A 132,514-nucleotide genomic window follows, 5' to 3' on the forward strand; every position below is an offset into this window, starting at 1 on the left:
TCTCCTGGCGCCCAAGTACTCCGTGGCTACCCACACATCTCTCTAGAGGCCTTCCTGCGGCCTTCAGTGCTAGGCCTAGACTTTTTGGAATGCTCTCAGTTCCCAGACTCACCTGGGACCAAGGCCAGGTGCCCTCTGTTCTGGGCCCCTTGAACCTACCTGGGTGCTGGTTCTGCTTGCCCTCTGAATAGTCCCTGGGAGGTGGGGGAATTGAAAGCAGGGTCCTTCTCAGAGGATTATGCCACTTGGTCTCAGCTATACTTGCCTGCAGCCCCAAGTAGGGGAGTTTTACCAAACATTCAAAGAAGAATTAAAACCTATCATCCTCAGACTATTTCAAAAAGTTCAAGAGGAGGGAACACTTTCAAGCCCTTTCTATGAAGCAGCAGCACCTTAATCTCAAAATCAGATAAAGACACTATAAAAAAAAGAGAACTGCAGGCAAATATCCCTGAGGACCATAGATGCTAAAATCCTCACCAAAATCTAGCAAATAGGGTATAGAAGTACATTAGAAAGATCATACACCATGGCAAAGTGGGATTTGTTCCAGGGATGAAAGGATGGTACAATATCCCCAGATCAATAAATATGATATATCACATAAACAAATTAAGAGACAAAAATCTCATAATCATATCAATTGATGCAAAAAAAAAAAAAAAGCATATGACAAAATTCAACGATCCCTCTATTTTTTTTTTTTTTTGCCTTATATCATACATCATTCTCAATGGGCAAAAATTAAAACCATTTCCCCTAGGAACAAGATAAGGATGCCCACTCTCACCACTCCTATTTGACAGAGTACTGGAAGTGTTAGCCATAGCAATTAAACAAGAAGAAATAAAAGATATCAAAATTAGAAAAGGAGAAGTAAAACTGTCATTATTCACAGATGACATAACATTGTACATAGAAAACCCTAAAGATTATATTTAAAAAATTAGACTTAATAAATGAATTTGGTAATATAGCAGGATACAAAATTAACACCCAGAAATCTATGGCTCTTCAATACACCAATAATGAACTCACAGAAAGAGAAATGAAAAAAACAATCCCATTTATCATTGCAACAAAATAATTAAGATACCTAGGAATAAACTTAACTATAGACATAAAAGATCTATACTCAGAAACTACAGGGACATTGAAAAAGAAATAGAGGATGATGACATAAACAAATGGAAGAATATATCATGTTCCTGGACTGATAGGATTAACATCATTAAAATGTTTATACTACTCAAAGCAATCTGTAGATTCAATGCACTCCCCATTAAAATGCCAACAACATATTTCATAGGTCTAGAACAAACTCTCCAAAAATTCCTATGGAATAAAAAAGACTCCCAATAGCCACAACAATCCTGAAAAAGAAAAACAAAGTTGGAGGGATCAAAATAGCAGATATCAAACTATCTTACAAAGCCACTGTTCTCAAAACTGCCTTGTAATGGCACAAGAACAGACATATAGATCAATGGAAGAAAACAGAGGACCCAGAAATCGATTCAAGCCATTAAATATTTGACAAAGGACGCAAGAGCATACAATGGAGACAAGAAATCTATTCAATAAATGGTATTGGGAAAATTAGACAGATACATATAAAAAAAATTAAACTAGACCACCAACTTACACCATTCACAAAAATAAACTCAAAATGGATAAAGGACTTAAATGTAAGATGGGAAACAATAAAAGTCCATAGGCAGCAAAATATCAGACATATATTGTAACATATCTTTACTGTTATAGCTCCTAGGACAATGGAAAATAAATGAATGGGACCACATCAAAATAAAAAGCTTCTGCTCAGCAAAAGAAAGCATCAACAAAACAACAAGAAAGCCCACTGCATGGGAGAACATATTTGCCAATGTTATCTCTGATAAGGGTTTAATCTCCAAAATTTACAGGGAACTCATACAACTTAACAAAAGGAAGATAAACAATCCAATCAAAAATTGGGCAAAAGACCTAAATAGACACTTTTCAAAAGAGGACATACAAAAGACCAAGAGACATATGAAAACATGCTCAAAGTCACCAATCATCCAAGAGATGTAAATCAAAACAACAATGAGATACCATCTCACACCTGTCAGAATGGCCGTCATTAACAAATCAACAAACAACAAGTGCTGGAGAGGATGCAGAGAAAAAGGAACCCCCGTGCACTGCTGGTGGGAATGCAGACTGGTGCAGCCACTGTGGAAGACAGTATGAAGTTTCCTCAAAAAATTAAAAATGGAACTCCCATTTGACCCAGTGATCCTACTTCTAGGAATATATCCCAAGAAACTAGAAACACCAATCAGAAAGGATATATGCACCCCTATGTTCATAGCAGCACAATTTATAATAGCTAAGATCTGGAAACAGCCTGAGTGCCCATCAGCAATGAGCAGATTAAAAAACTGTGGTACACAAATAAGTAACATACCCTGGTATTTCTAGATAATCAATATTTTCATCTTTTTAACAATTCTTATTCTGTCTTTTCATAAGTGTCACCTGAATCCTAGGCTGATACCTAGATGAGGCCTTCTCTGCCCTTACTGGACCCAAAAATACCTTAGAACTCATCCTTGTAGCCCCTCTATAACCCTGGTGTAGTAAACTTCTCAAGCCATTCTGGCTCCCCAAGTCCCTGGCTAGCAGCAGCCCAACTCAGGATACAGTTTAAGCTAAATCAGATCACAATCAGAAACTCTTATAGCCTTCGGAGTAGCAGCCTTAATTATAGCTGTTACAGAATTACTACCACTACCACTACCATCAACCAAACCAGGCCCACTTCTCAAGCCTATGATCCTTATTTTCAAGAAGGCCCTCAACCAAGCAGGGCAAAGTCTGTGCCGTGAATAATAATACTTCTTGCTGCAAGCAGCTTAGCTAGAAGGAAGGACTCATAGATTCTTGCCCCAGAAATCTGGGCAGCAATTGAAGATATGATGCCATCCCTATTAGCTAACTCCCTTTCTCAGACCCTTGGTTTATACTGTTGTTGTTTTTTTTATTACTCATCTTTAACCATTGCCTGTTTAACCTTTAGTATGTTTCATATCCTCCCATTTAGAAGCCCTAACACTACAACTGGTCCTCCATATGGAGCAGCAAATGGAGGCCACTACATCCATCTTCTGTGGGCCTTTAGACCACCTCTTCCGACGGGACCCTGACTGCCGCCCCAAACCACAACCCCTTTACCAGCAGGAAGCAGTCAGAAAGACACAGAGTCCCCAAGGGCAGTTGGGGTTTCCTAATCAGAGGGGGGACTGAAACAGGAATTTTAGGGCAACATAGGCAGATGTAGGGAATTTTTTAAATGGAGTCCATGGAAAAAAACATACGGCTACAGACTGGGAGAAGGTACATTTCCATAACACAGGAAGCCAGGTGCAGTTATATTTCCATAAGACAAGGGAACTGGAAATAGCCAAAAAAAAAAAAAAAAAAAAAAAAGGTCTCTATTTACAAAATAAAGAAGGAAGAAAGCACAAAGGGAATAGGAAGACAATGAGGGAAGAGGGCCTCAGGAGTTACTATAGTAACCAATTTGAGAGGGGATATCAGGACACAGGAGCTGCAGCCTTTATAAATCATGGAAACAGGAAGTGGTGGGACTCTTTCTCCCTCCCCACTTGGGAGTCTGTGCTATGAGAATCTTTCCCATTCCCCATGTGGGAGTCTGTACTTGTTCTTCAATAAATTTCCACCTTTGCTATAAAAAAAAGTAAAAACAAAAAAGAAATAAAAATAAATAAATAAAAAACGGTGGTACATCTACACAATGGAATACTGTGCCGCTGTAAAAGAAAGAAGGAACTCCTATCATCTGCACCAGCATGGATAGACCTGGAGAGCATTATGCTAAGTGAAATAACCCAATTGGAGAAGGATAAATATCACATGATCTCACTCATTTGTGGAATATAATGAACAACATAAACTGATGAACAAAAATAGAGCCAGAGTCATAGAAGCATTGAACAGACCGTCCAACCTAAGAGGGAAGGCAGGGGTGGTAAGTTATCAACCAATGGGGGACTTACATGCATGCATATGAGCATAACCAATGGACACAGATAGTAGGGGAGTGAGGGCATATGCTGGGGAATGGGAGCAGCTGGGGAGGGTCAATGGGGGGGAAAGGAGACTTATTTAAACAATAAATAATTAAATAAAAAAATACTAATGAATTAATTAGTTTTAAGGACCAGCTCTTGGTTTCATTGTTCTTTTGTATTATTTTTAGTTTTTATGTCATTTACTTCCACTCTGATTTTCATTATTTCCTTCCTTCTATTTACTGTGGGCTTTTCTTATTGTTCTCTTTCTAATTCTTTATGTTGTAGGGTTATATAGTTTATTGGAAGTTTTTCTCGTTTTTTGAGGTAGGCCTTAATGCTATGAACTTCCCTCTCAGGACTGCTTTCACTGTGTCCCATGGATTTTGGGTTGTTTTGTGTTCATTTTCACTTATTTCCCAAAAGTTTTTTTTAATATATTTTTATTGATTTTTTACAGAAAGGAAGAGAGATGGATAGAGAGTTAGAAACATCGACGAGAGAGAATCATCGATCAGCTGCCTCTTGCACACCCCCACCGGGGATGTGCCCGCAACCAAGGCACATGCCCTTGACCAGAATCAAACCCGAGACCTTTCAGTCCGCAGACTGATGCTCTATCCACGGAGCCAAACCAGTTTCGACCCAAAAGTTTTTTTTTTCATTACATTCATTGTTTAATAACATGCTATTTAGCCTCTATGTGTTTAAATGTTTTTTATTTATTTATTTTAAATATATTTTATTGATTTTTTTTTTTTTACAGAGAGGAAGGGAGAGGGATAGAGAGCTAGAAACATCATGAGAGAGAAACATGGATAGCTGCCTCCTGCACACCCTCTACTGGGTATGTACCTGCAACCAAGGTACATGCCCTTGATCGGAATCAAACCTGGGACTCTTGAGTCCACAGGCCAACGCTCTATCCACTGAGCCAAACAGGTTAGAGCTGTTTTTTATTATTTTTATTATAGTTGGTTTCTAGTTTCATGACATTGTGATCCAAAAGAATACTTGATATGGATTTCCATCTTCTTAAACTTCTAAAGACTTAGTTTGTGTCCTAACATGTTGTTTACCTTTGTGAATGATCCATGTGCACTTGTAGAGAATGTATATTCTATAGCTTTGTGGTGAAATGTTCTGCAAGAATCAATTAATTCCATCTGATCTAGTGTGTCATTTAGGATTGCTATTTCCTTGTTGATTTTTTGTCTGGAAGATCTATTCAGTGAAGTCAGTCAGGTGTTAATGTCCCCATACTATGATTATATTGCTGCCAATCTCTTCCTTAAAATCCTCCAGAAGTTTTCTTATGTATTTGGATGCTCCTGTATTGGGTGCATATATATTTACCAGAGTTATATCCTCTAGCTCAGTGGTCAGCAAACTCATTATTCAACAGAGCCAAATATCAACAGTACAATGATTGAAATTTCTTTTGAGAGCTGAAAACTGACTTCTGTGCATGGGCCATGAAGATTCTATTGCAATGTACATGCGTGCCCTCATGTGGTATTTTGTGGAAGAGCCACATCCAAAGGGCCAAAGAGCTGCATGTGGCTCGTGAGCCGAGGTTTGCTGACCACTGCTCTAGCTATATCAACTCTTTCATTATTATGAAGTGGCCTTCGTTGTCTCTTGTTTGGCCTTCATTTTGAATTCTATTATGTCAGATATAAGTATTACTCTCCAAGATATTTTTTCATTTCCATTTGTTTAGAAAAAAACTTTTTCATCCCTTTACTTTCATTCTGTGTGAGTTTTAGGTTCTGAGGTCAGTCTGTTGTAGACAGCATATATATGTGTCATGTTTTCTTATCCATTCATCAACACTATGTCTTTTGATTGGAACAACTAAGCCATTTACTTTTAAGGTTATTATTGATAAGTACCTAATTTGTTGCCATTTTATTCTTTGCACCTGTGATTCTCTCTGTGTGTCTCTCTATTTCTTCTAACAACTGTCCCTTTCACATCTATTGCTGTATTGGTTTGGTGGTAATAGACTCTAGTAACCTTTTTCTTTTTTTTTTCTGTGAAGCTCTTTACTTCACCTTCAATTCTGAAGGATAGCCTCCCTGGATAGAGTAGTCTTGGATTTGGTCCCTTGCTTTTCATTTTTTTGTATATTTCATGCCATTTTCTTCTGTCCTGAGTGTTTCTATTGAGAAATCAGCTGGTAGTTTAATGAGAGCTCCCTTGAAGGTAACTTCCTGTTTCTCTCTTGCAGCCTTTAAGAGTCTATCTTTCTCTTTTATTTGCCATTTTAATTACAATGTGCTTAAGTGTGGGTCTTTTGGGATTCATCTTGATTGGGACTCTTTGTATTTCCTAAACTTGAGTAACTTTTTCCTTCACCAGGTTAGGAATTTTCTGCCATTATTTCTTCCAACAAGTTCTCTATTTTTTGCCTGGATTATTCTCCTACTCATACCCCTGTGATGCAAATGTTGTTATGGTTCATGTTGTCCCAAAGTTCCCTTAGCTCTTCTCCTGCTTTTTAATTTTCTTTTTCCAATTGCTGCTCTCAATCAGTGTTTTTTCTACCTGGTCTTCCAATTCACTGATTCCCTTTCTACTGTTGTTTTTTTATTACTCATCTTTAACCATTGCCTGTGTAACCTTTGGTATGTTTCATATCCTCCCATTTAGAAGCTGTAAAGCTACAACTGGTCCTCCACATGGAACAGCAAATGGAGGCCTCAGTTTCCGTTTATTGTCTAAGGATCCACAGAAGATGGATATACAAGGTGACCAGATCATCCCACTTTTGGCGGGACAGCCCCCATTTTCAACAATTTTTCCCGTGCCCCGTGGAGTTTTAAAAAAGTCCCGATTTTTGGAAAGATTAGAAAAAATTTTTCCAAAAATCAGGATTTTTTTTAAAATGCCGTGTGATGTGGGAAAAATTGTTAGGAAGCGGGACTGTCCCGCCAAAAGCGCGACTATCTGTGGCCTCCATTTGCTCCAAGGTTTGAGAAAGGGAGTTAGCTAAGCTGAGACTACCCAGCTTTTTGTGGTCTACTATTAAATCCTTCCAGTGTGTTCTTTATTTCAGCTATGTCATTCTTCATTTTGACTTGATTCTTATTTATTGTTTTAACCTCTTTTTCATGTTGGTATAGTTCTCATTCGGATCCTTATAATCACATTAAGTTGCTTGTAATTCGTACAAAGTTGTTAGAGCACCCTTTAACCATTACTTTGAATTCTGTATCTGACAAATTGCTTCTCTCCATTTCATTTAGTTCCTTTTCTGGCAGTTCCTCCTTTTCTTTCATTTGGGAGTTATTTCTTTGTCTCCGCATTTTCTGTTCCTCTGTATTTGTTTTTAAGTATTAAATCGAACTGCTATGCTTACCAGACTTTGTGTGGTGGTCTTATGTAGTAGGTGTTTTGTGGGACCTACTCCATGATCTCATGAGCTAGATGCTTTAGGAAAGCCATTTGTTTGAGTTATTTGTGTTCTATTGTAATTGTGTCATAAATGTTGTTGTCCCATTCATGGTTGGAGTCTGCTCTCTATGAGGCTCACCCCTGGCCACATGTGAAAGCTATTGTGGCAGTGCTAAAAGAACAGAATGAAATACTACACAATAGAACATGAAAGAAAATAAATAAAACAAAAGCATACACATGGCCCCTATAACAACAACAAAAGAAACCACCAAAGAATTAGGAAAGAAAATTATAGAAGAAAAGAAAGAAAAAAATACATGGAGAAAACAAATAAAATGCAAACAAGAAAAGGGAGGGAGAAATATGAAGGGGAAGAGATGAAATAAATAAAAGAGCCCTAACCGGTGTGGCTCAGTGGATAGAGCATCGGCCTGCAGACTCAAGGGTCCCAGATTCGATTCTGTTTAAGGGCATGTACCTTGGTTGCAAGCACATCCCCAGTAGGGGGTGTGCAGGAAGCAGCTGATTGATGTTTCTCTCTCATCGATGTTTCCAACTCTCTATCCCTCTCCCTTCCTCTCTGTAAAAAAAAAAAAAAAAAAATCAATAAAATATATTTTTTAAAAGAAGAAGAAGAAAGATTAGGGAAATAAGGAAAGAAAAATAGTTTAAAATAAAAGAGGAAGAAAATAATTGAAAGAGAAAGTATATAGACCCAAAACAAGAAAAGGAAAAAAGATGAGAAAGTAGGAGAAAAAGAAGAAAAATATTAAGTAGGAAAGGGGAAGAGAAAAAATGGATATACAAATGAAACAATAGAGACTAAAAAACTAAAAAACCAATAAATAAAGAAAATAAATTTTAAAAGAATAAAGAAAGAAAGTAACATGGCATTCGTCTCAGTTTAGTGCCTCCTGGGAGTTCCCTTTGGATCCTTCCCTTCTGCTGACTGTAACTGACTCCTCTGTCTGCCAGTTCTGGGCTTCCGGGAGGTACTCCGGTGCTAACCACTCTCAGAAACTGGCCTCCTTTGGCTTTCAGGAACCTGCTTGAAGCTCCAAGCATGCCACAGTTTGTGTCTGTCTCCACAGGACGTGGCTGTCCATGGGAGGGGCCAAGCTCCCTCTAAAGCAGGTTTGTTAGCAGCATGGGGCCCCTGGCTGGGTGAGTTGGCTTCCCCAGCCAACTGGGGAAGGTGGAGTTCCCTGAGCTCCACCTCCACTCGCCTTAACTGGCCATCCTAATCACTCAAAAGTCTCTTTACGAAAGGGCATTAGGCAGAATCAGGAGTCTAGACCTCTGGGTCTCCTGTGAGGGGAAGTGCTGTTCAGATTCCAGGGACTGTGGTTGGTGTGTCTCCCTGTCCTGGAGCTACTTTTCTGAGAGAGGCCCAGAATGCTACTCTGCCCTCGGCTGGGCAGATCCTCATATGCAATCCAGTGGGATCAGCTGGAAACCTGGAGTTTCTACCAGCTCTCCCGTGCGGGAAAAGTACCAGATAGTTTCCCGGCATAGTGGGTGGACAGCCCCACCCCAACCCAGTCACAGACGCTCCCTGAGACTGGTCCAGCCTCTAGGCTTGGCCTCTGTGGCTATCTCCTTTGCAAAGGTCAAGATGCAGGTGTGGCAGTCAGAGCTCTGAGGGTGGGGCTCGCTGTGTCATCTAGGGTGGGGGTTTTCCTTTCCCTGCACTGTGGCTACTGCGAGCGGCCAGCTCCTCTCGGGGAAAATGGCTCTTTCAGTTTGGGGGGCCCTATGACTGAATGTAAGGTCCATGTCTTCCCCCAATACTTCCCACCTTAGCCTCTCCTCAGACAACCCGAGTCCGCACTGCCCTCCCTGCACCAAAGCCTCCAGTGAGTGGCTGCAAATGAAAACTCCTGTGCTGTGGGATTAAAAGCAAAACAAAACAAACACACACAAAAACAGAAACTGAGGCTTTCTCTCCTACCCGCTCTGGTCTCCTGGCTCCAGACTCCTCAGTGGCCAGCAGCCCTGCCCCCTTTCATGGCTAGATGTTATGGGGGCCACTGATCTCGGCTCTGGTGCCCTGGGCTGTTGGAGCCCAGCCTGGGTTCTGGGCCTCTGCCTCCTGAGGGAATAGACCCTCCTGTAGCCAAGAGCTCCCTCCTCACTCTGCCTGTGCCCCTGGAATCTGGCTTAGCCCCTCTCATGACCTCACCTTCCTAATGATCTTCAGGTGGTTTCTGTCCTTCCTTGATATGTCTCCTCCTCAGCTGGACCTCAGTTGGTAATTTCAGGTGCATGCTCCCCACTTTAATTTTATGTCCAGACTGGCCCTGGGAGGAGAGGCAAGAAATCTGCCTATTCAGCTGCCACTTTCTCTACTCCAAGTCATGGATTTTAAGTCCCCCAGCAAACTCCAGCTGACCCCTGTGCCTTCCTCTGGGCATTTCTCCAAGAGGCATCCTCCTTGCTGCAGCTCTGCCTGAATGAGAGGCAGGAAGAGCAGAGAACAAAATCCCATTTATTCTGCCAACATGGCTTTGGAGACAATCAGTACGAAATGGGTTTGAGCCGTACCATACCTACTTCCTAACCATGTTACCCTGGTACCTTCCTAACCCTTAGCCACAATTCTCACAGCAGGTGGCTGTGAGGAGCCACAAATAATGTGAGTGACACACTTAGCACAGGGGTGGCACAGCAGGAGGCAGTCATGGTGGCCCCCAAATGGGACGCACACAGCAGTGCCTTTGGGAGGCACTCAGACAGTTAGCAAGCTCCAGGGAAGTGGGGTCCAGCACCAGGTTCCCCCACCCGTCCTGAGCAACGAGCCTAAGCCCATGCCTGTTGCCGGTCCTGACCTAGGAGCAGAGAGAGTAGCTGGAATCCTAGCTGTCACCATCACACAGGTGGAGAGCATGGCTTTACCCTTTGCAGCTGGCAGAGGTGGTCAGAGCTGGACACTGCATGCATTATCCATGTGGCACAGCCTTGGGAATCTCTGGGGAGAGGAGGTAAGTACTTCACTGCTTCTCAAAACAGAGATGTGTGACTGGCTAGAGTTCTATGACCAGGGTGGCCTAGGCTCCCTCCTTGGATTTGGTCAAGATGTGATCAGTGCTATGTCTACCCAGTGGGCACAGCTAGACACAGCTCTAGTGTATAGAAGAGGCACCAGGCAAATCCCAGGGGTCACTGGGAGGACCTTAACTCTAGAATCAGCAGTGTGGATCATACCCCGAAGGTGGCAGGGGGCTACTGTGAATGATGTGTTTTATGGTTTTTTATGCATTATAGAAAACATTTAAAATTAAGAGTTCTGGGAGAAACCAAGATGGCAGCATAGGTAAACACCTGAACTTGCTGCTGTGCACAACCACTTCAAAACTACAACTAAAATACAAAATGGGTATCATCCAGATCCACAGGAAGCTGGCTGAGGGGAAATTCTACAACTAGAAGGGAAGAGAAAAGTACACTGAGACTTGGAGGAGGAGCAGAGGTGCAGAAGTGAAGTGCAGAGGTATGGAGGCGCACGTACACATGGAAAGGGCTGGCAACTGAGTATGCTGTTGTCTTTTTCAATTGGGAGGGAGACACATGCTCCTGAATGCTCTGAACTCCAGCTCCCAGTGGGACTCTGGGGTCCCAGACTCATACAGGGAGAAACTGGACTGTCTACCATCTGGCAGAACTCGAGGGCAGCTTTCTCTCTTGCAGCAATCATTGTTCCTGCATGGTGCCAGGGGACACAGAGACACAGGACCTCTTCCAGGCAGAGCTGATGGTCAGCCATTGCTGTTTGCTCCACCCTGGTGATTCCCTGAGACCTGGCCCCACCCAATTTGTGCACAGATGCTTTTGTATATGAATGGCCTGGCCCTTTGCAATCTGAAACCTAGTGTCCTGCAGCTGGATCAAAGAGCCTCGGAGCCTCCAAAAGAAAACCCAAGGCTCAACAGAAGCTTGCATTGCTTCACAACTGAGCCTCATCTGGGCATCTCCAAACCCCAAACAAAGAGAAGGAATCTTTTATCATTCTGTAGCTCCTGCTGGGTGGCCTCTCTCCTTTGAGATTCAAGAGCCAATATACCCAGTGGTCAGAGAGAGACTATCCATACTACAACTCTTCAGATCCATAAGAGACACATTCAGGGGGCAGACTCAGTTAGTGTCAAAACCCCACTGAAGCAAGTCTTGCCCCCTAAGGGTGTCTCTAGCACAGAAGTTCTCCCATCATAGACACAACTGATCCTCACAGCCAATTGGCCTGGAGGTCAATTCCTCCCAGTGTTACCAACAACAATCAAGGCTTAATTACAACAAGACTGTGCACACAGCCTACAAAGAGGTGCTCCAACAGTGTCCCCCTCAGGTAACTGGGGAGGCTGAGCCACTGGGCCCTATAGGACACCTAGCACACAAAGCCATGCTATCAACACAGGGAAGCAGCCAAAATGCGGAGACAATGAAACAGAACACAAACGAAAAAAATGGAGGAAAGTAAACAACTGGATATAGAGTTCAAAACCACAGTTATAAGGTTTTTCAAGAATTTCCTAGAAAAGGCCAATAAATTTAGTGAGACCCCCGAGGATATGAAAAAGGACCAACTAGAAATTAAGCATACACTGACTGAAATAAAGAATAATATACGGAGATCCAACAGTAGACTTGATTGCAAGAATCAAGTCAAAGATTTGAAATATAAAGAAGTGAAAAATACCCAACCAGAAAAGAAAAAAGAATCCAAAAATATGAAGATAGTGTAAGGAGCCTCTGGGACAACTTCAAGTGGACCAACATCTGAATTATGGGTGTGCCAGAAGAAGAGAGAGAGCAAGATATTTAAAACCTATTTGAAGAAATAATGATAGAAAACTTCCCCTATCTGGTGAAAGAAATAGACTTACAAGTCCAGGAAGCACACAGAACCCCAAACAAAAGGAATCCAAAGAGGACCACACCAAGACACATCATAATTAAAATGCCAAGAGCAAAAGACAAAAAGAGAATCTTAAAAGCAGCAAAAGAAAAGCAGTTAGTCACCTACAAGAGAGTACCCATACAACTTTCAGCTGATTTCTCAACAGAAACTATGCAGGCTAGAAGGGAGTGGCAAGAAATATTCAAAGTGATGAATAGCAAGAACCTACAACCAAGATTACTCTACCCAGCAAAGCTATAATTTAGAATTGAAGGTCAGATAAAGAGCTTCACAAATAAGAAAAAGCTAAAGGAATTCATCACCGATACACCAGTATTACATGAAATGCTGAAGGGTATTCTTTAAGAAGAGGAAGAAGAAGAAAAAGGTAAAGGTAAAAATATGAACAACAAAGTGACAACTAATACATATCTATCAACAAGTGAATCTAAAATCAAGTGAATAAAAAGTTTGATGAACAGAATAAACTTGTGAATATAATAGGATCATGGAATAGAAAGGGAGCAGACTGACAATTCTTGGGGAAATGGGATGGGGGCGTGCAGGAAGAGACTGGACAAAAATCGTACACATATGGATGAGGACAGTGTGGGGGGTAAGGGCAGAGGGTGAAGTGGGAACCAGGTGGAGGGGAACTAGGGGTGAAAAAGAGGAACAACTGTAATAATCTGAACAATAAACATTTATTAGTAAAAAAAAAATTAAGAGTTCTATACAGGTGTTCTATGCTGCATGCATGTATGCACAATAGATAGAATGGACACTCACATGTCCTGGATTTGTCTTGATACCCTCTGCCTTGCTTGTATAGCCCAGGAGAGGATCCAAAGCAGCTCCTCACCTTGTCCACTGGGCCACAGGGGTCCCCCCTGTGACAGGATCACCTACACAGCTCCAGATACTTGCTGAGACATCAACATCCTGCTGAGGCCTTGCTCCCAGTGCCCCTTCTTCCCTCTCCCTCCTCCCTACCCCACCAGTTTCCATTTCTAACCACACGACATATAACCCTCATGACTTTCTCTCTACATTTATGTATCAGGCATGTCTTCAGGAGGTGTTGTGGTTTATTTTGTTTTGTTCATTTTACAAAAATGGGATGTTGCATTTAGTTCTCTGCATCCTACTTTTCTCACTGAACAATTGACTATAGAAATTCCTCCAAGTGAATTGTCTTGAATTTAATTTTTTTTCTAGGCTGCTTAAACTTCCATGAAATAGTTGTGCCACAAAAGACTCTATTTACTATTGAGAGGCAGTCTCCTTTTTTCCTATTGTTTGTGTTGCACTGATTGGTGAATGTTGAGAGGGTCCCCTGAGATGAAAAAAGGTGCCAGAGGAAGGAGATATGGTCGGTGGCAATGAGGCAGTTCATGGTGGTTATACTTCTGTGTGCCAGGCACTGGCTTGGGTCAGTTGCACATCTGGTGAGTCATCTAGGATGAGCCCAAACTAGAACATAGAACACAGCTATCAGCAGAATTTCTGACTAATGGGCTTGTGCACTTACTTGCATGAATTGCTGTCTTTTTGCATTTTTCATAGTTGCTGGGGTTGCAGAGACTGGGAGCTGGAGCAGGTGGAGCTAAAGGGAGTGGAGCATGCAGGGTGCCCCCAGGGCCTAGTTTCTGGGGGGAGAGGCAGAGGCTGAGTTTTTGAGAGGCATTTTGTGGTAAAGTGCAGGCTTTTCATGTACAGGTGCCCACTGAGGCAGGACAGGAACTGAAATAGAGGACACAAACATGGCAGTGACAGAAGACAGTGGCCTGTAGCACCTGTAGGGACTGCTAGCCAGAACTGTGGAGAGCATCACTCAGAAGCCATAGTCCAACTCAAGCAGTCGGGGCTTCTGCAGGCAGCAACGCAGAGGGCCAAGGTTGGCTTTCCCCATGCACGGAGCCTGGCTCGCTGGGCGGGATGATGGGAAGGCTGAGAAGCAGCCTAGAGAGCAGTTGACAGGCCAAAACTTTAGTCACTTTGTGTAAGGTGTCTAATTACCAGTGGCCTCTCTATTTGTCTATTATATAAGAATATTATGACAAGCAATTTTTACTTCTAAAAATGGGACTATAAAGCTATTTGCAAAGTCGTTGAAAATTCCATGATAAAAACCAATGCTAGCAATACAGTAGTAAAACCAGAACATTCATTTATTGATAGTACAAGTACGTGGGAAGATAATTTGGAAATAAGCAGCAAGAATCATAAAATGTTCCTATTCTTTAGCCCAAGAAACTCACTGCTGGGAATTTACTTTTATGAAATAATATGAAAGAAGACAGAGGCTGAGGACTTCTCACAGCAAGGGTGCAGCTTTTTTTTTATGTTTTCTTTATTTTATTTAAATTTTTATTGTTGAAAGTGTTACATATGTCCCCTTTCTCCCCCCCCCCCCATTGACCCGTTCTAGCCAGCTCCCACCCCCACTCTAGGCCTTCAGCCCCCTATTATCTGTGTCCATGGGCTATGCACATATGCATACAAGTTCTTTGGTTGATCTCTTCCCTCCCACCCACCCACCCCACCTTCCCTTTGAGATTTGGCAGTTTGTTCCATGCTTTCATGTCTCTGGATCTATTTTGTTCATCAGTTTATTTTGTTCACTGGATTGCACATATGAATGAGATCATGTGATACTTGTCTTTCTCTGACTGGCTTATTTCACTTAGCATAATATTTTTCAGGACCCTCCATGCTGTCTCAAAGAGTAAGGAATCCTTTTAACAGCTGGATAGTATTCCATCGTGCAAATGTACCACAGCTTTTTATCCACTCATCTACTGATGGGCACTTGGGCTGTCTCCAGTTTTTAACTATTGTAATTTGCTCTGCTATGAACATAGGGGTGCATACATTCTTTCTGATTGGTGTTTTGGGTTTCTTAGGTTATATCTTAGAAGTGGGATCACTCGGTCAAATGACAGCTCCATATTTAATTTTTTGAGGAAACTCCAAACTGTTATCCATAATGGCTGCACAAAGCTTCTTGACTTACATACTTTGTTTTTTTGTTTGTTTTAAATTTTTTATTTATTTTTGAGGGATTTTTTTTTCACTTTTATTGTTGAGAGTATTACAGATGTCCCTCTTTTTTCCCTCCATTGTCTCCCTCCTCCAGGTTCCTGCCCCACCCCAGGCCTTCACCACCCTATTGTCTGTGTCAATAAGTAATGCATATCTACACTAATAAAAGAGAAATATGCAAATAGACCATACCTCCATAATGCCCATCAGCCAATCAGGAGTATGCAAATTAACCCAACAAATATGATGGGTCTATTTGCATATGCAGGTACAGAGCCAAGACTGAAGACTGACTACTGAAAACAACTGAATACTGAAGAGGCTTGGCTTCTCCACTGTGGCCTGAGCAAAGGCCTGGATCCTGGGTGCCGGAGGAAAATTGGTGCCAGCAGCCATGGGAATGAAGGCCTATTGCACGAATCTTCATGCAACATGCCTCTAGTATGCATATAAGATCTTTGGTTAATCTCTTCCTCACCCCACACCCCGCCATCTCTCCTTCCCTCTGAGAATCATCAGTCTGTTTCATGTTTTCATACCTCTGATTCTATTTTATTCACCAGTTTATTCTGTTCCTTGGATTTCTATTTCATTTATTTTTATTTTTAGATTCAATTGTTAATAGATATGTATTTATTGCCTTTTTATTGTTCATATTTTTATCCTTTTCTCCTCCTCCTCCTCTTCTTCCTCCTTCTCCTTCTCCCTATTCTTAGAAAATAACCTTCAACATTTTATGTAGTACTAGGTTGGTTGTGATGAACTGCTTTAGGTTCTTCTTGTCTCTGAAGCTCTTTATCTCAACTTCAATTATAAATGATAGCTTTGCTGAATAGAGTAATCTTAGTTGTAGTTCCTTGCTATTCATCCCTTTGAGCATTTCTTGCCACTTCTGGTCTGCAAAGTTTCTGTTGAGAAATCAGCTAACAGTCATTCAGGTGCTTTTCTCTTGCTGCTTTTAAGATTCTCTCATTGTGTTGAATCCTCGGCTATTTAACTATGGTGTGTCTTGGTTGTAGGCCTCTTTGGGTTCTTCTGGTAAGGACTCTGCACTTCCTATACTTATAAGTTAATGTATTTATTTTTTTAATTTTTTTAACAGGTAAGAGTAGTTTTCTGTTTTATTTTTTAAAATAGTTTTTCAATATCTTGTTTTCTCTCTTCTCCTTCTGGAACCTCCATAATGCAAATGTTGGTATGCTCGAAGTTGTAAGGGACTCCTTACACTATCTTTATATTTTTGGATTCTTTTTTCTTTTTGCTCTTCTGATTGGTTTTTTTTCTCCCCCTTATATTTAAAATCATTGATTTGATTCTCAGAATCCTCTACTCTACTGTTGAATCCCTGTAAATTATTCTTTATTTCAGTTAATGTATGCTTAATTTCTGACTTTTTCATGTCTTTGACATTCTCACTAAGATCCTTAAAAATCTCACTAAGTCCATTGAGTAACCTTATAATTGTGGTTTTGAACTCTGTATCCAGTAATTTTCTTGCTTCCATTTCTTTCATTTGTGGCATGTTTCTTTGTCTCCACATTTTGGCTATTTCCATGTTTGTTTCTATGTATTAGGTAGAGTCGCTATGTCTCCTGGAGTTGGTAGAGTAGACTTGTGTAATAGGTGTCCTGTAAGGTGGATCATGCTCCCCAGTCACCTAAACTCTAGTGTGCCCCCATGTGGACTGTGTTCACAGTCTTATAGTTGAGCCTTGACTGCTATTGGCATCACTGGGAGGAATTGACCTCCAGACCAATTGTCTATGAGGATCAACAGCAGACAACAATGATAGAGCTGCTGTGCAGGAAACACCCCTATGGAACAGGACTTGCTTCAGTAGGGCTCTGGTACTTATTGAGTCTGCTCCTTGAGTGTGTCACTTGGGATGTGTAGAGTTGTAATCTGGTATGGTCTGAAGCTGTCCATGGGTTGCACTGGCTCTAGGGCAGGGGTCCTCAAACTTTTTAAAGTGGGGGCCAGATCACGGTCCCTCAGAGAGCTGGAGGGCCGGACTATATGAACTACTAATCCCTACTGTAACACCTTGGCTGCGCTCACTGCCCAAAAAACCTGGCGGGCAGGATCAGACTCCCCTGGGGGCTGCATGTGGCCCGTGGGCCGTAGTTTGAAGATCCCTGCTCTAGGGCCTCCAGGGAGGTGCAAAGTCAGCCACTGCCTGCAGCACCTGGCAGGAGCTACTGAGAAATCTGAAGATGCCTGCTATTGGTATTGGGTTTGGAAGTGCCCAGGTGAGGCCCAGCTGTGAAGCAAGGCAGGGTAGTGCTAGAACTGGGTTTGGGGCCTTTTATTGATAGGTTTGGGACATGCTAACACCAGCTGCAGCTTGTTTGAGAAATTTTAGCAAAATCTGAAGCCTGAGCCAGGACAGGCCATTCATATGGAAAAACTGCTGCAAACAACACGAGCGGAGCTGCAAATTGGATGGGGTGGGATCTCAGAGCAAACAGTGTGAGCCAGGCTGATGAAGACTCATATATGGCTGCCACTCAGCCCTGGGACAGGAGAGGGCTCAGCACAGGAACCCCTGTGAGTGAAACACCCTTGTATAGGAGAAAACTGCCACTGAGTTCCTGCCTCAATGCCAGACAATCCAGTTCCTCCCCGTATGTGTGTAGGTCCCCCAAAGCTGCCTGGTGCTGGAGCTCAGAGGGATAGAGTCCGAGTAAGTTTGTGTGCCAGCCCTTTAAGAGGAACATCTGGGTTTCCAGCAACCTCCATGTTCTTCAGTCACAATCCACTGTTGTTTTTTACAGTCTAAAGTTACAGGGACTTCTCTTCCCAGCTCTGGAACCCTGGGTTGGGGGTCTGGTGTAGGGCTGGGACCCCTTGCTACTCAGGGACAGCCTCCACAGGGATGGTCTTCCTCCCAATTAAAAATATGGCATATGTGGGTATCAGACCAGCCTGTTCTGTGCCTTCATTTCTCCTACCAGTCTCAATGTGCTTTCTTCTTTACTTCTCTAGCTATGGGACTTCCATTCAGCCAGCTTTCAGGCGGTTCTGAATGATGGTTGTCTGTATTTTAGTTGTAATTTTGATGTGGTTGTGGGAGGCAGCGAGTACTGGCAATTACCTAGGCTGCCATCTTGTTTCTTACCAACCTACATACGTTAGCCTGATGGTGTTGGGAAGCGAAGTGCTGAGAGCTGTGCTGTAACTGGGAGCCTGGGCAATGCACTGGGAAGTGCACTCTGCTTATGGCCAAGGAAAGGCCTATGTGCCTGGGTCCTGGCCAGCAGAGGGCCTGGGCAGGCTGCAGCTGCTAGGAAGGAGCAGCTCCAGGCGCAGCTCCAAGGTAAGGCTGGTACCACAGTGTCTTGGCTTCAAGCACAACTTCCTTGGAAATGAAGAGCCTGTAGTGGCCTATGATCACTCATCTGGTGAGAACCCAGCCTGACGGCTCTCCACAGGGCAAAGCTGGGCTTTCAGGGGTCCTGACAACCTCAGTGATCAAAAGCAGCCACACACGGTGGTCTGGTCATACATTCTTAACCAGGCAAGTCATAGAGGTTAGTCATGTTACGGACCTTAAAGTTATGTAGCAAAAGTCTACTTTACCTGAATGAGTCCTGCCCATTGTTCTTATGCATCTAAGGTAATATACCTTTGAAATGTCAGAGTAATTTGCTTTTCCAGACCCCTTGGAGGCACAACCACAGGCACCAGAGTGCAGAAGACCACAGACCTCTTATTGTTATGTGTTCCTGCATGCCATCTCCATGTACTATAGATTTCAGTCACCAACTACCTGTACCCACCAGTGTAAAAGAAGTATGTGCCTCTCCATTTTACTTTTTATCCAGTTCTCGAGATTTCCACACTTTACTTTCTTCTGCCCCTTTAACCTACCACCAATGGATTTCACAAAGCCTTACTTACTTTCTAATGATATAGAATATCCTACCCATGCACAAGGTATATCTTCCCATTTATTTAGGAATCTCCATTCAGCTTCATTTCCCAGTCATTCTTTAGTTGGCTTCAGAGTCTCACCCTGAGCATCCAGCTTAGTATAGGGGTGGACAAGAGCAGGTTGTTAATAATAATTATAAATAATACAATCTATAATAATAAAATTGTAATATACTAAATATACTGGGCATCCTTCTGGACATCCTTCCTTCCAAACATCCTTCCTTCAGAACAAAGTTGTAGCAGATGGGAGGGGCAGCAGCAGCAGCGGGCGGGGGTGGGGCCAAGGTCCTTGCACAAATTTCGTGCATCGGGCCTCTAGTAATTAATAAAGATAATAATACAAGAATAAACTCTTGTTTCACATACAGACGACTGCAAACCTACTTTTGTCAACTCTATATTTGGTGAAGGACTCCAGGGAACACTGTGCGGTTTCCTAAGCTTTCTTCTCTGCACAGCTCTGTCCTCTCTGCCACACGGCCATAAGTGTCAGCTGCTGCAACAACTCCAGGTCCATCTCCAATTTCTGAAAGCACTGGCTCACCACCCACGTATCCCTCCTCCCAAGGACCCCCGAAGAGTGCTTCATAGATGTCACGTTTAATGGCTGTCCAAGGGAGGAAGGTAAATCCAACACCCGTCTGTCTGTGATGGTGGAACTGAAAATTCTCCATTCTGCTTTCCCCACTTCAAAGTCTGAATGGACGGTCCAGGATTACCATACAGATGAGCAAAGCTTCTCCTATCAACTCTAGAGACCGTCCAAACAAACGATGGCCCTGGCTGGTGGGATCAGTTGTTTGGAGCACTGTCCCAAACACCACAGGCTCTCGGGTTCAGTCCCTAGTCAGGGCACATACAGGGGTTGCAGGTATGATCCCCGGTCGGGCACATACAGGAGGTAATCCATTGATGTTTATCACATCAATGTTTCTTTCTCTCCCTCTCCTTCTCTAAAATCAGAAAAGGAACATAGCCTCAGATAAGGATTTTTTAAAAGCCCCAAAAGCTGTCCTCTCACCCTGGGTGGAACCCCTGCCCTCCCCAGAAGCACTACTTTGGCAGGGGGTGGAATTCTGAGTCAGCCTGTGGCTCTCAATCCCATGCCTGCAGTGGGGACGCTCTGGGAGGTGTCCTGCTGGAGCCTCCTCTACTGAGAGTGGGGCAACCCCAAGGGAAACCCCGAAGATAGAGTGGGTGCTGGGTGGGCTGAAAGGGCAGATACTTCAGCAAAAGATGCCATTATCTATGTGTGCTCCTGGGGCATCCCTCCCCTCCCCGTCTCCACTGCATCCAGCTTAGTATGGGGGTTTGGGAGGCTCCCACCCACCCAGAAGGAAGAGGGGCCTGGGCCTGGGCCTGAGACTCTGGGAGCAGCAGTCGTGCTTGTGGGGGAGGCTGTGGTGGTGGGAGGGCGGGTGTGGCAGCTCAGGGCTTCCCAGAAGCCAGAGAGCCAGGGAGGAGTGGGTTGTCTCTCTGTCTTGTTCCTCCTACACTGGCCACAGCGGGAGGTCCTGGGTGGTGCCCGTGGGCAGCTGGCGCACTATGCTTTTGGCAGAGATTGGAGGTCGCTGGGAGGACTAAGGGGAGGGAGGAGAAGTACCCTGGGGCCTTGGGCCTAGGCTGGCTCTGCACTCGAGATAAGAACAGGGAAAGTTCACAGGAGAGAAGACGGAGCCCAACCCCTCACTCAGCTGCTGCACAGGAAGAAAGGCCTCGGTCAGTTTCGGGGCCTGGGGAGCCCTCTGGCCCTGGGGCAGCCCAGCAGGTCCCTGCCACCAGCCTGGGAAGTGGGAAGGTGGAGGAGGCTTCTCACACTATTGATAGAGAGACATCCTCACCCCATTTACAGATAAGAAAGTGGGGTGCACAGAGGACAGAGCACCCAGAGGGCTGGCAGGCGGGAGTGGCTGGGTGCTGACTGCTGACTGGGTGAGGAGGGACCCGGGGGCCTGTGGTGAGAAAGGGCTAACCTGGGGGCGGGGGCAGCACTGACCAGGGGAATGGGAGACGTGAGAGTCAGGACGGCCAACAGGAGTCTGGGCGGAGACGCCAAGGTGAGGAAGGCGCAGGGGGAGCCCAGGCCGGCAGGGCAAGCCCACCGAGGGCAGGGCAGGAGCCAGGCATGAGGGCCAAAGCAGGGCGGCCAAAGGGTACTGCTGGATGCCTCTCGGGCCTCTGGGGCTTCGTGGGCCTGGCCTGGCCACCATGATGTTTGAGGCCCTAGATGTCTACATTCCCGACCCCCTTCCCATTGCGCCCTTAGGGGTTGGTGTCTCGCTCTCCGTAAGCACATTTCAGTGCATCTCACCTGACCCAGCGGGAAGGTCCATACCAAAGCTCTGAGTTCTTGTCCTTCCCTTCAGGCCCGCCTCGGGCAGGCCTTCCAGGAAGCACTTCCCACTCCAGCCATGGGGACCTGGAATGTCTCCAGATCCCTGAGCGGAACACCCAGTCACTCAACACCAACAGAAGTGCAAGTGAGTGCGGGGCTCCCACAGCCCTTGCCTCTCGGAGGTGACTCGGGAGGGACAGTACCACCAGGGCAGGAGCATACACCGCGGCAGCCTGGGTGTCCATGATGAAAGGAAGGCTCCGTTCGTTCGCAGAGGATGGAGCCCAGGGCAAGGCCTCCCTCAGGGGGAGAGGCAGGGAAGGCTGGAGGCAGGAGGGAGGGGGAGCCTGGCTCGATGCTCATGTGCCGAGGACCTGAGGCAGGTGTGGGCTTTGTTCTAGGAGCAGCGAGAAGCCAGCCCGTGTGGACGTGTGCTGTGACCAGGTTGTGTTTGGGGAACCCCCTCTGGCAGCCTGCACGACTGAGGGGAAGCCCGGACAGGAGCACACTCGGGGGCAGTGGGCACACTGTCAGCTCCAGGAGGGCTACAGGTATGACGTGCCAGTCAAGGAGAGGGCAGAGATGGCAGGTACATAATGGTCACAGGGTTGGCAGCTTGAGGAGGGGTCCCAGGCAGATGACACAAACTTGAGAGGACATTTGTCTGGACCACAGAATCCAAAGGGCTACATTAAAGCCTACCCCCTACATATCAGCTGGGCCACTGGGACCCCTTTACCTCCACCCACCCATGCACAGGATTCCACTTGTACTCGGGACTTCAGCCATCACAGGAGTGCTCCCAGCTCCCACCTGCCAAATCCTGTCCATCCCCCCACCCTACCCCTCCCCACATGCCCAGCTTCTCCCAGACACTGCCCCTGGGTGTCCTCAGGCACCCACACAGCATGTCCATCCAAATGCAACTCACACATTCTCCCTGACACCCTGCCCACCTTGCTCCTCTTCCTGCTTCCTCTATCAGGGATGGTATCACACAGCCAGGAACAGTTGGCCCCGAGACTGGGGCTGTCAGACTTGGAGGGGCACAGCAGTCCCCTGGGGTCTTGTTAAAACACAGCTTCTGGCCCAGCAGGTCTGGGAGGCCGGAGATCCCGCATTTCAGACAAGCCCCAGGCACTGCGGAGGCTGCTGGGCCTCAGCGCTGCGCATTTCTTACCCTTCCTTTTCTCCCCTCCTCCCATCTGGATATTCCTGAATCATCCCCCCGCCCCTCTGCCAGGTCTCATAGGCTCTCACCTGGGCATCGCAGCCACCTCTGAGCGGTATTCTTGGGAGAGGTAGAATGTCCCCTGATACATTTTCACTTCCTCAGTCAGCTTCCAATGGGGGGAAAAGGGGGGAAGGAGGGGAAGTTTGTTTGGGCCAAGGGCAGGTCACAGAGTCCAAGACTCAGCACAGACCCTGTACAGGGGACTGGAGGACAGGCACACAGCAGTGCCCTGGAGGAACTTCCAAGATCAAAGCTATGAAGTGAGCTCTAATGGTGTCATCCCAACAACCCTGGGGTCACATTTCCCCGTGGGCTGGGAGGGCCTGGACAGAGCAATGGAGAGTCAAAAGCGAGGCCCCACCCCCAGAGGAGGATGGGAGGCCTGGACCCCACACCCTGTGCTCTAAATCAGTGGGTCTCAGGTTGTCATAGTGTGGACTGAAATCACTTGTTAAAACACAGACGTCCTAGTCCCAGCCCCAGAAACTGTTATTCTACCTCCCCAGGGAACCATCGTTTTAAAAGAAAAAACAACAAACAAAACCTCCAGAGATGCAGGTGCCCAGCCAAGTTTGCGAGGCTGCTCTTCGTCCCCATGCCAATGGCCCCACCTGGCGGCCGCTGGGCGAGTGGTATGCATTCACCAGTGGGTCCTCTTCCTGGACATGAGATAAGCTCTCTACGCTTACTATCTATTCTCATTTTCCCAGCAAACCCCTGCATGAGAGAGCCTCGCCCCATTTCACTTATGGGGAAACCAAGACTCAGAAAGTGGAGGTGCATCTCCAAAATCACACATCTAGAAAGTGAAGGAGCCAGGGTTAGGCTCCAGGTCTGTCTGAACTGCAGCCCTGCCATCCATGCCAATGGCCTGTAAATCTGGCTGCTAATCACCCACGTAGCCTCTTCAAGCTCAAGATGAAGCTTCAGGATCAGCCTCATGTGTGTGGCTCCTCGTCCTCTCAAGCAAGAGTGGCACACAGAATAGTAAAGGCAGAAGAGTGTGGCCACCCAGGGCAGAGGCTGGCCTGGAGCTGAGGGACTCCAGAGGTCCCTCCCTGCTAAACCAGGCCTTACCCTGGAGCTGCTAAATTGGAAGGACCTGGGTTCTCAGGGAAGGAGCTGTGAGGGATGCCTGAGGACTCAGAGCAGCATCTATTTATCAGCCAGAGAGGAAATATTTCAGCATTTTACAACTAGTGTGTGTGTGTGTGTGTGTGTGTGTGTGTGTGTGTGTGTATTACATATTTTTAAAGACAAACCTACAAGCATGGGGAGAAGAGAGAACAATAGCAATACAGTTTTGGAAGCTGGGAAGCAGATACTTGAATGGTAACTGAACTAGCAGTGTGCATTGGCTGGGTGTTTTCCCAAGTCCTGTTTACATTAGAGTAAAGCAGCAGTGGGGAATGGCAGGCCCCAGGCATTAGGGGTGAGTTAATTAAATGTTTGACCAAATATATAATCTTTAAGTTGGTAATTTTGTGTGGCCCAAGGATGATGTTAAACATGGCCCTTGGCAGAAAAAAGGTTCCCTTACCCTGGAGTAAAGGAATAGAAGCCCTATGATTGTGACAAGAGCCGCCCCCACCCCTACCCCCCACCCCCAGCCTCGCCATCTTCTCATTTGTCCAGCACTTAAATAAACAAAAATCTATCTATATCTATATCTATATCTATATCTATATCTATATCTATATCTATATCTATATCTATATCTATATCTATATCTATAATATATCTGTATCTATATCTATATCTATATCTAAACCTAAGCGACTGTTATGACCAGATGACCAGTTGACCAGTCGCTATGATGTGCACTGACCACCAAGGGGTAGATGCTCAATGCAGGAGCTGCCCCCTGGTGATCAGTGTGTTTCCACAGCAAAGCTCCTGGTGACCAGCCAACCTCCCCGACGCTGGCCTGATCGCTGGCCAAGCCTAAGGCCCCTCCCATTCATGAATTCATACACCAAGCCTCTAGTAAATAAATAAAAGCTTTATGACCCTAACACAAAGAAAAAGGGGCTGTCCATCAATAGACAAATGAATTTTAAAATGTGGTATATATACAATGGAATATTATTCAGACATAAAAAGAAGGAAATCTTGCAATTTAAGACAATTTGATTGGACCTTGAAGGCATAATGATAAGAGAAATAATTTAGACAAAGAAGAACAAATACTGTATAATCTAATTTCTATGTAGGATTTTATAAACCAACAAACAAAAAAATCCCTGAACTCACAGGGAGGTGGTTGCCAGAGGAGTAATGGCGGGGGGGGGGGGGGGGGGGGCCAAAAATGGGTGAAGGGGATCAAGAGATATGAACTTCTAGTTATGAAATAAATAAGTCCTAGGGATGAAATATAATGTATAGCAGAGTGACTATAGTTAATCAATATTAGTGATGAGGAACAATATATGATCATAGTTACAAGAGGTTAAAATTGTAAAACTTCTGTTTAAGATAGAGTAATGACTTCATTTGATTTCACGCCCGTGAAATGCCATGGAAACTACATTAAAGGCATGAGGGGAGGTGAACAGGCTCACAAAACAAAAATGGGGAGAAAAGAGAGAAGGAAACAACAAGAAAATTTGGAAGCTGGAAAGCAGCTCTTCGATTCATAACTGACTTAGACTCCAGACCTCAGAAACAAAGTCAGGAATGGGGATAGCTGAGAAACTATCCGAGCCTCAAATCTAGCCCCTGCACCACCACATGGGCCACAGGACCCAGCAGCAGCAGTAATGAGTCCCAGCACTCCAACTCCCACTCTAAAACCAGGACACTGGATGACTACCTGCCTGTAGCAGCAGCAGTAGTAAAGTCTTGGGGTGTCCCAGGCCCTAGACCCTTGTTCAACCACCAGACAATGGCACCAGCCAAGTAGGAATATCTTGCTGCCCTCAGCCCCAAGGCAGGAGGAGGCCCAGGCCCAGTGGCTGCTGCTCATCCGCATCCCCTGCAAACAGGTTACCCAGAAACAGCAGAAAATCCTGAAAAGTGCTTCCTGCCACCACAGCTGGCACCAGCAGGAGCCCTGCAGCACCCGAGCAAAGCTGACCAGAATAGCACAGCAAGGGCTCAGAAAACTAAACTAGAACCCACAAAGGCAGACAGAACCTACATGCTGAACTGGGTGACAACCTGCTGGCATAGATGATTTCGGGGGAATGAAGAGTCCTTCACATAATTACCAGATTGGAAGGGTGCTAAAGGAAATCACTTGTAGTACCACGAATCAGGCAAACCACAATCTGAATGAGAGAAGGCAGTCAACTGAGATGAATCAGATGTTGGAACTGGTGTAATTATCCAACAAGGATTTTAAAACAGTGCATAAAAATGCTTGAACAATCAATTACAAATTCTCTTGAAACAAACAAAAAAAAGTAGAAAATCTCAGAAAAGTTATAAAAAAAAAAGAATCAAATGAAAATTATAGAACTGAAAAATACAATATCCCAAATTTAACAATTCACTAGATAGATTCAATAGTAGAGTGGAAATGACAGATGATGGAATGGGTGAACTTGAAGACAGATGGATAGACTTTATTCAAGCTGAACATCAGTGAACAAATAGACTGAAAAAAAGAGTGAACAGACTCAGGGACCTGTGAGTCTATAATAAAGGATTCATATCACTAGAGTCCCAGGAGAGGAGAAAGTTTGGAGACTGAAAAGGTATTCAAAGAAATAATGCCTGTCCCAAAATACACATAATCATTTCAACTGATAGCGCAATTGATTTTCTTTTCTTTTCAGCCAGACTAAGCTTTGGACAAAGAAAATTCATCCGAAAACGCTCCTGGAAGTTTGAAAACACAGTTGAAGTACAAACACAGTCTTTATAATTATTCAAAGTGTGTATTTTAGGGGGACACCTTGTGTGCCCCCAAAAATGTATATACATTTTAACAGCTGATAACTCACTTAATTTTCACTCCTTTAAAGGTTTAAGTGATTTGAAATAATGGGTGAAGCCAGACTAAACTTTTAACAAAGAAAATATTTCACTCGGCTTTTTTATGGGGTACATAAAAGATAAAGTTAACAGTAAAAGTCAGCAACAGTTGATGAACTGAGGGTGCTCAAATACCAAACAAAAATGATTCTTGATGTTTGCGATTCCATTGTTTCAAGTTATCAGCAGTGCCTGGATCAGAACAATGTTGGGGGGAGGGAGGGAGGAAGTATTCATTTCTGTAGATTCTTTTAAATTTTGAAAATGTTAACAAACACTGACTTTATAATTATTCACAGTGTGTATACATTTTTTGAGACACACTATATTCAAGAATTGGAAAAAAAATAATAATAAATCATCAAGACACAACATAATTAAGCTTCTGAAAACTAAAAGCAAAGGGGGAAAAAGTTCTCAAAACAGCTACAAAGGAACAACAATTCCTTGAAAAGATTTTTCTTTTGTAATCATGAAGGCCAGAAGGAAGCAGCACATTTTTCAAATGCTAAAAGAAAAACTGTCAACTCTGAAACTGTCCTTCAAAAATAAAGGAGAAATAAAGATATTTTCAAATGAGGGGTAACTAAGAGAAGTTGTTGCTAGCAGACCTCCAAAAATAAAGAAATGATAACCCAAGGAGATTGGGCCCTCAGAAATAAAGGAAGAACAATGGAATGGGTTATCCTGCTCTTCATGAATTTCCTTAATCTTATTTTATAGTTAAAGCAAAAAGTTATAGCACCACCTATTGTGGTGCTCGGTGTATGTAGAACAAATACTTAAGAAAATCCTATTTTTTAAGTGGGGAGGTTAAAAGAACATAAATGTAGGTAAGTGTTCTGTACTTTACTCAAAATAGTGAAAAACCCACACCAGTAAACCATGATTGCATTCCTTATATATATGACAATCCTAAAGCAAACCCTAATAAAACTATGCAAAGTAATATACTCAAAAACTGTATCAATCAGTGAAAATGGAACTCTTAAAAATATTCAAGTGACTGACAAGCAAGAAAGAAATAAACAAGAATGAGAAAGAGAAGAAACAAAGCAAAAGACAATAAAGCAACAGACTTAGCTCTGATATATCAATAATTGCTTTAAAAGTAAATAAGGAAACCAAGATGGCGGCATAGGGAGACACCTGAATGCAGCCTACCACAACAAATTTGAAATTAGAACTGGAAAACAGGGGAAACATCGCCCTGAAGCGCTGGACGGCTGGCTGAGAGGAGGCTCTACCATCTGGGAAGAAGAGAGAAGGCACGTTGAACCTCAGGAACTGTGAAGGTGCGGAGAACTGTGCACGCAAAAAGGCAGCCACCCGACTTTGCTGCTGGCTTGCTTGTGGAGCACGGAGAGGGCGGGCCAAGTTCGCTACTGGTTTACTCCTTGTGCACAGAGAGGGTGGACAGCTAATGCGCGGTTGCTAGCTTTCTTGTTCGGGAGGAAAACAGAACCACCCTATTGCTCTGATAGACGGCCCAAGACAGGGAGAGGCTAGGCTGTCAGGCAGTGGGCAGAGATCTCTTGTAGGTGTGTGAAGCTAGTGGCCATTACTGCGGGACTCAGAAACCAGACCCTCATAGGGAGGGGCTGAATAAAGCTTGTCTGCGCCATCCGAGACTCCGCCCCATCCAAGCGGAGCACAGAAGCCCTTTCAGTGGCTAGCTTTCTTGTTCACCGAGAATAGGACTCTCCTAGGGAGTGACAGACAGGAATCTAAAGCTTGTCTGCACCTATACCAAAGAGCTGCGTGCGCCTGCAATCAATCTTGCGGGATTCACTAAAGCTTGGCTGTGCCACCCTGAGACTCTGCCCCATCCAAGCGGAATACAGAAACCCTTCTAGCTGAGACACTTCTGATCTTCATAGCCAATTGTCTTGGAGATCAATGCTTCCCAGTGATACCAACAACAAGCAAGGCTTAACAACAAGACTGAACACACAGCCCCACAAAGGGCTACACCAAGACTGTCCACCTCTTTTAACTGGGAGGCTGACCCACTCAACCATATAGGACACCTTAGCACACAAAGCCACCCTACCAACTCAGGGAAGCTGTGAAAATGCCAACACAAGGAAACAGATCACAAACAAAAGAAATGGAGGACAAGAAGCGACTGGATATAGAGTTCAAAACCTCAGTTATAAGGTTTTTCAAGAATTTCCTAGAAAAGGCCGATAAAATAAATGAGATCTATGAGGATATGAAAAGGGATCAACTAGAAATAAAGAATACACTGTCTGAAATAAAAAATATTATACAGAGTGGAAGATCACAAGAATCAAGTCAAAGACTTGGAACACAAAGAGCCAGAAGACACTCCTCCACAGAAGCAAGAAGATAAGAGAACCCAGAAAGTTGAAGATAGTGTAAGGAACCTCTGGGACAACTTCAAACAAACCAACATCAGAATTATGGGGGTCCCAGAAGAAGAGAAAGAGCAAGATACCAAAAGAATACTGGAAGAAATAGTGACAGAAAACTTCCCCCACCTGAGGAAAGAAATAGACTTACAAGTCCAGGAAGCACACAGAACCCCAAACAAAAGGAATCCAAAGAGGACCACACCAAGACACATCATAATTAAAATGCAAAGAGCAAAAGACAAAAAGAGAATATTAAAAGCAGCAAGAGAAAAGCAGGCAGTTACCTATAAAGGAGCACCCGTATGATTGTCAGCTGATTTCTCAACAGAAACCATGCAGGCCAGACGGGAATGGCAAGAAATATTCAAGGTGATGAATAGCAAGAACCTACAGCCAAAAATACTCTACCCAGCAAAGCTATCACTCAGAATCGAAGGCCAGATAAAGAGCTTCACTAATAAAAAAAAAAAAAGCTAAAGGAGTTCATCACCGCCAAACCAGAATTATATGAATTGCTGAAGGGGATTCTTTAGGAAGAGGAAGAAGATATAGATAAAAATTATAAACAACAAATACATAACTATCAACAAGTGAAACTAAAAACCAAGGGAATTAAAAAATCTGATGAAGAATATTAACTAATGAATATAATAGAATCAGAGGTATGGAAGGGGAGTGGACTGACGATTCTCAGGGAAAAGGGGAGTGGGGGGTGCGGGAAGAGCCTGAACAAAAACTGTGCACCTATGGATGAGGACAATGGGGGGTGGGGAAAGGGCAGAGGGTGATGTGGGAACCTGGTGGAGGGGAGCAATGGAGGGGGGGGAAATGAGGAACATTTGTAATAATATGAACAATAAAAATTTATTTTTAAAAAATAAAAGTAAAAAGTACACCAAATAAAAGATTTGGAAGAGCATAAAGACATAAAAAAAAAAATAGCCGAAACCAGTTTGGCTCAGTGGATAGAGCGTCAGCCTGCGGACTGAAAGGTCCCGGGTTCGATTCCGGTCAAGGGCATGTACGTAGGTTGCGGGCACATCCCCAGAGTGGGGTGTGCAGGAGGCAGCTGATCAATGGTTCTTTCTCATCGATGTTTCTAACTCTCTATCCCTCTCCTTTCTGTAAAAAATCAATAAAATATATTTTTTAAAAAGACATAAAAAAAAGAGGAATAAACTGTGTTCATGGATTAGTAGAATCAATATAATTAAAATGTCCATACTACCCAAAGCAATCTATAGATTCAATGCAATCCCCATTAAAATACCAACAGCATATTTCACAGACCTAAAAAAACTCTCCAAAAATTTATTTGGAGTAAAAAAAAAAGACCCTGAATAGCTGCAGCAATCCTGAGAAAGAAGAACAAAGTTGGAGAGATCACAATACTAGATTTCAAGCTATATTACAAAGCCATTATTCTCAAAACTGCCTGGTACTGGCACAAGAACAGACATATAGACCAATGTAATCAAACAGAGAATCCAGAAATTGACCCAAGCCATTATGCTCAATTAATATTTGATAAAGGAGGCAAGAGCATACAATGGAGTCAACACAGTCTCTTCAATAAATGATTGAGAAAATTGGACAGATACGTGCAAAAAAATGAAACTAGACCACCAACTTACACCATACACAAAAGTCAACTCAAAATGGAAAAAGTACTTAAATGTAAAATGGGAAACAATAAAAATCTTAGAAGAATCCATAGGCAGCAAAATATCAGACATATGTTGTAGCAATATCTTTAGAGATAGCTCCTAGAACAATGGAAACTAAGGAGAAAATAAACAAATGGGACCACATCAAAATAAAAAGCTTCTGCCGAGACCGGTTTGGCTCAATGGATAGAGTGTCCGCTTGGGGACTGAAGGGACCCGGGTTCGATTCCAGTCAAGGGCATGTACCTTGGTTGCGGGCATATCCCCAGTAGGGGGTGTGCAAGAGGCAGCTGGTCGATGACTCTCTCTCATCAATGTTTCTAACTCTCTATCTCTCTCCCTTCCTCTCTGTACAAAATCAATAAAATATATATATATATTAAATAAATAAATAATAAAAAATAAAAAGCTTCTGCACAGCAAAAGAAACAACAAGAAAGCCCACTGCATGGTAGAACATATTTGCCAATGTTATCTCTAAGGGTTTAATCTCCAAAATATACAGGGAACTCATTCAACTTAACAAAAGGAACATAAACAATCCGATTAAAAAAGTGGGCAAATGGCCAAAACCGGTTTGGCTCAGTGGATAGAGCGTCGGCTTGGGGACTCAAGGGACCCGGGTTCAATTCGGTCAAGGGCATGTACCTTGGTTGCGGGCATATCCCCAGTGGGGGGGTGCAAGAGGCAGCTGATCAATGACTCTCCCACATCGATGTTTCTAACTCTCTATCTCTCTCCCTTCCTCTCTGTATAAAATCAATAAAATATATATTTTTTTTAAATAAAAAAAAATGGGCAAATGGCCTCAATAGATACTTTTCGAAAGAGGATATAAAGAAGGACCAGAGACATATGAAATCATGCTCAAAGTCACTAATCATCGGAAAGAAACAAATCAAAATGATAATGATGTACCATTTCACACCTGTCAGAATGGCTATCATCAACAAATCAACAAATGACAAGTGGTGGTGAGGATGTGAAGAAAAAGGAACCTTCATGCACTACTGGTGGGAATGTAGACTAGAGCAGCCACTGTAGAGAACAGTATGGAGTTTCCTCAAAAAATTAAAAATGGCCAAGACCGGTTTGGCTCAATGGATAGAGAGTCGGCTTGGGGGCTGAAGGGTCCCAGGTTCGATTCCAGTCAAGGGCATGTACCTTGGTTGCGGGCATATCCCCAGTAGGGGGTGTGCAAGAGGCAGCTGATCGATGACTCTCTCTCATCGATGTTTCTAACTCTCTATCTCTCTCCTTTCCTCTCTGTACAAAAAATCAATAAAATATATTTTTTTAAAAATTAAAAATGGAACTCCCATTTGACCCAGTGATCCCACTTCTAGGACTATATCCCAAGAAACTAAAAACTCCAATCAGAAAGGATATATGCACCCCTATATTCATAGCAGCACAATTTACAATAGCTAAGATTTGGAAGAACATTGTGGTACATCTATACAATGAAATACTATGCTGCTGTAACAGCAGGGATGGATATATGGAGAGAATTATGCTACATGAAATAAGCCAGGGGGAGAAAGATAAATATCACATGATCTCACTCTTTTTTGGAATTTAATGAATATCATAAGCTGATACACAAAAACAGAGCTAGAGACAAAGAAGCATCAAACCGACTGTCCAACCTAAGAGAGAAGGCAGGGGAGGAGGGGTAAGAGATTAACCAAAGGAGTTGTACGCACAGACAGTAGGGGGGTGAGGGCATGTGCTGGGGCTTGGGAATGGCCGGGAAGAGGTCAATGGGGGGGTGGGGGGAGAAAGAGACATATGTAATACTTTAAACAATAAAGAATTTAAATTAAAAAAAAAAACATCATTGCATACCTATCAGAATGACCACGATAAAAATTTGTGATAACACAAATTCTAGCAAGGATGTCAAGAAACTGGATCACTCCTACACTGGGAATGTAAACTAACCTAGTAAAATATAGTATTTTTAGGTGCTGTACTGACTCAGCTCTGAAGCCCTGGTTAGGGATGGGTCAATTCTCCTTCAGCAGCCAATTAAGCCCATGCCCCAACCACCTTTCTTGTTGGGCTCTCACACTCCTGCCCACTGTTCACTTGCCTTACTCACCTGAAACCAAAGAGCCCCTGCACCCCAGAGCCCAATGCAATCATTCAAATTATCCAGTCCTAAGCTATTTACCCTGCCTTGCATGTATCTTCCTGCAGAAGCTACAGTAGAGATGCTTGCCAACAGTTCCACCTCCCTCTGCCTCCTGACTGACCCTGACGCTTCCCTGCGTGGCGGCCCTTCATGGAGTGCTGAGTTTTTCCCACTGAACTTTGAATAACAAAATTATAAAACTCCTTCCAGTTTTTCTCTCTTGACCTGTGTCTGACCTCACCATACCTCACCCAAGGTATGTATGGTTAAATCATGTAGCCACTCTTGCCTGGCCACTGTGACGAAGTGGTTGAGTGTCAACCTATGAACCAGGAGATCATGGTTTGATTCCTGGTAAAGGAAAAATAAAGTTACCATACAGACAAGCAATCACACTCTTGGGCCTTTATCATGGAGAAATGCAAACTTATTTTCATGCACAAACTTGTACCTGAAGGTTTTAGCAGCTTTATTCATAATATCCCCAAACTAGAAATTATGATAGTTAAATAAACTGTGGTATATTCATACTACGAAATGCTACTCAGTGATTTAAAAAGATGGAGCTATACTGATTCATGCAACAGACCAGATGAATCCAAGGAAATTAAGTTGAGCCAATCCCAAAAGAACTCAAACATACTGCTTAATTCCATTTATGCAAAATTTGTGAAAGAACATAATTGTCAAGATGAGATTAGTGGTTAACCAGGGTGAGCGGCGGCTGTGGCATGGCTGTGAAGGGGAGCATAGGGAGTCTTGAGGTAATGATACCCTTAACTGTCTTGATTGTGGTGGTGGTTGCAAGAAGCTATATACATAACAAAATTGCAGAGCAACACACACAGTGCATGCATAACAGGTGAAATCTGAATAAACTCAATAGTTTGTACCATTTGGTTTCTGCACAGCAGATTAAAATGTCAGTTTTCTGGTTTGATATTATACTGCAGTTATGCAGTATATTAATGTTGGGGCATTGAGATGACGGGTGCATGGGACCTCACTATACATTTCCTTGCAACTTCATGTGAATCTAAAATTATTTCAAAATGAGAAGTTATAAAAAAAAAAAAAAAAAAAAAAGAGGAAGGGGAATCCTGAGGAGGAAAATAAATAAAACAAAACAAAATCCTTAAAAGTCTCAGAAATTGGTATCAACTACATCTGCAACTTAAAGTTGCACTCCCCACCCCCCCCCTCCATCCCCCCCCCCCAAAAAAAAAAAAGTAGGAGAGGATAAAATCAAGGACTGGAGAAAGCTCTCTGAGAAGAAATTAGACCCCAGATCCCTTCCCCCACTCTGCTCAGCCAGGTATCTGCCCCTCCTCCAACCAGGGCTTTCTTCTCTGTTGAGAACACAACAGAGGTTTTCTAGATACTTCTTCCTGCTTAGCTCCAATGGTGCTGAATGATAGCTTTGTTGGGTAGAGTAATCTTGGTTGTAGGTTCTTGTTGTTCATCATTTTGAATATTTCTTGCCAATCCCTAGTTTCTGTTGAGAAATCAGCTGACAGTTGTATGGGTACTCCCTTGTAGGTAACTAGCTGTTTTTCTCTTGCTGCTTGTAAGATTTTCTCTTTGTCTTTTGCCCTTGGCATTTTAATTATGATGTGTCTTGGTGTGGTCCTCTTTGGATTCCTTTTGTTTGGGGTTCTGTGCGCTTCCTGAACTTGTAAGTCTATTTCTTTTACCAGGTAGGGAATTTTCTGTCATTATTTCTTCCAATAGGCCTTCAATATCCTGCTCACTCTCTTCTTCTGGCACCCCAAAAATCCGGATGTTGATACGCTTTAAGCCGTCCCAGAGGCTCCTTACACTATCCTCACACTTTTGGATTCTTTTTCCTTTTTGCTTCTCTGTTTGGGTGATTTTTGCTTCCTTATATTCCAGATCCTTTGGTTTGATTCTTGGGGTATGTTGATCTATAGTTGAGTTTCTGTATATTCTTTATTTCAGACTGTGTATGCTTAATTTCTGGCTGGTACTTTTCCTTTTTTTTTTTTTTTTTTTTTAGGTATTCTCATTAAGGTCCTTGAAGGTCTCACAAAGCTTCTTGGAGGTATCATTAAGTTTCTCAAAGGTTTTCAGAAGATTCTTGAGTAATCTTATAAATGTGATTCTGAACTCTGTGTCGTCCAGTAATTTACTTTCCTCTATCTCTCCCATTCATGACATGCTTCTGTGTCTCCTCATTTTGGCTGCCTCCTTGTATTGATGGAGTGGCTTTGTGTGGTCAGTGACCTATAGGGACCAGTAGCTCAGCTTCCCCAATTACCTGAGGTGATTGCTTTTGGTATATCCCTTTGTGGGCTGAGTGCAAAATCTTGGTGTAATTAAGCCTCGATTGTTGGTACACTGGGAAGAATTGACCTTCAGGCCAATTGTCTGTGAGGACCTGCTGTGTCTATAAAGGAAGAACTGTTGTCCTGGGCGTCATGTTGTCCTGGGCTTTGGTGCTCACTGAGTCCGTCTCCCGAATGTGTCACTTATGAGTGTGAGGGGTTAAAACTGAGCACTAGGAACACTGGCTTCTGGATCTCCAATGGACTGCAGTTCAGCTACTGTCTGAGGCCACCCTGCTACTGCTACAGCAAGAACCACAGTCCCTTCCTCCTTGGAGCTGTCTGCACCAGGTTGCAGGTTTGTTAGATTAAACTGCAACAGAGAGGGCCATTCATATGCAAAAGTCGCTGCTTGGAGGTTGGGTGTGTTTGTAGGTTGTGCGGGTGGAGTCTCAAGGCGGAGTCTCAGGGCGGCACTAGTCTGGGGTGTGGTCAACAGTGATGGCTGCCTGTCAGCCACCTCTCCGAGCCTCTCTGACTGTGTCTCCTCGTGTCTCGCGCCCCCGCATAGCAAACAAATATTCTTCCCCGCAGCTCTGCAAGCAAGCCACCCTCACTTTCGGACCCGATGGCAGACAGTCTAGCCTCTCCCCAGAAACTGGATTTCAGAGAGATCAGGAGCTTGTTCCTCTTCGGGCTGAAGAAAGCAACGCCCTCTGCCAGCCGGGATCCGCTGCCAGCCCGTATCGCGTCCGCACCCCCTAACTTCAGTTTTTCAGCGCTTGTGCCCTGAATTCTCCTCTTTCTCTTTCAATCTAGTTGTAGGGCTTCCTTTCAGCCAGCTTTCCCTTGGGTTTTGGGTGATAGACATTTTGTTTTTTAGTTGTATTTTTGAAATTGTTGGGCATGGCAGCAGATTAGGTGTGTTTACCTATGCCACCATCTGGGAGTGCCTCCTCTGAAGTGCTAAGGCATTGAGGCACCTTCTCTTGACTCCTCACTGCAGTGAAACCGGAATCTCACAGGTGCCTGGAGATTCAGCTAGCAGGGACCCTGTGTGTGGTGTAGGCTTACCAGAGAGCAGATCTAGGGCCTTTGCTTCACACTGCATCTATTCTTACTTCCAGAAGAAACTTCTCCAATATTTCTCAGGAAAAAGTCTTTGCATATGTGCCTTGAGTGAAGTTGAAAACAATTCAGTTTCATTAGAGGGCATGTGATTTCTTCCTGGCCAGGGTAGAACATTGCCCTGGCCAGGAAGAAGTGTTTGGTTCAAGAATGCAAATGAGTCAGTCAGCTGTTGAGGGAAGCTCTCTCCTTCCTTCTTGTTTTGAATCCTGTAGGAGAGGACATCCATTCTGCTTCCATATGGCTCCTGATGACAAAGTCACCATGGGGGTTAGCAGAGCTGAAAGTGGCATTAGCCCCCAGATCAAGCCACACTTGAAGCTGATGAATTCTTTCTACATTTTTAACAGTGACTTGAGCCAACTGATTTCTTTGTTTTCTTAAAGCCATTGGAGATGATTTTTCAATCAATTTCAGGATAATACAGAGAACCAGGAGATGAAGGGCACTCTAGGAGATTTGACTGGGACCAACAAATTTACTTGTAATAATGGGATCTCTTAGAAGAAAACTGGAGGCCCTGAGTCCAGCGAAAGGAAGACAGATGGACAGGATGTGTCCATGTCCTTGGCATGGCGTGAAGGATGTTGGTCACCAGTGCTGGCTCCTCGCCAGTAAGTCTTCACCCTGAGAGGAGGCTTCAGACTATCAGAGCTGTGTGGCTTTGGAGGGTGCACAGTTCAGGCTCACCAAGCAACCTCTAGCATGACCTCATCTGCCAGTGCTTTCCTCCTGGGAGACGATGAGCGAATCTTCCGCTGCCAGCATCCTAGTCACACAGTAGTTAGGTTTGTCTTGCAAATAAACTTTGGAACCTGCTTCATTTGGCAGACTCTTATGCATTATCGTTATTGCAGTTATTCTGATCAAACTCTCCCATCTCTGGGGGTTCTGCAAATTCCAGTTGCTGGACCCATATAGTTATGGTTCACATTCTACATTGACCCTGAGTTTGCATCCTAGTGCTCCAGACATAACTGAGAAATGGACACCAGAGCAACAACAACAGTCAGGACCACCACTCGGTTGTTAGTCTTTGTTATTCATTTGCCCATCCACTATTCAATACATTTACTGAACATCAAACTAGAAGTATTTGGTTGCAAGTGTGAGAGGCCTAACTCTAACATAAGCAAAAAATGACATTATTGGCTCATGTAACTGGGCTAGGTCACAGGCTAAAAAGAAATATATATTATTACCGAAATCAGGACTTGAGCACCTGGCACCAAGATGGTTTCTCTTCATCTCTTTCATCTCTCTAAGTGTTGAGGAAGATGCACTGGCTGCCACCAATTCATGCTGGCCTAGTTTAGCACCCAAATGGAACAAGAACTCTCTTCCTACACCTACTTAGCAATCCCAGGTTGTTACATGCCCACACCTGGGCCTATGGGGCACAGTGCTTATAACAGACAAAGGAGCTGGGAAAGCCTCTGGGTAGAAAAGACTCAAAAGCAATTTCTGGCAGAAGGTAACATGATTCAGATTTGAGCAGCTCACTGCCTGGCAGGAGAGATGATGACTGCAGGATTTGCTAAGTGTCGTGATAGCAAAAAAGGGGCTGGGAGGCTGAGAAGACAGTGACCAACTCTACCAGGGAAGCCTTCCCAGAAGAGGGGTGAGATGGAATCTGCTCCCCTTCTTCTTCTTTTTAAAAAATATATTTTATTGATTTTTCACAGAGAGGAAGGGAGAGGGATAGAGAGCCAGAAACACCGATGAGAAACATCGACCAGCTGCCTCCTGCACACCCTCCACTGGGGATATGTCCGCAACTGATGTACATGCCCTTGAACGGAATCGAACCTGGGACCCTTCAGTCCGCAGATCGACACTCTATCCACTGAGCCAAACCGGTTTCGGCTGCTCCCCTTCTTTCCACCCACAGTTCTCCGAGGGAAGGTCCTTTTCCCACTCTCAGTACATCTGGTTCATGTGGGGCTGACCGCCAGCCTTGCTGCTGGGTAGAGACAATGATCCGACCAGGCCAATGAGAGCTGCCCTGTGCTTTTGCTCTAATGATTAGGAAAGAAGTACTCTCTACTCAAGCGGAGAAGCTGGTAGAATCTGAGCCTGTATGTGGTAGCGGCCATCTCTCCTGCCTGGCCACATAGCCTGTATGAAGCCAGCGAGGAGGAGAGCAGAGTGAAAGGTGGGAGTAGTGTGACTGGTTGTTTTTACTTTTCAGCTATATTCAATATTATTAATTTCAGATGTACAGCATAGTTGTTAGACAATCATGTCCTTTACAGAATGGTCCCCTCTGATATTTTAAGTACCCATCTAGCACCATAGTTATTATATTACTAGAAGCCCAGTGCATAAAATTCATGCACAGGGGGTGGGGGGTTGGGCAGTGTGTCTCCAGCCTAGCTTGCACCCTCTCCAATCTGGGACCCCTCAAGGGATGTCCGACTGCCCCCGCACAATCCAGGACTGCTGGCTCCCCACTGCTCACCTGCCTGCCTACCTGACAGCCCCTAACTGCTTCTGCCTGCTAGCCTGATCACCCCCTAATCACTCCCCTGCCAGTCTGATTGATACCTAACTGCCCTCCTCTGCCGGCCTGGTCACCCCTAATTCCCTTCCCTGCTAGCCTGGTCCCCCCAACTGCCCTCCCTTGCAGGCCTGGTACCCCCAACTGCCTTCCCCTGCAAGCCTGGTCCTCTCCAACTGCCCTTCTCTGCAGGCCTGGGTCCCCCACAACTGTCCTTCCCTGCAGGCCTGGTCGTCCCCAACTGCCATCATCTGCCAGCCCAGTCACCCCTAACTGCCTTCCTCTGCAGGCCTGATTGCCCCCAACTGCTCTCCCTTGCAGGCCTGGTCCCTCCCCTGCCGCCATCTTGTGGTGGCCATCTTGTGTCCACATGGGGGCAGCCATCTTTGACCACATGAGAGTGGTCATCTTTTGTGTTGTATTGATGGTCAATTTGTATATTACTTCTTTATTATATAGGATTAACTATACTATAGGCCCATTGCATGAACTTCTTACACTGGGGGGGCGGAGAGTCCCTTAGCCTGACCTGCACTCTGTCGCAGTCGGGAGCCCTCAGGGGATGTCCAACTGATGGCTTAGGCCCGCGACATCCTTAGAGCTGCCATGGTGTGCTCGCTAGCCAGCTGTGAGCCCCCTTCTGGCTGAGCAGCACTCCCACTGTGGGAGCGCACTGACCACTAGGGGGCAGCTCCTGCACGAGAGTTTGCTCCCTGGTGGTCAATGCACATCATAGTGACCAGTTCTATGTTGTACCATGATTTCCGTGAGATTCCGTGATCCCCAAGACCAGCAGGGAGTCAAGTCCGATGTAATTAACAAGAGAGCCTCTTCCATGTTAACATGGGCTCTGTCCCACACACGCTGACCACATATGGCAGACGAGAGCACGAATTTCTCCAAGTTTTACACCAATGGTGATGTCACTGCTTTGGCTGACCCTGATTGGTTAGGTGAGGGCTAGGGTCCAGTTACACAAAATAGAGGATAACTCCGCCCTGTCCCACAGTGGAGTTCAGGGTTCTAGTCAGGAGTTCACCTCACCCTGCCCTGCTCTCTCATTCTGCTGTTCTGTTGATTTGCATATTACCCTTTTATTATATAGGAGTTTCTATACTGTAATTTACATTGCTGTGACTATTCTGTAACTACCAATTTGTACTTCTTTTCACCTTTCTCACCCGGCTCCCCAATTCCCCTCCCATGTCAACTGCCACTCTATTCTCATATTCACAGACTCATGTTTCTACTTTATTTTGTTCTTTAATTCCACATAAAAATGGAATCGTATGGTATTTGTCTTGTGAGATCAATTCTTGATGGCATCTTATGATGGCCAACCTTCTCAGTTATGAGACACCTGAATACATAAATGACCTTTTTCTGCATCAAACCTACTTGAGATGGGGTTTCATAACTTGCAACAGGAAGCCTTGCATAACATGAGGGGCATGCTAACTGGGATCTGGTAAGCTGAGAGGCTTTTGCTGGGATTTCCTTCAGATACTCAGAAAGAACAGGATGTGCACAGGCAGGCACCCTCTCTGTGGGCACCCCAAATCTACCCAGATGGCCCCAAATAAGCCTACGCCTCATTGTAAGCACATGCAGCTCTTGCACTATATCCTCTCCTCTTGAATCTGGACTTGGCTTTGATGCTATGACTGATGGACTCCAGAAGTGACATTCTTCAGGTCTGGAGCTTCTTCCTCCCCTATGGAGCCTTGGGTTGCCATGTAAGGTGTCCCAGGATCACCAGACTGACTACAATAAAAGTGGAGGATGAGATGTGGCACAGAGAGAGACCTTACTGGGGGTACCAAGGTGCCGGATGTCCAACTCCCACCCACCATCTCCCCAGAGGCATGAGAGACCCCAAGCTAGACCAGCAGAACTGGGCACCAGGATCACGAGCTATAATAAACTTGTTTTACACCACTACGTTTTTTGTTATGCAGCTGGACTTGCCCTCCTCCATATACAAAAAGTAGCTCCCTGTGGGCAGATGAAATACCAAAAGACCCCCCCTCTCCAGGCTGGAACACAGGTTGCCAGGACACAGCACTGACTGGGGAGAGCCCAGCTGGATGTCCAACAAGCAGCCTGGGTTGGAGGATGTGGAGGGATGCCCCAGGCAGCCTTCAGCCTGCACGCTCTCTTATCAGCCCCTTACCCCTGCTGGGCTTTCATGTTGCCACGCCTGTGTCCAGTGTCCTCTGGCATAGAGGCCTGGGCTGCCATGCTGATTTCTTGGCAAATGGCAGGCAAGGACCATCCTAAGGCCATGCTGGGGGGAGACAAGCACAGGACACAAAAAGCTTTTGGTCCCTCGACCTTCACCGGCCCTCCTGGCTCTCCTTTGCTGAAGCAGCCACCCATTTCCCATATACTCTAGCCCAAGACCTCCTTCGGGTGAGGGGGCGTCTCACTTTATTGCTATTGCTAATTACCGAAACCGGTTTCGCTCTCATTTCTTTAGGGTTATTTCAGAAAAGAGCCCGTCCTAGTTTGCCCTGAGGTGAGCAGCCGGCTACTCCTTTTCCTCCAGGCCATGCCTGTGCTCAAGTTTCTCTAATGGGTTTTGAGTCTGTTGGGTGTTACTCTTGCCCCTAAACCTCGGGTTTGCTCAGGGCACCGTGGGGCTTGATTCGTGCCAGCGCTGGCCCAGCCCAGGCCTCGCGGCCTGTCAGAAGGCCTCCCCGGCTCAGCCAGCCCCCCTCCACCCTCCGCCCAGAGGCCTGGCCGTGGGAACGCTGGAGCATCCCAGCCCCAGGACGGTCCCCTCGTTTCCTGGACAGAATGACCGGCCACTAATGGACCGAAACGGGCCATTAAGTAGTTTTTTGTTTTTTTCCTGCTCATTTGAGGCAGGAAGAGTCATGAGACTGCTGAAAATTGAATATCTCCTCTTTAAGGCAAATTAAGAGACTCGCTTACTTAGGTCAAAAGTCAGAGCTGGTCTGTGAGGAAAGGCGCATGACTGAAAGGCACAACGCAGGGAGGGAGAGCAAAGAGAATGAGGGAGGAGAGGAGACCGGAGTGAACAGCCCGGGACAAACCGGAGAGCGCGGGTGAACCCCCGAGGAGCGTGGAGAAGGGAGAGCCGGCGGCGTGGCAGGACCGGGCAGCGGGAGGCAGCGGGGGGCAGCGGGAGGCAGCGGGGGGCAGCGGGGGGCAGCGGGAGGGCAGCGGGAGGGCAGCGGGAGGGCAGCGGGAGGGCAGCGGGAGGCAGCGGGAGGGCAGCGGACGGCAGCGGGAGGGCAGCGGACGGCAGCGGGAGGCAGCGGGGGGCAGCGGGAGGCAGCGGGAGGCAGCGGGAGGGCAGCGGGAGGGCAGCGGGAGGGCAGCGGGAGGGCAGCGGGGGGCAGCGGGAGGGCAGCGGGAGGGCAGCGGGAGGCAGCGGGAGGGCAGCGGACGGCAGCGGGAGGCAGCGGGAGGGCAGCGGACGGCAGCGGGGGGCAGCGGACGGCAGCGGACGGCAGCGGGAGGCAGCGGGAGGGCAGCGCCGGGCCGGCTCACTGCGCGGCGGGGGAGGGGGCAACGCGTGCGAGAGCGCCCCCCGCGGCGCCGAATGGTCGCGCCCGGCGGCGGCAGCCAATGGGCAGCCGGGATGTTGGGAGGGCGGCGGCGGCCGGGCGCTAGCTGGCTTGGGGACGGGGCGCCGCCATGATGCTTGTTTGCTTTCAATGAAAGCGAGGGGGGCGCGGAGGCGGAGGCGGCGGCGGCGGCGGCGGCGGCGCGGAGGCGAAGGCAGCGGCGGGCGCAGCGAGAAGGGCGAGGCCGGGGACCGAGGGAGCGGGAGGGCGTAGTGGCCGCCCGGCGGGCGGCTGAGGCGGTGGCGCTCCGCGGGGAAACAAAGAGCAGCGTCTGAGGCGACGGCGGAGCGGCGGCGCTGCAGCAGCGGCGGGACTGGTATGGTGGTTCCACAGGTCAGACCCCGCTGCACTCACCGGGAGGAGGCGGCGGCGGCGGAGGGCGGCGCCCCCCGAGAGGTGAGCGAGGCGCCCGCGGCCCGCGGGGCTGCTCCCCGGCCCCGCTCGGTCTGCCCGGGCCGGGCGCGCGGCGCTCCCGCGGGAGGGCGGCTGGCGCCCGGCGGGAGGGGCCCGCGGCCGGCGGCTGTTGGGGCGCCCCGCGGCGCGCCCGCGGGGAGTTGATTGACGGGGGGCGCGCAGGGCCGGGGTGGGGGGCGCCTGGCCCTCGGCCCCGGACCCGTGGCCGGGATGGTGGCCACTTAGGAGGAGTGGCGGTGTGGGTTGCGCGCTGCGAGCACTAAGTAGTTAGAGCCAAGCTGGAAACCCACTGTTCACCCCTCCCCCAAAGTGTTTAAAATTCAGTTTAACTCAGATTTTTGGGGGGTGAGGGTGGGAGTGTCATGGTTAAAGAAGCACTTAGCACCGAATAAAGGGATTTGTGGTGTTGCTAAGGACTCGTTGCTAGTCCTGATTACTTAGAGCAGTTTATTCCAGTAACCGGAATCACATGTTTTTCTTTGACTCTCTTCCTTCCTCACCTTCCCCCAAAAGCTTGCTAACTAAACTCTGTACCCTGCTTTAATTGTTATCCAAATGACAGTGTTGGAATTTTAACACTGAAATTTCCTTAGGGCCTAAGAACTCTCTATAGTTAGTTCTGCTGTAAATAAAGCAACATAGGTTCCTAAAAGTCATTATGGTCTGCAAAATTGTGCAGTTAAAAACTACAGGCCTTCTGGGGAAAATGGGATTTAGGTGCAACACTCGTAGACTTTGTCAGTAACTTTCAAAAAATATATTTTATTCATTTTTTACAGAGGGAAAGAGAGGGATAGAGAGTTAGAAACATCCATCAGCTGCTTCCTGCACACCCACTATTGGGGATGTGCCTGCAACCAAGGTACATGCCCTTGACCACAATGGAACCTGGGATCTTTCAGTCCTTAGACGGATGCCCTATCCACTGAGCCAAACCAATTAGGGCAGTAACTTATGTTTTAAAAGGGAACCTGAAAAAGTGGTAGCACAGTTTTACAAGTTAATGCTTAAGCAGTATGTACATACTACGGTAAATGTGGCACTTATCCTGGAAAAAGACCTGGTTTGCTTGTAGAAATGGTCAGAAGAATGGTTGCTTGTGAGTTATTGAGAAGTGGAAGTTGACCTGAACTCACAGAATGTTATAACAAAATAGGTGGGTGTGTCTTGTAATATACACGTACAAACACATGGAGAACTGATGTAGTTAGTAGGTGTTCGAGGTCTGTGTTTTGTGTATTTCTGTGCACCGAGTTCATTGAGGTGTAGTTTTCTACCTCTAGTGTTTTTCACAGAGAAGCAGTTGAGAATTCTGCATTATGCTCAGATTCCCTAACTTATCAATCATGTTGGAACAAATTCACATTTTCTTAACAAGCAGTATAACAGACTGGATTATACTCGAATACAACGTTTAAAAGAGTACTGTAATATTCGGTTCAAAAAATAATTGAACACCTGTGTGTCAGGCGCTGTGGTGTAGATTTGCTCTCTTGATGGGCTTATGGGCTTTGTCCCAAGTGGGTAAAGCCTTCATGAGGTTATATGGTAATGAGGAATATATTGTACAAAGCTTTTGGGGCATGCTAAGGAAAGAACACCTAACTTCTGCTTAGTCTTTGTATCCAGAAAGAGGATTACTGGTGATTCTCTAGATATCTCAAGAAGTTGCATATAGATATATATATATTTTTTTACTATGCAAATTTTGAGTGGGGCATATTACAAGCCCTTGCTAAGAAAAGACCACACAGAAATGAAGATTTATTGAGTAAAAAATATTTGCACTTAGCTTTTTGAGGAGCAGATTTTTTTCTTCTGTAAAATTGTGTCTAGTTGTATGTAAACACCACAGCATCATAAAGCAATATCTAGTGAAGCTAACTGCCATATTTTAGAACAATAACTTCATATACTTTTCACCTAAAGTAGTTGAAAATGAAACTATAGTTTATTTAGAACATTAAAACATTATCAACTGCCAAAACCGGTTTGGCTCAGTAGATAGAGCATCAGCCTGCGGACTGAAAGGTCCCAGGTTCGATTCCAGTCAAGGGCATGTACCTTGGTTGCGGGCACATCCCCAGTGGGGGGGTGCAAGAGGCAGCTATTGATGATTCTCTCTTATCGATGATTCTAACTCTCTATCCCTCTCTCTCCCTCTCTGTAAAAAAAAAAATCAATGAAATATATTTTTTTAAAAACACACTATCACCTGTTACTAATTTTAGAGAAATTTACAGAAACCAGATTTAGGGATTTGTAGTCACAGAAAGAAAATAATGGCTTTTGGTGTTATAGGCATTGTGCATTGCATGTGTTATCTCATTTAATCTTCACACCAAAATTGTGAGGTAGATATTTTATAAAGGAGAAAATTTTAGCCTTAAAGATGAATGTAAGTATATGCTTGCAGAGCTGGGACTTTACATAGGTCTGTTTGACTCTACTTTGTGATCTTAATGACATGGTATGTGCTCCTCCTACTTCCCTCCTGCCATTTGATGTAGATGTAATATAGGGAGACCCAGTTGCTGCTACACATTGATAAACACTTACATTAGAATCTGATCATATAGACAAAGGATGGGGGGGAGTGTGTTCCAGGATCACACAATCTTGATACTTGTGATTATCTTTTTGGTTATGATCAAAAACCTTATGAGAACCCATGTAAGACTATTATTTGCTGGTCAGAGATCCAGTTTTAAAGCACTTTTACTATCTTAGGGAAAGTCAGTCACACATCTTTTGTCAAAAAGCAGTGCATGACAGAACTGTACCTCAGTTGTGGGTTTGCTCCCTGCCAGTGGTGGGGATGGTGCAGGAGGCAGCCAGTTGATCAGATGTTTCTTTCCCCCTCCTTCCCTTCCACTCTCTGAAAAGCAGTGGAGAACATATCCTTGGGAGAGGAATAACCAAAAAAGACCCAAATTCCCACTAGACAGTGGTAGCTAGAATATGATTCATTGTAAGAGAGAGAGGAGCAAATAGATGATGGAAAGTCTGGCAAAAGATAAAGAAAAATGAAATAAACTTCTGTTGGCAGCTATCATTTGGTACTGAAGCTGTAAAGTGGATGGTTGTTGCTTGTCTCATGCTAAGGAACAGATTTAGGATTGTTTCCTTACCTTTTTTATCTTAGTGAAGTTTTACCACACAAATCATGGCTTTAATATCCAGTGCATTGGTGAGCAGTCAACTTTTTGTTAATTAGTTTACAAATCCTGTTTGTCTTATAAGTACCACGCACTAACCGATTGCGCCACTGGAGCCCCTCCTGTTTGTCTTAATGCTTTTTGCTCCATCTTCTACCAGGGGTCCTCAAACTTTTTAAAGTGGGGGCCAGATCACAGTCCCTCAAAGAGCTGGAGGGCAGGACTATATGAACTACTAATTCCTACTGTAACACCTCGGCTGCGCTCACTGCCCAAAAAACCTGGCGGGCCGGATCAGACTCCTCTGCGGGCCGCATGTGGCCCGCGGGCCGTAGTTTGAAGACCCCTGTTCTACACTAATAAAAGAGAAACATGCAAATTGATTGTCACTCCACTATGATATCAGCCAATCAGGAGTAAGTATGCAAATTAACCCAACAAAGATGGCGACACCCAGTGCTGGGGCTACTGGGGGCCAGATCAGAGACACAAACCCATAGTCCGGGCTCTGAGCAGCCCCAAGGCACTGCTCCTGGCTGAGATGCTGGGGGCAGGGGCACTGGAGACACAAACCACAAGAAACCTGTGGAAAGGGAGATAAACTATCATAACTTTATCTCCCTTTCCACAAGATGAGAAAACTGACCTTGGTTTATTTAGTGATGTGGCCACACCTTTCCACAAGCACAGGGTATGTTATGACCACTCCCAGGAAGGTCTGGTCAGAACACTGTCTCTGGGGAATAATGCCACTGTGGCCCATCACCTGAGAGGAAACACGCTTTTGTTGGTTATTCTGAAGGTCAGAGAGCATGCCGCTCCAACACACGCTGTTATATTGATGACCTTGAGCTGCAGATGCTTGAAAAGAGCAAATGCATGCAGAGGCTTTCAGTGAAGTCTCCTGACCTGCCTAAAATCGGACCCCCCAAAAGGAGCTTAAAAGTCATAGATCCCCTTGATGGGAGGAGTGTCAACAGGCAGAGAAGACTGACTCCTGTCACAGGACTGGAGAGTAGAAGTTGACATCACACCCTAACTTTTTTACAAACTATTTCTCCGCACCCCCCTTCATCTTTCATAAAAATCATTTACTCTCCTCTAAGAGGCCTACATCTCCCGTCCCCTTTCCCTAGAAAGAAGGTATTTAAATCTGCATTCTAAGCCACCTTGGGGAGTTACTCATTTTCCCCTGGGATCGCCCACATATACATGAGATACACATGTTAATGAACTTTCGTTTTTTCTATTGGTGATCTGTCTTTCATTGCAAGGGCCTCCACAAAGAACTCGTAAAGGTAGAGGAAAACTATTTTTCCTCCTTCATAATTCTATCTCGAGAAATCAAGTCCCCAACTGAACAGTGAAGTTGGCTCAAGTACCAAGTAGTCCCAGCTGACGGGATGAAGGCTTTTAGGGAGAAATCAATAATATTGGCATCAAAATGGAACTGAGGGCACACACATGGTTGCTGGTGGGAGTTTAAAGTGGTTCAACATTTTTGGAAGATGATTTGGCAAATTTGATAGAAATGTTCAAGGTACATCCAAGAGTCTTCTAGGAATCGCACCTGCTAAGATTAAGCACAAGTGCATAAGCCCTTGTCCGAACCCAGGATGCTATTGCAGGCTCCCTTTCCATGATAGGAAAACCTGGGAACAACCTTCGTTTTTAGGACAATGTGGCACCTATACTAATAAAAGAGTAATATGCTAATTAGACAAATTTTCCGTATGACCTTCCGGACAAAGCCATATTGGTGGGCCAAGGCAGAGGAGGTTAGAGGCTATCAAGCAGGCAGGGGAGAGCAGTTAGGGCGAACAGGCTGTCAGGGGAGAGCCGTTAGGGGGATCAGGCCAGCAGGGGAGAGCATTTAGGGAGATAAGACTAGCAGGCAGGGGAGCAGTTAGGAGCCAGAGGTCCTGAGAGGGACCCCCTTCCCATGCACAAATTCATGCATCAGGCCTCTAGTACTTTATATTTGACTTAAAATATAGAAGTTAACATTTCTAAGCTAGCATATTTTGTACTTATTTAGAGTTAGAATTTGTGGATGTCCTGTACTTGGTGTGCCTTTATGGTTGTATTTTGAACTTACTGGGTTAAATGAAATTGCTAGTTTTGACCCTCAAAATTGTGGTTGTTGCCGTATACATCCTGGCTTCCTCTGACTGTATTTTATATTCATTCATGTGTTTTGGGGTTCATGGACATGGTTAGAAATGCATTTTAACAACAGTCTGGTAAACTGTTATGGGCTGGGCCTTGCGGATGCAGCTGCGTGTGCCAACTTTTCCTTTTAGAACTTTGTATTGACTACTACATACGTCTGCTGTTTAGCTCTAGGTTTGGAGGAATATTTTAGCATAATCTAAAAAAATCTGTTTTCTCAGATGTCTTATTAGTTGGAAATTTTAGTTAAATTAATTTGGACTGAAATTCAGTTTTGTATTACTTGAGAAAAAGATTTAAGGAAATTGAAATGAGATTGTTTGGGGTATGGGAGGTTTGGGGGTGCTAATACTTGTGATTCTCTTTTTGGTTATGAGTGTATGGATAGTTTTCCAGAGGCTAAAAAAATGTGTGATATCTGATCGCATTGAATTCCAAGCAGATATGTGAATCCAGCTATCTTCTAGTCTGTCAGATATTAAAGAGATTTGCAAAAATGTAAGATGCTGTCACTCTCCTCATGAAATTTTGTTTTTGTAAATAGTTACTTTAATACATTTTTATTAGCCCTAGCTGGCTTGGTTCAGTGGATAGAGTGCTGGCCTGTGGACAGAAGAATCCCGGGTTCAATTCCAGTCTAGGGCATGTACTTTGGTTGCAGGCTCCGCCCCGGCCCCAGCCCCAGCGCTAGTCCTAGTTCTAGTTCTAGTCCTACTCAGGGCTCTTGGAGGCAGCCAAGCAATATGTTTCTCGCACATTGATGTTTCCTCTATGTTTTTCCTCTTCCAACTCTCCGTAAAAATCAATGAAAAAAATATCTTTGGGTGGGGATTGACAACAAAAAAGTAATAAAAATGTTTACTAATGTGTGATAGGTTTATTATATTTAATGAGTTGATAAATAATTTTAAATTTCTTAGTTCTAATTACTACTGTGATAAATATTGATAGATATAACCCATATAAATAAAAGCTCTTTGAGGTACTCATTAATCTTGAAGAATATATAAAGGTCCTGAGATACAGAGTTTGAAATTTGGAAGACTACAGGTAGAGAGTATCTTGGAAAAGATGATACATCTGAAAAGGAAACAAGGACTTTTGGTCTCAGCAACATAATTGGAGAATGAACATGAAATCTTGGCCTTTATCAGGGACAAAATACTAGGCAGTGATGGAATAGACTACAGCTTTGCAACTAGATGTTCCAGGTTCATATCCCAGCTCTGCTACTTGTGTGTGACCTTGAGCAAGTTATTTTAACCCTAACTCAGTTTCCTCAACTGAAAATGAGAATAGCACCTACGTACCTCATGGATTGCTGAGATTTAAATTGAGATAATCAGGCACAGTGGTTGAAAGCACAGACTTTTGGATCAGACTTTGGTTAAAAATCATAATTGTGGCACTACTGTCTCTGACCTCAGGCATGTTATTCATTCTCTGGACCTCACTTTCTATGTGTATTTCCTTAATGGAGTCCTGAGGATTAAAATGAAATAATGCATGCAAAGGGCCTGATAGACCTGCCCAGTGGCGAATGCTCAAATGGTAGCAGTTACATGCCTAGTGTAGAGTGTGGCAGATAGGTACTCAACAGTTTTGCCATTACCCTTATCTATTTGACGTTTGCTCTCATTTTGTCATAGCACATTACTCAGATTACTTTTATATAGTTTAACCTTTTAGTTTGTCCCCTTATTGCTTATCCCAGGCTATTATAGAACCATTATTTCAGTCTTTGACCACCAAACCCTTTCTACCTGATTTCTCTAGATTTCACTTTTAAGATTAGAAGCCTAGATATTAGTTATTATTCTTGGTAAGATGGACGTTGCTTCTGCTAGCACACTTGACTCTAATAAAATGCCTTTTTTTTTTTTCTATCACAGCTTCTCCCCTCAAGTTGTTATGTTTTCCCCAAATACTTACGTATACCAGGCTCTGAAGATATAAAAATATTTAAAATACTAGAAGCCTGGTGCACGAAATCTGTGCATTTGGGGGGGTTCCCCTCCGTCTGGCCTGTTAGATATTCTTAGCGCTGCCATGCAGGTGGGAGAGGCTCCTGCCACTGCTGCTGCGCTCACCAGCTGTGAGCCCTGCTTCTGGCTGAGCCACGCTCCCCCTGTGAGAAGCTCCTGCATTGAGCGTCTGCCCTCTAATGGTCAGTGTGCATTATAATGACTAGTCATTCTGCTGTTTGTCAATTTGCATATTAGCCTTTTATTATATAGTACTAGAGACCCAGTGCACAAAATTTGGGTATGGAGGGGTGAGTCCCTCAGCCCAGCCTGCACCCTCTCCAATCTGGGATCCCTCGAGGGATGTCCGACTGACCGTTTAGGCCCAATCCCAGTGGAATTGAGCCTAAACGTTCAGTCAGACATCCTTCTCACAATCCAGGACTGCTGGCTCCCAACCACTTGCCTGCCTACCTGCCTGATTGCCCCTAAGCACTTCTGTCAGCCAGTCTGATCACCCCCTAACTACTCCCTTGCTGGCCTGATCACCCCTAACTGCCCTCCCTTGCCATCCTGGTGCCCCCCTAACTGTCCTCCCCTGCAGGCTTGGTCCCCCCCCCCCCTACTGCCCTCCCCTGCAGGCCATCTTGTGTGCTGGAGTGACAGTCAATTTGCAGATTACTCTTTTATTAGATAGGATAAGTAAGTGTAAGATGCCTATATTACAGTAGGTACATAAGTGAAACATAAAAAAAGTTAAGGTGGGATTAAAGAAGAAAATTAGAAATTATCTTCAAGATTCAGAATAAGCAGGGAATAATAAACCCCTGTGTTTGGGAGGGATAGTGAAGAAAGACCTTTTTAAAGTTAGTTATTTGAATTGGTATTTGTACTAGAGTTCCTAGGTTTTTGTGGGAATGGAGCAATAGAGCAGAAGCAATAGCATATGCTAAGGCCATGGGGGATTGTGAGAGGTAACTGGGAATGCAGGAGCCCCAGATGATGAGACTAGAGAGGCACACAAAGACCCAGTTATAAATACATATACCTTCTTTGTTTTATAAATGAGCCTGGGTTTCCTCTTATTTAGTTAGTTCAACACATATTTGAGCTTCTTTTGTGTCAGGTGTTTTGTTAGAGTCCAAGACTACAAAGATGAAGGAGATGTTCTAAAATCATGAGGTTTAGGTCATTTTAGACAGTACCTAGGATGCATTAAAATGGAGGAGAGTATAAGAACAAACATGGGTCTGAGACTGGTGGAATAACTCAGGTGAGAGCCCAAGGAAGGAAGGCAAAGTGGATGAAAGATTTAGGAGGTAAAATGGGCTAGAACTAGAGACTGGCTGTGAAGACTGTGATTAGCTGGGAAATAGCCAAGGATAATACTGATATTTCTGGCTTGGAAAACTGGGTGAGGATTATAGGAGGAGGGGGAGGTTTGAAAACCAAGAACACAATTTCACTTTTTCGTAAGATTTTTTAATTCTTACCCAAGGATATGTTTATTGATTTCAGAGAGAGACATTGATTGGTTGCCCCTTTGCATCCCAACTAAGGACCGAACCCACAACCTAGGTACGTGCCCTGACTAAGATTTGAACCCTCGACATTTCAGTGTACTGGACCAACCTACTTTGCCACACTGGCCAGGGCTAGTAAGACCTTTTTGATACCTTGTTTCTTTCACTAGCTTTTTATTCTATTCCTCCTATGCAATGCAAATACCTTGCTTTGAGAGATTATCATGAGTTATCCACTATAGTATCATTGATTATTTTTAATAGCCTTGAAATCCACAAATATACAGTTTTTAGGACCCACACAGCAGGGCAGCGGCACCCCATCCCTTGCGGAATGGGCCATTGGTTAGCTTGCGGCCAGTGGCCTGGCAGCCAAGAATCCTATTCACTGGTACCCAGGACCCACACAATAGGGCGGCAGGAGATTCCACAGCCTGATGTGTTTAATAATACTTTGTGAACAAAATGCCGAAAGCGTGGGAATAAAGTATTAGGTAGACTGTTCACTGTGAGCTTTAAAGAACCGGAATGATATCTTGGACTTGTGCTTCTGCTTGTAAAAGGTGCGATAAGTTTTGATGATCTGCAAACTGTAGGAGGTGTAATTTATGACACATTTTGTGAAGCTGCTAAACATCGAGGATTATTAATTGATGACACTATCTGGAAATATATGATTGACGATGTAATCATCCTTAATATGCCCAAACAATTACGGCAACTTTTTGCATACATATGTGTGTTTGGATGTCCTGCTGATGCAAATTATGGCATGAGAATAAAGCTCATTTTATTGAAGATTTTTGTTGGAATTTACACCGAAGAGAAGGTGCCTGTGTGAACTGTGAAATGCATGCCCTTAACAAAATTCAAGAGGTATTTATATTGCATGGAATGAAATGTTCACATTTCAAACTTCCAGACTACCCTTTATTAACGGATACGAATTCATGTGATGAATTGTGTGAGCGAAAACAGGTAGAGGTTTTGATAACTGGTTTGGCTCAGTGATGGAGCATTGGCCTGCAGACTCAAGAGTCCCAGGTTGGATTCCGGTCAAGGGCATGTACCTTGGTTGGGACACATACCCAGTGAGGAGTGTGCAGGAGGCAACTGATCAATGTTTCTCTCTCATAGATGTTTCTAGCTCTCTCTCTCTCTCCCTCTCTGTAAAAAATCAATAAAATATATTTTAAAATATGTTTTAAAAAAGAAACATTTAAAATTCCTGGGCTGGTGTGACTCAGTGGTTGAGACTGGAAGGGGATCGCACCCTGGCCAGGCTGAGACCCCAGCCCAGGCTGTCACTGCTGGCCGGGTGATTGTGGGATTTTTGTTGTTGTTTGCTCCTCTGGTAGATTAAGGACCAGGGTCATGTATTTATTTTTTCTTTACTCCTATTACCTGGCAGGGTGCTTAATAAATACTTGTCCAAATAACAATTCTGTAAAGTAAACTATCTTAATGAAGCAGTGGTTCAGGTGTATTGAAGAATGTGCTAGGCATTATAGAGGACTCTGGGAGATACAGACTGTTTGGGGAGATCGGTCCTATAGTAAGTGTACACTGTGCACAGGAAGGAGTAGTGAACTTCTCTTGTGTCTTTGTTGAGAAGGGCTTTCGGGGCTCTTGTGTGAGCTGAGTTGTCTTGAATGGTGACTAAAAGTTTAGAGTGAAGGTTGTTTTTGGTGAAGGGTTTGGCATGTATTGAAAAACTTCATAGGGCGGTGTATGTGTAAATGGCTGAAGTTGAGTGAGAAAATAGTTGACTAAAAGAGAGAGAGAGAGAGAGAGAGAGAGAGAGAGAATATAGTGGACTAAGTCCAGATTTTAAAGAAATTGGAAATTTGGATGTTAGGTAGACAGGAAGAACCATTGCAGATTTTTAAGCAGGAAAAGACATGAGCAGCCATCCATCAGGAAGATAGATGTAGAAGTCATTTTATAATTGAAGATGAGAAATGAGGAGGTTGTAAGTTAACTGAAGTAGCTTTGAAAATGAAGAAGATGGTTTAAAAATCTTGAAGATACAAAATGTCAGTCAACTTTAGTGAAAAATTGGATAAGACCTGGAGAAAAAATTGGGTGAAATAAATTGGTACCAAGTTAATGTCACTACCTTTTCATATATACCTTACTTGTAGCTCTGCAGGCAGCTTGATCAAATAAAAGGGATTCTGCACAGAGTTTTGCTTACTTCTCTTTCCTTTGCCCCTCTTTGTCTCCTTAATGTCTGGGGAAGAAATAAAGCACAAAGAAAGGAGGAGAAATATAAGGAGCATGTAAAGGAAAGGAGATGTTAAATTTAGCATTTCATTTTGTCAGTTGAGATTGGTCGTAACAGCCTCATTTCCCTTGAAAAAATCTGGCCAGTATAATTAAAATAAATTCTTTAACAAGAAACACGTGTGTGTGTGTGTGTGTGTGTGTGTGTGTGTGTGTGTGTGTGTATGGCCAAAATAACATGATTGCATAATCATTAGTGTTGTAATTAGGAACTAAGGATGAAATGTTACTCTCCACACAAAGTCTTTTATTGCTGATTTATTGATTATATATAGGGACCATTCATTGCATTTGATGCTATCTCAATTTTCTTCACATCTAGAATAGTCCTGACACTAACTTGTCGAAGTCACCAGACCATTATCCTGCAGAAAGTCCTGCATTTTTATTTTGTCAGATCACTTCTTTGGTGTCATCAGGCCAATTCTTTTAGTTCTCAATTGTTGATGTGTACTTACTTCATAGTCTCTCATATCAAGATATCCAATATCTGGATCTTCCCCAGTAGCGGTTGCAAAGATTGATTAAGAAGGTAACAATTTGCCAAAACCGGTTTGTCTCAGTGGATAGAGCGTCGTCCTGCGGACTGAAGGGCCCCGGGTTCAATTCCTGTCAAGGGCATGTACCTTGGTTGCGGGCACATCCCCAGTGGGGGGTGTGCAAGAGGCAGCTGATCGATGTTTCTAGCTCTCTATCCCTCTCTCCCTCTCTGTAAAAAATCAATAAAATATATATATTATTTTTAAAATGGTAACAATTTATTTCTCCCATGAACATTTTAACCTTATGATCAGAAAACAGTTTGGATGGTGGTGTTACTTTAGCATTTTGCCAATGATTATTTAATGTGTTAACCCAGTTTATAATTCTTGCTTTAAAAAGGTTTCTTAGGCCGAAACTGGTTTGGCTCAGTGGATAGAGCTTCAGTCTGCAGACTGAAAGGTCCCAGGTTCGATTCCGGTCAAGGGCATGTACATTGGTTGTGGGCACATCCCCAGTTGGGGGTGTGCAGGAGGCATCTGGTCGATGTTTCTCATCAATGTTTCTAGCTCTCTATCCCTCTCCCTTCCTCTCTGTAAAAAATCAATAAAACATTTTAAAAAAATAAAAGGTTTCTTAGGAATTACAAAATGATGTTGCTTTTGTTTTTTAAATTCTTTCTTCATTTATTAGTTGTCATTTTTTTGTAAAGTAGGACTTTTCCTTCAAATGGGGCTGTTTGCTCTGAAATGGAATACCTGCTTAAAGGATAAACACTTAAATCTTTCTCAAGTTATCAATTGTCTTAGTTTAATAGCTGCCACAATTTTGGTGGCAGATTTGTGCCTATGGCCTTCCCTTCACTCCCCATTAGCCCACCCTTACTTTCTTCCTGCCTCTGCTACTAATCCATCTTTTATATCACTGCCAGCTCTGTTTTCTACAGCACAGATAGTGATCATGTTATACATTTTTATTGATTTGGTGTATTTCGTTCCATTATAATTACGATTGTTTTTGCTCAGATTGTCAGATTGTCACAACTTTGTCTAGTGATAACTCTTTCTTGCTGGCTCCTGTATCATGTTGACAAGACATAACAACCCCATTAGATTTGTGGTTTTTTGGTATAAAAGGGTGTCCCAGCTTCATTTTAATAAAATTTCTTCTCCAGGCTTGTAATTGGCCATTTTGCAAGGAATTTTGCTTTCTTGGTATTAGAGATCAAATCAAGGATTAGGAGTACTTCTAGAACACTTCAGTGGCTACTTAGAAACAAAAACCATAAGTTTAAGCTGGTAGTCTCAAGTCAGTTTTAGTATTGTTTTTATCTAATTTTATCAATTTACTAGAAGCCCTGTGCACTCAGGAGGGGTCCCTCAGCCCTGCCTATGCCCTCTTGCAGTCCAGGAGCTGGCCTAAGCTGGCAATCAACATCCTTGTGATGCCGAGGAGGTGGGAGATGCTCGCAGCTATCTGCCCAGCTTGTGGGCTTGTGGCTGAGTGGAGCTCCCTCTGTAGGAGCACAGTGACCACCAGGGGCAGCTTCTGTATTGAGCGCCTGCCCCTGGTGGTCAGTGTGTGTCATAGCAACTGATCATTCCTAGTCGTTCTACTGTTAGGGCCAATTTGCATATTACCCTTTTATTATTGTATATAGGACTAGAGGCCCAGTGCATGAAATTCATGCTTGGTGGGGGTTGTCCCTCAGCCCAGCCTGTACCCTCTCCAATGTGGGAGCCCTTGGGGGATATCCAACTGCCAGTTTAGGACATCCCTCTGGCAGTTGGACATCCCTCTGGCTTCTAACTGCTCACCTGCCTGCCTGCCCTAACCACCCTGCCTGCCGGCCTGATCTGCTCTCCCCTGCTGGCCTGGTTACCCCTAACTGACCTTCCCTGCTGGCTTGGTCACCCCTATTCACTTTTTTAAAATCTTATCCCCTTCGCACACAATTGTATTTGACTTCCTTATTGGCTTCTCTCTTTCACACAATTTTTCTCTCTATTAACACTTTTTCCTACTAATTCATCATTTATAAACTTTTCTTTCCTCCTTATTTCCTACTTCTGTTCCATCAATCTTCTTCCCATCTTTCTCCTTCCTATCCTCCCTCCCTCCCTCCCCACATTCCTTCTTTCCTTTATCTTTACCCCTGCCCTCCCTCACCTTTTCCTTCCTTCCCACCTTAATATTTTTCTTCACTTTCTCCCTTGGACCTGCTTTGCTCCCTGCCCCATTTCTTCCTTCTTCCCATTCTCCTTTTAAGCTCTACCCGCTCCCCTTTAAAACTTTTCTTCCCTCCCTCTTTCTGTCTCATCCTAGCTTTCCCATGTACTCTTATTTACTTCCACTGTTTTAATATGTCTATCTACCTGCCTAATTATTCACTATCATTTATCTTTTTTCTTTTCTGACTCCTATTTTTAAAATTTGACCCCAGTACACAACTATACTTGATTTTCATTATAGCTCCTACAGTTCACTCATACATCCTCTTTCCTTAACTCTTTTCTCTACTGACTCCTATATAAAGTTCTTCCCTCCCTCTTGCCCTTCTTCCCCATCTTCCCTCCTTGCTCCCTCGTTTACTCTTTTTACAAGCTAATTAAAAATCCCAGGCTTTTTATCCTTAGTACTGACTGCTTTCCTCTTTGGGACCTGAAGCCGCCTCTGTTTGGGCACTCGGGCCCCTCTTGCACTGGCTTTGAGGGGCCGAGCGACGATGCAGCTGCATTGCATACTGTGGCCCGCACCTCCCCCGTCCGAGTTGGCTGGGCCGGCGTCCATCGTGAGGACCGCTACATTACGTGCACGAGTGTGTGTAGTCACACGCACGCGAGGCTTTTCTCCCGTTGAGTGCTGAAGCGGGGGGATGCAGAGCCTTTCCTACCCCCTGCCATGCTCACTCCCATGCCCTGAGTGGCTCTCCATCCACTCCCCTCCGGAATTCGCAGGCAACGGGCATGCTTGTGCAGGCACAGTTGGGCCCGGCTTGTCCTGGGTGTGGGGGCTTTCCACCAAGGATGCGAACCCCCGTTCGGACCCGGCAGATGAATGAATGGGTGGCTGGAGAAAGCCGTGGATGCTTCCCTGAGGTGTGAGGGTTGTCTTTGCACTCTCTATTGTCGTGCACGGGCCCTTCCTTCATGGTGTTTGGTCCACATCCTTTCGGTTTGTGTGCTCAACCTCTCCCGGGGGTCACTGCCGACGTGCACAACCCCTGGTTGGCGTCTACTGACCACACCCCGAGAGCCGGCCTTCTGCTGTGCAGGTGTCGTCCCACAGCTCCCCCCACCTTGCGGGGGGGGGGGGGGGGGGTGGCGTCCCCTGGCAGAGTGCTCTTGGATGGGGCGTGGTGTCATGGAGTGGTTTGTCGGGGCGCATGCAGGGAGAAAAAGAGCACTCCGGCCTGGGGGCAAGGAAGCAAGCCTCACACAAGTCCCCAGCTGCGCACGCATCTGCTGGTCTGTTAATATGCAAATTGGCCATTATTGGACACCGTTGTGGTCAATTAGCATATTGCCTCTTTATATGTATAGATGTTTTCTTACCCTGAAAATTGTGGTTCCTTAATGTAGTACTTATTTGTTTATTCCTACATTATCAAATAATATATGTGTGTGTGTGTGTGTGTGTGTGTGTATCCTATCTAATAAAAGAGAAATTTGCAATTTAACCATCACTCTGCTATGCCTACCAGCCAATCAGAGCAAGCATGCAAATTAACCCAACAAAGATGGCGGTTAATTTTCATATGCAGGCACTGAGCGGCCTGGGTCCCTGGAACATCCTCCAGATCCAGGCCGCTCTTCGCCTGTAGGCCCGCTCTTAGACCCTGAGCAGAGGGGTCTCAGAACGCCCCAACCGCTTGCAAATGCTCCGACACCAAGCGGTAGTTCGCGTCCACACCCCCAACGTGGCACTCATGATGGGGGGGGGGTGCGCTGGCTGCTGGCCTCTGCGTGTGGCCCAGGGGTCGCTGCATGCCCCCCAGCCTGGTGCCCATGGGGGGGGTGCTTGCCTTGGGGGCGTTCAGAGACGGGAATGTTCCCACCTTACCCCTAGCCCAGCACCCTCGATGGGGAAATGCTGCCAGCGTCTGGGGTGTGCAGAGACCCCAGTGGTCACCACCGGCTGGCAGGAACACGCCCCTAGCCCAGTGGACACAATGCAGGGGCTGCATGAGCTGCAGAGGAAACACCTTTTTAAAAATATATACATTTCACTGATTTTTTTTTTTTTTAACAGAGAAAAGGGGGGAGGGATAGACAGTTGGAAATATCAATGGGAGAGAAACATTGATTAGCTGCCTCCTGCACACTTCCCACTCAGGATGTGCCTCCAACCAAGGTACATGTCCTTAACAGGAATCAGACCTGGGTCCCTTCAGTCTGCAGGCCCACGGTCTATCCACTGAGCCAAACCAGTTTGAGAATAAATACCTATTCTGACAGCTCATTGGCTAAGCTCCCTGTAGGTCACCACTTGCAGTGTTCTTGGTAGCTTGGGTTATAAGAATCCAAGAAGGTGATTTAGGGTTTTTCCACCATACTCTTGGAGGAAAAAACAAAGGTCCACTACTGGAGGGGCTAAGAAATGTCATATCCTGCCCTAGCTGCTTTGGCTCTAAGGACAGAGCCTTGGTCTGCAGATCACAGGGTCTGGGTTCGATTCTGATCAAGGACATGTAACTAGGTTACAAGCTTCTCCCAGGTCAGGGCTCATGGAGGAGCAACCAATCAAAGTGTCCCTCTCATATTGATGTTTATCTCTCTCTCTCTCTCTCTCTCTCTCTCTCTCTCTCTCTCTCTCTCTCCCTCCCTCCCTCCCTCCCTCCCTCCCTCTCTCTTCCACATTCTCTAAAAATCAATGGAAACATAGCCTCAGGTGAGGACTAAAAAAAAAAAAAGGTCATATCCTATGAAAGATATATCTTGAAAATGCCTAAAGGAAGTTGTCATTTTTTCACAGTGAAGGGACTAGATTTCATGTTAATGAAAACACCTTGGCGGCTGCAGTGGCTGCAGCAGGGTAGTAATGAGGCTGGTGCCTTCCCTTGATCAGATTGGAGAGGGTACAGGCTGGGCTGAGGGACAACCCCCGCCCCCCATCCTCATGCACAAATTTCGTGCACTGGGCCTCTAGTATATATATTAAAAAGGGTAATATGCAAATTAGCTGGGATCCCTTAAGGTGTCACGATTGGCTCAGGAAGAGCTTTGCGCACAGATCGGCGGGAGGGGACTGCGTGCCAGCCCCTGTGGCCATGGGGAGACTGGGGCTGGGGACAGGCCGAAGCGGAGATACAACACCAGGAGTGGGGGCATGCTCCGAGCCACACTGCAGTTGCTCAGAGCACGCCCTCATCCCAATCGACACAACACCAGGGGCCCTCTGCATGTGAGCTGCAGAGGAAACACCTTTTCTGATCGCCCATTGGCTAAGGTCCCTCTAGGTCACCACTTGAAGTGTTCTTGGTAACTTGGGTAATAAGAATGCAAGAAAGTGATCTAGGGTTTTCCCCCCTCACTCCTGGAGGAGAAAACGAAGGTCTGCTGCTGGCAGGCCTAAGTAATGTCATATCCTGCCCTAGCCGCTTTGGCTCTGTGGATAGAGCCTCGGCCTGCGGATCACAGGGTCCAGATTCAATTCTGATCAAGGACATGTACCTAGGTTGCAGGCTCCTCCATGGCCGGGGCCCAGGTCAGGACTCACGTAGGAGGCAACCAATCAAAGTGTCCCTTTCACATTGATGTTTCCCTCTCTCTTCCCCACTCTCTAAAAACCAATGTTAACATATCCTCACTGTGGGGGGAGAGGGGGGTCAGATCCTATGAAAGACACATCTTGAAAATGCCTAAAGAAAGTTGTCATTTTTTCACAGTGAAGGGACTGGAATCTGTTGATGAAAACACCTTGGCGGCTGCAGCAGCTGGCAGTGGCGGCAGCAGCAAGGTGATGGTGGTGGCACCTTCCCCTGATCTGCCCGGTCACCTCCCGCAGAGGGAGGCCAGACTGTGGCCAGTGGGGTGCAGGCCTAAGCCATCACACACACACCAGTGCATGAATTTCATGCACTGGGCCTCTAGTCCTATGTAATAATAGGCTAATGTGCAAATTGACAGAACAGTGGAATGATCGGTCACTCTAATGCACACTGGCCACCAGGGGCCAGATGCTGAATGCAGGAGCTGCCCCTGGTGGTCACTGTGCTCCCACAGGGGGAGTGCTGCTCAGCCAGAAGCCCTGAGCTGGGCTCACGGCTGGAGAATGCAGCAGCTCCCGCCTCTTTGGCAGCTCAGGATGTCTGACTGCCAGAGAGCGGTTCTAAGCCATCAATCAGACATCCCTCAAGGGCTCCCAGACTGAGAGGGCACAGGGCGGACCGAGGGATCCCCCCCCCCAAATCCCGAGTGCACGGATTTCGTGCACCAGGCCTCTAGCTTCATATACCAATTGTTTACTTAACATTATTCATAGCTGCATGATTTTCCATAGTATGGCTCTTCTTGATTTTACCAAATATTCTCAATATGATGATTTAGAATTTTTGCATTTTTTGTCATAAACAATGTTTATTTAGAAAAAGTACATGGGTTGTTTTCTTAGTAATTGCTTGTCTGAAAATGCCCTTTTGTCTTCACACTTGACCAAGTGTTTGAGTATAGAATATTTTAAGTTGAAATAAAAAATTTACATGAAATGTGTAAGACCTCAAATGTACATCTTGAGTTTTGATGCCTTTATGGACAAATAAAAACCACAGTTCAGGTAAGATACCTAATATTTTCATCACCTCCCATAAAGGCAACCACTGTTATCACTATAAATTCATGTAAATGTAATCAATTTTGGACCTTTTTCATTCAGTATATTTAAGACTCTTATATATGTGTGTGTGTATATCAGTAGTTCATTATTATTGCTCAGCAGTATTCAATTACGTCAAACCTCAGTTCTAGAATATCTCCCATGTCAAACAATTTGGTTTTCAACTAAGTTGTTCATGGAAAGAAATGTCTCAGTTGTCAAAATTTTGGTTCTTGACCTGGCAACCCTTTTGTGCTAATACATGTATGACCAGTCTCAAGTCTCTCGGGCAACAAACAAAGGAGAGAATGTGCGGGTATGGGTCAGTTTGCTGTTAAACCTCGAGTTAACATCTCAGGAAATTGCTGTGAATATTTTTGTGTGACTTTTTGCTTTTGTTACTGATTATTATTAAACTAGAGGCCCAGTGTGTGAATTTGTGCATATGTGGGGTCCGGAGCGGATTGGGGCCGGGCCTGTCGGGAGGTGGAGATGACAGGAGGTTGGTGAGCTGGCCCACCTCAATCAGGGCCAGACTGGCCACAGGGGCGGGGGGGAGGGGGGGGGGGCTGTGGGTGGTTTGCTGGCCAGCCCCACCCGATTGGTGGAGGGGACCGATTGGGACAGGGCCATCCGGGGAGGGGGCGGCAAGGGCTGTTGGCTGGCCAGCCCGGCCCCTGCTTGGAGTGGGGGAGTCTGGTTGGGGGGAGGGGCTGTGAGCCTATAGAGGTGGTGAGGACCCATCATGGGCGGGGCCATCCAGGAGGAGAGGCGGTTTGCCAACTGGCCCTGCCCCTAGTCAGGGTGGGGGCCGATCTGTGGTAGGGCAGGTGAGGGAAAGGGCTACAGGAGGTTGGAGGGCCAGCCCTGCCCCTTATTGGGGTAAAGGGAAGAATGGGAGTGGGGCCAGTGTGGGGAGGAGCTACGGGAGGTTGGCTGGCTGGCCGGCCCCACCCACGATCGGGCCTATTAGCTGGCGGCAGTTGGGCATCATAATGACTGGTGGTTCTGGTAGTTACAGCATTCTTATGCTGGCTTTTTATATATATAGACTAGAGGCCTGGTGCACGAAATTCGTGCACGGGGAGGGGGTGTTCTCAGCCCGGCCTGCACTCTCTCCAATCTGGGACCCCTTGGGGGATGTCCGACTGCCTCTCACAATCTGGGACCACTGGCTTCTAACCGCTCATCTATCTGCCTGCCTGATCACCCCTAACCCCTCTGCCTGCCTGCCTGATCACTCCTAACTGCTCCCCTGTTGGCCTGATCACCCCTAACTGCCTCTGCATCACCCACACCTGGCACCCAAGATTCCCTCCTCCAGTTGGCCCCAGGCACCTAGGACCTCAGCCTCAGGCACCTGGGACTGTGGGGCAGGTGGCTTATATCTCTCATGGGCCTCAAGCACAGCCGCAGGCACCTAGGACCCTGGGGACCTTTGGGCATGTGGATTGTCCCTCTCCTGGGCTGCAGGCACAGCTGATGGTGCCCGGAACTGCTAGGTGTGTGGCTTGTTCTTCTCCCAGGCCGCAGCCTGGCTGGTCCCCATTCCTCTCTCCCCAGTGTCAAGTGTCTGAGCAGTTGTAGCATGAGGGTGTGATGATGTGAGGGTGTGATGACCATTTGCATATTAGCTCTTTATTATATAGGATATGTACAGTAAGTCACCCATGGGTCCTAAGAAAGTTAGTGATAGCAGCAAAGTGAAAATGAAAGTTGTGAGGACAATGATAGAGCTTAAAAAAGAAATAATTGCAAAGTATGATAGAGGGGTTCTTGTGTCTGATCTCGCTACCAAGTGAAATTGATGATGAGCACAGTTTTAAAACAAAGGGTGTTGCTCATGAAACAGTGATCACATGGCAAAAAGAGGTAGAAAAATTCTTGATTTGGATAAGCGAAAAGTAGTTAGCCAGTGACAGCATTTCAGAGGCAATGATGAATGCTGCATGCTGACCTCCTGAAAAAAAAAACCCTGGAATGAATGCTAAAAGTGATTTGTTGAAAGCTAGTAGGGGCAATTTGATAATTTAAGAAAAGAAGTGGTATTTATAGTGTAGTGAGGTATAGGGAGGCTGCCAGTTCTAACAAAAGAGCTGCTGATAATTTTGTGACAAATTTCAATATGTAGAGGCCAAAGGATTTGTTCAGTTGTGCTGAGAGGCCTCTTCTGGAAGGAAATTCCAAAGAGGACCTACATCACACAAGAGGAGATGTCATTACCAGGACACAAGCCAGTGAAAGGCGGGCTGACATTACTATTATGTGGGAATGTAAGTGTGAACTTCAAATCGAAGCCTCTACTTGTCTACCATTCTGAAAAGCTACGAATTTTCAAGAAAATTAATGTCATGAAAAACAAGTTCAGTGTGATGTGGAGGGCTAATAGCAAAACTTAGATAACCAGGCAATTTTTTTTATTGAGTGAATTCATGAAGTGTTTGCCCCAATTGTTCTGGGAACAACAATTACCACTCAGTGCACTTCTTATAAGGGACAGTGCTCCTGCCCACCCTCCAGGCTTCGAGCCACTTTTAGATTCTTGCCACCTAAACACAACTCTCCCATCCAGCCCATGGATCAGCAGGTCATTTCTAATTGTAGGAAACTATACAAAGGTGCTGTTTTAGAGGTGTTTTGAGGTGACCTCTAAAATGAGTTTAACCCTCAAAGTGTTCTGAAGGAACATTTTAATATCCTCACTTGCTTAAAGCTCATAGACAAAGGATGGGGGCTAGTGAGTTCCAGAACCATGCAATCAGCATGGAAGAAATTGTCCGAGATTGTTGCTGAAAGAGACTTGACAGTTTGAGGATGAGCCTGCGTCTGTTGTGAAGGATATTGTGTGTCTGGACAAGTCTACGGGCTTGGAAGTGGATGTGATGATGTGGAGGAGTTGGTAGAGGACCACAACACTGAGCTGACCACCCAGGTACTCCCAAGACCTTCAGAGGGAGCAGACAAAACATGGCAGCTAAGGAGCACTCTTCAGAGGAGGAAGAGGGAAGGGAGGATATTCCTACTTCATTAATCCAGGAAATGCTTGGGAAATGGGGAGAAATGCAAAGTTTTATTGAGAAATATCACCCTGACAAGTAACTTCTGTGATAAACTTCTTCAGTGACAATGTACTGTTTCATTGTAGGCAAGTGTTAAAAAGCAGGTGAAAACAAACATCATTGTATAGGTTTTTAGTGAGACAGAGGCCCACTGAGCCTGAAGCAAATTGTAGCGAGCAAAGAGACAAACCTACAAAAAAGAGCTCCCTGACATTTTATGGAAGGAATTCCCCTTCCAAATAATAAACACCCCTCCTCTCCAAATTCAGTCATCAATAGCTCTCAACATTAAAGGTAAGTTCTAATATGTAGTGTATGTAAGTTTTCATTTTTTACTGTACATCATATACCTTTTAAGTTTTCATTTACATTTCATATCATTTTTGTTTTTAAAGTGTTTATAGACTAAACGGTATGTTAGACATGTACTATGTATAAGAAAGCTTAAAATTGAATCATTTGAGGGTCTAGAACGGATTAATTCAATTGACATTTCTAATGGGTGGAGGGAGATTTGGTTTTCAAACAAATCACTTCTCAAACAGCCTTCTGGAACAAATAAAGTTCAAGGACTATGGTTCCACTGTTTGTGGCTATATCACAATTTGATCGTCCTTTCGCTGTTGATGAACATTGGGTTATTCCCCCCCCTTTTTTTGGCAGTTATGAATAAAGCTGTCAAGGGTGACATTTTATATAATGTCTTCTTGTGGACATATATTTTTATTTCTTTTGGGTAAATACCGAAGGGTTGATTTGCTAAGTTTACAGGGTAGGTAATTACTATATTAGATGTTATGTCAATTATTTTTATGCTTTTTCTTTTGTCTTTTTTGCCGTTTGTGTTAGTAGGAAATACGTTTATATGTTCTTCTGTGGCTTGCCTTTCTTTGCCTCAATCCTGTTTTAGAGATTCTAATATTCAAATACTTATATTTTTCCCATTAGGCTTACACTCTATCTTTTTAATCTCAATATGTTTTGTCCCATACTGCTTTGTCATTTTTGTTTATGAGTTTTGTTTTGATTGCTTTTTATAATCCTCACCTGAAGATATGTTTTTATTGATTTTAGAGAGAGGAGATGGGGACAGGGAAACATTGATGTGAAGAAGAAAAATGTTGCCTCCCATATGCACCCTACTATGGTCAACCGATCTGCAACCTTTTTGGTGTACAGGAGGACAATGCTCCAACCAACTGAGCTACCTGCTCAGGGCTATTTTTGTTGTTGTTGTTGTTGTTGTTATTTAAGCATGAGAAGCTTTTTTTGTGAAAACGTTTTCTATGTCTGTGGTATTTAGTTTTTTTGGTAGTGATTTTTGTATAGTCTTTATGATGCTATGTGTTAAACTTGTGTTTGTTATTGATTACTGTGTGTTGATTTGCTTTTTATTTAGTTACTAGAGGCTGGGTGCACAAAATTTGTGTGTGTGTGTGTGGGGGGGGGGTGTCCCTCAGTGCAGCTTGCACCCTCTTCAATCTGGAACCCCTCTGGCCCGATTGCCCCTAACTGCCCTCCCCTGCCGGCCTGGTGTGTGTCCCCCCCCCCCCCCGCCCCCAGCTGTTCTCCCCTGCATGCTGGTTATCCAACTGCCCTCTCTTGCAGGCCTAGTCCCTCCCAACTTTCCTCCCCCTGCTGGCCTGATCATCCACAACTGCCCTCCCCTGTCAGCCATCTTGTGGAGGCCATCTTGTGTCCACATGGGGACAGCCATCTTGTGTGTTGGAATGATGGTCAATTTGCATATTACTCTTTCATTAGGATGGTGTGGATGGGTTCTTAGGCACTTCTTTTGGTTTCCCCTTAGGGGCTTGTTTTAAAGGTTAAATACAGATGGAGTTGGGAAGAGGCAGCCTGTGGTATACTAGTTGGCTATGGGCAGTTACTACTGGTGATTTTAGCTTTGGTTTTTGTAATTACCTATACTTTTCCCATGGGGAACATTCAGATATTTGTCCCCAATTTTGATTGAGCTTAAGTTTGGTTTCTGACAGAAAAATAGACCAAGAAGTTGCTATTCCCTTTCCATATGATCCTGTCTCTAGCACTGTTCCTTTCCACTTACTCCTAGTGAGACAATGGTTAAAATAGACTTAAGGGCTGTTACTAGGGAGCTATTCATCTATTTGGGACTACAGGTAGGGCTGGAGGGGCGACTTTTTACACTGGGCTTTATGGATGTCTCCATTGCAATCTGTCTCCTTAATTGTTCTAGTCTTATTTCTTTTCTCTTTACTTTAGATTCTAATAAATTCCTTATAACCCTGTCCCAGCTCCCTCACTACACTATACCCATGTACATACACATAAACACAGCATTTCTGAAATTATGGGGAAAAGACAATGGATTCCTGATGTTTTTCCCTGTTGTAGATGGTAGTTTTTCTAAATTTATGGTATGCAGGTAGGCCACCTTTTGTTTAAATGCTCCAGGATTTTAAAAAATAAAAGGAACCCTCCTTCACTCCTGGTGGGAATGCAGACTGTGATTATTTTTTGTTGTTGTTGTTCTGTGATTGTTTGCAGTTCTGATTTGCAGCACTAACTTCCTCAAAGTGGTCATAGTACTGTATTTTTAAGCCATGTCATAAAATGTTTAATAATGAAAGGATAACTTTCTATACTGCTGAATAATGTCCTGTGTTGCTTCAAGATAAATAATTATTCTAAGGTAATGACAAACTCTTCATATCTAGAAGGGGATGGATTTTTATGCTGCCAGGATTGAGGATTGGAGGAGTAAAAGAGTGACTAGTCAGGTGCTATATACTACCTGCTGACTCTGGCCTAGCTATTATTCATTTATTTATTTATTTATTTATTTATTTATTTGTCTAAAGTTTTACATATGTATCCTTTTCCCCCGATTGATGGCCTCCCCTCCCGCCCCCTCTCTGCCATTCCCACTCCGGGCAAGACCCCATTGCCCCAGTGTGTCTGTGTCCATTGGTGATGCTATATGCATGCATACAAGTCCTTTGGTTGCTCTCTAACTCCTCCCCCTCTCCCCCCCCCACACACACCATTTGTCTCTGGATCTATTCTTGTTCATCAAATTATATTGATCATTATATCCCATATATGAGTGAAATCATGTGATATTTCTCTTTCTGTGACTAGCTTATTTTGTGTATCATAATGCTCTCCAGTTCCATCCAGGCTTTTGCAAATAATAAAAGTTCCTTATTTTTTATAGCAGCATAGTATTCTATTGTGTAGATGTACCCCAGTTTTTTAATTACTCATCTGCTGATGGGCACTTAGGCTTCTCCCAAGTCTTAGTTATTGTAAATTGTGCTGCAGTAAACATGAGTGCATATATCCTTTCGGATTGATGTTTCTGGTTTCGTGGGATATAGTCCTAGAATTAGGATTACTGAGTCAAATGGGAGTTTCATTTTTAACTTTTTGAGGAAACTCCATACTGTCTTCCACAGTGGCTGCACCAGTCTGCATTCCCACCAGGAATGAAGGAGGTTCCTTTTCTCCACATCCTCGTCAGCACTTGTTGTCTGTTGATTTGTTGATGATAGCCATTCTGACAGGTGTGAAATGGTATCTCATTGTCGTTTTGATTTACATCTCTTGGATTATTGGTGACTTTGAGCATGTTTTCGTATGTCTCTGGGCCTTCTGTATGTCCTCTTTTGAAAAGTGCATATTTAGATTCTTAGTCCATTTTTGGGGGTCGTTTATCTTGGATCATTTATCTTCCTTTTTTTAAGTTATATGAGTTCTCTGTAAATTTTGGAGAGTAAACCCTTATCAGAAATATCATTGGCAAATAATGTTCTCCCATACATTGGGCTTTCTTGTTTTGTGATGGTTTCTTTTGCTGTGCAGAAGCTTTTTATTTTTATATAGTCCCATTCGTTTATTTTCCCTTAGTCTCCATTGTCCTAGGAGCTGTTTCTTTAAAGATATTGCTACAACATATATATGCTATTTTGCTGCCTACGGAGTCTTGTAGGATTTTTATGGTTTCCTGTCTTACATTCAAGTCCTTTAGCCATTTTGAGTGTGTGTGTGTGTGTGTGTGTGTGTGTGTGTGTGTGTGTGGTGTAAGTTAGTGATTTATTTATTTGACCAAATTTTCAGCACCATTTATTATTAAAGAGATTGTTTTGACTCCATTGTGTGCTCTTGCCTCCTTTGTCATATATTGAGTATAATGGCTTGGGTTGATTTCTGGGTTCTCTGTTTGGTTCCATTGGTCTGTATGTCTGTTCTTTTGCTCGGGCCAGGCAATTTTGAGAACAGTGGCTTTATAATATATCTTGATATCTGGTGGTGTGATCCCTCCAACTTTGTTCTTTCTCAGGATTGTTGTGGCTATTTAGAGTCTTTTTTTATTCCAGATGAATTTTTGGAGAGTTTGTTCTAGATCTTTGAAATATGCCATTGTTATTTTAATGGGGATTGCATTGAATCTGTAGATTGCTTTGGGTAGTATGGGCATTTTAATTACTATGTTGATTCTACCAATCCATGAACATGGTATGTTCTTCTATTTGTTTATGTTGTCTTCTATTTCTTTTCTCAATGCCCTGTAGTTTTCTGAGTAAAGGTTTTTTATGACCTTAAGTCTATTCCTAGGTATCTTAATTTTTTGGTGCAATGGTAAATGGGATTTTTTGTTGTTTTTCTTTCTGTGAGTGCATTATTGAGTGTATGGGTTTCTGGGTGTTAGTTTTGTATATTGCTAAATTACCAAATTCAATTAGTAAGTCTGGTAATTCTTTGATGGAGTCTTTGGGGTTTTCTATGTATAGTATCATGTCATCTGCTAATAAGGACAGTTTTATTTCTTCTTTGTCAATTTAGATGCCTTTTATTTCTTCTTTGTGTCTGATCACTATGGCTAGCACTTCTAGTACTATATCAAACAAGGGTGGTGAAAGTGGGCATCCCTTCTTGTTTCTGTTCTTAGGGGAAATGAGTTTAGTTTTTTCCTTTTGAGTATGATGTTGGCTGCTGGTTTGTCATATGAGGCTTTTATTATGTTGAGGTATGATCCCTCTATTCCCACATTGCTGAAAGTTTTTATCAAGAAAGGGTGTTGGATTTTGTCATATACTTTACAAAGAGTTCTCCAGTATTTCTAGTACCCATCTGGCATCATACTGTCATTACAACACTATTGACTTTATACCCTACTCAAGCGACAATAGGTTTACAGGTTTCTTCCATCGTGACTATGATGAAATGACCCCCAAGTCCAGGGCCTGGTTTTCAGGTTTCTTTTTTCAGTACACTTTTATTGATTCTTAGAGGTGTGATCCAACTCTGGATATTGATTTACATTAAGCTTATATGAGATTGGTAAATTAGACTTCTGAACCTTTCACTAAGAAGTGTGGTTAAGAATTAATAGGACCGAAATACTAACCTCAGCTCGACAGAGCAATTTCTTTATTAAATTCTATTTTGATAAGCCTATAAAGATCAAATGATTGTTTTTGAAAGACTCTGATCAAAATGATGGCATTGGTGTGATCTTAAAGGATGTTATCAAATTCTGGTAGTCTTATACAACATTTTATGTTTTCTAGATTATTACTGGTATATCCATATCATTCAGAAAGAGCACTTGCCAAAACCGGTTCAACTCAGTGGATAGAGAATCGGCCTGCCGACTGAAAGGTCCCAGGTTCAATGCTGGTCAAGGGCATGTACCTTGGTTGCGGACACATCCCCAGTAGGGGGTGTGTAAGAGACAGCTGATCGATGATTTTCTCTCATTGATGTTTCTAACTCTCTATCCCTCTCTCTTCCTCTCTATAAAAAATCAATAAAATATATTAAAATAAAGGGCACTTGTTTTGCCAGAATGGGAACAGTTCTTAACAGGATAGGTCAGTGTTAAGTATTTTGTATGAGGCTATAAATAAAGTCAGTTCTATTCTGAAGAAATTAACATATATGAAGACAGTTTTTAAAATCAATTTAAAACAAAGAAAAAGATGTGCTGTTTCTTGTGCAGATATTCTTTGTTCAAACAGCTTTTAGGGATGACTTACTTTTTTCTGTGTTTTCACTATACAAAGCCCATTTCTGTGTTTGAAAAATAGTACTACGTCCCATCAGTGGGGAGGTAGCACAGCATAAAGAAAGTAACTTTAACTTTTCCTTGGTATTTTTATTATGGAAAAATATACTTAACATAAGATTTATAATTTTAGCTCTGGCCAGTGTGGTGCAGTTAGTTGAGTGACATTCCATGTACTGAAAGATCACCAGTTCAGTTTCTGGTCAGGCACATGCTCAGGTTGCAAGTTCTGTCCCTTCTCAGGGTGCATACAGGAGGCAACCCCTTGATGTTTCTCTCCCACCCCCTTCCTCTTTCTCTAAAATCAATAAAAACATGTTTTTAATTTACCATTTTAACTACATTTTTAAGTGTAGCATTCAGTGTTATCACATGCATAATATTGTGTAACCATTGCCATCTCCATAACTCTTCTTAAAAAACTGAGTCTTACAAGAAGACTTTCCCAATCAATTATTTCTCATTCTTTCCCCAGTCCCTGGCAACTTTCATTCTACTTTTTGCCTCTGATTTTGACTATTTTGAGTACCTCATGTAAGTGAAATTTTTGTGATTGGGTTATTTCACTTAAACAGTAGCTTTAATTTTTAGTTGGACATATTCAAAGCCTGATTCTGTTACCTTCCCATTCTTGTTTCACTGGTTAAATTGCTTAAACCTTTTTGAGCTTCAGGTTTCTGTTGGTAAGGTGGAGTTAATTTCATCTCTATAGACAGAACTAACAAAAGACTAAATCTAGAGAAGTTAAGAGGAAAACCAGGAGAAAGATATCCTGGAAACCAAGTGAAAGAAATGTTTCTAGGAGGGAGTGATTATCTACATCAGTGTTGATCAGAGAACAAGTAGAAGGTCTGAGGAATGACCTTTGGATAAAACCATGTGATGTCCCTGGTTTTCTTCTTGGCAGTTTTTGATGGAATGTTAAAAGCATGTACTGATTTGGATGGGTTTAATTGGGAGAAGAAGACTAGTAGACTGATAGCATACACATTCTTGAGGATTTTTGCTTGTAAAAAGGATGAGAGAAAAAAGTGTGAAAACTGGAGGGAGAAATAAGGTTAAGACTTTTTTTTAAAAAAAGAGGAAAATGTACCTTGTATATGAATAGAAGATAAAGTTCTGATATGGAGGGAAAATTTGACATTGGAGCAAATTGCTAAGAAATGTCCTTGTAGGCAAGGTGATGGGATAGAATAAAGTGGTAAGAGAGAATAGATGGGCATAGGTCAGAGTTCAGAAAAAAGGCCTCTTCTGTTTTTCTGTTTTATTGAGAAAATAAAAGAGCAGGAAGATGGAGGGATGAGTGTTGGAGATTTGGAGAGTCAAGTAGGAGAAGGGGCTAGAAGAATTTACAGTGTAATTTCTGGTCCTTGTAATGAGTCCATTTAAAGGAAATGATTGCTGACTGGCTCTCTCCTTAAATTGAATGATGGTAAGTTTTTCTCTAGCTATGTTTAGCTGTGCAGGCAGAATTGGTTATGGTTCTTCCAAATGGAGAAAGTGAAGTAAAACTGGGCAGGAAGTTTGGGGAAAGAGTGAAATTTCATTCCACTTAAATACTTCAGAATTTGTCTATAACAGGTAAGGATTAAAACACACACACACACACACACACACACACACACACACACAAGCAAAATGAACAATAGTCCTTTAATATTAACTTATATTTCGTTTTTCAAATCTGTCTGGTTCTCAGAAATGTTTTTTTACAGTTAACTTATTCAATCCTCCATTTCTCCAAGGAGCTCCTAATGGGAAATGGTATTTAGAGATTATAATATGGGTGTCTATTTTTTTAAAAGCTGTTCTTTTCAGTTATTTGATTCTTCATAATACTGATTGATTTCTTTTCTTAATTCAATAGGCATGCCCAAAGAAAAATACGAGCCCCCTGACCCTCGGAAGATGTACACAATTATGTCCACTGAGGAAGCAGCAAATGGAAAGAAATCACATTGGGCAGAGCTTGAAATAAGTGGTAAGACACACATAAGTTTATGGTATGGAAATTCAGGCATGGCTAGGAAATTAAGTTTTTTATGCCAGTTCATAAAAGTAGCAATGTTGTATTTTACCAGCGCTAATTTACCTTGGAAGCAGAAAGGTCCAATGGGAAGAACATGGTATGAGTCAAAGTTCAAAATCATTGTGTGTATGTTGTTTTGTGTGTTTTTTTAATATGCTTATTGATTTCAAAGAGGAAGGGAAAGTAAGAGAGAGAGAGAAACATCAATGATGAGAGAGAATCATTAACTGGGTGCCTCCTGCACACCTACTACTCGGGATCAAGCCCGCACCCCAGGCATGTGCCCTTGGCCAGAATCGAGCCTAGGGCCCTTTAGTCCGCAGGCTGACACTCTATCCACAGAGCCAAACCAGCTAGGGCCCATTCATTGTTTATGCTCTCAGTACCAGTGTCCTTTTGTAAAATTGGAATAAAATCAAGGATGAAAAGAAAATAACATATGTGAAATGCCTCATGTGCAAAGGTTCTGGTACTTAATTCTCTGATAGAGTAGGATTGAGCTTTTGTATTATCAATTTACAGATTTCCAGTGGGATTGGACCTGCTTGTTCTAGTGTAAGTTCTGGGATAGAGTTGTTTCTCCTCACTTTCTTCACTTGCTTTTTTCCAAGGACAGTCTGTCCAAGAACAGAATCTTAAAATTTGAAGTAGATCTCAAAGTTCCTTTCTACCGTTAGTGCTTCCTAGACATTTTCCAAGAAAATGTGGGCTCCCAGATCCACAGAGGATATCCCCAGCCTCCTTGTCAGTGGACATCAGCATTTTTTTTTTTTTTTAATACTTCAAAGGTGATGAAGGGACATTACTTTTGAAGCAATCAGTGCTTAAAAAAATTTGTGTTTATGTTCGCCTAATATGCCTCCCCATACTTTTCTGAAATAATAAAGAAGCTTCCACTCCTTTCTGTCCTTGATTTTTTTTTTTTTAATGTAATGCAGCAAGCATACATGTGTTATGTGTACAATATTTTGCCGGTGGGAATACAAACTGCTGCAGCCATTTTGCCAAGTGCTATACTAGGCATATGAAAGATACATAAATGAAAAATCACAGACCCTCTCATACCGGAGCTTACAGCATATTAGTGAGTGAGAAGAAGGGAGTGTACCAGTATAAACAACTAATACACAAGCTATAACTGCCAGGTCTAGGTAGAAAAATGTTATACTGTAATCATATTGAAAATAATCTATACTAATACAAGGGTAATATGCTAATTAGACCAGACATCTTCCTGACGTCCTTTTGGACAAAGCCACGGTGGCAGGGACAGAGGCAGGGGTGATCAGGGCCGTAGGCAGGCGAGAGGTTAGGAGCCAGCGGTCCCGAATTGCACGAGGGATATCCCGGATTGGAGAGGGTGCAGGCTGGGCTGAGGGGACCCCTTCATTTCATGTACGAATTTCATGTACTAGTGATAATATTTTCCCCTTGTTAGCTCACAATTTTTGGTTAGCCTAATGAGTAAGTAAGCTCAAACACCCTCCTCAAACCAGCCATAGAGGTTGGTTTACCTCTCTTGATTTTTATTTTTATTTATTAGCTCGGTGCATGAAATTCATGCACTCAGGCGGGCTGGGTCCCCCAGCTTGGCATGTGCCCTCTCTCAGTCCAAGAGCCCGGCGATGGATTGCCCCAAAGAGGTAGGCTGGAGCCGGGGTTCCCACCTCCAAGGTGTGCATGGGGCTGCAGGAACCCCGGCAGAGGCTGCACAGAGTGGCCGCGGGGCCCCACTTGTGTTGTGCACACACCCATCTTGTGACAGCATGAGGGCATCACGGTGTGGGGACCACCTAGGCTTTTATTTGTAAGATTATTTTTTAAATAATTATTGTTGAAAGTATTACATATGTCTCCTTTCCCCCCCATTCTCTCCCACTAACCCACTCTCCCAGGCCTTCACTACCCCATTGTCTGGGTCCATGAGCCAGGCATATAAGCATACAAGGTCCTTGATTGATTACCTTCCACCTATTCACTCCCCTGCCTTCATTCTAAGGTTCTGCACTCTATCCATGCTTCCATGTCTCTGGATCCACTCTGTTCATCAGTTTATTTTATTTAGATTCCCTCCATGCTATCTCAAAGGGTAAAAGATTCATTCTTTTTACTGCTGCATAGTATTCCATGGTATAAATGTACCAAAGCTTTTTTGTCCACTCATCAACTGATGGGTACTTTGTTTGTTTCCACATGTTGGCTATTGTAAATTGTGCTCATATGTGAACATAGGGGTGCATACAGTCTTTTTGATTGGTCTTTCAGGTTTCTTAGTCCCTAGACGTGGGATCACTGGGTCAAATGGCAGTTCCATATTTAATTTTTTGAGGAAATTCTATACTTTTTTCCATAATGGCTGCACCAGTTTGTATTCCCACCAGCAGTATACTAGGGTTCCCTTTTCTCCACATCTTTGCCAGCATTTGTGATTTCTTGGTTTGTTGATGGTAACCATTCTGACAGATGTGAGGTGATCTCTCATGGTCATTTTAATTTGCATCTCTCTGATGATCAGTGACTGAACATTTTTTTATATGTCTCTTGGCCACTTTGGAGAAGTGTCTACTTAGGTCCTTTGCCCATTTTTTAATTGGATTGTTTGTCTTTTCTGTTAAATTGTATGACTTTCTTATATATTTTGAATATTAACCCTTTATCAGGTGTATCATTGCCAAATATGTTCTCCCATAGAGTTGGCTCCCTTTTCACTTTGTTGATGGTTTCTTTTGCTGTGCAGAAGCCTTTTATTTTTATATAGTCCCATTTTTTTTTTTTCTCCTTATTTTCCATTGCCTTAGGAGCTGTATCAATAAATATATTGCCATGAGAGATGTCTGAGATTTTGGTGCCTATGGTTTCTTCTAGGGTTTTTATGATTTCACAACTTACATTTAAGTTTGTTTTTTTTTTAAATCCATTTTGAGTTTATTCTTGTGTATGGTGTAAGTTGGTGGTCAAGTTTGATTTATTTGTGTCTGTTCAGTTTTCCCAACACCATTTATTGAAGAGACTGTATTGACTCCATTATATACTCTTGACTCCGTTTTTAAATATTAATTAAGTGTAACGGCTTGGATCAATTTCTGGATTCTCTGTTCTGTTCCATTGATCTATATACTGTTCTTGTGCCAGTACCAGACTGCTTTCATTACAGTGGCTTTGTAGTATAACTTGAAATCTGATATTGTGATTTCTCCAACTTTGTCTTTTTCAAGATTGCTGCGGCTATTCAGGGTCTTTTGTGGCTTTATATAAATTTTTGATGTATTTGTTCTACCTCTATGAACTATGCTGTTGGCATTTTAATAGGGATTGCATTGAATCTGTAGATTGCCTTGGGTAGTATGGACATTTTAATGATGTTGATTCTACCAATCCATGAACATGGTATATTCTTCCACTTGTTTATATCTTCCATCTCTTTTTTCAATATCCTGTGGTTTTCCTAATACAGGTCTTTTGCCTCCTTGGTTAAGTTTATTCCTAAGTATTTTAATATTTTTGTTGCAATGGTAAATGGGATTGCTTGTTCTGTTTCTCTTTCTAAAAATCATTAGTGGTATATAAAAAAGCCATCGATTTTTGGGTGTTGATTTTTTTGGGTATCCAGCTACCTCAACAAATTCATTTCTTAAATCTAGTAGTTTTTTGGTGGAGTTTTTAGGGTTTTCTATGTATAATATTTATGTCATCTGTGTATAATGAGCGTTTTACTTCATTCCAGTTTGGATGCCTTTTATTTCTTCTTGTCTGATCACTATGGCAGGACTTCCAGTGCTATCCTATTATATAAAAACCCTGGGTCCATCACGACCAGAGACTTGACCAATCAGAAGTCAGTCCTGCAGTCAGCGGTAGGTTGCCATAGAGACCCAGCACTGACTGCTGAGGATGGCTATGAATCAGGCCCAGTGAAAGGCCTGAAGAGAGAAGCAGGGTCTGATTTGTAGCCTCTGTGGCAGCTTTTGATCAGCACTTGCCCCTCTCTTCCTCTCCAGGCCTGGCCAGCAGCTGAGCCTCCATTTCTCTCCAGGCCTCCACCGGGACTGCTGATCTGCCCCGGCTTTCTGATCAGGCCCCATTGATAGGCCCAGAGACTCTGACTGGCATAGAAACCGACCAATTAGAACCAAATTTGGGTGAAGTGTGAGGAGCCAATGGCTGCCTAGGAGGTGGAGCTTTTGACGCTGACTGGCATAGAAACTCACCAATCAGAACCAAATCTGGACAACTGTAGGAGCCAATGGTGGCCTAGGAGGTGGAGCTTTTGATGCTGACTGGCATAGAAACTGACTAATCAGAACCAAATTGGCTGGCAGAGGAGGGCATTTGGGGGTGAAATCAGGCCTGCAGGGGAGAGCAGTTGGGGGCAAGATCAGGCCTCCAGAGGAGGGCAGTTGGGGGTAACCAGGCTGGCAGGGGAGGGCAATTGGAGGAGAACCAGGCTTGTAGGAGAGGGCAGTTGAAGACAATCAGACTGGCAGGGGAGTGGTTAAGGGGTGATTAGGCTGGCAGGCAAAAGCATTTAGGGGCAATCAGGCTCCTAACCAGGTGAGCAATTAGGAGCCAGCAGTCTCAGATAGTGAGAAGGATGTCCTACTGCCCGTTTAGACCCAATTCCACCCGAGGGGTCCCAGATTGGAGTGGGTGCAGGATGGGCTGAGGGACCTCCCCTCCCCCATGCACGAATTTTGTGCACCTGGCCTGTAGTCTATACTAACAATAGCCTGTGGCCGTCACGACCAGTCAGGCCTGGATCCCAGCAGCCACGGTGACAGCAGTGGCAGGAGTCAGGCCTGGGTCCATCACCAGTTAGAAGTCATCTCAAGCTGAGGACCATCAACTCAGCCAGAACTCAAGATGGTCAGCTGGCCTTGCCTGGCCCCTCCTCTGAGGCAGCCCCTTTCCTCCATGTACACTGCAGAGGACAGACAGGGATGCCTAAGAGGCTGGGGCCATGGTGCTCCATCCCTACTCTACTACTCCCCTGGCCTCCTTCACCTGTGACCCCACAGAAGGGTATGTCTGAGAGCCCTTCCCCTGCTACTTCTCACCACTGTCCATTTTATATTTTAGTTGTATTCCATTGAAATTGTTGTGTGCGGCTGCGGTTAGGTGTTTACCTGAGCAGCCATCTTGGATCCTCCTCTTACCACTGTCTATGGCCATTCCTCAGCACATTCCTCAGCACACAGGCTTTCAAACTTATCTTACTTCCTCTCACCCCCTTCCAGAGCTTCTGCTCTGGATGGAGCCTTTGGAACCAGGGCTCTGGTGTTTTACAACAGAGCTAGGGTGGGAAAGGGTAAACAGCACCAAAAATAGCTGAGATAGCCACCCACCTCTGCCTCAGCTTGAGCAGTTAGTTCACCCCCAGAATGTGGCACTCAGAGGGGATCCCTACTTCCCCAGCAATGGCTCTAGGGCCTCAGCCCCAGTACCAATCTCCTCTCCCTCTTGGTTCTCCCCACAGCTGGTGCTTTCTGCAGCTCCGTGTGCCTTACTTAACCATCCCTTACTTCCCTGTTCCTACAAAGGAGGCTGCATCTTTGTAGGTTATTTACACTAATAAAAGAGAAAAATGCTAATTGACCATACCTTCACTGCACCAATCAGAGCGAGTATGCAAATTAATCCAACGAAGATGGCAGTTAATATGCATACGCCAAGGAGGGAGGAGTGAAGACTGAAGACAGCATAGAAGGAAGAGGGCGAGAAAGTGGAAAGCAAGGCACTACAGGAGGAAAAGCATGGGCGGGGTGCAGAGGAAAAGCATAGAGTGGGGAGAAGAGGCGGCAGGGAAAGCGCAGGGGCAGCGAGCAGGTGGGCGGTAAGGAGCAAGGGGTCCCAGACTCTGAGAGGGATGGGTTGAGGAGGTGGTGGGAGGGAAGCTATTCTGCAGGAATCTTCATGCAACTGGCCCCTAGTATTCATATACTTTGTAACATTTTGAAAAACCAAAGCGGTGACCAAGAAAATGCCAGTCAACGGCCAGAGTCTGGCCCAGGAGAACGGTGAGAAGGGAGAATTCTATAAGTTGGCTGATGCCTGGCGTGTGACAGTTGGGTGACTGCAGAACAAGGAATTCAAGTTTCTCAGCAGAATACCAAGGACTTCCTCCGTGTTCTGAACCTTTGCTCTGGTTTCCAGAGTTCCCTGCTCCCCACCTGCTGGCGCCCTCCCTCAGGGGCGCTGCCATCGTCACAGGGTGCAGCTGGAGTGTTGTCTTGAGAGGATTGCCCCAGTGCACGTGTCCTTTTACCCAACAATGAAAAAGTCCCAATGAGTGAGAATGGAGACAAACCACTGTCCTTTAGGCTTAAAAAAATACCAGAATTGTCCTGCGAAGAGATGAGACTTGGTTCTGTCCACACGCCTCAGAGAGATTGGATGAGGAAATGGCCCTTTTTGGCCCTGACTTTACCCACTATGTTAGTCTTTGCCACAATATGAATAAACTGCCACCTTTTGGAATAGGGGCCCATACTTAAGTCTTCATTCCCAACTTTTCATGAAACAGATCTGTGATCTGCAGCTGTGCCCACTGTCCAGAGACCAGGTCCTGTCGCTGGGAATCGGGACACTGGAGTGGAGCTCTCCTCCCCCTCCCCCCCACCCCCATGCCCTTTTACATTCAGGGATTGAGCTGAATTCACTTTGGGGGAGGCCTGGCAAGGGTGACAGGTGTCGCAGACAGAAGATTGGAGAATGGAAAGGTAGACTAGACACCTTGCTAGGTCCCTCCTTGGGTGGGGTCAGGCAGATGAGGGCTGGCAGCCCGCCCCACATAGGGTGAGATAGCATCCTCTGTGTCCATCTTGCACCCTCTGGGCCGACCACTCCCCTCAGCTCCGGGCAGCCCTCTACGTTCTATAACAGCACACTCTGCCCTCACATGCTGCTCACCCCAAATGAGAAGGAAGAGAGCCGTTGGCCCTCAGACAACTACACAGAAAGATAGGGCTCGTGGCTGGCAAGCACAGTGGTGGTAGCACAAGCCTCACCTGCCTCCCTGGCAGCGCTGAGGAGCAGGGAGCCGAGTGGTAAGGAACAGCGAGCAAGCAGGCAGTAAGGAGCAAGGGGTCCCAAGACTGAGAGGGATGGGAACGAGCCTAAGTCAGCAGGTGGACATCCCCTCAGGGGTCCTGGACTTACAAGCGAGAGGATGCAGGCCAGATTGAGGAGGACAAACCCCCACCCCCCACCCCCACACAAATTTTGTGCAGCACGCCTCTAGTGTTAAATAAGAGGGGTGAAAGCAGACATCCTTATCTTGTTCTTGTTCTTAGGGGAAATGGTTTTAGTTTTTGCCCATTGAGTCTGATGTTGGCTGTAGGTTTGTCATATAGCCTTTATCATATTGAGATATGCTCCCTCTATTCCCACTTTGCTGAGAGTTTGAGCAGTTAGTTCACCCCCAGAATGTGGCACTCAGAGGGGATCCCCGTATTTTCTTTTTTTCTTCTTTTTTTTTCTTTTTTTTTTTTTTCACACCCTGTATTTTCTGGCGTATAGGACGACCCCCTAATTTTACAGTTAAAACATAGGTTTAGGCCTATATTTGCTGTATAAGACTACCCCCCACTTCAAAGAAAAGACTTTGCCGTCAAAATCTGCAGGTAATTTTTGTGCAGTTTTGGTCTTTTGCCCCCGATTTTCGGTTGACTTTTTTTCGTTTCAAACGTCGTCTTATACACTGGAAAATACGGTGTGTGTGTGTGTGTGTGTGTGTGTGTGTGTGTGTGTGTGTTTTGTTTTATTTTATTTTATTTTTTTACAGAGAGGAAGGGAGAGGGATAGAGTGTTAAAAACATCGGTGAGAAAGAAGCATCAATCAGCTGCCTCCTGCACACTCCCCACTGGGGATGTACCCCCAACCAAGGTACATGCCCTTGATTGGAATCGAACCTGGGACCCTTCTATCCGCAGGCTGACCCTCCATCCACTGAGCCAAATTGGTTAGGGCTACTGAGAGTTTTTATAAAAAATGGGTGTTGGATTTTGTCAAATGCTTTTTCTGCGACTATCAATATGATCATGTGATTTTTGTCTTTCTGTTTATGTGATGTATCATGTTTATTGATTTACGAATATTGTATCAACCTTACATTCCTGGAATAAATCCCACTTGGTCATGGTGTATGATCTTTCTAATGTAATGCCAGACCTGATTTGCTAAAAATTTGTTGAGGATTTTAGCATCTATGCTCATCAGGAATATTGGCCTGTAATTCTCTTTCTTTGTAGTGTCTTTATCTGGCTTTGGAATTAGGGTAATTCTGGCATCATAAAAATAGTTGGAAGTGTTCCCTCCCCTTGGATTTTTTTAGAATTGTTTGAGGAGGATATGTGTTAGTTCTTCTTTGAATGTTTGGTAAAACTCCTGTGAAGCCCCCGGACCTGGAATTTTGTTTGCTGGCATTTTTTGATTACTACTTCTATTTCATCAGTTGTTATTGTCCTCGTCAGGTTTTCTGATTCTTCCTGGTTTGGTTTTAAGAGAGTATTTTTCTAGGAACTTGTTCATTTCATCCATTTTGTCCAGCTGGTTGGCATATAGTATTTCCGTATAATCTTTTGTGTTTCTGTGGTGTCAGTGGTTACTTTGCTGCATTTGTTTCTGATTTTTTATTTATTTGGGTCCGCTCTTTTGTTTCTTGGTGAGTCTGGCTAACAGTTCATCAATTTTGTTTATCCTTGCAAAAAAACAGCTCTCTTGGTTTCATTAAATTTTTTTTTGTCTCTGTGTCATTAATTTCTGCTCTAATCTTCATTATTTCCTTCCTTCTACTCTAGGTTTTTCTTGTTGTACTCTAATTCTTTAAGTTGTAGGGTTAAATAGTCTAATGTTGGTTTTTCTTAACTTTTGAGTACTGTGAACTTCCCTCTCCAGAATGTGAAATCTTCTATAAATGTCTATTAAATCCATCTGATCCAGTGTTTCCTTATTAAGTTTTTGTCTGAAAGATCTATCCAGTGAAGTCAGTGGGGTGTTCAAATCCCCTACTGTGGCTGTATTGTTGTCTGTCTCTCCCTTAAAGTCACCTGGAAGTTTTTTTTTATATGTTAGGTGCTCTTATATTGGATGTCTATATGTTTGCCTGGGTTATATTCTCTTGTTGGATTGATACCTTTAGTATTCTGTAGTGACTGACCATTGTTGTATCTTGTGGTGGCCTACATTTTTTAAGTCTATTTTGTCAGATATAAGTATTGCTACCCCAGCTTTCTTTTTTTTTTCTTTTTTCTTTTTTTTTTTTCATTTGTATGTAAAAAAAAATTTTTCCCTTCATTCTCCTCCTGTGGAGTCTTTGATGTTCTGAGTTGTGTCTTTTATAGACAGCATATAATTGGGTCATGTTTTTGTATCCATTCAGCTACCCTATATCTTTAGATCAGAATATTCAATCCATTTATATTTAAGGTTATTATTGATAGGTACTTATTTATTGCTACTTTAATTCTGTGTGCTTATAAAATTATAGGAAATACTATAATATTGCCCCTATTTTTGTTTGTTTCTACAGGAAGAGTAAGAAGCTTGAGCTCATCTTTGTGGTCACTAACTCACCTGACAGCTTTGCATCTGAGTGACAATTTCCTGTCCCGTATTCCTTCAGACATTGCCAAGCTTCACAATCTGGTGTATCTGGACCTGTCCTCAAACAAAATCCGGAGTTTACCAGCAGAACTCGGAAACATGGTATCACTCAGGTATGCAGATTCAACTTAGTACCTAACCATATACCTCCTAAAACAAAATCGAGTATTTACTTTAGTAGAAACAATACTTAATTTGATTGTATTTGATCAAAAGTATATATAACTATCCTTTATATAGATTTTCTTAGAAAATTGAATGTCAACTAATTAATAATAAGTAAAGAAATTTATGGTCTAAAATTTGTTTTATTGCTATTTTGTATATTATACTTTATTCTTGAATCAAAATTTCTTAACAAATTGGGAGTAAGCAAATAGAAGGCACTGTGTTAATCTCCCATATGCAGTCACCTGTGATAGTTCTGGTGCTTTTCCCCCACTAAATTATGGGCACCATACATTCTTAACCCAGGGTCCAGGAAACCATTTTCAGTTAGTGAAACCTTTTTGGTTATTTCAGGGGTTGTATGCATGATAGTAGTAAAGCCTGGACTTGAGAAAGCTAGAATTAGTTATTGAATTGGGGGACTGTAGTTTGGAATATAGGATTGGATAGGATATGGAGTTGCACAGAGTTAGTTTGGAATCCTAACTTCGCCATTTTCAACTTATGTGATTTGGGACAAGTTTTTTAACCTCACTGAGTGTTTTCCTCATCTGTAAAGTTGCTGTAAATCCTACCTGCCAGGGCTGAGATTAGAGATATTTGAGATAATAACTAAAAAATAACTCAGCCTGACTGGCACATACTGTATCGTACTGTATTGCTGTCTTCAGTCCAGCCTTTTGACATTTTTTTTAGGTTTCAATATTGAATATATACTATGACCCTTTCTCCTGAACCAAATTTACTTAAAGGACCTTCTTTCTCATGTGACATATTTGGAAATAAACATGAACTAATTAGATTAGTGATAACTATACAATTAGTAAGTTAATTGTGCAGCTATCAGTAACTATTTTGAGTTGATATTACATGATCATTTTCATTCTCTTTAACAATTCACATATTAGACTACTTTATCGTTTTTTATCATTTTCACTTTCTTAAACATGTATACCCTGTTTCCCCGAAAATAAGACAGTGTCTTATATTAATTTTTGCTCCCAAAGATGCGCTAGGTCTTATTTTCAGGGGATGTCTTATTTTTCCATGAAGAAGAATACGGTACACATTTTTTTTTTTTTTGTATATATTTTATTGATTTTGTACAGAGAGGAAGGGAGAGAGATAGAGAGTTAGAAACATCGATGAGAGAGAGTCATCGATCAGCTGCCTCTTGCACACCCCCTACTGGGGATATGCCCGCAACCAAGGTACATGCCCTTGACCGGAATCGAACCCGGAACCTTTCAGTCCCCAAGCCGACGCTCTATTCATTGAGCCAAACCGGTTTTGGCTACGGTACACATTTTTGTTAAATGAAAATAAAGGAAATTTATTACCTGTATACGGTACGGTAGTATAGTAGTTGTCAACACAAACCAGACAAACTGTGAATCCTACAATATCAAGAATTTACTCATTTATTCAATCATGTCATCATCTTCTGGAACATCATCATAACAATCCAATTCCTGAATTTCCTGGTGAATTTCTTGTGACTCCATTTCTTTCAGAATCAGTGGGCCAAATCTCTCATGTTTAGCCTAGGGGGTCCTTATTTTCGGGGGGGATGCCTTATATTTCACTCAGACGGAAACCTGTAAGTAGGTCTTATTTTCGGAGGATGTCTTATTTTAGGGGAAACAACGGTAGTAGTAGACCCTTCATGTGCTAGACCAGTGTTGCTCTCAGGATGATTGCTTAGAATGCCAGTTTGAAAACTAGTACAACATGTGAGAGAGATTTTATATCTGATGAATCTAATACTATTAAAAAATTGGGGCTTCTGTTTTTTTCCTCCCATCCCCCATTCATTTTTTTAGCAACTCGTTGTTTTCCTGTATTTTACAAATGTATTGGTCAGTGGAAGTTTGGATTTTTGTGTTTTACTACAAATGTTTTCAGAAGCACTGTACTAGACATTGCAATATAATATGAAATGTTGTCAATTTTAGGAGCTTATATTCCTAGAAATCATAGTGTTGATTTTAGCTGTTAGTTAAAGGTTAATATGTCTTCTGACTTCCTGGAATTTTTACATCAACAGGGAACTCCATTTAAATAACAACCTGTTACGAGTTCTACCTTTTGAAATGGGGAAACTGTTTCAGTTGCAGACCTTAGGCCTGAAAGGTATGGCTTCCCATATTTGTGCTTCTTTTGGTTTGTTTACATACGTGTATGTGTATGTGTCTTTGAGTCTTATGAAGCCATAAGAGGGAATTCTTTTGCCTGGGGACTTAGGGGTTAATTCTTGCCCAGACTTCATCAATTTTTTAGGTACATCAAATGGTTTTCTCCACCTATAAATTGTCTACTAGTCTTTATTATTTACTTCTAGTCTAGCATTGGTTTTCTAGCCTTTGTTTCAGCTGCCTCTGTTTTGGTGATACATTTCTGAGGTTATACTTCTTTTATGTCATCGTGCTGTGAACAGCTTTTTAAAATGTTCAAATCTCCTCAAAAAACGGGGACTCTCACAAAGTGTAGGAAATATTGTAGTAAGTAGAAAATTTGGACCTGTTAGTAAAGTATTTTAAAGGGCATTTTTAAAAACTTGATTTATATAGATCTCATTAATATATTAGAATTCTATCCAGTAAGAACTATGGGGGGGAAATTTTTTTTTTTTTTTGTGTGTGTGTGTGTGTGTGTGTGTGTGTGTGTATATATATATATATATATATATATATATATATATATATATATATATATAATTGAATTCAGAGAGGAAGTGGGGGTACGGGGGGAATGAGAGAAACATCAATGATGAGAGAGGATTATTGATGCACACTCCCTACTGGGGATCGAGCCCGCAACCCGAATATGTGCCCTTGACCGGAATTGAACCCAGGACCCTTCAGTCCTCAGGTTGACACACTAACCACTGAGCAACTGGCTAGGGAGGGAAATTATTTTTTTAACCAATATTAAAAGTCATTTTAATAATATGTTAATACCTGCAAATGTTTTCTCAAAATAAGTAATTTTTCATCAGTCTTGTAGATTACTTTATAATTGATTCTTTTTAAAAAGTCATTTAATGGCCCTGGTTGGTATGGCTCATTTGGTTGAGTATCGTCCATCCCATGCTCTGAAAGATGGCAGGTTTGATTCCCAGGTAAGGCACATATTCAGATTGTTGGTTCAATTCCTGGGTCAGAGAGTGCATAAAGCTTATTGATATTTTGATGTCCCTCTCTAAAAAAAAAAAAATCACATAATGAAGTCTTCAAAAATTGCACACTTTATTTCTTAAAAATACAGTTAATAAAATGAGATTTTATTTTCATAAATTTGTTTTATATCATATACTAGTAATGACCACAAAAACAAAATGCAAAAAGGCAAATAATACGCTTACAAATGTATATAAAGCCATATTGAAAAACGTTAGCTTTATAAATGGTTCTTTGGAAAGTTTTTCTGTGGGTTAGACTTGCTAAGTCTTAGAGGTCATGGAAATGTGAGCTTTAAATGCCTTTTTCTGTTAACATTTCTATGGTAAGCCTGGTCTTTTTATTTTTAAATTTTATAATCACAAATATAAAATGTAGCAAAGTATATTTATATACTACCACCAGAATTAACAATTAATATTTTGTCACTTTTAATGCAAAAGAAATACATTATAGAATTTCTTAGGAAATTTCAAGAGTTTTAGGGGTTCTGTGCAAGAACATTGGAAAAAAATAAATATACGAGGTATGGCAAAAGTAGGCTTTCAGTTGTGAGTATGTGAAACACAGTTTATTCTTTTATTATTATTTATTAATTATTGAATTTTTTTGTACAAACAACTGCAAACCTGTTTTTGCCCCACCCTGTGTATTTATTATAAATCACAGTTTAACATAGGGTCTTTTACATAGCAAAAATTTAATTTGGTGAAGTCAAGTTTATCAGTTTTTCCTTTTATGGATCCTACTTTGGGAGTCAAGTCTGAGAACTCTGAATAGCTCTAGATCCCAAAGATTTTTCTCCTGTGTTTTGTACTGAGTTTTATGACTCACATTTAAGTTTGTGATCCATTCTGAGTTGGCATTGACTTAAAATAAGCAAGTTTAGTTCAGGGTTGTGTGTGTATGTGGGTGGATGTCCAGTTGCTCTAGCACCATTTGTCGAAAAGTCTATCCTCCATTGACTTGTTTTGGCTTTTGCCTCTTTCAAAAATCAGTTGGACATACCTGTGTAGCTTTATTTGTAGATTCTCTATTCTGCTCCACTGACTATTTGTTTATTCTTCTGCCAGTGAATACCACATAGTTACTTGAAATTTGAAATAGGGTAAAAAGTCTTCAAATAATGTCTTGAAATAGGATAGACCGATGCCTTCGCTATAGTCATGTTCCACATATGATGTTTCTGTTGATGATGGAACACATCATTATATACAATAGTAGTTTACCATAAAGCCTAGATGTGTGATTGACTATACCGTCTATCTTTGTATAAATGCACTCTAGAATATTTGCACAATTACAAAATTGCCTAAGGACACATTTCTCAGAACAGATCCTTATCAATATACTAGGGGTCTATAAAAATTCATGCACTGCTGGGGGGAGGGGTGTCCCTCAGCCCAGCCTGCCCCCTCTCACAGTTCAGGAGCTCTCAGGGGATGCCCTACTGGCCTCCCTCTGTGGGAGCAACTGGATCGATAATGGGAAGACGCCACTGCTGCTGCTACTGCCAACTGGCAGTCCCTGGCTTCTTAGCGCTGATCCCGCCCACTGGTGGGTGGGAGGGTGATCTGGGGCCAGGACGACTGGGAGGTTGAGGCACAGCAGGTCTTACCTCCTCTGCTCCTGTGGCAGCAGCAGCCCCGCCTCTGCTCCCACCCCCGCGTTGGTGCGGCCTCCTGTCCCGAAGCAGCGCCTCTCAGGGTCCCTAGGCCCTCACAACTGCTGTGGCTTTGTCCAGGTGGATGTCCAGAAGACGCCCACTCTAATTAGCATATTACCCTTTTATTAGTATAGACTAGAGGCCCTGTGCACGAAATTTGTGCACTGTCGGGGGAAGGGTGTCCCTCAGCCCAGCCTATACCCTCTCCAATCTGGGACCCCCTCAGTTGGACATCCCTCTCACAATCCGGGACTGCTGGCTCCCAGCCACTCGCCTGCCTGATTGTCCCTAACCACTTGTGCATGCAAGCCAGATCACCCCCTAGCCACTCCCCCCCAGCCTGATCGACACTTAACTGCTCCCCTGCTGACCCGGTCCCCTTCCCCTCCAACTGCCCTCCTCTGTAGGCCCAGACTCCCCCACCCCCATCTGTGGCCATCTTATGACCACATGGGGCTACCATCTTGTGCAAGGGTTTGACAGTCAATTTGTGTAATAACTCTTTATTATATAGGATGGTACATGACTATAGTCATCTCTTCTATTTTTGTTTTTTTTTTTGTTGTTGTTGTTGTTGTTAATCCTCACCTGAGGATATTTTTTCCCCCTCATTTATTTTTAGGGAAAGTGGGAGAGGGAAAGACGGAGAGAAACATCGATGTGAAACACATCGATTGGTTGCCTTCTACTCGCGCCCCAACCAGGACCCAGGCTGGGGAGGAGCCTGCAATCAAGGTATAATACATGCCCTTGACTGGAATCAAACTCGGGGCCATTTGGTCCACAGGCCAATGCTCTATCCACTGAGTCAAACCAGCTAGGGCCAGTCTTCTTTTCCAAAATGGTTTTAGCTATTCTAGTTCTTTTGTCTTTTGGTGTATAATTTAGAATAATCTTGTCTATAGTTACAAAAAACGTTCCTGGGATTTGGATTGGAATTTATTAAACCTGTACATCACCCTGTGGAGAATTGGCATCTTTACTGTGCTGAGTCAATTCGTGAACCTGCTATGTCTCTCCATATATTTAGCTCTTGCTTTTTTTTTTTTTTTTTTTTTTAATTGTGTAATCTATAATAATAAAAGCATAATATGCAAATCGATCGAATAGCAGAACTACCATCCACACGACCATTCTATGACACGCACTGGTGCCAGGCCAGCCAAAGCGGGTGCGATGTGATTGGTCGGGGGGCCCTATGATCGCCCCAAAGGGGAAGGCCCAGGCCACTCTCTGCAAGGTGATTGATTGTGGAGTTCTGGCCTCCCTCTGCTGAGTGATGGATCGTGGGGCGATCGATTTGGGGGTCCCACAGAGAGAGGCCCAGACCATTGGCCAGCGACACTGTGGTGGGCGTGTGGGACTGGCCAGCGATGGCCACACAAAAGGAGGCCCAGGCCAGTCAAGCAATTGTATCCCACGCCTGTCGCTTGCAGAGGGAGGCAACCAGTGGCAGGGGGGTGAGGGAGGAGCGAACAGCGCCATACAGATGGCAAACAGTGGCAGCCAGGGGTGAGGATGGGGAAGGAAAGCTCTGATGGCCAACCAGGCCTGGGGACCCTACCTGAGGGGTCCCAGATTATGAGAGGGTGCAGGTTGGGCCGAGGGACACCCTTCCCCTCCCACACTACCTGTGCGTGAATTTTGTGCATCAGTCCTGCAGTCCTAATATATAAAGAGCCAGGGTCTGTCACAACCTAAACAACTGGATGGATGACCAAACAGCAGACTAGGGTCCCTGTCGGTGTGGCGGGAGTCAGTCCTGAGTCATGTAAGTAGAAACCGTAAGATATAGAAACAAGGCAGATCTGTCATTCTACATGGAGAGAGATATTGGCAGGAAAATAGCAGGGAGCCAGAACTCCCATCATCTCATAACAGTAATGAATACCCATTCTCCGCACACACACCCCTACAAACCTTGGGCCAAGTGGGGAACCTGGACTTCTAGTCTCTTCTTGAAAACAATGAGATGGCATCTCACCCTTCCCTTACCAGAGCAGTATCAAAGTAAGTCAGATAAAACAGGGTTGAAAAGGATCCAGAGTTTCATAATGCTCAAAATTTCTAGGTTTCAATTATCAAATTATTTATACAAAGAAGCAGAAAGATCTAAACTGAATAAAAAAGATAATAGATTCTAACATTAAGATAGTAGAGATGATAGAGTTATTTGATAATAAGTTTAAAGTAGCCATCAAAACAATCTTTGCATGAGTGATTTTGAACATCCTTGGGGGGCGGGGGGCGGTTGTTATGGCAAGTAAATAAAAAGTCTCAGCAAAGAAAATGACGCTATAAAGAAGAACCAAATGAAAATTTTAGTACATAAGACTATAATAACTAAAATAAATAATCAGTGAATAGCCTCAAAGCAGAATGGATGGAACAGAGGAAACACAGAACTAGAAAATATAGCAATAAAAGTATCCAATGAGAATAAGGAGGAAATGGGCTTGAAAACAACAACAGAAAAAGATCAGAACCACAGGAACCAGTGGAGTCATAACAAGACAAAACTCTAACGTTTGGAGTCTAGGAAGAAATTAAAGGAGATGGAGCTGAAAGAGTATTTGAAGAAATAATGGCTGAAAAGTCTTGCAATTGGTCAAAAACCAGAAATCTATTAGATGAACCCAAAGATATCAAAACCACATCATGGTCAAACTTCTGAAAAATAAAAACAAAAAAACACTGAAAGTTCTGAATGACGAATAACACTTTATCTGTAAGGAAAAAGTAATTCTCATAACAGTAGGTTTTCATTAGAAACATAAAGTCTAAAAATAAAAACTGTCAACAGAGCCCTATTTCCAATGAAAGTATCCTTCAGCAGTATGGGGAAAATCAAGGCACCTCAGGAAAGAGAAAACACAAATGTAAACAAGAATTGATAAAGAATAATATCCAAATCTCAAAAAATATTTGAAATACATTTAATATCATCTATCCAGGTAAACTCAAATTTATTCCTCCATTACTTACCAGGATAGCTAAAATTAAATATAGTAGGTTTATAATATTAATTATTGGCAAGTATCTTCAGGATCTAGAACTGCTGGTGATTATATAAATTGGATAAAAGGATGCAAAACTATATCTATTAAAACTAAACATATGCCTACATCCTGAGTCATTAAATTTACTGCTTTTATATATCCAAAAGACAAGAGCATATACGTCCTCAAAATAATATGTGAAAGGATGTTTAGCATAGTTTTATTCATATTTTCAAGTTAGAAACAACTTACAAATCTGCCTACAGGAAAGTGGAAGAATGGTAGTAAATTCAAATAATAGAATACTGCATACCTATAGAAAAAGAATAAAATCCTATCTAATAAAAGGCTAATATGCAAATCGACTGAATAGCAGAATGACCGGTCGCTATGACACACATTGACCACCAAGAGCAGATGCTCAATGCAGGAGCTGCCCCCTGGTGGTCAGTGTGCTCCCACAGGGAGAGCGTGCTCAACCAGAAGCCCTGGCGAGTGCAGCAGTGGTTGTAGGAGCCTCTCCCTCGGGGAGCGGGCCTAAGCCATCAGTCAGACATCCACCAAGGGCTCCTAGACTGTGAGAGGGCACAGGCCAGGACGAGGGGACCTCTCCCCCCCTTCCCCAGTGCACATATTCCATGCACTGGGCCTCTAGTTTGTATATAAAAGCCCTGTAAATGTTTTGTATATTTATACCTGAGGTTTTCTGTGGGGTTGGGTTTTTGTTTGTTTGTTTGTTGAGTGTTTATAGATGATACAGTATTTAAAATTTTATTGTCCATGTGTTCACTCCTAATATATTGAAATGCAATGAGTTTTTGCATTTTCATACTGTATTTTACTAGGAGTTGCTTTTTAATATTTTTGTAGAATTTTTTTGTTTTTAATTTGGGAAGATTTTCTTTTTTTTTTTTTTTTAATATATTTTTATTGATTTCAGAGAGGAAGGGGGAGAGAGATAGAAACATCAATGATGAGAGAGAATCATTGATCGACTGCCTCTTGCATCCTCCACACTAGGAACAGAGCCTGAAACCAGAGCATGACCACCTGGTTCATAGGTCGATGCTCAACCACTGAGCCACAATCGCCAGGCTGGGGGATTTTCTATGTAGAAAATTGTCATCTGCATGTAAGAACAACTTTATTTATTTCTTTTCAATGTGTATACTTTTTGTTTGAACCTTCACTTGAGAATATGTTTGTAATTGATTTTAGAGAAAGAGGAAGGGAGAGAGAAAGGATCTTCGATATGGAACATTGATAGGTTGCCTCCCATATCCGCCCCAACTGCCATCTTTTTGTGTACAGGATAATGCTTCAACCAAATGAATCACCAAGCCAGGGTGTGTGTGTGTGTGTGTGTGTGTGTGTGTGTGATGTATGTTATGTATATTATGTGTATATATAATGTACACATATATATATATATGTGTATATATTCTAGAGGCCTGGTGCACGAAATTCATGCAAGAGTAAATCTTACTTCTCCTGGCTGCCAGCACCAACTTCCCGCGTGCAGGCACCCAGGACCCAAGCTGGTTCCCTTCTCCTACCACCAACAGGCACCCGGATCCAGACTGGCTTCCCTCTGGCCCTGGCTTTGTCAGGAAGAACGGCTGGAATGACATCCAGTCTAATTAGCACATTGCCTTTTTATTATTATAGATTTTTTATTTTCTTGCCTTATTGCATTGACTTGAACTTCTAGCACTGTGTTTGTTTAATGAGAATTGTGAGAGCAGATATCCCTTCTTTTTCTCCAATTTGGGAGAAACTGTTGTGTTCACTACTAAGTATAATGTTAGCAGTAGGTATTTTGTAGGTCCTCTTTCTCAACTTAAGGAAGTTTCTCTATTCCTCTTTTTCTTAGAGTTTTTAATCATGAATGGTTGTTCCCCTTTTGTCAAATGCTTATTAATATGCATCAGGTAATGGGATCGTGTAATATTTCTTCTTTAGCCTAGTAATTGTTTTTCAGATATTGAGAACCAGCCTTGAATTCCTGGATAAGCCCAACTTGGTCTTGGTGTCCAAATTTTTTTATACTTTGCTGACTTTTGTATGCAATATTAGCTTTATGAAATGAACTTGAAAGTGTTCCCTCATCTCTTTACGGGAAAAGATTCTGTGGAATTGAAGTTAAATGTTTGGTGGAGTTTTCCAGTTTAACAATCTAGGCCTGGAGATTTCTTTTCTGATCACTTTAAAATTAACCATTTTTTAAATAGGTATAGGGCTATTCAAATTGTTGGGTTTTGATAGTTTGTGTTTTTCAAGGAAAGTAGTCCATTTTCTCTGTTGATAAATTTATGTTGAATTGTTCATAGTATTCCTTTATCTGTTGGATTTCTGGGTGTCCTCTTTCATTTTTAATATTGATAAATTTTATCTTCTCTTTTTCATTGTCAGTTTTGATAGAGGTTTGTCAATTTTATTGATCTTTTCAAAGAAATGGCTTTGCTTTTTTTCCTTTTGTTTTCAATGTCATTGATTTCTGTTTTTTAGTATTTTCATTCTTTTTCTTTTGGACTTATTTTGCTCCTTTTCTCTAGGTTCTTAGGATGAGAATTTGGATTAATGAATTAGAACTTTTCCTCTTGTAATATATGTGTTTTAGTACTATAAATTTCCCTCTTGGCACTGCTTTAGCTGTGTCCAACCACAAATTTTGATACGCTATATTTTTATTTTCACTAGCTCAATACATTTTAAAATTTCCCAAGAGACTTTCTCTTTGATTCATGGCTTATTCAGAATTTCAAAGTATTTGCAGATTCTCCTATTGTCTTTCAGTAATTGATTTTTAGTATGATTCTATTGTGGCTAAAGAATACATTCTGTATGATTTTGCTTCTTTTAAATTTGTCAAGGTTTGGTTTATGGCCCACAATATGATCTACCCTAATGTTTGTCCCTTGGGCACTGGACGAGAATATGTATTTGCCTTTTATTGGGTAGAATGTTCTGTAAATCTCTTATTTGATCCTATATAGTATTAACCTAGAGTCTTTTAGATTGATGATGCTGTGGACTTTTTTGTCTAGTTCTATCAATTGTTGAGAGAGGATTAGTGAAATCTCCTATTATAATTGTAGATTTCTCTATTGTCCTTTCAGATCTATTAGTTTTTGCCTAATATTTTTCAGCTCTATTGTTTGGTGAATGCACTTCCAGAATTACTATGTCTTCTTGGGGATTGACCTTTTAACATTACATAATGGAATTCCGTCTGATAATTTTACTTCCTCTGAAATCCCTTTTATGTTAAGGTAACCATTCTGCTTCTGTCATTAATGTAAGTATGATTTATATCTTTTTCCATTCAACTCACTTATATTGTTGTATTTGAAGTAAGTGTCTCATGGACAGTATTTACTTGGGTCATGTTTCCTGTGGATTACTTGAACATCTTTTTACATCTCCATTTGTTTTGTATCTTTTTACATCTCCAGCGTGTTTGAATTATCTATTTGCATATCTTTTTAGTGGTTGCTGTAGATATTGTTTTAAGTATATACTAGGGGCCCAGTGCATGAATATGTGCACCTTGAAAGGAACTATGGGCCGTGAGTTTGCAGTGAATACCGGGGCAGTCTTGGCCTCATCCTCCATGCACCTGCCTCGGCCTCCAGTCCCCTTTCTGCCAGCTGATCGCTCCTCAGGAGCAGGTTGAGGTAGTGAAGCCCTCAGGGGCGAGCAGGGCTGGCAATCGCTGCTCATACCCACTGACGGAGCCAAGCAATCGTAACCAGCACCGGCTGAGGGTGCGAGCAGTTGCCCTTCGGGACCAGGGGAAGGTGGAGGAGCTCTGAGAGGCTATCAGGGCCGGCAGCCACCACTACACATCCACTGACTATGCCAAACATTGGGGCCGGCAGCGGGTGCAAGCGGTACAAGCGGGACCACAGCGCATGGAAGCAAAGAATTTTCAGTAACCACCAGAGCCTTGTGCCCATGACAGCACCTGGCGTCCCACCTTGGTCTGGCACCCCCGCTCACCTGTTCCACTATCCTGCTGCAACCAACACCCACCATGTTCCACATGCACCCCCGGTGGTCAGCGCATGTCATAGCAACCGGTTGTTTGGTTGTTTCATCATTCGGTCTATTTGCATATTAGTCTTTTATTACCCCGTTTCCCCGAAAATAAGACAGTGTCTTATATTAATTTTTGCTCCCAGAGATGCGCTAGTTCTTATTTTCAGGGGATGTCTTATTTTTCCATGAAGAAGAATACGATACACATTTATTGTTAAATGAAAATAAAGGAAATTTATTGCCTGTATACGGTAGTACAGTAGTTGTCAACACAAACCAGACAAACTGTGAATCCTACAATATCAAGAATTTACTCATTTATTCAATGACAATCATGTCATCATCTTCTGGAACATCATCATAACAATCCAATTCCTGAATTTCCTGGTGAATTTCTTGTGACTCCATTTCTTTCAGAATCAGTGGACCAAATGTCTCATGTTTAGCAATAGCACTCTTTAAATGAGTACTTCTTGTCAAGGTAGCCTGCTCGCAGTGCATTTGCAATGCAACTGTCAGTGATTTTCTCCCATGAATTCTTCACCCAAGTCACAACTTCTTGCAGTGTAGGTTTCACAAAGTTTCCATGCTGATTTCTCTCCATTCTATTTTCAATGTAGTCATTAATTTCCATGCGCAAATTGTCTTTGAATGGCTTGTTTATTGCAATATCAAGAGTCTGGAGATAGGCCTTATTTTCGGTGGGATGCCTTATATTTCACTCAGAAGGAAACCTGTAAGTAGGTCTTTTTTCGGAGGATGTCTTATTTTGGGGGAAACACGGTATATAGGACAAGTCATTACAGTCTGCTGGTATTATCATTTTGCTAGTTTGAAGTATAGAAACCTTAACTTTGTTTATGACCTTCTATTTTACCCCTATTTATGATACAATTATCTTAAATGTTTTCTCTACATACATTTAGAAACAAACCAGTGTTACAAAAATGTTTTAACTACCAAAGATGATTTTAAAAATTTAAGATAAGGAAAGCTTCCCTCTCCCAACCCCTTCCTAATGTTTTAAGCTTCCATCTTTTATCATTTCCTTTCTATTTAGAGAAATACCATTAGTGGTTCTTTTAGGGTAGATTTATTGGCAACAGATTCTTAGTTTCTGAGAATGCCTTTATTTTTATTTTTTTTCTTCATTTCTAAAGTTTATTTTCACTGGGTATAGGATTCTAGGTTGATAGTTTTGTGAGGGGGGTTAGCATTTGAAAAATATTGTGCCACTTTCTTCTGGGCACTGTAGTTTGTGATAATAAATCAAATTGTTTTCTATTTTTTTATTTTAATATTTTCTTATTCAAATTGTTTTCTATTTTTTTATTTTAATATTTTCATTGTGTGTGTTTTGTCAAAATTTTCTTTTTCTTTACTGAATATTTTTTCATTTATCTCAGGCATGTTTGTAATTGCTCATTGAAGCACAGTTATCATGCTTGCTGTGTTTTTATCAGATTGTTCTAATAACAGTTGGAATCTTTGGAATCTTTTATCTGTCCTTTTCATTCAGTTTGAAATCTTCCTGGTTCTTGGTATAACGAGTAATTTTTCACTTGAAACTGGACATATTCATAGTATTTTGTGTTAATTTAAATCTTCTGGTTTTGCTGGCTTTCTCTAACACTGCACTGGCAGGGAAAGTCAGGGACACTATCTCCTTACTGCCAAAGGAGGTAGTTCAGATTTCCCATGTCTCTATTGAGGGTCACATACATGGAGATGGCAGTTTGGGCTTTCTGTGGTCTCCATGGTTATTGCATCGAGGTGATCTCACTACTGCTGGGCAGTGATAAAAATCCCGACTCTCCTTGGCCTCCTCTGACATTCCCAGAAGGGGTGTGGAGAGCCGCCCCTTTACTGTGGGTTGAGCTGACACCCAGGAGGAGGAAGTCTTCCTACCCAGAGGGGATAACAGTCCCAGCTACCTACTTGGTAGGGCTCCTCTTCACTTTCTCACAAGTCTCTTTGGTGTCTGGCAGAAGCAGAGCTGTTATTATCTGAAGGTTTTGTCTTTTAGGCTGTCTTTTCCTGGTCCTTTGGCTTTTGTTGGGATTTTTTTCTTTTCTGTACCCAATGGTGTTTCTGTGTTGCCTGCTTCCTCACTTCCATGTTTGGGATATATGGGGCAAAAATTAAACCCAGGGAGTTCACCACTAAATGTTTCTTAGAACCGGGTTCTCTACTGTTCTGCCTTTTTACCACATTTCAGTCTTATGTTTATCTATACATAAGACACAAGAATTTTATTTGTGCTTAACAGGATAAATAGGAAAAGGTATGGCTACTTTCCAGAAGCGACATCTCTTATTCATGTCAAGAACATGTTTTAATTTCAGAATTGTGTTGTTCTTAACTTTACCCTGTGTATATGGGTAGGCAAAAGTAGGTTTACAGTTGTGAGTATGCAAAATAGTTTATTCTTATAGCATTATTTATTAACTAGGGGCCCGGTGCACAAAATTCGTGCACTGGTGGGGGGGTCCCTCAGCCAATCCTGCCCCCTCTCACAGACTGAGAGCCCTCAGGAGGTGACCTACTGACGGGGAGTGGACCTAAGCTGCAGTTTGGCCTTCCTCTGTGGGAGGCGACCAGGCTGATCAGGGGAAGGCACCAGCCCCATCACCCCACTGCTGCTGCCACTGTCACAGCCGCCAAGGTGTTTTCATTAACACAGACTCCAGTCCCTTCACCATGAAAAAATGACAACTTTCTTTAGGCACTTTCAAGATGTGTCTTTCATAGGATAAGACTTTTTTTTTTTCTTTTCTTTTTTATCCTCACCTGAGGATATGTTTTCATTGATTTTTAGAGAACTCGGAAGAGAGGGAAAGACAGAGAGAAACATCAATGTGAGAGGGACACTTCGATTGGTTGCCTCCTGCATGAGACCTGACCTGGGCCCTGGCTAGGGAGGAGCCTGCAACCTAGGTACATGCCCTTGATCAGAATTAAACCCAGACCCTGAGATTGCCAGGCCGGGGCTCTGTCCACTGAGCTAAACTAGCTAGGGCAGGATATGAAATTTCTTAGCCCATCCAGCAGCAGACCTTAGCTTTTCCTCCCGGAGTATGGTGGAAAAACCCTAAATCACCTTCTTGCATTCTTATTACTCAAGTTACCGAGAACACTGTGAGAGGCAGCTTACAGGGAGCTTAGCCAATGGGCCTTCAGAAAAGGGGTTTCCACCCTAACCGATTTGGCTCAGTGGATAGAGCATCGGCCTGCAGACTGAAGGGTCCCAGGTTCGATTCCGGTCGAGGGCTCAAACCTTGGTTATGGGCACATCCCCAGTAGGAGGTGTGCAGGAGGCATCTGATCGATGTTTCTCTCTCATCAATGTTTCTAGCTTTCTATCCCTCTACCTTTCTGTGAAAACTCAATAAAATATATTTAAGAAAAGAAAAGAAAAGGTGTTTCCTCTGCAGCTCATGCACAGAGGACCTCCTGCATTGTGTCTGCAGAGTTTCTGTCCACTGGGCTGGGGGCATGCCCCAAGCCACACTGCTGGGGAGCTGCTGGAAGCATGCCCCCAGTGCCCCGCTTTCTGTCTGCTGGGCCGGGGGCATGTCCCAAGCCGCCCAGCGACTCTGAGCAGCCCCCAGCTCAGAATCTGTCCGCTTGGCATGTCCCAAGCCGCTCCGCAGTGGCTCAGAGTTCACCCCCACCCAAAACCCACTGGGCTTCCGTCTGCTGGGCTGGGGGCTTGTCCCAAGCCACGCGGTGTGGGCTCAGAGCTCACCCTCGCCCAGCACCCGCTGGTCTTCTGTCTACTGGGCTTCTGATAGCACGCCCCTGGCCTATCAGCCCAGCGTTCTGTCTGCAGCCTTCCTCCCTCTGAGACCTAGGAGTGGGATGCTGGCGCTATGGGCGTTGCTATCTTTGTAGCAGAGTGATGGTTAATTTGCATATTACTCTTTTTATTAGATAGGATTTTTGTATTATAACTTATACCTACTTTTGCCCACCCTTATATAGAGAGTGTCCCTCCAAAATATATACTCACTTTGAATAACATAAAGACAGTGTTTATTAACATACATTTTATTTTCAAAATGTAATAGAATCTGAAGACATTGTATATACATTTTTGGGGGACACCCTGTATTACTTTTCCAGGCAATGAAGAGCAGGTTAATTTGAAATTTAAATGAATTCCAAAAAGCAAGCATTCATTGGGGGAAACACACCATTTGGCTTCATCTGTGTTTATTAGAGTCATATATAGATGCTGTGCGGGGTGGTTTTTAATTTATGAAGGAAGATATTATAAGGGAGGATCACATAGTTATAAGTAGTCAGTGGTTGCCTCTAAATATTTTGCACTAGAAAGTAGTAAAAAGATAACATTATTCTTTGTGTAGTTAGAATAAACTGCTTACCTGGTACTGAGATGTTGTTAGTAGACTTCATTTTCTCAAGCTATCTTTAACAAGAGGTTACAGTAATTCTCAGGTTATGACTATCTCTCAGAAGATTGAGACTAAATAAAAATTTCAGAGCTTTGGTAGCTATCAAGAACTGTACACATATGATACTGCCGTAACTTGTCCTCCTGCAAAGACATACTCTACACTTATAGGACATTTTACTTTTATAATTTGTAGAATCCTAGAATCTTAAAATTACAGAGATCTTTTATGTTAACTAATTTTGAAAATAATTTGGGAACTTCTATAATAGGTATAACTCGGTTGTTATGAGGGATACTCTACTATCTCAAGAGCAGGGCATTTATCTTAAATAGTTCTAATGTTTACCAGCCTCCTATGTGCATAAGAAGTCCCTCTGAGAGGATTGAGACTCTTATACTCTGAGACTCTTGGTCTTGTTTTCATTTGTGTCACTTTAAGAAATGGATGTTGGATTTACGGATGGCTCACAGTACTGGGTTTTTCCCCCTTCTTTAGTGACAATCTTAAACCAAGACTGTCTTGTCTTGTTACTTTATTTGGTAGAATTTTTTAAATTTAGGGGCCAGACTACATATGTTTTTTAGGAAATTCCTTGTTATTATATTGGCTATTATTTTCCCTTGCCCAGTCCTTCTCCACACTTTCCCAATCCATTTTCACTTGCTTCAGGTCATCAGAAAAGTGTTGATAAGGCAAGGCACTATGAGATATCTTCTACATTGGCATAATCCATTAATACAATAGTAATTTTGGATACCTCTGTAGAAGATGGTATAAATAATGTCTACTCTTCAAATCAAAAATATTTTTTCCGCCAAAGCCGGTTTGGCTCAGTGGTAGAGCGTCGGTCTGCGGACTGAAAGGTCCCAGGTTCGATTCCGGTCAAGGGCATGTACATTGGTTGCAGGCACATCCCCAGGAGGGGGCGTGCAAGAGGCAGCTGGTCGATGTTTCTCTCTCATCGATGTTTCTAGTTCTCTATCCCTCTCTCCTCCTCTCTGTAAAAAATCAATAAAATATATTTTAAATAAACAAATAAATATTTTTTCCTGGTTTGGTTTGTTACTAGTAACTATGCATTGTTATAGATGACCTGATAATTTAGGTATGTTTTTCCATTTTAAAATATTTTAGTACTTGTCTTGATTTTATTTTACCTATTTTAAAAATATTTCCAGGAAATCCACTTACCCTGGATATATTGAACCTCTATCTGGAACCAGATGGAACAAAAAGGCTACTTAACTACTTGCTTGATAATTTGGCAGGTACTGCAAAAAGAAGTAAGTGGTCATTTATTTAAACCATTTTTTTAGGAAGACATATAAGAATATTGCTTAATTTTGTGTTTAATATTTAACTAGTTTCAACAGAACAACCACCTCCAAGATCTTGGATTATGTTACAAGAACCAGACAGAACAAGACCAACTGGTTGGTAGCATTATTTTTTAACACTTATTTTTATTTGGTATTTATAAACCTAACAAATCAGCAACTGTAGATTATGGGCAGTGTTACAGTAGAGTGCTTATAGATAATCTGATTTGGGTGTTAATAATAAAGATTTAATTCTTGCTCACCTGGCCTCTCTGTCACCTTAATAAAAAGTATGCTATACAGCAGTGCTCCTCAGCCAGAGATGATTTAGTCCCCAGGGCCCATTTGGCAAAATCCGGAAGCATTTTTTTTTTTTTTTTTTTTTTAATATATATATATATATATTTTTTTTTTTTTTTTAAATATATTTTTTATTGATTTTGTACAGAGAGGAAGGGAGAGAGATAGAGAGTTAGAAACATCGATGAGAGAGAGTCATCGATCAGCTGCCTCTTGCACACCCCCTACTGGGGATATGCCCGCAACCAAGGTACATGCCCTTGACCGGAATCGAACCCGGGACCCTTCAGTCCCCAAGCCGACGCTCTATCCATTGAGCCAAACCGGTCGCGGCCGGAAGCATTTTTTGGTTGTCACACTGGTGAAGTGCTACTGGCATCTCAGAGATGCTACAAATATCCTGCAGTGCACAGCCCCCCACAATGCAGAATTTATACTCAATGTCAGTAGTGCTACTGTTAAGAAACCCTGCTAATAAAGTATTGATCAAATTCAGTTATAATGAATATACAAAAATCTTTTTATATTGGAAGTTTCTAAACCCTAGTATGTTCCAAATGTAATTGATACTTCAAAATTGAAAGATAGCCAACTTACTTGAGGATTGAATTAATGAACTCTGATCTCCTTTTAACTTAAATTGAATGAAAATAATTTGAGCCCAGCCAGTATCGCTCAGTGCTTGAGCATTGATCCATGAACCAAGAGGTCGCTGATTTGATTCCCCGATTCCCAGTGGGGGGTGGGCAGGGGGCAGCCAGTCGATGATGTTTCTATCTCATCGATGTTTCTGTCTGTCACTCTCCCTTCCTCTCTCACCAAAATTCAATAAAAACATTTTTAAAAAACAAAATAATTTGAGAACTTGTAACAAGATTTGGTCTGTGATATTTCTTTCCCCTGTGGATTAAAACCATTCTTTTTTTAATATATTTTATTGATTTTTAAAAAATATATTTTATTGATTTTTGTACAGAGAGGGAGAGAGATAGAGAGTTAGAAACATCAATGAGAGAGAGTCATCGATCAGCTGCCACTTGCACACCCCCTACTGGGGATATGCCCGCAACCAAGGTACATGCCCTTGACCAGAATCGAACCCGGGGCCCTTCAGTCCCCAAGCTGATGCTCTATCCATTGAGCCAAACCAGTCCCGGCAATATTTTATTGATTTTTTTACAGAGAGGAAGGGAGAGAGATAGAGAGCTAGAAACGTTGGTGAGAGAGAAACATTGACTGGCTGCCTCTTGCACATCCCCTACTGGGGATGTGCCCGCAACCAACTACATGCTCTTGACCGGAATCGAACCCGGGACCCTTCAGTCCGCAGACCAACGCTCTTCCACTGAGCCAAACCGGTTTCGGCTCCTCTGTGGATTAATAATCATTTCTCTATAGAAGAAAACTAGACATGTCTATTAAAAAAAATAACTGTCAGATCTCCACATTTTACAATAATAGAAGGAGCACAAAAATGAGGAACCTGGTCTTAGAGGCTGAGAGCTCGAGATTTTAATGTTACCTTAGGAACCTTTTGTTCATACCTCTGTGGCAGGTAATACAGTCATTTCATAGTTTGTTCATGTATAGTATGTCCTTCCTCATTATTTGACTTTATTGAATATATGGAATCAATAAAGTCAAACAACATTTAAGTGAAGACTATTGAAAATAACTGTGTGCTTTATTTCTGCCACGTGTTGAATAAGTAAAGTTATCTTTCCTACAGCCTTGTTTTCTGTCATGTGCTATAATGTTCTTTGTGATAAATATGCGACCCGGCAGTTATATGGCTACTGTCCATCATGGGCACTAAATTGGGATTACAGGAAAAAGGCCATTATTCAAGAAATCCTGAGCTGCAGTGCTGATATCATAAGTCTTCAGGTAAGTCATCAGAAGTCACAACTTTAACAATTCTTAAAATAGTGGCTTTTTCTGTTTTTAGTGAATCCTGGAAGAATTCACTGCCTGTTTTGTTCTGTAGCACTGTGCTGCCAAATTAAGCAAATGGGTTAAGCTGGGTTTAAGCATTTACTATGACCGCCTAAATACCCGCCTTTCCCTTTGTAAGGCCCCGTGCACACTGTTTTTTTTAATTGAGTGGCAGTGTTACTGAAATTATGGTATTGTCAGGTATGATTTTGTTTTACCACTGGTAATGATAGATTCGGGCAGAGCGGAAAGAGCATTCAACGTGGATGCACAGTAACTTAGGTTCTCAGGCCGTCTCTCAAAACGTATCCGACTCTGGGCGTCACTTTCTACTAGATCAGTATTTTGAAGTGATTTTAAGCTCTCAGACTACATATATATGTATATCTAAAGTTAATGTATGTGATTGATTTTGTCTTATGAATAACTTTGCTGTTTGCAATTTTTCAGGAGGTTGAAACAGAACAGTATTACAGTTTTTTTCTGGTAGAACTGAAAGAACGTGGCTATAATGGATTCTTTAGTCCTAAATCTAGAGCTAGGACAATGTCAGAACAAGAAAGAAAGCATGTTGATGGCTGTGCAATATTTTTCAAGACAGAAAAGTAAGTCATCTTATTTTTAACAAAGAAAATTGTCTCTCTTTGCAGGGTGGGGACCACGAGTATAGAAATTATTTGGCAAATGAAAGAATGAAGCATTCTATTATACTTAAGAAAATAGTACTTTTTACTTTAGAGGGTTTTATTTTATTTTGAATAATTAGAAATAAACTTGTTTTAAAGATATGTTGAAAGTGCTGCTGTTTCTTCAGGTGTTTAGTAGGGTTTAACTCCAATTGTTAATTGAAACACCTTGCAATTAACATTCCCTGCAGGATTCTTAAACCTATAATTTGGAAAACAATATTTAAAAATTACAAGATGGAATAATCCAACACAAACAGAAGATTATCCTAAGTTGTAAAGGTTAAAATCAAGATGTTATCAGTAACCGATTGAGAACAACTTTAAACGGGTGTGGGAAGCTTGGTGGTAAATGTGGAGGATTTCCATTATGTAATTTACATGCCATCATATCTAAGGAAGTTTGAAAAAACAGCAATTCCCACAAAGCTAATATCCTTATATTCCCATTTTTATGTGTTTGTGTGTTTGTTTTTGTTTTAGATTTACTTTGGTTCAGAAACACACTGTTGAATTTAATCAGCTAGCAATGGCAAATTCAGAAGGGTCTGAAGCTATGCTGAACAGAGTTATGACAAAAGATAACATTGGAGTTGCAGTACTACTAGAACTTCGAAAGGAATTGATTGAAAAGTCATGTGAGTGACCTCTTCACTTCCTGTAAAATTGACCTCCAAAATTTAATAGGAAAAAAACTTGTTATGTAATAATAGTCTTGTTTAACACCTGAAGAAACTCAGTGAGAATTTAAATGGTTTCTAAATTATCATATCTCGTTTTCTCTACCAAAAAGCTTAAGGTGAGAGAGCATTGCCAAGCCAAGTATTTCAAACCTTGAAATGCATAAATCTCCAAGAATTTTTCACATAAAAGAAAGGTTGAAGTAATAATTAGTTAAAATAATTCCTTAGAGAGAACTCCATGCACTTCTGTAATTTCTTGGCAGCAAGGATATTGTGTAAGCAAAATTCTCTTCCTGACCCACTTGTAATCATTTTTTTAAAGGTCTCATGTTTTGGAGAAATCAGCCACTTATTTCAAATAACAGTGGCCATCATGCTGAGAACTGAAATTTCTGTCATAGGAACAGTTGGAACTGCAGTTATGTAAATTGAAGGATAGAAAGATGGAACTTAGTGACCGTCTTAAATACAGCTTAAGAAAAGAGTAGATTTAATTGTATGAGGCTTGATTTAATACATCTGAATTAAGACCAGAAGTTTCAAGGAGATACACCTACTTAAAAACCACGCTGTTCCAAATAGAATGGGCTGTTTTTGTTCAAGAAATGAATACCCTATGTTAGAAGTACACAACCTGAGGTCTAAATGGCTATTTCTCAGGTTTGTTGTAGGCTAGATTAAGTCATTATGTGAGAGATTTATTCTGTCAGTTTTAGAGTCCTTAAGACTCTGAGATATTACTTGCATTCAGACCCTGTAAGGATATTTGGGTTAATAGAGGGGTTCTGTTTTCTTTTTAGCGAACACAGCAGGAAAGCCACATCTTGGAACAGAAAAACAACTTCTTCTCGTGGCTAATGCTCATATGCATTGGGACCCTGAGTACTCGGATGTGAAGTTAGTTCAGACAATGATGTTTCTCTCAGAAGTGAAGAACATTATTGATGAAGCCTCACGAAGCCTCCACTCGAGCGCATTAGGAGAACTGGGGAATATTCCACTGGTGTTGTGTGCAGATCTTAATTCTTTGCCGGACTCTGGTAAGAAAAGAATGTTCGTCTGTGTAGAATGCTTTTTGACTTAAATGTTTTTATAATGTATTATTTCTGATAATTCCAAATTTAGTGCAAACAAATTAAGTTTGTAGTGGCAGCTGTGAATCAAGTTCAAAATTTTTTTGGAATAGGGGGACCATTTTGAAAATGAAATAGTATGAAACCTCAAGAGGAAGGACATTAATCATCTTTGATAAACACATAGATAATAACTTGAAATAACTCATTAAAGAACATGTCATTTTGTTTTAATATCCCCAGTATATAAAAGTGTTGGCAAAAGTGGGGTTACAGTTGTTTATATGGAAAATCATACAATAATTAATAAATAATACAAGAATAAGCTCTGTGTTTTGTGTACTCACAGTTGTAGCCCTACTTTTGCCTATCCCTGTGTATAATCCAGGCTGAAAGGGTTTTAAGACAGCCTCTTTGGGATTCCAACATGTAATATGATCCAGTTTAAATTTGATCATATAATTCAGGATCTCAAATTTTGGTGGGCTTGATTTAAAAAATCCACTGCAGGTGGAAATTGAAATTATTTACACAGATCAGGCAAGTGATTTTAACAAAAAAGAATAGGAATTTTTATTTTTATCACAAAGTAGATTACAGAAAGCCATATTCTTAAAACTTTTCCATAGATGGTACAGTGAATGAACCATCCTATATAATAAAAGGCTAATATTGATATGCAAATCGACCGAATAGCAGAACAACCTGTTGCTATGATGTGGACTGACCACCAGGGGGCAGCACTCAACGTAGGAGCTGCCCCTTGATCGTTAGTGTGCTCCCACAGGGGGAGTGCTGCTCAGCCGGATGCTGGGCTCATGGATGGCGAGCCCAGCAGCAGTGGCAGGAGCCTTTCCCACCTCCATGGCCCCACTAAGGATGCCGGGTTAGGCCTGCTCCTCTGCTTAGGCGGACATCCCCCAAGGCAGTGGTCAGCAAACTCTTAGCAGAGCCAAATATCAACAGCACGATGATTGAAATTTCTTTTGAGAGCTGAAAACCGACTTCTGCACATGGGCCCCAAAGTTTTAGTCACACTGTATGCGCCCGCATGTGGTATTTTGTGGAAGAGCCACACTCAAGGAGCCAAAGAGCCGCATGAGGCTCTCAAGCTGCAGTGTGCCGACCACTGCCCCGAGGGATCCAGAACTGAGAGAGGGCGCAGGCAGGGCTGAGGGACCCCACCGGGCCTTTAGTAACCCTTATAATATCAATTCTAAGTACAGTCAAGCCTAATTTCTTAAACATCCCCCATCTCCACCAAGTTACTCACAGGAAAAAATGTTTCTTTTTTTGGGTTTTAGATCCAACCCTTCAAGCTGATACCTCAAAATGACAAAAAGCTCTCTCTGGCAACAAAGGAGAGAATGCTTTAAAACATAAAGACGCTGTCAAGAGTGCTAATGTTGCTAAGATCATTGAAAGAGCAATGATCACAGGCCATTGAAGAGATATAGAGAATCTGTTGTTGATTCGGATAAACAAGCAGTCAGTGACAGCATTTTGCAGACTATGCTACATGAACAAGCAAAGATGCTTTATGCTGACCTGACCTATCAAAAGACACCCCTGGAATGAGTGCTAAAAGTGATTCCTTTAAGGCTAGTAGTGGGTGGTTTGATAAATTTAAGAAAGAAGTGTTTGTTTATAGATTAGACATGTACTTTACATAAGAAAGGTTAAAACTGAATCATTTGAGGGTCTGAAACAGATGTCTTCAGTTTACATTATTTCTAATGGGAAAAAGTGATTCCGTTTTCAAATAGCCTTCTGGAACGAAGTAAGCTCACGAACCAATGTTTTGTTTTTGTTTTGTTGTTTGTTTGTTTTGTATTTCAACTCCTTGTATCTAAGATCCATAATTATTTAGTCTATCTCATCAAGCTATCTGGGCATTACTAGGACTGAAGAAATTGAGAATTATCCCCTGGCAATTTCTCTTAACATGCCTCCCACCCCCTGTTTAGCTGCAAAGTATCCTAGGGGCAAAGAGAGACTTGCCAAATCATTCAGATTCAAAAGCCCATTTCAGTGTTTAAAACATAGTAATTTTCCAATTGAAAACTAGGCAAAGGACCCAAATAGGCATGTCTCCAAAAAGGATAAACAAATGGCCAATATACATATGAAAAAATGTTCAAAGTCATTAATCACCAGAGAGTTGCAAATTAAAACTATAATGCAACATCACCTCACACCTGCCAGAATGGCTCCCATCCGAAAATCAACAAACAGCAAGTGTTGGTGAGTATGTGGAGAAAAGGGAACCCAAGCACACTGCTGGTGGGAATGCAGACTGGTGCAGCCACTGTGGAGAACAGTCGAGTTCCTCAGAAAATTAACAATGGAGCTGCCTTTGACCCAGCCATCCCACTTCTAGGAATATATCCTAAGAAACCAGCAACACCAGTCAGAAAGGGTATATGCACCCCTGTGTTCATAGCAGTGTTCTTTATAATAGACAAGATCTGGAAACAACCCAGGTGCCATCAGTGGATGAATGGATAAAAGAGGTGTGGTACGCTTACACTATGGAGTGCCATGTGGCTTTAAAAAAGAGAGAAGAAGAAGAAACAAAACCTTTATGCAGCATATGAAACTGGAGAATATTATGCTAAGCAAAATAAGCCAGTCAGACAAATAACATATGATCTCAATTATATGTGGAAAATAATGAACAAAATAAACTGACGAACAAAGTAGGATCATCGGCATGGAAGCATGGAACAGACTGGCAGATCTCAAAGTGGAGGGGAGGGTGGGGACTGGAAGAAATTAATCTAAGAACATATATGCATACATAGACACTGACACAGACAACAACATGATGAAGGCTAATGGAAGGGGGGCAAAAAGGGGAGAGACAAAGGTGGGTAGAAATGGGGGACACATGTAATAGTGTCAACGATTAAAACAAAAAACAGTATTTTAATAACAAACACAGGGAAAATGTCCAAACTTGCTAAATTTTTAAAAATATATATTTTTAGCCCTAACTGATTTGGCTCAGTGGGTAGAGCATCAGCCTGCAGACTGAAGGGTCCCAGGTTTGATTCTTGTCAAGAGCACATGCCCAGGTTACAGGCTCAATCCCTAGTGGGGGCATGCAGGAGGCAGCTGATCAATGATTCTCATCATTGATGTTTCTCTCTCCCTCTTCCTTCCTCTCTGAAATCCATAAAAATATATTTAATAAATAAATTTAAAAGGGAATATGAATACTACCCTATTGATTTTAAATATTTTATAGGAAGGGTGGGTAGAGAGAGAAAGAGAAATATCAGTGAAGAGAGAGAATCATTGATTGGCTGCCTCTTGCACGCCCCTTACTGGGCTGAGGATTGAGCTTGTAACCTGGGCATTTGCCCTGACCTGGAATCAAGCCATGACCTCCTGGTTCATAGATAGGTAGATGCTCAACCACTGAGCCACTCCAACTGGGCCAACCTTGCCAATTAAATGGAAACTAAAATATATGTTTGTAGAGCTCATCTTGTGCTTTGGAAATTGGAGAAATAGAGTCCAGGGATGGTAAACTTGCTTTGTAACTAACTGGTGGTATTCTCTTTCATAGTTGCCACTATATATAATAGGACAATGAATTCTAATCTTGCTATTTTATACCAAGTAAATAATTTAGGCTAATAAAACCTACATACTAAGATGTTGATTATGGGGTTAATTCTTTTTAAAAAGTAGAAACAGGCTGAGTTTTTAAAAAAGGAAAGGAAACTAGTTTTAACAGATGTTATGCTCCAGCTCTGCCTGTTGTATTGTACAACCATGTAAAAAAAAAAAAAAAAAAAAATAGCCCTGGCTGGTTTGGCTCAGTGGATAGAGCATCGGCCTGTGGAGCAAAGGGCCCCAGGTTCAAATCCAGTCAAGGACACATGCCTGGGTTGTGACCTCGGTCCAACCTACAGGAGGCAGCCAATCAATGACTCCCTCTCATTGATGTTTCTATCTCTCCCTTCCTCTCCCTTCTTCTCTGAAATCAATAAAAATATATATATTTTAAAAATAATAATGAAAAAAGTGGTTCAGTGTGCTCAGTGGTTTGTATGAACCAGGAGGCCATGGTTTGATTCCCAGTCAGGGCATATGCCCGGGTTGTGGGATTGATCCCCATTATAGGGCAGGCAGGAGGCAACGGATCAATGATTCTCTCTCATCACTGATGTTTCTCTCCCTCTCCCTTCCTCTCTGAAATCAATAAATATATATATATTTAAAGGTATTTGAGACTACACATAGTTCATGTAAAACGGTAAAGTGAAGTATAAAATATTCGGTATACTATAATTAAAGCCATGTACAAATGGATTTTTAAAAATATTTTTATTCATTTCAGAGAGGAAGGGAGAAGGAGAGAGAGAAATATAAATGAAAGAGAATAATTGATCGGGGCATGTACAAATGGATTTAGACAAGATCTGGCAAATGTAAAAATCCATTTATTTATTTATTTATTTATTTTTTTTTTTTTTTTTTTTTTTATGTGCCTCAGACATGAAACATCTCTGGCCACCGACACAGGCATCAGCTAGGATAAACTAAGGACTGTACATCTGCTTTGCCCATTGCCAGGGGGTTAAAACTCCATTTTAAAACTCAGATTTTAGAAAGTATAATATAAAACTACTTACAATTGAATTATCTTTTTAGTTGTGTTTTATGCAGCATATGTTATACTTGATCTTGTAAAAAGTCCATTTATTTTCATTCTAGGTGTTGTAGAATATTTGAGCACTGGTGGAGTAGAAACAAACCATAAAGACTTTAAGGAGCTGAGATACAATGAAAGTCTTACGAACTTTAGCTGTAATGGGAAAAATGGGACCACCAACGGGAGGATCACTCATGGTTTCACGTTGAAGAGTGCCTATGAGACTGGCCTGATGCCTTACACAAATTACACGTTTGATTTCAAGGTGAGTTTTGGAATTAGTAAACTTGTAAAAACTTCATTTTTTAAAGGAGAGTCTTATTACTTTGTCAAGTCTTTAAAATGTGAGTATGTGTTCAGATTAGGCAATCTTGAGTTGGTTTATAGGAATATTCTAGATAACTTAGAATCATTTCATTTTTGGGGTCAATTATGTTTTTTATCGACTCAATAAAAGGTGGATTTGCCATACCATAGGCCCTCAGATGAGGTCATTTTTTTTTTCAACATCATTTCATTATAATGTTGATGAGATGCCATGGGAACTTAACTCTTGTTTATATCAACTAGACTCTGGTAAAATTCAGTTCATTATACGTTGTTTTGCTTAAAGTTGCAGAACCTATCTAGACATTGAATAAGGACTTACTGTATCTAGTTTGGTGTCAGTTGGGATGAGCTGTTCCGTCTCCATGTTAATTAAACTGAAACCTACTCCTTGAGTACTAACATGTAGTTTATTGTTGGTCATTTTTAAGTTGCTAGAATATATTTGTATGCCTTATAGTCGACAGCTTACAGTGTAGAGACTTTCTTTAGTGATTCTCTTTACTTCTAGTATCAGTGGTTATTTAGGGTTTGTGTTCAGCTGTCCTTTCTAGCCTCCTTTTGCATTTCTGCTTTCTTGTATCCTAGTCTTCCATTTCTAACCTGATGGAACACGAATCGTTCAGGTTGGATTATTTATTAGAGTGCAAATACTAGTGTTAACTGGTTCTTAATTTTGGTGGGGAGGGCTCTTTAGACTCTTTAAAGAAACTGTTGAAAGCCATGATAGTTTTTTATTTGACTTTGGAACTGTAGGTTATTATGTAGTCCTGGTAACAGGAGTGTGTGGAGTTGAAGAGAGATTAGAGTAGACTCCAGGAAAACTGACATGAAAATGGCAAAAGCCATACAGGGGGAACCAGGACGGCAGCCGCTTGTCTGCCAAGGAAATAGGCCTTTCTAGGAAGCAGTAGTGAAGGGTGAGCTTCAGAAATGCTGGCGAGAGATGTTTCGGGGAGCGGTGGGCAGGAACTGATGGTAAGATAGTAAAAACTAGCCTGGAGATTTACTTCAGACAGCCTGATGGAAGAAGTACGGGTGATAACTCAAAGGTGGGAGAGATTAGGGATTTGTTTTTCTTCTTCTGCTAGTGATGTAGAGATAGGAAGGAGACCTTTGAATATGTTTAATACTTTTGGCCAAGAACATGTAGAGGAGCATGTGAAGTTACATGGAGGACAGGAAAAGTCGAGAGGTGCTTGGCTGTGTGCTTGGAGCTGCTGAGGACATGTAGGGCAGGGACAGGCTGGTCTCAGCCACATAAGTAAGTAAGTAGTAGGGTACACATTAGCATGGGAAGAGAATCGGAGTGGTGGGAGGTACTATTTAAAGAGGCTAGTATGGCAAAGGGGTAGTAAGGAAAGAGAAGCAGAGGCCTATCACGAAAGATCCTTTATGTCTTATTAAAAATTCTGAAAGGATCCAAATAGGAAAATGAATGGTTGAAATGCTTAAACAGTCTTTCATTCTTCAAGGTTTGGCATTGGGGGACCATTTGGCCCAGGTGGTACTGCCTCTTCCCACTGCTAATGAAGTTTTTGCGAAACATGCCTGAAGGGGTATGTCGTGAGAGCTTTCGGTATTTCATTGTTGTCTCCTGTGGGGTTTTTTTATTATTATTTCCTTCTGATTTTCAGGGTATAATTGACTACATCTTCTATTCTAAGCCTCAGCTGAACACCTTGGGCATCCTGGGACCTCTGGACCACCATTGGCTAGTTGAGAATAATATCAGCGGCTGCCCACACCCACTTATCCCCTCCGACCACTTCTCACTTTTTGCACAACTGGAGCTCTTACTGCCATTCCTGCCCCAAGTTAACGGCGTTCACCTTCCTGGCAGGAGGTAGTCAAGTACCTTCAGAAGACGACCTCAATTTCATTTGTAAACTTATAAAAAAAAAATCTGAATTTAGGGGAGTGAGATATGGCCATTAGGGATTTTTTTTTCTTAGTGATGATTTGAGTTTTCAGTCTGATTATTTGATAGGGATATAGTGTGAAAGCCAGGTGCTAGCAACAGACAAATTCTGAGCCCAATATGCTTTATATACTGTTGGACAGGGGTTGGTGTGTTTGCACCTATCTGTAATTTGTTACCAGTAATTTTCCTGTTTCTTCTATCTAATATAGTATTTTCATGCCTTGAAATAGGAAAATGTTTGAACAGCATATTCTCTTTGCACAGAAATCTATAGTACTACTTTTTTGAGGCCAGTAATAACATCCAGAGACCATTCTTCCATACTTTACTCCCTTCTTTTTCAGACATATTTGTAAAATACAGAATTTGAATTTAGCCTTTATGATTGTATAATGATCCACAGAAGACCTGATTTATGAAATTTTGTACTAAAAAAATCAGATTTGGAAATGATTGTATTGTAAATTACGGCTAAGTTTTGTTTTGTGTGTGTTTTTTACACCGGTTTCATGTGTTAAATTTAAGGCCACCTTGTAAAAGAAGCTGCAACAGACTTTCTCTGCTGAGGAGTTGCACTGTTGGGTTTCCTTGGCTGTTTTGTGCTACTTTGTTATTAAATGGAGAAACTTACTCTTTAAACCTATTTAAATCGTAGGACATTTTTTCATGAATTCTGGGTTTTTACAAAAACTGTATCTACCAGGACACAGAAGCTGAGCAGTGATGATCTGTAGGCATTTATGGACTGAATATAATGATATATGTACATTCTGATATTTTTTAATCTTTAACTTTTTTTAAGTTAAAAAATTACAGCTGCTTAGGTACAGCTTTTTAACTCATTTTTGAGAAACCTGTCTATCTCCACTGTGCCTGCCTAAATTGTTCTCACCAAACACTGCCTGTGCATGCAGAGAAAATCTGTGCATCTTCTTTTATAGTTTTTAAATACTGTTGAACATTTGTGAGGATTTCATGGAAATGCTTTTGTATGAGCTGTGACTTTTTTCCCATTGCAAAGCATTGAAGATCACATTTTGGACTTAGGGTGAATCCCTGGGTGTTTGCTCACTAAACCCACGCACTGCTTCTTGGTGTCATTCACAGTGCTGTCACCCAGAATACTGTTATCATGTGAAGTCTTTTGTTTTCCACGTATTCCTTAGTCTCCATGTTTTTCTTTTAAAAAATCATTCCTTATTTTTTTTTTTTTTTTTTTTTTGTAATTTTTCGTTTATGAAACAGTTATAAATGAGATGTGTTTTCAAAACAGGTCCTTAAGGCAATTCTTCAGATCATTTTTGAAGTGACTAAGCTATTTTAATATGTCAACCAAGATAAAAGTTATATTATACCCTGTATATTTGCCCATAGTGCCATTAGTAGATTAGAAATTAAAACCAGCTTTAACTTTACAAAGTTAACTCATATGTATTTTGGTCTCATTTATTATCTCAAAACTAAAATTAATTCAGAGGGAACTTGGTCCAACTACTTTTGTTTCAACTGCAAGCAAGGGAGGAAAAGAATACCATGTGAGCATTAGGGTGAAAAATGGTTAAATGATAACAATTTTTACACAGAGAATGAATCATTTTTTATGATAACAGAATTTTATGAAAAAATGTTCAGCACATAAATGTGCTTATTCTGTTTTTAAGAGAAACTTTACATACTGCTTAAATAATTTTTTTTTCTTTTAGAAAAAAATTCTCCAAAAGTTGTTGATCTTGAATTTTTGTCTGGGACCTAGTTTCTTCAGTGAGGTTTTTTAAAGATTTTGTTGTGATGGGTTTATTTTTATTTTTATTTTTATTTTTTGCTTTTTGTTTAAGTTGTGCTGACACCAAACACATTCAGTTTATAATCAGTACATTGAAAAATTGGTATTATTGATGTAGAACCAATGCATAACTTTTTATGGGGGGTTGGTTTAATTTTTTTTTTTTTTTTGGTAAAGTGTGAATAAAGGTGTGTTTACTCGTTTTTCCTAAACACTGTGTTGGTAATGTGCATCATGACAGTCTCCAGAGAAGACGATCTGGAGCTGGTTGGACCGACGAAACAAAGGAAACTTCTTTTCCTCTGGCCTACCTTATGTAACAGCAGGCCCAGAGGGCTTTATGGAACAGGAGGGGAGTGGCACTTACTCATTCTGTATTTGTTGATGGAGGATGTATTCTTTTCATGGATGCTGGGACTAGAGAACTAGAGTGCACTTGTTAGAAGCTAAAGGTTTGAGCTTTATAAAGAAAATGTCTTCATCTGTATTTGTTATTGTTATAATATATTTGAACTGGGGGGGCAGGATAGTATTAACATTGTTGATACAGTGGCCTGTTATGTCTTGAAAATATTTGTCCTTGCCTCTTCTAGGCATTCTGCATTCTGTACGGTCAGTTTGAACAGCTTCTCCACCTTATTGAGATAGTGATGAATTGATCCAAGAGTGTAGACTTACAACTATAACCTTCAAAAGAAAAAGAAATATTTTGAATCTGTAGGGAATCAGCAGTCACACCAAAATAGACTGTGATACTTTTGTTAAGCAAGGTTTTGTGTTTTAAATATTTCTGTGTCCTGAGTAATTTTCAATCTATACTCTCTAAAATGCAATAAAAACTAATATGTTTTCACAGTATAGATTTTTTTCCCAGAAATTCTGTAACAAATACATTAAATGTGTTGCCATAATGTAATTTCATTGTTCTTGCTGGATATATCCATGTTATGAATGTTTTACAGAAAACTTGGGCTATGTTTTCTGTTTTAACGATCAGAAACTTGGAGGCATTCGATTCCTTGTTGTGGTAATTATTTATGCTTTGAGAATTTAAATTATGTTCATTAAAATTAATTTATGGCATAATTTAAACTAAAGTTGTAGATATGAAATGTTGCTTGCAATTTTAATCATCCTAGAAGATAGTCAAGGAACGTCTCCCAAGAAATGTGTTTTTATTTTTACCTGATTTAATGACAGCTAGGAAAACTTCTTTTGAGTTAGCACTTTGAAACCTAAGGACATTATTAATAGGGTGGAATGCACTTCTAAATGTTGAAATTAAAATATCAAAGCTCTTCCAATATGCAGGTGTTCAGTAGTAATACCAGTTTTAATATTCCATTTTTTACTAGTTAACGTCATAGGATTTGTTTCCATAGTGATTTTTAAGGTTTTGGGGTCATGACAAATAAAGACAAAGCCAACCTAGGCAAAAGGATTACAGTTCCTTAATGACCGTCTGAATGCGCAGAACAGGCGCTGCAGATAACTAAGAACTCTTTCAGCAAATGTTTCTCTCACTCAGATTGTTCCTCAGGACGTTCACTTTACATAGCTGGCATGTTGAAGTATCTAAAATGGAGTATCTAGTTTTTATTCACAGTACATTATATTGTGTGATGCACTGGGCTAACTTAGGTTTATTCACCATTCATGTAACAGAACCCAGCACATGATCTGCACTAAGCTCAAAGAATGTTTGCCTAGGCAGCTCTTTGATAAGGGTAATGGGAAACTGAATATGTACCTATGGACCAGAGGTAACCAGGGCTTTTACTGTTATTTTCAGTGGAACCTTCTTGGTCAAATTGTAACTAGCTAGTATTATATTTATATACAGGGTCTCTTTTCTTTACCAATGTATTTTCCTACTCATAGCCGACCAATAAATTCAATATTTGTTTCAAATATTTTAAAAGTGTAATTTGTATAGCTGTAGTACTGAGGTTTGAGAAAATAAATGTTAATCAGCTGGCCACATATTTAAAATTCTGAGTAATCTGGGGAAGGGTTATAACTCGCCCGTTGAAAGGGAAGAGTGATTCGGGGACAGACCATGATTCTGTAGAAATGGTATAAACTTAAGGATTTCTTTAAAGGCTGTATCATTCCATTAAAACTCATATCTTTGCCAAAGTTCAGTTTTATATTTAGGCAACTAATGATCTTTTGCATTGCGGATTGTTGTTACCATATACCTCATAATGACTTAGGATGTCTTCCATCTTTTGGAAGGATATTGACATATTTTAAATAAATATTTTTAAATATAGCAGCAAACATTGTATTGGTGGGATTGTACTAATTACATTAAATGTTGCATGTATGGTTTGTTGTATATAAACTTTTTAAATGAATGACTTCCCAAGTCTTCAGGACGTTATCTACATTTACTTTTTAGAAACTATTTCTATAACAAATAAATGTAAATTTTTATGTAGATATTGGAAAAATCATTTAAAATCAGGAGACAATTTAGATAAAAATGTTTTGCTGAGATGTCCACTTTTTAAAATAGGATTTTTCTACCTATATTTTAATATATAATTTTACCATATTTCTTCTTATAACTCTAAAAATGTGTTTAAAAAAAAGTTGATGTATGTTTATATTACTTTATAAATTCTAGTTAATGTTCTTTAGAGGAGCAAGTACATGAAGAAACATGAGCTGGAATACATTTAGAATAAAGTTTTCAGGTTTTATGTAATAATGTTATATATACTGAGAATTTCTTTGTTGTATTTAGTTACTCATATCTAAATTAATTTTATTTTATTTATTTTTTTTTTTAATAAATTTTTATTGTTCATATTATTACAAGTGTTCCTTTTCCGCCCCCTTCCCACCCCACCCTCTGCCCTTTCCCCAACCCCCATTGTCCTCATCCATAGGTGCACAGTTTATGTTCAGTCTCTTCCCACATTCCCCTGTCCCCTTTTCCCCAAGAATCATCAGTTCACTCCCCTTCCATACCTCTGATTCTATTATATTCAACAGTTAATATTGTTCATCAGATTTTTTTTTTTTAATTTCCTTGGTTTTTAGATTCACTTGTTGATAGTTACGTATTTGTTGTTCATATTTTTATCTTTATTTACTTTCTCTTCTGAAAGAACCCCCTTCAGCAATTCATATAATTCTGGTTTGGTGGTGATGAACTCCTTTAGCTTTTTTTTATTAGTGAAGCTCTTTATCTGACCTTCGATTCTGAGTGATAGCTTTGCTGGGTAGAGTATTTTTGGCTGTAGGTTCTTGCTATTCATCACCTTGAATATTTCTTGCCATTCCCGTCTGGCCTGCATGGTTTCTGTTGAGAAATCAGCTGACAATCGTATAGGTGCTCCTTTATAGGTAACCACCTGCTTAGCTCTTGCTGCTTTTAATATTCTCTCTTTGTCCTTTGCTCTTGGAATCTTAATTATGATTTGTCTTGGTGTGGTCCTCTTTGGATTCCTCTTATTTGGAGTTCTGTGTGCTTCCTGGACTTGTAAGTCCAATTCTTTCCCCAGGTGGGGGAAGTTTTCTGTCACTATTTCTTTCAGTATGTTTTCGATATCTTGCTCTCTCTCATCTTCTGGGACCCCCATGATTCTGATGTTGGATCGTTTGAAGTTGTCCCAGAGGTTTCTTACATTATCTTCAATTTTCTGGATTCTCTTGCCTTCTAGCTTCTGTGGAGGAGTGTCTTCTGGCTCTTTATGTTCCAAATCTTTGACTTGATTCTTGCGATCTTCCCTTCTGTTTTTAGGACTCTGTAGAATATTTTTTATTTCAGACAATGTATTCTTTATTTCTTGTTGATCCCTTAGCATTTCTTGTTGATCCCTTTTCATATCCTCATAGGTCTCATTTATTTTATCGGCCTTTTCTAGGAGTCTCTTGAAAAACCCTATAAGTGTGGTTTTAAACTCTATATCCAGTCGCTTTTTGTCCTCCATTTCTTTCCTTTGTGATCTATTTGGTTTAGGCATTTTCGCAGGCAGCTTTCCTGATGGGGCGGCGTTTCAGGGTGGAGCCTACAGCCTCGGCTTCCGTCAGCCCCGCCCTATGCGACTCCTGAGACTCAGGGTCCTTCAGTACTTGTTGCAAGCGCCTCTGAGAGAAAGGTGCCCTCGATTTTCGCCTGCTACCAAACAGTGTAAGCTCTCCCGCAATGGTCCCGAAACTGGGGTTCAGTTCAGTTGGAAGTGGAGTTGGAGGTGGCGTTCACAGCAGTCTGGAGCCCCAGTCTCCTTCCGGCCAGGGCAATCCCGCGGCACAGCCGGCCGTCCCTTCTCTGGGGGCAGTGAGTGCGCCTCCGGGACCTCCTTTCTCCGCTACCCCGGGGTTCCGACTTACAGCCCAGCTCCCTATGGCTGAGCCTGAGTCCCCGGGGTCTGGCCCAGAACTGGGGTTCAGAGCAGTTGGGGGCCCAGCACAGTCGGAGTGTTTATCTCCTTCCCGCTAGGGAACGCCCGCCAGGCACTCGGCCTCCCTCCTCTCCGGCTCCGTCCTCTCCGCGTGCGCCGCGTGTCTCCGTACCTTAGGCTTTTACAGCTCCTCCGTGCTTCCTTCTGGTTTTCTCCTTGCTTCTTGTTGTAGGATTTCCAGTCAGTCGACTTTCCTGTAGTTCTGGGTAATGTCCATTTTATATTTTAGTTGTATTTATTAAAATTGTTGTGTGCGGCTGCGGCTAGTTGCCTACCCGAGCAGCCATCTTGGATTCTCCTTCTAAATTAATTTTAAAAATAAGTTTTCACAAATACTGTAAAGACAACTTTAGTATAAGGTTATAAGGAGAATTTTTGAAAGTTTTTACTAGAATTTTAGGAATATTTCTGGAAGCTAATTTCCTCCAAAAAAAAAAAAAAAAATGTGCTAAGGAGATTGTTCCCCAAATGAGTCTAGTCTAAAGCTAGGGGTTGGGAAAACTGCTGAATTGCAAGGTGTCTTAAAAACCAGTTTCTACAGTTTCCTTAGCAACATTAGCATGTTTAATCAAATGAGTAAGATGTCAGTTGGGCTGAAACCGGTTTGGCTCAGTGGATAGAGCGTCGGCCTGCGGACTGAAGGGTCCCGGGTTCGATTCCGGACAAGGGCATGTACCTTGGTTTGCGGGCACATCCCCAGTGGGGGGGTGCAAGAGGCAGCTGGTCGATGTTTCTCTCTCATTGACGTTTCTAACTCTATCCCTCTCAATTCCTCTCTGTAAAAATCAATTATATATATATATATATATATATATATATATATATATATATATATATTTTTTTTTTTTTTTTTTTTTTTTTTTTTTTTTTTTTTAAGAGTCAGTTGGCTCACTTTCTTTGAACTGCAAACTTGGAGATACTCATCTACTTGAAAGCATATTAAATTATCTTGGGCTTGTCAAGGGAAACTTTGCTCACTACACCAGTGTGACTGGAGGTGGCCTTGAGCCTTCTAGCATGTGAGTCTGAGCTGCAGGTCCCGAGGCGCCGGCTCAGCACCGCTGCTTCGTTAGTTACTGGCTCTCACGGCCAGCCCTGCAGCCCTGCTGGTGTCAGTGCTCCCCCTTCATGCCAATCCTGCTAGTGCTGTTTGTTTCCAAAGCTGATGTGATTCTTCAGACCTGGTCCATGAAATATTGTATATTAAAAATTGGACTGAAGGTATGACCGAAGCCAGTTAGGAGAAATCTACAAAATCCTGGACTGACTTTCTGTTGATTATTCACACCGAGACAGGTGGCCAGATCTCAGGCACTGGTGCAGTTGAGGGGTATAGGAAATGTGTGCAGCTGGGAATGGAGTGGATTTCTGGTGGGGAGTGCACTAGACTGGCTGGGACACGGTAGTCCCTTTTGAACCTTGAACCATATGCTAAAATTAGATCTTCATCCTGTAAGTGGTGGTAAAGAGCCATACACGGTTTTAAATGCAAGTCACACTACCAGGTTTATATTTTAGAAAGTTCACTTTTAACAACACTGGAGGATGGAGTAAAAGAATAAGACTAACTGGTTTCTGACATTCTTCAGTTGACATAAACTGAGGACTGCTTACAGGGTAGTAAGAGTAGAAAGGAAGGTAATTTGAAATGTTTAGGAAATCCTGTATAATAAAAGGCTAATATTATGCAAATTGACCAAACGGAAGAATGACCAGTCGCTATGATGCACAACGACCACCAGGGGGCAGGCACTCAACACAGGAGCTGCCCCCTGTAGTGAGTGTGCTCCCACAGGGGGAGGGCCGCTCTGCCGGAAGCCAGGCTCATGGCTGGAGAGCGTAGCTGTGGTGGTGGGAGCCTCTCCTCCTCTGCAGCAATGCTAAGGGTCCAAGTGACTGCGCCTAAGCTGTCAGTCAGACATCCCCCAAGGGATCCCTGACGGCAAGAGGGCGCAGGCCGGGCTGAGGGCTCCCCCACCCCCAACTGCATGAATTTCGTGCACTGGGTCTCTAGTAGAATCAATAAGAACTTGATTTCTGCCTCATTCACTGTGTGAGAAAAGATAAGTGAGTTTTGTTCAGTCAGTCATTGTCTCCTTTAGGCAGGCCCTCATGTCTCTACCAGCAAGGCTTTAATTTTTCCTTTACTGAGTTGACTAAAACATTTTATTAAAGAATTTTGTTTCTCAGGTTACATTTATTTCCCATTATTTTTCATTCCAATTTTAGTCTGCAAAGGAGACTCAATATGCAGCTACAAATAGCTGAATAAATCCAAAAATAATAAATTATAGCATTTGATGCCAATATAATTAATTGTTTTAGTCTGTTTTTCTTCTAGACTCTCATATTCTTGATAATGGTTAGAGTAAAAAGACTGCATTAGAGGGTACTTCAAAAAAGCAACACACCAAAATGAAAAAGACCCAAGAATTATAAAACCAGTAAGTTTCCTTCGTGTAACAGATTAGACTGGTATTCAATGTGGTAACTTGCTACAAACGGATTTTGAGTACTTGAAATACAGCTAGCATGGTTGGAACTGTAAAATGTTTTTCTGTTAAATGAAACATCGTTTTGATAGGACCATGTTTCCCTTTATCTGTTGCATTCTGTAAAATATGGAACAAGTGTATTACTTATATTATGCATAAGCATCACCAGTTAATGTCAAATAATTGATTCCATTCTAATAATGTTTTACTTACCAAAGTAGCATAATATGTTAGATAAATGTTATATGCAAATAGCATGAGTTAACAGTGCCTGTATAAGATAAGTATGTAGCAATTATAAATTAAAAGTAATTTCTGATACAGAGCTGAGCCAGTACCACAACTGGAAAAGTCTGGAAGGCATATTACAGATTCCATGATGAAAGACGGGCAGTTTGTGGCACCAGGACAAAAGAAAAAAGTGAATATTTTCTCAAAAAAAAAAAAAAATGGATGAAGCCGAAACCTGTTTGGCTCAGTGGATAGAGCGTTGGCCTGCGGACTGAAAGGTCCTGGGTTCGATTCCGGTCAAGGGCATGTACCTTGGTTGCAGGCACATCCCCAGTAGGGGGTGTGCAAGAGGCAGCTGATCGATGTTTCTCATCGATGTTTCTATCTCTCTATCCCTCTCTCTTCCTCTCTGTAAAAAATCAATAAAATATATATATTTTTAAAAGGATGAAATTAATCACCTAAAATGTCCAACAAAGTTTTTAAACAGTTTTTAACAAGCTATGAGTTTGTATATTTTGGCTTGTATTTCCATACAGAAAACACTAATGGACATGCTTTTTTTTTTTTAAAGTATAATGGAAATTGTGTTGGAAAAGTCTAAAAATTTCACTTAACAGAAAGTGAAATTTCTCCCGGTAAGCCTGCAATTACCTATAGAGTACAAGACCTAGCACTACTAAAGATCAATTGATTCAAATTTTGAAAAATTGAAAGTACTTGTTATCTTTAGATGAGTTCTGTAATATAAAAGACACTGTCTAGTACTTTGTGTATGCTTGCTGTATCTTAAAGGACTTCCATTTACAAAGAAATGTGAATTCTGACCCTAAAATAATCTAAAAACTTAGGTATTTTGCATCTTTCACATCTGCCAAAGAATTTCTACTGAATATGGAGAAGATAGTTACTGTCAATAGATAGTGCTTTAGCTATTAGGTAAAAAAAAACAACTGGATATATGGAATTTTTAAAGGAGCCTGGATTTCTCTTGCTTGCTTCTGTTTTGTGTTAACTTTGTGGTGCTTATTGAAAATAACTGCACTCAGTTTTCTGGAATACACTCTTTGGACTGTTGTTAAAATTGTTCAGTAAAAGCAAAGGGGAAATCTCTGGAATTAGATAAAAAGTAAAATGGAGAGATACTTTCTACATTGGATAGTTTAATAACTTTTACAACACACAGATGGTATGAGGGCAACAGATAGCAATGTAGTCGCTGCTCTGGTCGCTACTTAAGGTCAAGATTGACCTTTGCCAAGGAAGTTACAGGTGAAGGAATTGACTACCACTTGCTTTTAATTAAGGAATTTTTGTGTTCAGACCTTCCTATGTGGTTACTTTCAGATGCTGAGTTGTAAGGCCTGCCATATAGGCCTCCTCTGAGTTCCACAGTTTTAGTAAGCGGCCACTTCCTCATCCACAGTTCCAATTTAAGATTATCTTTCAACAAGAGGAATACTTGCCAAATATTCAGTAACCAAAGGCAAACTTGTCAGTGTGATAACGTTTTCTCAGTGACATGTCACTGCATAGGACAGTGTCACCTTCACAGACAGATACAATAATTTATATTGAAACTTGTACAAATCATGAATGCTAATTTTTGCACATCTTCTAACATTTACAAATTTTAACTTGCCAGCATTTTGTGAATTGGTTGCAAAGTTTACAAGAAAATGTCGAAGAACACTTGATAGAGTTGCTTTTCAAATTATGCAAATACCCCTTTGAATTTGATGTTAATACAGAGTTGACAGAATTAGTAATGGGATAGAAAAGTTTTTAACTTGGAGAGAAATTGATTAAGTTTTTGCTATAAAGACTCTCATAAAAAAAAGTTTACTTGATAGGGATCAAAAAATTTTAATGATTTTTGAGGATTTAATTCTGTTATGGGAAACAAGTGTATTTAGAACAATTTGGATATACTTTTTCAGTATATTTTATGAAATTGAGTATGAAAATCATGAAAGAAATTGAATTGTTACACTAGGAGGTAATAATGCAAACAAATAGTACTAAAGGTGAATAGAGGGGGGGAAATAATACGTTGAAAAAAGTAAAAGGCAGACGTAAGTCCAGTAATATTAAGTGTGATCACATTAACAACCTGATAAAAAGAGGAGATGGGATAAAACGCAGTCCAACTATACGCTGTGTATGGGAGATGGGTTTTAGATTCAAAGATACAAATAGGTTGAAAGTAAAAGGATGGAAGAGGGTTTCAAGCAAACACCAAGTTTGAGGGAATATACTAATAGACAAAATAGACTTGAAAACAAAAAGTTAATAGAAATAACTGAAACCGTTTCTGACTTTCTGTCCTCTCCTTTCCTTTCTAAAAAAAATCAATAAAATATATATTTTTTAAAAAGTTACTAGAAATAAGGGGACATTTTTAAATTATGAGCAACACTAAACACTGATAAGCAACCCCAAACTACATGAAGTAGAAACTGACCGAATATAATAATCTTATATAATAAAGAGGTAATATGTAATTTGATCCTCATGCCCTTGCATCACAAGATGGCCACCCCCACATTGTCACAAGATGGCCAGCAGGGGAGGGCAGTTGAGTCCCCTCAGCCACCCAGCCACTTGGGGCCGGCCGAGGCTTGCGCTGCCAGCAGTGGCAGCAGCAGAGGTGTGATGGGGGCGTCACCTTCCCCTGATCGCCAGGTCGCCTCCTGCCCCTGAGGGCTCCGGGATTGTGAGAGGAGGCAGGCGAGGATGAGGGACCCCCTCTCCAGTGCGTGAGTTTTCATGCACTGGGCCTCTAGTAAAAAAGTATTAGTTACTCATAAACTTCTCCAAACTTGACTCTTTCTGTGAAGTCAATAATACCCTGACATCTTAACTAAAGATATCACAAGGAAAGAACACTACACACTAATAATCCTCTATGAATATAGATGTAAAAATCCTCAACCAAATGTTAGCAAAACTGAATCCAACAATCTGTATGAAAGGATTATATACCACTAGAGGCCCAGTGCATGAAATTCGTGAACTTGGGGAGGGAGAGGTGGTCCCTCAGCCCAGCCTGAGCCCTCTCACAGTCCAGGAGCCCTCGTGGGTGCTTGCCAGCCATGAGCCCAGATTCTGGATAAGCATTGCTCCCCCTGCATTGAGTGCCTGCCACCTGGTGGTCGGTGCATATCATAGTGATTGGTTTGCATATTAGCCTTTTATTATATAGGATAATCACGTGGGATTCATCCCCGGATGTGAGGTTGGCTTAGTATCTCCACATAATGTCATACACCACAGCAATAGGGTAAAAGACAAAATGACAGGATCAACTCAATCACAGACACAAAAAGTATTTGACAAAATTATACAATCCATTTAAAAAAGGGGGGGGGGGGGGATGAAAACTTCCTCAGCCTGATAAAGGGTGTTTACAAAGAACCCATCCTACTTACTGATGAAAAAACAAAGGCTTTACCCAAAGATCAGCAAACAGGCAATATGTCCATCCATTCTTGCCACTTCAACATTGCACTGGAACTTCTAGCCGGGAAATTAGGCAAGAAAATGAAGTGAAAGGCATCCAGCTTGGAAGGAATAAATAAAACTGTTTGCAGATGACATGATCTTATACACAGAAAATCCTAAGTAACCCATACACCAAAAAATCTAGAATGAGTTAGGCAAATTTAGATCAGTATATAAAAAGCAGTCATTCACTAGCAATGAACAAACCAAAAACAAAACTAAGAAAACAATTTTATTTGTAATATTTATTTTAGAGAGAGAAGGAGAGGGGTAGAGAGTTAGAAACATCAATGAGAGAGAAACATTAATGAACTGCCTCCCGCACACCCCCTACTGGGGATGTGCTCACAACCAAGGTACATGCCCTTAACTGGAATTGAACATGGGACCTTTCAGTCTGCAGGCCAATGCTCTATCCACTGAGCCAAATTGGTTAGGGCAGTGGTCGGCAAGGGCTTGCGAGCCACATTCGGCGCTTTGGCCCCTTGAGTGTGGCTCTTCCACAAAATACCATGTGTGGGCACACACATGCAGTGTGATTGAAGGAGCACCCTAATAACAATGTACCTACCTATATAGTTTAAAACATTTGGCTCTCAAAAGAAATTTCAATTGTTGTACTGTCTATTTGACTCTGTTGACTAATGACTTTGCTGACCAATGGGTTAGGCAACAATTTTATTTATCAAAACAGTAAGTAATTAGGAATCCTATGTAATAAAATGCTAATATGCAAATTGTCCCCTTTGGCCAGGAGTTTGACCAGGGAGCATGGTGGCTGGCCAATCGCCTGTGGCCCCTCCCCCCAGCCAACCCCACCCCCAATCAGCCCCATCTACCCTTTTGGGGGCAAGGCCAGCTGGACCCCACCCGTGCACGAATTTGTGTATGGGCCTCTAGTAAAGCTAATAAAAGAAAACAACTTGCACCCTAAAAAGTATTAAACATTGAACGATGAAAATACATGGGAAGACAAGAACACAATACTGTTAAGATGGTACTCCAAATTGATCTACAGATTCAATGCAGTGCCTTGAAGCCCAACTTGCCTTTTTTACAGAAATTGAAAGCTGATCTTAAAATTCATGTGCAAAGTATACTAAAGACCCTCAAATAGCCAAATAATCTTGGAAAAAAGCAAAGTTGGAGGACCTAACTTTTTGGTTTCAAAGCATATCAAAAAGCCACAGCATTATAAGACAGTAGTGCCAAAACTGGTTTGGCTCAGTGGATAGAGCATTGGCCTGCGGACTGAGAGGTCCTAGGTTCGATCCCAGTCAAGGGCATGTACCTTGGTTTCGGGCACATCCCCAGTGGCGGGTGTGCAGGAGGCAGCTGATCAATGTTTCTCATCGATGCTTCTAATTTTCTATCCCTCTCCCTTCCTCTCTAAAAAATCAATAAAATATATTTTAAAAGACAGTAGTAATATTGACATAAGGATGGCATTTGGATCAAAGAAGTGAATTGAGAGCTCTGACATAAACCCTAAGGTTTATGGTCATTTGATTTATGGCGGCACCAAGACATCTCAATAAGGGGAAGGGTAGTGTCCAACAACGATGCTGGACAACTGGAAATTCACAAGCAAAAGAATGACATTGAGTGAATCTAAAAACCAAGGGAATTAAAAAATCTGAGGAACAATATTAACTGGTGAATATAATAGAATCAGAGGTATGGAAGGGGAGTGGACTGACGATTCGGGGAAAAGGGGAGGGTGGGTGTGGGAAGAGACTGAACATAAACTGTGCACCTATGGATGAGGACAAGGGGGGGTGGGGAAAGGGCAGAGGGTGGGGTGGGAACCTGGTGGAGGGGAGCAATGGAGGAAAAAAAAAATGAACATTTGTAATAATATGAACAATAAAGATTTGTTAAAAAAAAAAAAAAGAATAACATTGGACTCCTACCTCAGGTCATATGCAAAAATTAATAAATCTCAATGTAAGAGCTAAATCTTTTTTAAATTCCTTGAAAAATACAGAGATATAAATATTTATGATGCTGGTTTAGGCAATACTTTCTTTGGTAAAACATCTTAAAAGCAAAGGAACTAAAGGAAAAGGTAGATTAATTAGGGTTTATCAAAATTAAAAACAAAACGCATATAAATGAAAATTTGTATTGCTATTATGGGGCTTGAATTATTTGGTCAGTATGTTATGGAGATTCATTCATGTAAATGCATGCAATTATAATAGCTATACTTAATTTATTTTCATTATTGTATGTGAATATTTCAAAATATATTCATCCATTCTTCTCTGCAAGTATATATGAGTTATAGTTCTCTTCCTCCCCTGGCCCCTTACAGGCCATTCCGTCTGAACGTTCTGGTAGGTGCCGCAGTGCGAGGGCTTCTCTGGAATGTGCCCCTGAGTGTGGGGCAGTACTCGCTGGGTGTGGGGCAGTACTCGCTGCTCCTTCGGATTGCTTCGCCCGTCCACAGTGTGTGTTCCCACCTGCCCTCCATTTCGGGAGCGAGTTCTTCCTTTGCCAGCACTTGTTTTTGGTAATCTGGTGGGAATAATAGTATTTCAATTTATATTCCCCTTATTAACAAAGGACACTTTTGTTTTTGCTATTTCAGGTTCTTATGATTTTATGTCTCGGGGATTTTGCCCATTTACAGTTGACTCATACCTCTTTATATTCTCAGAACAGTTTTCCTTTATCAGTGAGTTGTGTTGCATGCATTCTCTGAGTTTTCTTTTAAGCTTTCCTTTTTAAACTTTATTTTGAAGTGTCTCTGGCATACACCAAAGTGCCAAGAACAATCTAAGGCAGCGTTTTTCAACTGCTGTTGTTGCCTGGTGTGCCGTAGGTGCAGACAAGACAAGAATTTTATAATTTTTCACTATTTTGTTTACTTAATATTTCATAATAAAGTAATTATAAAATACTTTCTTTGTGTTTATTTGATTCCTATTCAAGAGAATTACTTTATATATAGTCAATATAGGCACAGAGTTAAATTTTTTAACATTTTCTAATGGTGGTGTGCCTCTTGATTTTTTTCATGGAACAAGTGTGCCTTTGCCCAAAAAAGGTTGAAAAACACTGATCTAAGGGACTGAATTCACCCATCACCAAGCTTCAGTTCCCATCAGGGGCCACTCTTGATTCAGCTAGCCCCCATTCTGCACACCCTGGGTTATTCTGAAGCAAAGTCCAGACATAGCATTTCATCTGTAGATATTTCAGAGCAAAGTGATAAGCATTAAACAATATATATTTACCAGTTTTTAAATTAATGGGTTTATTTCCTATGTCCTCCAAAGATTACCATACAGACTCTATTTCCCTGTATTAAAACATGGACTTGGCCATAACCAGCTTGGCTCAGTGGATAGGGCGTCAGCCTGCGGACTGAAGGGTAGAGGGTTTGATTCCAAGAGCACATGCCCGGGTTGTGGGCTTAATCCCCAGTAGGGAGCCTGCAGGAGCAGCTAACATGTCATTGTTGTTTCTATATCTCTTCCTCTCTGAAATCAATAAAAATATTTTTTTAAAAAAACACATGGGCTTACTCCTATTTGATGAGTTTGATGTTCAAATTGCCCCACCTCTGGCCAGGGCAGCTTTATTCAGATGGTACTGTCTTTTCGACACAATCCGCATAGTCTGGCAACCTCCTGTTCTGGTATGGAATGAAAAGACTAACAGGTTTTCATTGGCTGCCCCGGCCTAGAACTGAACATTGCTCCAAAGACCCTCCTTCCTCTGGTGGGAAATGGTAACGAGGCCACGCCCAGGATGCATGGCTCTCATTGCTGCCTGATTGGTCGGTTTCTCGGTCCCTTCAGGAGGCCAATGAGGTTAAACTACATTGGTAAAAGGCGAAAGATTTATGCGATCTGAAGAGAAACCAGAGTATAGAGGTTAAACTACATTGGACAATTATACTTAAACTTCCAGTTCAGATCAAGCTATAAGGTTGTAAGTTAACCTTCATGATCTTTTCTTTTGTTTTTTTTCTGAATAATATTCTGCTGGAGGGTGCACCAGCCTTTCTTTCATTCCTTCTTTTTTTAATTAAATATTTGTATCGATTTCAGAAAGGGAGAGAGAGAAACATCAATGATGAGAGAGAATTGTGTATCGGCTGCCCCCTGCACACCCCACTGGGATCAGGCCACAGCCTGGACATGTGGCCTGACAGAGAATCAAACTGTGACTTCCTGGTTCATAGGTCCCTGCTCAATCACAGCCACACCAGGCAGGCAATGATCCTATGTCAGCATCTACTTTCTTTTTTAAAATATATATTTTATTGATTTTTTACAGAGAGGAAGAGAGAGGGATAGAGAGTTAGAAACATCGATGAGAGAGAATCATCGGTCAGCTGCCTCCTGCACACCCCCTACTGGGGATGTGCCCACAACCAAGGTACATGCCCTTGACCGTAATCGAACCCTGGACCTTTCAGTCCGCAGGCCGGCGCTCTATCCACTGAGCCAAACCGGTTTCGGCTCAGCATCTACTTTCAACTTCACCAGAAATCTCAGGTGTTGGTGACACTGGTGTGATGACTCATTTGACTTATCACGGGGGGAGGAGGGGAATGGCCTCAGTGTGGTAACACCATCAACAAGAGCAGTTTGTAGGAGGAGAAACCAAGATGGCGGCGTGGGTGAGCAGCTGGTCTGCCACTCCCACAACAATTTGAGGATTGAAACTAATATGAAGGACATCTGTCATCTGGGACCGCGGGAAGGAGGTACTGGGTAGTTAGTGGTCAACAGTTAACATGATGGTGGGAGCGATGGGGGGCCAATGGGGCTCTTAGAATGTGACCAGCTGGAGAAATGGAAGAATGGCGGGCCCAGAGGAGCAGCAGCCAGGCCCGGAGCAGCCAGGCCCAGAGGAGCAGCAGCCAGGCCCGGAGCAGCAGCAGCCAGGCCCGGAGCAGCCAGGCCCGGAGTGTTGTGAAGTCGAACCCTGGGTTCAAAATGAAAGGAAAGAAGGAGCAATGCAGCTAATTCTGGTACCAGAGTGTTATGTCCGTCATCACAATGGACTCAGAAAAGCTCCTGTGTCCCTTCACCCAAAAGGACGGAGAGTTGCCCAGATGACAGCAAAGTGGGAGAAGAAAACTGAAGGCTACGCAAGGGACTGAGGTGCCAACATGGAGTCATCTGAAGAAATTAAAGACTGAGGTGGAAGCTACTTCCTTAATCATGTTCCTGCTCATGCTAGCATCTGTTAGCTTCCAGTCTTCTGCAAAGTCTTGTGCAGCAAGTCCAAGGACTCAGTAAATCTACACCAGCAACAAAAGAGACTCATTTAGTAGCTAAAAATATTAATATGTCCATAATTCTGATTTCTCACTTTGTTGTTTTGCATTGGCATTGTTGTTATTATTTAATAGCCAGAGTTTTGCTCTTGACATTCAAGTTTTGAAAATAACATTGTTTAGTTTTTGCATTGGCATTGTTTGCAATTGTTTTTAATTTTAGAGCCCTATTATTGATGTTTAAATTTTATTTTAATTATTAAAAAAGGGTGAGATGTAGAGAGCCGCCTGAGAAGGCACATGGACATTCTTTTAATTCTTATCAGCTGAGCCCGAGGGCACTGGCAGAATCCTCTTATCAGTACTGATTTCTTTTTTTTTTTCTCTTTTTTTAATAACTTTACTTTCTTTTTCTTTCTTTTTTTAAATATATTTTATTGATTTTTTACAGAGAGGAAGGGAGAGAGATAGAGAGTTAGAAACATCGATGAGAGAGAGTCATCGATCAGCTGCCTCCTGCACACCCTCTACCGGGGATATGCCCGCAACCAAGGTACATGCCCTTGACCGGAATCGAACCCCGAACCCTTCAGTCTCCAAGCCGACGCTCTATCCATTGAGCCAAACCGGTTTGGGCAGTACTGATTTCTTAATCCATGTGCTTGGAATGAGGAAAAATAGGACCTTGACTCACCTAGGTCTCGATATGCTAAATCTTGTACCAAAAAATAAGGAGCTTACCCAGATTTTGATGAATAGGGTCTGGGCACACCCGAAACTCCTTTTGACGTTAAACTCCCCTTTGGAAGCCAATAAAAAAAAAAAAAAAAAAAAAAAAAAAAAAAAAAAAAAAAAAAACCACTAAGGGAATTAAAAAACCTGACGAACAATATTAAAAAAAAAAAAAAAAGAGCAGTTTGTACTGTCTTGTCCTGCTGGGGGACCCACGCCCAACCCCAGGAGACAGAGTTAAATTCCTATAGTTTCACAAAGTTAGCTTTATTCGTTTCTTTTTATAATTTCAATTTTTTTTAAGTTGCTTTAAATTTTTGTATTTTATATCACCGAGATCTTTACATGGTTACAAAGGGAAATGAGCAAAATAAGATATTTAAATAGCTGTCTCTTCCCCAGGATAAGGGTTGGTCTCTTTTCCCAGGAACCCGCAGAGGGCGGGAAGCTGGACCTGGCGGGTAGCCTGGGGTTTCCCATGGCTCTCAGGTCTTCCTCCCAGCACTGCGATCTCCCCGGTCCCGGGAGTCCTCCAGGTGGGCGGCAGCGGCAGCGGCATCTCAGGGCGGGCGCTTGGCCAAGCCACCGCGCACCCAGCGGTCCCGTGGCCGGCGGTGCTCGGTGACGCTGCACTGGCAGGAACGCGCCAGGCCGCCGCCGAGCCTGGTGTGTGGCGTTGGGAGCCGTCCTCCCCAGGGCCGTCCTCCCCAGCTGCGCAGGGATTCGTCTCTGATGCCTCGTCCAGACCAGAGCTCTACCCGTTCGGAATCGAACCCGGGACCCTTCAGTCTCCAAGGGGGATCTGGGGCAACGTCTGACGACGGTGTAAATCTAATCTGGATGCGAGTGGCCTCCTCCCTGTTGCGGTTTGACTGTGAATGTGTCAAAGTGGCCAAAAATTAAAGCCCCGAGTTTCCTTGTCAAGATAGGAGAGGAACAGAAAAGTCAGACCCAGGCTGCAAGATAAAAGGTGAAAAGGAACTTGGTTTGTCACCGTGTGTTGATAGGCAAGACGGGGAGAGCCTGACTTGGAAGCGGCTTGTGCTTCGAGGGCTGTGGTTGACAGGCATCGCTGGGCAGCTCTCCCGGATGGACGTGAGCCCGCCCCGCCCGGCCCCTCCGCCCGGGGCCCCCTCCGCCCGGGGCCCCCTCCGCCCGGGGCCCCCTCCGCCCGGGGCCCCCTCCGCCCGGGGCCCTCCCCGCCGGGCCCCCTCCGCCCGGGGCCCCCTCCGCCCCCGGCCCCCTCCGCCCCCGGCCCCCTCCGCCCCGGCCCCCTCCGCCCGGGGCCCCCTCCGCCCCCGGCCCCCTCCGCCCCCGGCCCCCTCCGCCCCCGGCCCCCTCCGCCCCGGCCCCCTCCGCCCCCGGCCCCCTCCGCCCCCGGCCCCCTCCGCCCCGGGCCCCCTCCGCCCCGGGCCCTCCCCGCCCCGGGCCCTCCCCGCCCCGGGCCCTCCCCGCCCCGGCCCCCTCCGCCCCCGGCCCTCCCCGCCCCGGGCCCTCCCCGCCCCGGCCCCCTCCGCCCCCGGCCCTCCCCGCCCCGGGCCCCCTCCGCCCCGGGGCCCTCCCCGCCCCGGCCCCCTCCGCCCCCGGCCCTCCCCGCCGGGCCCCCTCCGCCCCGGGCCCCCTCCGCCCCCGGCCCCCCCCCGCCGGGCCCCCTCCGCCCCGGGCCCCCTCCCCGCCCCGGGCCCTCCCCGCCCCGGGCCCTCCCCGCCGGGCCCCTCCGCCCCCGGCCCTCCCCGCCCGGGCAGCGCCCCAGGAGACGGAAGGAACCTCGGCCCTGAGGTTACTTCACTGAAACCACAGGGTAAGCAGCCTGCAGACCTCCGTGGCCTTGATCCTGCCCCTCCAGGAGAGGTGAGATTAAGGGAGGAAAACAAACACTTCCAAATATTAGCAAGACCTGGCTTTGTTTGGGGAGGTTTTTGTTTTTAATCGTCACGGAGGATGTTTTCCTTTGATTTTCAGAGAGGAAGGAGGGTGGGAGAGAGAAAGATCCCTGGGAGAGAGACACGGTGTTGGCGGCCTCCAGCACACGCTACAACCTGAGCTGAGCCAGGGATCGAACCCGAAACTGAGGTACATGTTCTTGTGCTCTTGACTGGCAGTCAAACCCGAGACCCTTTGGTCCATGGGCCGGCACTCTAACCACTGAGCAACACCTGCCAGGGCTGTTTGGACAGTTCTTGCTAATCTTCAAGGACCAGGTAATTCCCAGGCTCATAGACTTTTACAGACCAAAACGAGGAAGACTTCCCAATCCAGTTTGCAAATGCAGTCTAAATTGATGCTTGCCCAATCCTTGTCACCTTTCATGGCTGGCTGTGGCCCCTGCCAGCCGTCAGAGGGCTCCCTCCGTCCCCTCCCGCAGCCGGGGCACATGCCCTCCCTGGTGCCCCTCCCTTCAGCACAGGCTCACAGCAGGGGAGGAGCGGACTGCTCTGAGGCCGGAAGACATCAGTCCAGAGCTGCTCTTAACTGTTTATTGAGGGAAGGGGCAGGGCTGGGCTGGTGCAGGTGCCGGCCGGAGGGTGCAGCCTCTTGTCGCCGGGCAGGGATGCTCCAGCTGCTGCTCAGCCGAAGAACGTC

General features: G+C 42.7%; 2 protein-coding genes across 3 annotated transcripts in view; one reads left to right on the forward strand and one right to left on the reverse strand.

Moving 5' to 3' along the window:
* Window positions 1–42,634: 42,634 nt before the first annotated feature.
* On the forward strand, window positions 42,635–115,226 carry CNOT6 (CCR4-NOT transcription complex subunit 6). Of its 2 annotated transcripts, none has more exons than XM_084885253.1 (12): window positions 42,635–42,990; window positions 72,383–72,496; window positions 82,072–82,258; window positions 84,361–84,446; window positions 99,798–99,887; window positions 99,984–100,052; window positions 101,968–102,125; window positions 102,624–102,778; window positions 103,343–103,497; window positions 104,343–104,582; window positions 109,344–109,546; window positions 111,246–115,226. In XM_084885253.1, the coding sequence occupies exons 2-12, from the start codon at window positions 72,385–72,387 to the stop codon at window positions 111,456–111,458; spliced, it is 1,668 nt and encodes a 555-aa protein (XP_084741379.1). In that variant the 5' UTR covers window positions 42,635–42,990; window positions 72,383–72,384; the 3' UTR covers window positions 111,459–115,226. The 2 variants fall into 2 exon arrangements, with proteins under 2 accessions (XP_084741379.1, XP_084741378.1); XM_084885252.1 differs by having other exon boundaries at window positions 42,636–42,990; window positions 99,798–99,902.
* Window positions 115,227–132,340: 17,114 nt separating this feature from the next.
* The window catches only part of FLT4 (fms related receptor tyrosine kinase 4), a gene marked incomplete at its 3' end in the record, with an annotated part of 18,728 nt that continues 18,554 nt past the window's right edge, over window positions 132,341–132,514 (reverse strand). The window contains exon 10 of the mRNA XM_084883878.1: window positions 132,341–132,366. Within this exon, the coding sequence (XP_084740004.1) occupies window positions 132,341–132,366 (26 nt within the window). The remainder of the gene's footprint in view (window positions 132,367–132,514) is intronic.

Source organism: Pipistrellus hanaki (assembly GCF_964339955.1).
Source record: "Pipistrellus hanaki genome assembly, chromosome: 5".
NCBI classification, from domain to species: domain Eukaryota; kingdom Metazoa; phylum Chordata; class Mammalia; order Chiroptera; family Vespertilionidae; genus Pipistrellus; species Pipistrellus hanaki.

Excerpts from the sequence above, each read along its gene's own strand:
- CNOT6 (XM_084885252.1), top strand. The coding sequence starts at position 72,385 with ATGCCCAAAGAAAAATACGAGCCCCCTGACCCTCGGAAGATGTACACA. Across the intron at positions 99,903-99,983 it reads GGCAGGTACTGCAAAAAGAA|TTTCAACAGAACAACCACCT; the intron begins GTAAGTGGTCAT and ends ATATTTAACTAG. Across the intron at positions 103,498-104,342 it reads GGAATTGATTGAAAAGTCAT|CGAACACAGCAGGAAAGCCA; the intron begins GTGAGTGACCTC and ends TTTTCTTTTTAG.